Source organism: Bos taurus, chromosome 21 (assembly GCF_002263795.3).
Source record: "Bos taurus isolate L1 Dominette 01449 registration number 42190680 breed Hereford chromosome 21, ARS-UCD2.0, whole genome shotgun sequence".
Lineage (NCBI taxonomy): Eukaryota > Metazoa > Chordata > Mammalia > Artiodactyla > Bovidae > Bos > Bos taurus.
The window spans coordinates 27,648,896-27,764,289 of record NC_037348.1 but is presented as its reverse complement, the minus strand read 5'-3'; the positions used below and the strand labels follow the sequence as shown (position 1 = coordinate 27,764,289).

Genomic DNA, 115,394 nt, shown 5'->3' with positions numbered 1-115,394 from the left:
CGAATATATGTGCATGGTGATTGTTGTCGTTGTTTAGTCGTTAAGTTGTGTTCGACTCTTTGCGACCCCATGGACCATAGCCCACCAGGCTTCTGTGTCCATGGGATTTCCCAGGCAAGAATACTGGAGTGGGTTACCACTTCCTCCTCCAGGGGAACTTCCTGATCTGGGGATTGAACCCATATCTCCGTGTCTCTTGCATCTCCTGCACTCATAGGCAGCCACCTAGGAAGCCCTTCTTTACCTCTAGTCTCTTCTGTGCCATTTGCCTTTAGCCTTTAGTTCATTCCCGTGTGGCTCAGCTGGTAAAGAATCCGCCTGTAATGTGGAAGACTTGGGTTTGATCCCTGGGTTGGGAAGATCCCCTGGAGAAAGGAAAGGCTACCCTCTCCAGTATTCTGGCCTGGAGAACTCCATGGATCTTGTAGTCCATGAGGTCACAAAGAGTCGGACACAACTGAGCGCCTTTCACTTTTACTTTAGTTTATTACTCTTCTATTTTGTTCACTTTACTAATTTTCATTTTTTACAGTCCTTACTATGCTGGCTGTCCCTGTTCTCTCTCTGCTCTCTTGTAACTGGATTTCATCTCTGAAATTATTTTAACCTTTTTTTTGTTTGCTTTTCCCCTGAGTTTAGTCAACTCTTGTTTCACATCTCCCTGTGGGCTCATACATCTCTGCTTCTAGGTTTTCCTTCACGGATGGGATGCTTTAGTGCTAAATTAAAGCATAATATACCCCTTTGAGAGACAAAGCAAAATACCCTGTTTAATTTGAGGTTGAACCCCACTTGATGTTCCTTTAAAGACAATACGAAATAAAATAAAATGAATTAGAAGTTTAAAACACATTATTAGCAAACTGTGCTAGAGGGTGAAACCTGTACCTGGATCACCTGCCATGCATGACAGTCACAAACCCATGTGGAACCCACAGAAACTGCTCCTAACAGACGACTGTTCTAGAACAACGTTTCCCAGATTGGCTTGATTTGAAGGTCCATGGAGGATGCTTATTTAGAGTACTTGGCATGGAACTCTGCTCAATGTTATGTGGCAGGGATGGGAAGGGAGTTTGGAGGAGAATGGATACATGTATATGTAAGGCTGAGTCCCTTCGCTGTTCACCTGAAACTGTCACAACATTGTTAATCAGCTAGACCCCAATACAAAATAAGAAGTTCAAAAGAAAAAAATAGAGTCCTTGGGTCCGTTTCCTAGACACTCTGGTTGGGTTGTCTGCGGCGTGGGGGCCTGCAGTGGGCGCCTTTACCAAGCGCTACAGGGAGCCATGCGCCCCATCTACAGAGGGAGCCTCTACCCCCTGCCCCCACCCACGGGTGGGATGCTGCGCCAACCCTCCCTGTTGTCGTGGTGACTCTTGGAACTTTGGGAGTGGCTCCTGGGAGTGGTCTAAGGGCGGTTGTTTGGGAGCCAGCCCGCAGTCTCCCTGGGCGTTGACTCGCCGTAGTTCAGCCCTGGGAGGGGCGGCCTGTGTGTCACACCACACCAAGGCAGGACCTAGCCAGTCTGCGGCAGAGGCAGGGCAAGCCGCCCTTTATCTCCCAAACCTGAGCACAGTGCCGCCCAGCTCCATCCACCTGGAAAGGAAAATCCGGGGGCAAACCTGTTTTTCCTTTATGGGGGGAAGGGCGTGGGGTGGGGATGAGTTGAAGAGGATTATCTGTGTAACTTTGTCAACACTAGAGGGCAGCACTGAGCCACTGTTTCCGATTTACAGGAAAATCCGCTATTCATGGTATTCGATCTTGGATTTTTATGTATTTATTATTTATTGATTTGCCTTTCTTTTTATGCTATGACACCCTTGTCATGAATCTTCGGGAAATGACACCAGACTCAAGGCCAGCACCTGGGGGTGGGGAAGGGGAGGAGAAGTAAGGAAGAGGACGTCAGGTATACCTCAGCAGGAGACTGGTCCCGCTTCCTGGAGTGGTGCCGGGGGGGCTCAATGTCAGAGATGGGGTTCTTGGTGCCAAAGGAAGAAGCATGCAGGAGACCCCAGGTGCTCAGTCAGGATGGGAGAGAGGTGCTCCAGGGCAGGAACAGGTGAGGGTGAGCCCAAAACAGGGAGGCCCCCGCACCTCACCACCTGTCAGCTCCTCATCCACTTCCCCAATGATGAATGGGCCAGCCACACCTGCTGCCTGAGCCAGTGGGACAGCAGAGGTGAGACCTCCTCGTGGAGGTCCTGGCAGGGCCTGTGTGAGGCTGCAACAAGACCCTGCACCCACGTGTTACCATCCCCAGCAGAATTTCACACCCAGTTCTCCCTCCACTAGCAACTGGCACAGAGCCGGGAAGCCCACCTCCAGCAAACCAAGCAGTGGCCTGGCCAGGCCCTGGGCTGTGCTGCTCTGCTGGGCCTGCCGTGCAGGGGGTCTGCAGGCATCTTAGTGCAGCCTCCCCCACACCCCCCAGCAAGGCTGCCACTCTGTTCAAGGGCAGAAATGGGGTGACTCCCACTCTCTCTTCCCATTCTCTCTGCCCCTGACAACAGGGGTTAGCACATCACTAGGGTACTGATCTCACCAGGCCCAGAAGCGCCCCGCAGATCCCAGACAAACCTGCAAACACAAGCCTCCACCCCAGCCTTTCTGATGTGGGCCCAGGTTCCTCCCCCCAGCCTAAATCAATCCATCGGGGCAGAGTGGGGCCCATCTCTCGTCATCACTGCCTTGTCTACCTACACACTCTCTCATGGGAAGGCTTGCTGGCCGGCCTGCCCTAGAAAGGCTTGCCAAAGCTCCCTAGGTCTGCAGTTCACCACCTGACAGCTGAGCAGTGTGCCACCTGTCTATCCTGTCCTGGGTACAGGATGTGAGTTCCTCTGGCCAGGGTCCCTGGATCCCTGGGTCCTGCACTGACACACATTTGCTGAATGAATGAATGTAGGAGCAGGTGGGCCTCCAGCCCTCTCTCCCCAGGCCTGGCCACAAGCCCCCTCCTGGGTGACCGTGTGTGGTGCTCCATCTGACCCAGGTCCTTCCTCAGAAACTGCAGCAGCAGTAACAGCTTTTTTGGTCTGCTGCCCAAGGAAGGCACTTGCTTTTCAGCCCATGTCTCAGCCAGGTGATGTCTCCAACTGTTCTTTAGTGTCCACAGTAAAGAGGAAATACTTAAAACGGCTAGTGGTGGTTTTGAAAGCTCCAGCCACAATGCCCATTCGGGTGCAGACGTTCTGTGTACATCTCCATTTGGTTTCCTTCTTATTCTTTTTATTGGCTGTACTGGGTCTTGTTGTACAGGTGTTTTCTCTAGTTGTGGCGAGCGGGGGCTACTCTCTACTTGGGGTGGAAGGGCCTGTCATTGTGGTCGCTTTTCTTGTTGCGGAATACCGTCTAGAGCACACACTCAGTAGCTGTGGTTTGGGCTTAGTTGCTCCACTGCATGTGGGATTTTCCCAGATCAGGAATCGAACCTGTGTTTCCTGCATTGGCAGACAGATTCTTTACCACTGAGCCAACACGGAGGCCCTTTCTGGGCATTCTTATCTTCTGAAATTAAGCAATCATTCAATTGGAAACCTAGCATCACTTAATGAAATTTCCCTTTAAATCAGTGTGTGTGTGTCGCGCGCGCGCGCGTGCGCGTGCTCAGTCATGTCTGACTCTTTAGGAATCCCTGGACTGTGGCCCACCTTACTCCTCTGTCCATGGGATTTCCCAGGCAAGAATACTGGAGTGGGTTGCCATTTCCTCCTCCAGGGGATCTTCCCCACCCAGGGATTGAACCTGTGGCTCCTGCATTGGAGCTTCCTCCGGGAAGCCCTCCATACAGTTTCTTTAATCACGGAGACATCTGGTCTCTGTGGCCCTTTCCTGTCCTCAGTGAGGGTTGCAGGGGCTCTGAGCCTCCGTCTCCTCCTGGGCCACCTGGCACAGGTCTCTCTCTTTTGCGTTCCAGCCGGGATCCCTCTGAGGGACTCTGCACTTTGCAGTGGACACTGGGCTGGACTAGGGGTGGGATAACGCCCGCGGGGCGGGCCTAATAAGATCCTACCCTATGCCGCCTCCCCGAGCGCCATAACAGGGCGGCAGGCTGTCTCTGATTTCTGTGGAGAGGCTGGGGGCGGTGCCTGGGCCTGGCCGGCCTGTGGGCGGGCGGGGAACACGCTGGAGAGCTGGGCTCCGTCTCACTCGGTGTGCCTCTCTACAAACACCGATCCTGATCCTGTCGCTAGAAGCTAAGTTGGACCTTCTTCGCAGCTGCATGAATGTGACGCGGTTATGGATCCCTTCCGAGACCCTGGGAAGCCTGGCGTGCGCCGGGACAGACCGGCGGGCGGGGCGCATCCTTCACGCGGGGCCTCCCAGGCCTGCCCTCGGCCACCGCCGCCCGGGCCCCGTCTGGAACGCGTGCCTGTGCGCCTTTGTGCCTGCGGGTCTGGACGTAGGCGCGCGCTCCGGCTAGGGGAGTTTTTGTCCCCTTAGTTTCTCCAGAAGGAGAGGCATAAACACGCCTATGCAGAAAACAAACCGTAGGCAAGTCACAACCAAAACTCTCTCTGCCGAGATCGGAACACGATATGCTGCCACGGAGGGGAATTAATTATAACACTGTGTGGGTCCTTGGAAAAAGCTGGGAACCGAGGGAGTAATTTTTGGGCACACCTCCTTCTCTTCTCCTCCTCCTGGGCGGGGAGGGCAGTGAGAAAGGTGCCTCCCACCCCCTGCACCTCCACCCCACTACTCTCAGGAAGGACCCATGTTCGATCTGCCTCCGGTTGCTCTAAGTGTGTGTGTGTGTGTGTGTGTGCGCGCGCGCGCGCGCGCGGGCGCAATCTCAATAGTAAAGTCCCAGGAAAAGGGATTTGCTTAAAAAAAAAAAAAAAAAGAAAAAGAAATAGAAGAAGCAGCTTACAAATGGTCTCCTACCCAATGTTTTTAAAAAATATTTATTTATATTTGGCTGCACCGTGTCAAATATAAATGAGACGATGAGATGGTTGGATAGCATCACCGACTCTATGGACATGAGTGTGAGCAAGATCCGGGAGTCTGTGATGGACAGGGAAGCCTGGCGGTGCTTCCGTCCACGGGGTCGCAAAGACACGACTGAGCGACTGAACTGACTGACTGCACCGAATCTTAGTTGCAGCAGGCGAGATCTAGTTCCCTGTCCAGGGATTCAACCTGGGACCCCTGCACTGGAAGCTCGGAGTTTTAGCCACTGGACCACCAGGGAAGTCCCGTAACCAGTACTTTTTAAGTTTCAAGAGGAAAGCAAGTGAGGGGCATGGCTGGCACACATTCAGGACCCAGAACAGGTTGGCACTTCCCCGGGGCCCTTTCCTCCTTCAGCATTTTCGTGTATCTCGTCTTCACAGGCTCCCAAGGCAGGTCCCCGTGTTACTGATGGCACAAGTGTCAGTCGGTGGCAGTGTGGCTCTAGAGTCCAGATCCTGGGCTATATCGTGACGTGGTCGTGGGTGTCCTTAGAGAAGACCGCGTTGTCGCCCACGTACAAGGCGGCAGGCCCCCGGCGACAGCTGGAAGTACAGCATGGACGTGAAGCTGAGCTCAACATCCTGCGCGCCGCCGTGCAGGACGAGCAAAGATTCATCTTCGCGGGCCTGCTGCTCACCAGCCACCGCCACCAATTCCAGGAAGAGGTGATCGGCTACTACCTGATTCGCGCGCAGGAGTGCTTCAGGAGCAGCGGCGCCGCGAAGCCTCCCCCGCTGCCTCCAAGATCAAGCGGCCGCCGGGTAGGCCAGAGGCTGAGGGCTCGCGGGGCCCTTGGGGCCCGTGGGGCCGGCTGCCCACCGAGCCGGTGCTCAAGCTCAAGGAGCGCGCGAGCCTCGTACCGGCGGCGGGCATTCAGGCGGCAACGTCCAGGCCTCCATTGCAGCCTCCGGGCGCCGGGGAGACAGAGCGTCCCTCAGGTGCAGGAGGTGGGCGCGCTGTGGCCGTGCGCCATGTATCTGCAGCAGAACCGCTTGCCGCCAGGCACCCGGGCGGGGGCGGCGGAGACGGAAGAACCCAAGTCGCAGAGCTACACCAAGGACTTTGGCCCGGCGCAGGCCGGCCTGGAGTTCACCGATGCCAACGCGCGGGCCGCTCACTTGAACGGTTAGGGCAGCTGGGGTGCGGGGCCGGCGCAGCTGCGCTGCCAGGGCGAGAACTACTGGCGCCCGAGATCCAGCGCTGCTGCTCATACTGCTACCGTGGGGAGCGGCGGCGGCGGCGCGAGGAGCCTGCGGCCTGGATCCTGAGCGCGCGCCGCGGCCCCGCCTGCCCGGCTGTCCTTTCCACGCGGTCAGTGTCTCCTTTGCAATCTGGTCCACCCGGAGGCCGGCGATCCTCCGTCCGTGCTGTGTATGCGTTTGGTCACAGGTTTCTAGTGGTGCCGGAACCTGCATTGATGCCAGCCACCCAGGTAGTAATAAGTACACAGATAGGACACAAGTCATGCTGCGGAAAGTGGTGTGCTAGCTGGCGTCTGCCTCGTGCCTGTGGGAACTCAACAGCCATTGAATGGGGAGAGAAATAAAGACATTTATAGCCCTTTGCTTTTTGATGGTTATGTTTTACATGCTTTTGGGGAGGGGCTTTCCCCCCCCCCCCCCAACCTTGGCAACTGGCCTCTTCCATGGAGCGGTCATCTGCGTGCCATCGGGCCCACTCAGGGTTTTGAAGTGAACTTGCCTCCCTGGGATGCGGGTGGCGGCTCTGCCCTGGCCTCCCACCTGTGCCCCCATCCCTCTCCCCCCGCCCCTTGAGGAGAGGGCGCTTGGATGTCCACTAGCGCCCTGGTGGTCCCGGTGGCCCTTTTAGGAGCACTGGGTTCCATCTCATAAGCAAAACCTCCTCCCACACCCTTAACTCAACAGCGACATTCACACATCATCAGAACTGCCAGCGACTGCAGAATGGGCACCTCCCGACAGCCTACCTCTCAGGTTGAAGGCCTCTCGAACTGTAAGATGCACACAAGTCCCCTGGAATCTTTAAAGCAGATTCTGACTTAGGTGTGGGGCAGCCTGAGATCTCTGCATTTCTTTCTTTTAAAAAAAGAAAAGAAATTGGCCACCTGGGCTTGTGGAATCTTAGTTCCCTGACCAGGAATGGAGCCTGAGCTCCCTGAACTGTAAGTCTGGAGTCTTAACCACTGGACCACCAGGGAAGTCCCTGAATGAGGTATTTGTAATGAGCATAAACATGGGACATGATATCTCCATACATTAAGAGAGCTGTCTACAGACGTCTTCCTTTGTCACCACATCTCCTGGTCGCAGATCTTTGAATTCTGTTCTTTTCAAGTTCCTGACCATCCAGTAAACTGTTTGCCCCTGCCCATAAATCAGTGTGGATTGGGATTTCTTTTCTCTCTCTCTCTTTTTAAATCTTACTTTTTTTACACCAAAAACATTTTGTATTGGGGTATAGCCAATTAACAATGTTGAGTCAGTTTTAGGTGAACAGTGAAGGGACTCAGCCATACATATATGTGTTGGATCGGGATTTCTCTACAGTGGCGTTAATCACATTTGGGGTTAGACCATCATTTTCTTTAGGGGAAAGTCCTGTGTGCATTATAAGAAGTGCAGCAACATCCCTGGATGACCTCTACCACCTAGAGGCCAGTAGCTCCCTCCACCTAAATATGACCAACAAAAATGTTGCCAGACACTGTCAAAGGTCCCCAAAGTGGTAGGGGAAGGGGAAGAATCACTGTGTAGGTGAATTCTTCTGGCCATCTTTCAATCCAAAAAAGCAATAATCAGTCATTCTGCTCAAGTGCCATCCATGGGGATGGTTTCCCTTCCCCGCTGTCTTCCAGGGACACTTGACATTAGAGCTGTCATGCCTTCATAGCCCGCTCTCAGCAGAGCCAGTGCATCACGGAGAACAATCTGAAATCAGGCTGCCTTGACCATCCGGTCCCTGGGAACGTCCCAGGAGGTGTCAATGGAGGGAAAGAAGTTCACAAGCAAGAGGACGTGTTGCAGGGTTTGAGCTACCTGTTCACTCAACTGACATGCGCCTTCTGGGTTTTCTCAGGCTCCCACACAACACCTCCATGAGATGACAGAATGCCGCCACGTAGACCCGACTTCATGGAAGGGTGGGCCAGCTCACACTCAGTCCACCATGCACTGGGCTCAGGACTGCATTTCGCTGACATCCCAGCCACCCTTTCAGCCCCCACCAAGACCCAGTAGTAGCCAGGAGCTGTTTCTTGGAAAGAGGAATTGTCATGTGCAGAGAGGAGGGTTTGGCTTTGTCCAGAACCCTGGCTCTCTGCTTTGTCATCTGCCCCCTGGGCTCTCTGCAGCCTTACTATTGGCTTCAAACACTGACTGCCATTGGGTCAGTTAGGAGATGAAGTCAGGGGCCCCCACCCATACCTGGTGGCCTTACAGGTTCTTTGGTAAAGGCTTTGGGAGGGCACAGCCAAATGGCCCACATGCATGTGTATGTGCTAAATTGCTTCAGTTGTGTCCAATTCTTTACAACCTCATGGACTGTAGCTCGCCAGGCTCCTCTGTCCATGGGATTCTCCAAGCAAGAATACTGGAGTGAGTTGCCTTGCCCTCCTTCAGGGGAACTTCCCGACCCAAGGATCGAACCTGCTGCATTGGCAGGCAGATTCTTTACCACTAGCACCACCTGGGAAGCCCAAATGGCTCATAGGCTGCCTTCAAAATCCCCAAAATGGGGACTTCCCTGGTGGTCCAGGAGTTGAGACTTCACCTTCCAGTACAGGAGGTGCAGGTTAGATCCTTGGCCAGGGAGTTAAGATCCCACATGCCTGGGGCCAAAAAAAAAACCAAAAAACAGAAGCAATATTGTAACAAATTCAACTACAGTTGGGCACGTTTTGACAAATGTCTACTCCCTGGACACTACCTGGATAAGCTCTTATCCAGGCTGTTCTAGATTTGCTTTGTCCTTACAAACACACAAAGGGAATCCAAATATGTCCTGTTTGGGGCCAGTTCTCATTTGTTGCACAGGTTTTGGGGATTCACCCAGATTGATGTGGGCCTTGGTCATTTGTAGCTGTTTTATTGCTGGACAATGTGACTGTACCACAATTTGTGTATCCAGTTTTCTGTTAGTGAACAGGTTGCTTCCAGTTTGGGATATTATGAATAAAGCCACCATGAGCCTTTGTGAATGTTTTGTGGACACTAGGTTTCATTTCTTCTGGAAAATACAAAAGAAGCAAAATTCCTGGCCCACAGAATAAGTATATTTTTCACTTTACTAGAAATTTCCAGGGACTTACCTGGTAATCCAGTGATTAAGACACCACACCTCCAACACAGGATGTGTGGGTTCAATCCCTGGTTGGAAAACTAAGATCCCACATCTTGCAAGGCTAAAAAAAGAAAAAAATTCCAAACAGTGTTTCTAAATATGTTTATTGGATTTCCAGTCCCACCAGCAATGGTTTTGGTTACTTGAGACATGAGCATACCCGGTCCATCTTTCTGGATCCCTGTGCAATAGCCCTCTTGACCTTCCAACCAACCCTGTCCCTGGAGCAGCCTGGGTGGACGTGGACTGCTGGCATATACAGACTTTTACACACCTGAGTGGGCATGTGTGTAGAAGCACAGGGCTGGGCAGGCCCCGTGGTGTGTTTGCACAGAGCTGTGCCATCTGTCTTTCCTGCCTCTGCCCTCTCCCCATGGGTCCCTTTCTCCTGGAAGCTGAGCTCCGTCTGTTCTCTTCCCTGGCCACAGTCACACAAGCGCATCTCCTTGCTTGCATGTTTGGCTCTGGGACATCAGGTCGTCTGTCTGATTTCACCCAATGCCCAGGGGGCACAACCCATGGGTGTGATGGTACCTTTCCCCTCCATGTGGAAGAGGAGCTCTCCCCTGTGTGCCAGGTGAGCCCAGCAGGCAGCTGCCCAGGGAATGGGGCTGAGGACCCTCTCTGCATTTCCCAGAGCCCAGCTGGGCTCCAAGCAGGAATCTCTGGATAAGGAGTGGAGAGTTGCATCAGATGGAGAAGGGGTTAAGGGTATTCCGGCAGGTGGAGTGAGCATTCCTTACAGAAACACTGACCTGACCTGACCAGGAGACTGCTCTGTCTGGGCACGCCCACGCTGGGGACCCGCCTGGGAAGAAGACAGATCAGCTTCCTGCCCCTGGGGTCAGGAAAGAGGCAGTGACCGATTACTGTAGAAGCTCCTGGCAAGAGGATGGACAATGACAATTGCCTTATGGCTGTGGCCACTTCCACCCTGGGTCCCAGGACCAGGGGAGGCTTCAGGGAGCCCCTGCAGGAGGCTTGGGGATGTCCTGGCATGGCCTGGCCACTCTTACACCACCACAGAGGATCATCATGGCAGCTTGTGGACCAAGAAACCGTGGCCCAGTGAGAGTAACAACATCCACCTTGGGCTGCACACAGAGCCATCAACCAGCCCTGAGTTCTACATTTGTCCCAGACATGCCCGCCGGGAGAGGGGAAGCTGGGGGTCTCAGGAAGCCCATGTGTCCAGCAGCTAGCGGTGCTGGCCTGTACTGGAGGTGGGGGGCCAAGAGGAGCATCCTCTCTGGGTTGATGGATCTCCACCTGTTGATGACACACCTGCTTGGGGGCCCCAAAGGCAAGTCCTTGCCCCAGCCCAGGCTGCCCCCAGGAAGACAGCATGGCCCACCCTGCACTGCACTCCGCTGTCTCTGCCCCAAGCCTGTTTGAGCGGAACACACATGACTATGCATAGCGCTGTCTGCACTCTCTACCAAGGGCTGGCACATGATCCCATTCTGGCAGGAGAGGTGTCTTAGAACAAGCCCCAGGGAAGTGGTCAAGGCCCCCTGGCAAAGTAATGGGGATAGTCCTGCCTTCCTAGGGCCCCCTCCGCCCTGGCAGAGCCCTGATATCCAGTAGGTCCAAATGTGTGGTCCGAACGCTTGGACTTGCAGATCTCAGTAAAAGCAGCACAGCTGGTGGAATGACCGCTCAGTGTGGAAACAGGGTCAGGAGTGTGTGGGACTCAGGAATGTACGGGATTTGTGTGTGTCCTTTGCCTCTAGAAGCCTGGCCACCTGAGGAGGGGGGTTGGGAGGAGAGGACGGAGAGCCCAAAGGACAAGCAAGCGACTCAGAGAAGGTGATGGGTCCTATGTGTGCTGTGCTAAATCACTTCAGTTGTATCAGACTCTTCACGACCCCATGGACTGTAGCCCATGAGGCTCCTCTGTCCATGGGATTCTCCAGGCAAGAATAGTGGAGTAGGTTGCCATTTCCTCTCCTCCAGGGGATCTTCCTGACCCAGGGATTGAACCTTCATCTCTTATGTCTCCTGAATTGGCAAGCAGATTCTTTATCACCAGTGCCACCTGGAAAGAGTCCTGGGAAGTGTAAATGACACTGCCCCAACAGGAGGCTAAGGTGTCCTTTGGATTGGTGACTAATTCTAAATCTGTTGATTAATCATTTTAAACATCTACAGTAGTAAACGTATTCATTCTGCCCTTCACAGGTGACCCAGCTGGAGATTACATGTGAGTTTTGTATTTGCTTCTAGAAAAGAGAAAAGGTAACCTGCCAGCCTCCCTGGAGACAGACTAGGTGGCCACGTAGGCACCACAGCGTGCCCAGTTCTGCCCCCTGGTGGTCAGGACCTGAGGCTCCCAGGAGGCTGTGAAGGAGGGTCCCTCAGGCAAAGTCCCCTTTCCTGAGACATCAGGCCGGCCAGAAGATCCACAGCAGGGTTTTCATCCTTTTGTTTCCTATACACAGAGGGGGACAAAAACCTCTGCAAGGTGTCTTTAGCAAACCAACCATGCACACCTTTCAAACCTAATATTCTGGCTGGTTAATTCTGTAGGTCTAGATTCTGCTGCTGTTTGTGCTCTGTGATCTGAAATATGTAACGGATTGTGGTGCACCCAACAGTAATTAAATCAGAAGTTTGGACTCAACACACAATTTTTTTAAAGATTTTTTTTTTGATGTGGATTGTTTTTAAAGTCTTTATCAAATTTGTTACAATTGTTGTTCAGTCTGTAAGTCACGCCAGACTCTGCGACCCCAGGGACTATTGCGTGCCAGGGTTCCCTGTCCTCCACTATCTCCCCGAGTGAGCTATCTCCTGGAATGGTCAAATTCAGGTCCATTGAGTCAGTGATGCTATCTAGCTATCTCATCCTCTGCCATCCCCTTCTCCTCCTGCCTTCAGTCTTTCCCAGCATCAGGGTCTTTTCCAATGAGTTGTCTCTTTTTGCTTCTGTTTTATGTTTTGGTTTTTTAGTTGCAAAACATATGAGATCTTAGCTGCCTGACCAGGGATCAAACCCCTACTCTTTGCAATAGAAGGTGAAGTCTTAACCACTGGACCACCAGGGAAGTCCTCAACGCTTTGTTTATGATAAAAAAAGACCAATCTCTTTGCCACCAACAAGAGGGTTGGGGATATGTCAGATCCATTCATTTCCCTGCTGAGAAACAAAATGAATAATCAAGCAAGCAATCCACTTCAAAAACAAGTTTTTATTTAAAAATGATCAATGACATCAGTTAGATTTTTTGATACCATGTGTTAAAAAGTTCTTCTCTGGGTGCCTGAAAGAGATATGCAATAGATATAATCACAAATCACTGCCTCTAAAGGAAAAATGTTTTAAAAGTAGCTTTAACCTTTGAATATTTTTTGAAGGCTCCTCTCCACCACGTCCACCCTCCAAAAAAACCCCTAGGGCCCTTTCCTACTTGGTCAATGTTTGTGCTTATTTCCTGCTTCAGGTATTGTGATTCTGGCAGCCATATGGCAGGTGCTTTGTGACCATGGATGAAACCCATTGGGTTTCATCTCCTGTGGATGCTCTGGACTCCCAGATGCCCAAGGGTGGATGGTGAAAATCGTGCCTCAGGAGAGGGCAGCGAGTCCCTGGGGAGAATCTGGCTGTGAAGAACGCTTGCTGGGGATCCCTGTCTGCTGAAAGTGGTAGGGTAATAGTTGCGATGCTCCTTTGTCTTTGCTTTCTGTTACAGATGGTGATGAACAGAATATTTGGGTGCCCATCAAAATTCATATATGGAAATTCTATGCCCCAATATGATGGGATTTGGAGGTGGGACCTCTGGGGTGATTAGGTCATGGGGTTGGGGAGCTTGTGATGGGATTAATGTCCTTATAAGACGAGGCCAGAGCTGCTTCTCTCTCTCTCTCCTTCCACCTCCCTCCACCTCCCCACTCCCCCCATGTGAGAACACAGCAAGGAGAAGGCCCTCTGCAAACCCTGTAGATGGTCTGGGCCCTGGAGTCCTGCTTCCCCCCACTGCTCCCCGCTCCACCTGGCCTGGAGCTGAGAAAGTACTCGGTGAACCTCTGCTGGAGGAGAGGCCCAGAGAGGGTGGAGGAGCTGGAGGCAAGGCCAGGGGACAGCGGGGACAGAGGGACGGCTAGGGTGCACACCTTTCAGGAGCACTGGAGGCCAGTCCCCGGAGGCTCAGGGCCAGATGGGGTGGGAAGGGCCAACTGGGCAGAATGAAGAACAGCAGGGCTGGGAGGACTGACGAAGGGGAAGGACCCACCAGGAGCGACCCCTGGCAGGGTAGAGGGCCTGTGGGAAGAGGACCATACGCATCCCCCAGTCAGCTGCTTCTTGGAGGAGAAACGAGCCTCAGACAGAAGGTATGGGTAGGGTGGCCAGATTAGAAAGAAAAAATAAAATGTAGGATACCCAGTTGAATCTGAATTTCTGATCAATGATGAAGACAATATTTAGAACATACTTATACTAACAACAGCTTTCCGTTGACTTTCCACTCAAATTTAACTGGTGTAGTAATCTGTTGGGGCTGCTAGAACAGAATTCCAGAGCCTGAGCAGCTTATAAACAGCAGAGATTTGTTTCTCATGATTCTGGAGACTGGGAAGTCCCACAATCAAGGTGCTAGCAGGTTCATGTGTGGTGAGAGCCCACTTCCTAGTATTTTATTTATTTATTTATTTATTCTTGGCCACACCGCACGACATGTGTCATGTTGGATCAAACCCACAGTCTCTGCACTGGGAGCCAGACTCTTAGCCACTGGACCACCAAGGAAGTTCCTCTGGGCTGTCCTTAAAGGACACGAATCCCATTCTTGAAGACCCCACCCTCATGACCTCCCAAAGGCCCCCTCTTCATCCCATAACCTAGAAGATTAGGGCTTAAGGTAGGAATTGTGGATGCAGGGTTGTCACATAGAAACTGAGTCCACAGCACGTAGGCATCAGGATTTTCTCTGGCAAGCCCAGCTTAGTGACCTGAGGGACAGGTGTCCCCTTCAACTACCCACACACAGAGGTGGGAGAAGGACCATCTCCACTTATGTTGAAGTTAAACCATCATGAAAACTCCGTTCCTAGAATTCATCTCTCTTCCTGTCTGAATCCTCTGAATCTTGGGACTTCTCTTGAGATGGAAATCAACCTGGAAGAAAGGAAAGAATTGAAGAGAACCTGCCACTGCTGATCACCCGTCACTGGACTGCTCCGCCAGCCACAGGCCTGTGGGCGGGGTGAGCTTGGTGGGGCTGGGGGCATGGGGGACCCAGGACGCGCTGGCTGAGGGCCCTGTGGCTTCCTGCTCCGAGGGACCATCTACCTCCTGGCCTCCGCAGCCCTGGACCATGGAGGCTGCTCCCTCCTGACTGTGGAATTACCTACTGAAGTCTGAGAAATAGTAGAGCAGAGCAGCAGGGGCTCAAAATGGGCTCGGAGGCCATAGGCAACGGGAGGGGCAGCAGCGGGGAAGGGACCAACCCTCCCTGCAACCCTCTCCCTGCCCCCAGAGTGGATTCAGGGGTGAGGCTGGCCTGTCTGATGGTCTTGCCTGCAAGCCTCCGAGAGAAAAGACTCCCAGTGTCAGGCCTGGCAGGGCAGCCACAAGCCTGGCTGTGATGTGGCCTTCACGGAAGGAAGAGGAAGTGAGTATACAGGAGGCCTTGGCTGAGGGGAATGAGTGCCTCTGTGTGTGTGCGTGCGTGCGCATGTGCGTGCGCATGTCCATGCCTGGTAGCATGTCTGCCCAGGGAGGTGTCTCTGGTCTCTCTGGGGATCTCCTGTGTACACATTATGCCCATCTCAGGGGCACGTTTCTCTTTTTTTTCTTCTTTTTTAAATTATGAAAGTATGACAACATTTACAGGAAACTTGGAAAATACAGAACAAAGTCACTACATATTACAATTATTTTTTAAGTAAATAAATAAAGATTTTTAACTGGAGTTTCAATATCAGACTCACAAAAAATTAATAGAAAGACTAGACAGAGAAGTAGAAGTATATAGTTAGATCTGAAAAGCACCATGAACCAATTCAATATAATAAAGATCTATACAATTTTCACACAACAGCAGGATACAAATTCTATTCAAGTTCCCATAGACTATAAATCAGGAGACACTGGAACATATCCAGGGGCGTAAAACAAGGTGCAAAAATGTCCTGGTCTAAAGGTGATGAAATCATACAGAGTCTGTTCTCTTATCACAGTGGAATTATATTAGAAATTAATATCAAAAGATATTTGAAAATAACCCACATATTTTCAAGTGCAATGTGACTGTTACCAAGAGAGACCTCTGACTTAGCCATTGAAAGGGGGGCACAGTCCTTCCTCCACAGCCACCCCCAATTCTGCTGCAGGGAGAATAGAGGGGCGACAGGCCTGCTCTGTTCCAGGCTGAGATCTGGTTGTCTCCTCTCTCTTGCTGGAAGGTGTCCTGTGGGGGTTTCCCTCTGGTCCCAGGTGCCCGGAGCCTCCATCTGCTGCAGCCCACGGTGGGCAGGGGCCGCTGGGGTGGGAAGGTTTGAGGTGAGTCACTCTTAGCTCCCCAGCCGGGCCAGACGTCTCCTTGTGCCAAGTTGACTGCCGTGGGGGGAGGCGGGGCCGGAGTCCCGGTTTGTCTGGAAGCCCGGGTAAATAAACAGGAAATTCCCAAGCAGCTCGTGAAAATGACTCTGCTTCCAGTGGGGGTGCAGATGGAGAGTCTTTTGGAAAAACAGGACTCAACGTTCACACTTTCTTCCCAAGCTCACTTTTTCCCAAAGAGATGTTTTGATAAAGTTGTGAATAGATTTTACACATGCATGACAGAAGGACGTGGAAAGCAATCTGAAAAGGGCTGGAAATCAGATTTAGGTAAAGGGAACAGTGAGGCAGGGAACTGGGGTCTGGTCACCCACACTCCAAAGCAGCATCCGCCCGCCTGCAGAGTGTGTGTGTTGTTTGGGTGTCCTGGCTGGTGTGAGCCTGGATGAAGATGCCCAGTGAGAACTTCTGCATCCATGCGAGCGGACTGTGTGCATATCAAATACAACATCAAAAGAGGAATTCTGGGAACTCCCTGGGGGTTCATTGGTTAAGACTGCCTTCTGGGTGTCCCTGGTGGCTCAGTGGTAAAGAATTAGCCTGCCATTTGGGGAATATGGGTTGAATCCCTGGTACAGGAAGATCCCATATGCAGCAGAGCAACTAAACCTGTGTGCCACAACTACTGAGCCTGTGCTCTAGAGCCTGTGCTCTGCAACAAGAGAAGCCCAGGCACCACAACTAGAGAGTAGCCCCTCCTTGCTGCAACTAGAGAAAAGCCCGAATGGCAATGAAGACTGACCGCAGCCAAAAACAAATAATAAATAAATAAAATTTAAAGACTTCACCTTTCAATGCATGCAGTGCAGGTTTGATCCCTGATCAGGGAACTAAAGTCCCACGTGCAGAAGCAATATTGCAACAAGTTCAACAAAAACTTCTAAAATGGTCCACATCAAAAAAAATATCATTAAGAAAATGAAGCAGAATCCTGCTTTCCAGCAGCAGCACTGCCCACTGTGGGAGTGGACAGCCCTAGCCTGAAATTGTGCTTCTTGATGAGCAGTAGGTGTTTCTTTGGTCACAAGCCCTCCTTCTTCACTTGCCTTCACTGTTTTGAGTCCCTTTGCAGGATCACATGGAGAAGGCAATGGCAACCCACTCCAGTACTCTTGCCTGGAAAATCCTATGGATGGAGGAGCCTGGTGGGCTGCAGTCCACGGGGTTGCTAGGAGTCGGACACGACTGAGCGGCTTCACTTATACTTTTCACTTTCATGCATTGGAGAAGGAAATGGCAACCCACTCCAGTGTTCTTTCCTGGAGAATCCCAGGGATGGGGGAGCCTGGTGGGCTGTCGTCTCTGGGGTCGCACAGAATCGGACAAGACTGAATTGATTTAGCAGCAGCAGCAGCAGTAGCAGCAGGATCACATCCTCAGAAAAGAAGCATTGCATCAGGTGTGGGCAAACAGCTGTTGAGTGATGCTGCTGGTGCCACAGGACGTGGAGGTGGGCAGAGCCAAGAGTGGCTGGACACCAGGCACACAGCCGCTGACCTCAAACGCATGCCCCAGTGGGGACCAGAGGAGAAGGGCCAGTGTGCCCTGAGAAGTGACAAGTGTCCCCATACCTCCGGAGGCCAAGGGGTGGGGGCTGGAGAGGCACTCGGCATCTGGATGAGGTCATGTTGATGCCCACTGGGCTCTGCTCAGCTGGAACTAGGCTAAGAGGACTGGAAACGACCTGGGTCTCATCTCCCTGCTGACCTCCCGGCCCAAGGAGGATGCAGCTGCTTAGCTGCTAAGAGCAGCGTTTCCCTGCACTTAGAAGCTGATCAGAGTCAACGTGGGGCCCAGTTCAAGTGTGATTCTTCAGCCTCTATCTTTTCTCCCCTTGAGCTCTGCTTCATATCTCCCAAAGTGGGCCCCAAACCGATCCTGTCTCATGTTCCATACCTCTGCCTGGGCCAAGACACCCAGGACAGGGGTGGCCATGAGTGGGGGTCCTAGGCCATCAGGGTGTGGGACCCACCTGCAGACCTAGAAGGTTGTGGAGGCCTCCAGCCAGGACCAGAGTGCCTTCTGCTGCCTCGGGGCCTATGGGTGGGCTCCTCCCAACTACCGACCAGGGTTCTTGGCCTCCTTAATCAATAGAAATTGATCAGAGGCCAGACAAGAGATTTAGGCAAGGCTTTACTGGGGTGGGGGGGGTGGGGATCTCTGCTACAGCAGCGGGGAAGGTGGAGCAGTGAGAATAAACAATAGGTTCCCTTACTTGCTCCCTGAGGTGTGGGTGGTGGTGAGCTGGTTTCTTATATGGGGTGAGGGTCAGGGTGGGTCCAGGGGTGGGGCCGGAGTGGGGCTTAGGTGATTTGTGTTGAGTGGTGCTGTGTGTGCAGGGGGCATGTGCTTTGCTCCAGGCTCTTCAGAAGTGGCAGTTGGGCTTTTTTGTTTTTTATATCTTATCTGTTGTCCATAATTTGCCCCAACTACTCAGGCACACAGTATATGTATATATGTATGTGTGTGTATATATATATATATATATATACACACACATATATATATATTGGAGAAGGCAATGGCACCCCACTCCAGTAATCTTGCTTGGAAAATCCCATGGATGGAGGAGCCTAATAGGCTGCAGTCCACGGGGTCGCTAAGAGTTGGACACAACTGAGTGACTTCACTTTGTCTTTTCACTTTCATGTATTGGAGAAGGAAATGGCAACCCACTCCAGGATTCTTGCCTAGAGAATCCCAGGGATGGGGGACCCTGGTAGGCTGCTGTCTATGAGGTTGCACAGAGTCGGACACGACTGAAGCGACTTAGCAGCAGCAATGGGTAAAGAATCTACCTGCAATCCAACAGACACAGCAGACACGATTCGATCCCTGGGTTGTGAAGATCCCCTGGAGAAGGGCATGGCAACTCATTCCAGTATTCTTGCCTGGAGAATCCCATGGATAGAGGAGCCCAGCAGGCTACAGTCCAAAGGGTCACAAAGAGTTGGACATGACTGAGTGACTAAGCACACACATACACACATATGTATATATGGATATATATGTGAATATATTGTTTAGATGTGATTAACATATGAATTAGTACACTTTGAGTAAAGTAGATTATCCTCTGGAAAACAGGTGGGCCTCACCCAATCAGTTGAAGGCCCTTTGGTTGTGAAAGGTTGTTGTTGAACCACTCAAAGATGCCGGGATTCTTGGCCTCCAGAGGAGAAGAATTCAATCTGGGGCCAGAGACGAGGCTTGATCACTCAGAGTTTTTGTGTAATAAAGTTTTGTTAAAGTATAAAGGAGATAGAGAAAGCTTCTGACATAGACATCAGAAGAGGTAGGTTAGCAATGGAGTTATATACTATCCAATGAATCCAAAGAATGTCTGGAGGTTGTAAAGACCTCACCAGACCTACTCCCATAATTTACATTTTAACATAACAGAATTAGCCAGAAGGTTTAATCCAGAGACTGTCCTCAAGCAGGATACATTGTTATATAATCCTTGTAAAGACCAGACCTACTCCCATAATTTACATTTTAAGATAACAGAATTAGCCAGAAGGTTTAATCCAGAGACTGTCCTCAGGCAGGATACATTATTGTTATATAATCCTAAAGAATGTAGAGGAAAAAAAGTTTGTCCTTTCTTCCTCCTTGAGAATTCCAGACCCCTCTTTCCTTGGGGACCCCTAGACTTCTTATCAACCTGCCTAGGAAATGACTCTCTCAGTTGTTGAGGTGTCACATGGTATACAAAAATTAACTCCAAATGAAACATAAATCCAAATGAAATACCTAAGACTATAAAACTTTTAGAAGGAAACAGAAATAAATCTTCATTACCTTGGGTTAGACTAGATACAGCACCGAAAGCAAAGGCAACAAAAGTAAGACAACCCACAGAATGGGAGGGAAAAAACTGCAAATCGTGTATCTGATAAGGAACTTGCATTCAGAATATACAAAGAACCGTGACATCTCAACAACTAAAACTCAAATAACCCAATTAAAAATGGGCAAAGGATCTGAATAGATATTTCAACAAAGAGGTCATAAGATGTTCAACATCATTAACTGACAGGGAAGTAAAAATCAAATCCACAATTGATACTAGTTCACACTCACTAGACTAGATCCAACTAGAATAAAAATCAAATTACAAGTGTTGGCAAGGAGGTATGCCTGACTGCATGGAGTGCAGGTGCCAGGGCATGGGGTGCGGGACTATGAGGCCCACCAACACAACCACTTCCCTTTCAGTGCTTGCCAACCATTGACACATCAACTATGATCACTAATGTATGGACACAGTTCAGTAGGAGACAGCTGGCAGAAAATGGGGTGGATCACACATCAAGTGTATCACATACAGGGCGAGTTGATGTTTCCTAAATTTTGCATCAGTTACAGATTCACATGTTTGTGTGTGTGCAACTATACAGAAAATGTGCATGTATCACAGAGAGGCTGAGTGCGGGGCACATACAGCCAGTGTTTCTTGTGAAAATTATCTCCGTTATAGATAAACATTTGTCTACACATGTACACATGTTTATACACATATGCATATATACATGTGTACAATTGTGTGTGTGTGTGTGTGTATGGGGTTGCCACATGAATTGTGTCATCTCCTGTGAGTCACAGCCAAGGATGTTGGAGAAACCCCTTTGTATTCTGTTTACCTAAAGAGAAAGGAACACTGGCAAGCCAAAGTTCCCTTGATCTCAGGAAACCATTAGCAGACACATTTAGCAGAGCGGAGACAAGGGGTGGGGGAAGACTGGGTGCCCGCTGGCACAGACACTGGAGGGAATGTTGACATGGCCCATGGATGTCCAGGAACAACTTGGACTTAAGATGCAGCAAACAGTGGCTCCAAGATGCAACCACAGTTTCCCTGGTCCTCACATTCTTTATCTGTCTTACCTGCATCTTGAGGCTGATTTGAGACTAAGCATGATGTCACCTGTGAAGGTCCTTACCTGTGGCCCTAAGGAGACCCTTCTTCCTTTTCATTCTCACAAGTAGAGGTTTTTCACTTGCAGAGAAAACCCAAGTCATCTCCGACATCCGCTTCAGTGACAAAGGCCTCTTAGGACGAACCCCACCCCTCTCTCGTGCAACTTGAAAAGGAACAAGACAGTAGACATAAACTTAAAAACAAGCAACAACAACACACCCTGAACCCGCCTGGTCCCCCAGCCAGTGTGCGTAAGACACACACAGGAAGGAAGTGGCCAAGTGATTCAAAGAGGCTGAGCTTCTATGTCTCAGGAAAGGAATATTTTCCGACCAACCCGCCCCGTCTGTGGTTGGGAACAAGGTCTCAGATGTAGCCTTGGCCAGCGTCCCTTCCCCCACCCCCTGCAGCACTGTAGACAAAACAGTGAGGCCAGGTCCCGCAGGAAGGCACCCTGCGGCCCAGCAAACCTGCTCCCGCTGGTCCTTGGGTCACTGTGGTCCTGGCCGTCCAGCAAGCAGGCGTGGGCAGCCACCCGATCTGCAGGAGCTGAGGGAAGACCTCCAAGAGGCCTATTTTTTTGTGCACTCCCAGCTACTGACTCACCCACAAACCTGTTTTAGATTTCTCTTCATAACCAGCTTCAGGCCCCAGCAGGTCTAGCCCTATGGAAGGAGTCACTGCCTAGCAGAATACCTTCCACACCCCTGCGACCTGGGGTGGCGGGGGGTACCCAGACCTGAGCCCATCCTGCCCCTGCCACACACCCCAGGGCCAGGCTCAGTGGATAGCCAGCACCCTGATTCGTCTATGCCCTTTGTTCTCTGCCCTTCCTCTCTGTTCTCTGTCTGCAAGCCCATCCCCGGAGCCTAGGTCAAAGCCACCTCCTCTGTGTACTCTCCCTGCCTGTCTCTTGCTGGGACTGATCTGGCATTTTACCGTGTTGGCCAGCGCCTGTCTGGCTGTGTGAGTCTGAGCAAGCAGACAAACCCTCTGAGCCTCCTTCTCCATCTGCAGAATGGGGATGATCAAGATGCCACCTGGGACAAGATCATGGCTGCAAGGCACTGAGCCGATGCGTGTTACCCCAGGCTCCAGTACCAGCTGTCAGGAGGATACTGGCCTTCCATCCTCCGACAGGCATAATCTCCTGCAGTAGGACTCATTGGGCCTCATTCCATCTTCCCTTAGTGCCTATAGCATCTTCCCTGCAGGTGCTCAAAAGAGAAAGGTGAGGAGCTGTGTCTCCTAGCTGTCTGGGGCCTGGGAACCCTGCAGGGTGGAGAGCAGCTGAGAGACAGATTGTGGTGAACATCACCCCCCATGGAATGGGCAGGAGCAGCTGGGGTGGCTGCATCCCTGAGGGACTGGCTTGGGGCCAAAGATGATGATCAGCATCAGCCCTCCTCCAGCCAGGCCAGCCTGTGTCCAGACTGAGGGCTTGGGAAGACCTCTCAGGCTGAGCATCCAGTGTGGGCGTGTCTTAGTTGATGATCCCTGGGGCCCTCAAGGACTCTAGAATCCAAGCATACCCACTAGCAGGGAGAAACCAAGCACACTCACCCGCAGAGACAAGTGTTGACCAGGGCACTGGGCTGTCATAGCCCCAGTGAACACGGGGCAGCCACCATTGGCAGAGGAGCCTGGATGCTTGTCTTTGTCCTCTGGAGAGCAGCGAAGGAAGGAGGATGGAAGGCCGGCATTCCCGGGCCCTGCAGTATGCTCAGGCCAAGGGAGACCCCAAAAGGGAGGCAGTCTCGGCCTGGCGTGGGGTGACTGGGCCTGCCATGTGGTCTAAGGAAACCAACAGCCAGACACATCCGTCCAGGGAGAATAGGGGCTGGGCCCTGTCCCATGTTGTGGAAGCACTAGGACAAGAAGCCAGGCCACCATCAGCAAAGGCTGAACTTCCCTGTGGGCCAGTCTTCTGCCTCAGCACAGACAGCCCTGCACGTCCTGATGAAGTTCAGAGAAAGGTGGGGGCCAGTGGTCTGTGTGGTTCATTTGAATATCCTACTGGTACTAGGGGGCTTCCCTAGTGGCAAAGAACCTACCTGCAGGAGACATAAGAGACCCAAGTTTGATCCCTGGGTAGGGAAGATTCCCCCAGAGAAGGGAATGGTTGCCCACTCCAGTATCCTTGCCTGGAGAATCCCAGGGACAGAGGAGCCTGGCAGGCTACAGTCCATGGGATCACAAAGAGTTGGACATAACTGAAGTGACTTAGCACACATGCACGCACTGGTGTCCAGGGTTTTGTCGCTGAAGTCACTCAGATTTTCCAGGCAGAGGCTCAAGTTAAAAACAAACAAGTTCTTCTTGAGAATTTCAGGACAGAGAATTGTTGAGGGTTTCTGGCTTTACCCAAACAAACGGACTGTTCTCAGGCTTGTGAACTAGAGAGGCCAGCAGGACCAAGGCCGAGAGGCTGGCCTTGGATGGATTGACCCAGCACTGGGGCCTGAGAAGAGGGTGACTTTGAAAGAAGGGTTATGGAGGCGAATCTCAGTGGGGTGGACCCAGGGAATCATATTTCCCTGGTGATCAAAAGCGAGGACCTGGTCACCCCACCTAGGCATGGACCACAGCCTGAATGCCAGAGCTGTGCTGGGGCTCACCCGGCCCTCTGGTCAAGGGGCTTCTGGGCCTCTGTGCTGCTGACATCACGCAGGGTCCCCTGATCCTCTGGCTCTCCTCTCTCCCCTGTACTCTTTTGTCTCCTCAGGCCTCCTCCCTCCCCAGCTCCTGCCTGTGAAAAAAGGCAGTAGAGAGAAATTCTGAGACCCCTGCCTGCCCTGTGCTCAGAACCTTCTGTCCTGTTCCACCCGTGGTACAGCCCACCTACCAGGGGTGCACCTAGGATGGAGTTGCACAGGTCAGATTTACCCTCCCTCCTGAAACTACCAACACAACCAGACAAGCTCGTGAACAACAGGACATTGGTCAAGGAAGGACGGTGGTCCCTGGGAGATGGGAAATGGATGGGTGAGCCCCGTGGTGGCCCCACTCACTGCCCGAGAGGTTTATGGGCTGCAGAGCACACAAGGGGCCTACTGGATGAACAGAGAGGGCTCCCCAAATTCAGAAGATGGAGCTGGACATCCAAGGAGATAAAGGCAGCTAGAGTTCTTAGGACAGAGGACCCCAAGGGGACTGCTGCCAAGACAGAGCCGTGAGGGTGTGCAGAGTGCTCCCTGGGGGCACTCGCACATGCCTGTGAAGAGCACTGTAAGGAGAAAAGACCAGTGCTGGGTGTTCACATGGGGCTCCACCTTCACCAGCCAGACTGGAACCTCACATTCACTGAGTAACAGATTCACTGAGAAACAGGGGTGGGTGGGTGCTCAGGGTTAAACCAGACTCTCCGGTCTAGGCTGAGCTCAGCTCCAAATTCACCTGACAAATCACAAAAGCAAGACCAAAAACGATCAAAAAACTCTGAGTAACTTATTTGCATCTTAGAATAAAAACCTCAAAAATATTTCTCAACATACAAAAATATCGAGCCTCCAGTCTGGTAAAATGCACACTACCTAACATCCAATTAAGATGAACTTGCAAAAATTTTTTTTTCAATTTTAAAAACCAAGGGAAAAAAAATTAAAAACAAACAAACAAAAAATAGGATGACTTTGCCTGAGAAGAGGCAGGAAGACGTATGTCTAAGGAAGACAGCTGGGCATGGTTGGCTGGCCAGCACAGAACGTCTAGTTTGGGTCAGAGGCTGAGTCTGCCTGGGTGGCAGCGATGTAGGAGCAATATTCAAGAGGGTCCCCTCTCCTGGGGGAGGATGAGGGGGTCAGGGTGGGGAAGAGATCTTCAAATATGACCATGAACCAGGGGAAAAAGTCTCAAATCCACATCTGCCTCCAATAACATGACATGGAAGGGTTTCACACTTGCTCTCATCTCTCTCCTCCTATTTTCCCTCTTTATTGTGAATATAATATAACATCCAGAAAAACGCTTAAAACATAAGTGTTCAGGGACTTCCCTGGTGATCCAGTGATTAAAGGCTTCCACTGCAGGGGGCACAGACTCTATCTCTGATTGGCTAACTAAGATCCCACATGCTACAAGGCCAAAAAATAACCCCAAAACAAAACAAACAAAAAACTATAAGCATTCAACACCAGCCAGACACATCCCAGCAGTTCCTCCCTCCCTGGATTTCTGACCCCCTTCCCTGGATTTCTGCCCCTGGCATTCCCAGGAAGCACTTCCTGAAATGGTATTATGGTTGACCAGGCATTCTTATGTCCAGTGATGACAGTTACACAGCTTAGTCTCCAGCACACTTTGAATAAACGTGGTAAAGCAGTCTTGGTCCTGATCTGAGGAGAAGGGTCCAGTCTTTCACCAAATACGATGCTACCTGTGGGTGATTCACAGATGCCTTTGTTGGGTGGAGGATATTTCCTTCTGTTTCTTAGCTTTGTGAGTAATTTTTATTATGAAGGGGTGTTGGATTTTGGCAAATGATTTTTTAATAATTTTCTTTATTTATTTTTTGTCTGTGCTAGGTCTTCGTTGCTGCGAGGGCTTTTCTCTAGTTGCGGCAAGCCAGGACTACTCTTTGTTGCCGTGCTGGGGCTTCTCATTATGGTGGCTTCTCTTGTTTCAGAGCACGGGCCCTAGAGCACAGGCTCAGTAGTTGTGCGTACCTTAGTTGCCCTGAGGAATGTGGGATCTTCCCAGACCAGTAATTGAACCTGTGTACCCTGCATTAACAGTAGATTCTTAACCACTGAGCCCTAAGGGAAGCCCCATATATTTCTTTTTAAGTCAGTTTTGGTAACTGGTATCTTTCTAGGAGTTGGTTGATTTCATCTAAGTTTTCTAACTTGCTGACGTAGAGCTGTTCATAGTATTCCTTTATGATCCTTTTTATTTCCATAAAGTTGGTAGTAATGTCCTCTCTTTCCTTTTTGATTCTAGTAATTTGAATCTTCTTTTTTTTTAGTCAATCTAGTTAAAGGTTTGTCAATTTTGTTGAACTTTTCAAAGAACCAGCTTTTGGTTTCACTGAATTTTCTATTGTTTTTAGATTCTCTGTTTCACTAATTTCTGTTGTAATCTTTATTATTTTTTTCCTTCTGCCTTGTTAAGATTTATTTCGCTCCTTTCTTCCCCCAGTGTTTTTAGCTGGAAGATTAGATGTTAGATTATTGATTTGGAGGTTTTTCCTCTTTCTTTTTTTTTTTTTTTTTTTTGGCCTCATGGCTTGTGGGATCTATTCTCCAGCCAGGGATAGAACCTGTGCCTCCTGCATTGGAAGCACAGAATCTTAACTGCTGTACCACCAGGGAAATCCCTTTCTTAATGTAGACATTTAAAGCTATAAATTTATCCCTAAGCACTGCTTAAGCTGAATCTTATTAGTTTCTGAACTGATATTAGACATATTTTGGACATCCTGGACTGACACCACACAACTCTTAACTGTCTTTCATATTTTTCATCTTTTTGCCCTACTCTGGGAAGTTTCCTTGACTCTGTTTTCCAGTCCTTTTCCTGATTTTTTGTATAACAATCACATTTTTAATCTCTCTGAACTTTTTCTTGTTCCCTGACTTTTCCTTTTTCTGGCTACTTGTTCTTGTTTTGTGAATGCAGTACCTCCTCAAACATCTGAGATATTAACTATGATTTCTAAGTTCTGCTCATCGCCTTTATTATCTGTCTTCCCAGGACGGCTCTTACTTGGTTAATCCGGGTCCTTCTCTCTTGTGGTGACTATCTCTTTCAGTTGCCAGTTTGCACATCCGAGACTGAGGTGATTGGACAGCCAGCAAGGCTCCCCCTGTGGTCTAGGGCTGTTTCCTCAGCAGGCCTCTCCCCTTCCCGAGAAGACTGGCTCCAGCTCCGTCCAAAGAGTGACTCATCGGTAATACATTATCCGTAGCCTTCAGTGGAGGGGGCTGGGCCTCTTCACCCCAGAGACCTGGCCAGTGATACCCTCAGGGTCACTTCCAAGCCCAAACCGGACAATGCCAGCCTTCTGGTGGAGCTTCCAAGTAAGCGGAGTGCTCACCCTGAGGCTCTGTGGACAGTCCCTCCACCATCACTCCCCTTCCCTGCAGGAAAGCCCCCAGCCAGTCCTGTTCCTCAATTGCAGACTGAGCTCACAGCCTCCCCAGGTGCTGGGGAGCCTAGCACCTCTACCTGGGCTGCCTCCTGCACACGGGCTGAGCTGCAGTCTCCTCTACCTTGGCTTACAAATCTATACAGTCATGCCTGTTTTTATTTTCTGAAAGTATGTCAGGCAGGAGCCCACCGTTACTCACCTGTGCCCCTTGCCCATCCCTCAGGTCTGCTTGGGATGGTGCTCAGTTGCCATTTCCAGGGGGGTTGGAGAGGGGAGGAGAGTAAAAGGGTGCTCCGTCTGCCCCTGGACACCTGAGCTGGTTTCCTTCTTTTGCGTGCCTGTAAGTTCCAGAGTTGGACCATAAAGAAGGCTGAGCGCCAAAGAATTGATGCTTTTGAACTGTGGCACTGGAGAATACTCCTTAGAGTCCCTTGGACTGCAAGGAGATCAAACTAGTCAATCCTAAAGGAAATCAGTCTTGAATATTCATTAGAAGGACTGATGCTGAAACTGAAGCTCCAATACTTTGGCTACCTGATGCGAAGAGCCAACTCATTGGAAAAGACCCTGATGCTGACAAAGATTGAGGGCAGGAGGAGAAGCAGATGACAGAGGACAAGATAATTGTATGGCATCATCGACTCCACAGACAAGAGTTTGAGCAAACTCTGGGAGATAGTGAAGGACAGGGAAGCCTGGGTTGCTGCAGTCCATGGCGTCACAAAGAGTTGGACACGACTGAGTGACTGAACAAGTCACAGACACACACCATTGTCACCACAGTCATGGTAACATGGCCACATGTAGGAGGCCTTGTCCCTGACAAGACCAGGGTCATCCCTAAGTAAATTGCCTGAGCTTAGCTATGGTGCTCCTGTGCAGTGAGATCACTTGTAATCACTGGTTGACTTTTTTCATGAGAAATGTAATTCACTCTAAAACCTCTGAGAGTGGTATAGCAGCTACGACTATCTTCAGCTGTGAGTGAAAGATATCCTAAAACAACAGTGACTTAAACAAGACACCAGTTTCTCCATGTGTGAGGAGGAAGGTCTGTTAAGGAGGCTGCAGCATATTGAGGCTCTGGCTCCACCCCTCCCAGGATCACCTATGTGCAGCTTCCATTCCTAGGATTATCTCATCGCCCAAGATGACTGCTTCAGCTCCAGCCATCATGTTGACATTCTAGCAGCAGAAGGATAAAAAGGGAGGAAGGACTTGCCCTATCCTTTTAAAACTACTTCCTGGAAAAGAAAATTGAATTAAATTAAAAAGAAAAAAACACCTAATTCCTGGAATGGAAGTTATTCTTGGTGATGCCACTCATATTCCATTGGTCAGAATTGGTTCAGATAGCCATGTGCCACTCTCAAAATCAAGGGTTCCATTATTAAGGAAAGAATAGATATAGTGGGGCCCACTGAGGGAGCCCAGGCAGGCAACACATCACCACCCCGAGTTTACTCTCCCAGTGGCCTTCATGCCCCGGGCACTTGGGAAGACAGCCAGTCTACTGTCTGTAGCTCAGGTGGCCCAGTCTCTCTCTACCTCCTTTGCTATGGTCTGAGCATCGTGTCCCCCCCAAATTCACATGTTGGAATCTGTACACTCAGTGTGATGGTTTATTGGTGGGTGTTTAGGTCATGAAGACCTCATCAATGGGTTTAGAGATTATTCATTAGAGATTATAAGAGATGTGGAGCTCCTTAGACTGTCCCTTTCGCCTTTGTGAGGACACAGTGAGAAGTCTGCCACCCAGAAGAGGTCCCTCACCCAACCCTATAGGTACTTCAATCTCAGACTTCTAGCCTCCAGACAGTGAAGAGTGTATTTCTATTGTTCATAAACCACCCAGTCTGTACTGCTTTGTTACAGTAGCTGGAAAGCATGATGACACCCTTTCTGGGCCTGTCATTCTCTGTCTGGAGACAAGAATTCTGGGGCCAGGGTCTTCCCTGGTGGCTCAGTGGTAAAGAATCCAGCTGCCAATGCAGGAGACATGGGTGTGTTCAATCCTGGATCCAGGAAGATCACACACAATGCAGAGCAAGTAAGCCCAGGTACCACAACTACTGAGCCTGTGCTCTAGAGCCCAGGAACCACAACTACTAAGGCCCGTGTGACCTAGAACCCATGCTCTGCAACAAGAGAAGCCACCGCAATGAGAAGCCCCCCACCACAACCACAGAGTAGCCCTAGGTCTCAGCAATTAGAGAAAAGCCTGCACAGCAATGAAGACCCAACCCAACCAAAATAAATAAATTAATTAAAAAAATAATAATTATTATGGGGCCAGAGTTAATGAGCCATCACTTGCCAGGCACCAGGTTTCATTGCAGTCTTTGAAGCTTTGAAGACATTACCAAGCCCGGAGCGGAGGCTCTCCCCCAGGGTGGTTCCCAGCAGAAGAAGCCCTCAGAGAATCAGGGACTTCTGTGTCCCCAGACGTCACGGGGGCCAGGGGAGGCCGTCTGCTGGAGTTGACGACAGTGCTGTGCAGAGAAAGTAAACGGAAAACCACCCACAGCCACCCTTACTCCCTTCCTTGGGGCCTGGGCCCTGTGCCTCGGTTCTGGTGGAAGGAGCTGGGCTTGCAAGGGTCCCCAAGAAAGAAAGGATGGATCACGGGGATGCTGGCCCGACCCCTCAGTGCAAGCTTTTTCCATAGTAGCTTCCCCACATTTCCCGTCCCCTGTTTGGATGAGGCCCTGTCAATGCTGTGGGCTGGGCCAGAGCGTTTCTTCCTTCCCTGGGAGGCCTGCCCTGCAGAGAATTCCAGATAACAAGCTGTCTGGTGTCTGCTTCCCTAGCTCCACCCTGGGCTTCCTGCTGTGGGGGGTACAGCTCCCATCCCAGGCTGGTTGTCTGGAACATGTGCTTGCTGGCTGGGGGAGGGAAGCACTGGGTCCTGCTGGCTTTGTGCTCAGCCCCCTCCACCCCTCACTACCCCCCACCCCCACATTGAGCCTTTCCGCCTTCCCTGACTGAAGCTGCCTTTCCAGGGCCTTTGTTATCTGTGGCTACCTAGGGGAACCTGGGCCCACATTGTCTGCCCAGCATCTCTGTACCACTTTCCTGGCGGCTCAGACAGTAAAGAATCCACCTGCAATGCAGGAGACCCAGGTTTGATCCCTGGCTTGGGACGATCCCCTGGAGAAGGAAATGACAACCCACTCCAGTATTCTCGCCTAGAGAATCCCGTAAACAGGGGAGCCTGAAGGGCTACAGTTCATGGGGTCACACACAGTTGGACATGACTGAAACAACTTAGCACGCATGCACAGGACTGTCCCAGAGGCATGTGAGGCAGTCAACTCTTCAGAAGACTCAGTCCCAAGCCCAAGGTCCCTTCCCACGGGCCAAGCAAGATGATTGGTCAGAGACAACCCAGACCCTAATCCCAGACCCTATCACCATAAAACTTAAGACTGGGAGGCACATGGCAGAGCAGTCCTCCTGGGTTCTCTTAATCTCCTTCTTTCTGCCCAGGAGCCTCTTTCCAATAAAGTCTCTTGCTTTGTCAGCATGTGTATCTCCTTGGACAATTCATTTCCGAATGTTAGACAACAGCCTACTCTTGGGCCCTGGAAGGGATCCCCCTTCCTGCAACAAATTTAATTCCCTCCTGACATCATCTACCAGGAGAGAGCACCAGATGCCACAGGTTAGGGGTTCAGTCCTGCAAGACAGCCCCTACTTCAGACAGTCCCAAGCCCAGGTTGTCACCTGTGCTTCTGACCAACTAGCTATAAATTGGAGGGTCTCGAAACCTGCTTTTCAGTTTCAATTAATTTGCTACAGCTGCTCACAGAATTCAGAGGAACACTGACTTACAAGCACCAGTTTAATGTAAATGGCGTTTAAAGGAAACAGGTGAGGAGGTACATTGGGGGAGGTCTGGAGGGGTCCAAGAGCCAGTGTTTCTGTCCCTGTGGAGCTGGGCTGCATCACACCCCGACAGGTGGACATGCTCACTCACCCTGAAGCTCATCCCATCTCCTCATTAAAGAGTTTTTATAGAGCTTAATCTGTAGCCCCAACCCTCTTCCCAGGCTTTCCTGATAGCTCAGTTGGTAAAGAATCCACCTGCAATGCAGGAGACCCCGATTCGATTCCTGGGTTGGGAAGATCCCTTGGAGTAGGAACAGGCTACGCACTCCAGTATTCTTGGGCTTCCCTTGCAGCTCAGCTTGTAAAGAATCTGTATGCAATGAGGGAGACCTGAGTTCGATCTCTGGGTTGGGAAGATACCCTGGAGAAGGGAATGGCTACCCACTCCAATGTTCTGTCTGGCCTGGACAATTCCATGGACTGTATAGTCCATGGGGTCGCAAAGAGTCGGACATGACTAAATAACTTTTACTAAACCCTTTCCCAGGGGTCAGTGGGTGGGGCTGCAAGTTCCAAGTAACCAAGAGGTTATTCTTGGTTTTGATGCTGACCCCATCCTCAGTCACCCCATTGGCATAAATTCAGCTGGGCTCCAAGGGCTCCTGATGAAGAACAGAAGACACTCACCACTCAGGACATTCCAAAGGTTTTAGGAGCTCTGCTGGGCCCTGGGTGAAATTACATACATGTCTTCTCCTTTTTTCATTATTCTTATGATTATTATCATTGGAGTAAAATTGCTTTACCATGTGGTGTTAGTTTCTGCTGTACAACAACATGAGTCAGCTATATGTATACATACATGCCCTCCCTCTTGAGCCTCCCTCCCACTCCCCTGGTGGCCCAGTGGTAAAGAACCCGCCTGCCAATGCAGGAGACCCCCGACGTGGGTTCGATCCCTGAGTCGGGAAGATCCCCTGGAGAAGGAAATGGCAACCCACTCCAGTATTCTTACCTGGGAAATCCCATGGACAGAGGAGCCTGGCATGCCTTTGTCAATGGGGTCACAAAAGAGTCGGATAGGACTTAGTAACTAAATAACAACAACACACATAGATAATAATGCTGTTTCCAACCTTCTTCTTCCCACTCCCTACACCTCATCATCCCACCCCTCGAGGTCATTAGAGAGCACCGAGCTGAGCTCTCTGTGTTATACAGCAGCTTCCCACTGCTTATTTTACACATGGTGGTTTATATATGTCAATGCTATTCTCCCAGTTGATCCAACAGTCCCCTCCCTGCCCATGTTCACATGTCCATTTTCTATGTCTGCATCTCTATTTCTGTTTTACAAATAGGTTCATCAGTACCATTTTTCTAGATTCCACATATATGGGTTAATTTTACACTATTTCTTTTTCTCTTTCTGACTTAACTTCCCTCCGTATGATAGTCTCTAGGTCCATCCACAGAAACTAAGTCACAAATCTCTATAAATGACCCAGTTTTGATCCTTTTTTATGGTTAAGTAATAGTCCATTGTATGTATGCACCACATCTTAAACTGGAAAATTCTGAAAGAGATGGGAATACCAGACCATCTGACCTGTCTCTTGAGAAACCTGTATGCAGGTCAGGAAGCAACAGTTAGAACTGGACATGGAAAAACAGACTGGTTCCAAATAGGAAAAGGAGTACATCAAGGCTGTATATTGTCACCCTGATTGTTTAACTTATGTGCAGAGTACATCATGAGAAACTCTGGGCTGAAAGAACCACAAGCTGGAATCAAGCTTGCTGGGAGAAATATCAATAACCTCAGATATGCAGATGACACCACCCTTATGGCAGAAAGTGAAGAGGAACTAAAAAGCTTCTTGATGAAAGTGAAAGAGGAGAGTGAAAAAGTTGGCTTAAAGCTCAACATTCAGAAAACTAAGATCATGGCATCTGGTCCCATCACTTCATGGCAAATAGATGGGGAAACAGTGGAAACAGTGACAGACTTTATTTTGGGGGGCTCCAAAATCACTGCAGATGGTGACTGCAGCCATGAAATTAAAAGACGCTTACTCCTTGGAAGGAAAGTTATGACCAACCTAGATAGCATATTGAAAAGCAGAGACATTACTTTGCCAACGAAGGTCCGTCTAGTCAAGGCTATGGTTTTTCCAGTGGTCATGTATGGATGTGAGAGTTGGACTGTGAAGAAGGCTGAGCGCCAAAGAATTGATGCTTTTGAAGTGTGGTGTTGGAGAAGACTCTTGAGAGTCCCTTGGACTGCAAGGAGATCCAACCAGTCCATTCTAAAGGAGATCAGTCCTGGGTGTTCATTGGAAGGACTGATGCTGAAGCTGAAACTCCAGTCCTTTGGCCACCTCATGCAAAGAGTTGACTCATTGGAAAAGACTTTGATGCTGGGAGGGATTGGGGGCATGAGGAGAAGGGGCGACAGAGGATGAGATGGCTGGATGGCATCATCGACTCGATGGACATGAGTTTGAGTGAACTCCAGGAGTTGGTGATGGACAGGGAAGCCTGGCATGCTGCGATTCGTGGGGTTGCAAAGAGTCGGACACAACTGAACGACTGAACTGAACTGAACTGAATCCTAAGACCAGATACATTTCTTCTTAGCCCATGGGCCTCATCACCCTCTGCCCTCCTCTCACCAGCCTCATCAACCTCTGCAGCTTGCCTTGCCCTTCTCTATTTGGAAACTCTGCCCAGGTATCTGCTAGGCTCCTTAGCTCACCTGGTCCAGGTCCTTATTTAAACATCACCTGTTGAGGGAGGCCTTCCTGATCAACCCCTTTATGGCTGTTGAGCACCCCCCACTCAGGTCCCCTTCTCTTCATTATTGTTTTCTTTTCATCCTAATCACCACCTCACATGCGGGCTTAGAGGTTTACTGCCCCTTCCCCAATTAAAATACAAACATGAAAGTGGAGGTGGGGGACTTTCCCAGTGGTCTAATGGTTAAGACTTTTTACCTTCCAAGGCAGGGGGTGGGGTTTCAATCCCTGGAGGGAGCTAAGATCCTACATGCCTTGTGACCAAAAAATTAAAAAAAAACCATAAAACAGAAGCAATACTGTAATGAATTCAATAAAACCTTTTAAAATGGTTCATATTTTTTTTATATCTTAAAATTTAAAAAAAGTAATGGGAGCAATTAAAAAAAAAAAGTGAAGGTGGCCCTCACTCCAGCGATGCTGGGAGAGAATGACTGTGAAGACATCCCTTTCCCACTGAGAAACCCCAGGCAGAGGGAGGGGAGGGTGGCCTAGGAATAGGACCACCCCTGGTAAGTACTGAGAACCACTTGAGTGGCCTGTAGGTCCAGGCCACACTGATGATGCTCGGTGGTCTGAACCACCCTCTCCACGGTAGCACAGTAGAACAAAGGGATCATGAAAGCTGCGAAGGTCATTCAGGAAAAGGCCCCTTGAGAGAACCAGGCAAGGAGGTATGGGGCTCAGAGCCAGGCTCTCAGCTCCTCCCTGCCTGGTGTGCCAGGACAGGCCAGGCCTGAGGCCCAACGATTGCCTGGGCCACGGGACCCTCCCTTCCAGTGGCCAGCGCCCCTGGGGCATACAGCAGGCACACCCCGCACATGCACACAGGCGAGCCACTCTGACTCAGCCCACCCCTGTCTGGCACCCAGCCCATGGATGGCAGTTAGTCTTCAGCACCTTGGGCCAGGTCTGGGTATAAAGGCAGCAGGCCTGGGCCTGGACCGGGAGCAGCGAGTGTCCAGGACCTCCTGGGGCCAGCCCGGCACCTGCGTGGGCCCGTTTCTCTGATGGTTTGGCACATGGACTCTAGAAAATGCAGGGAGCAGATACCTAGCCTGGTGAGCTTTCCTTCTCAGAAGGGGCTGGGCTAAGGGACCCCTTCCATTTCCAAAGGGAGCCCTGCTCTGTCGGAGGGGGATTGGGTAAACCAGGCAGCGGGGGTGGGGGTGGGGGGTTTGGCGCCACCTCCTCCGGAAGGCTGGGAAGGGGAGCGAGCAGGGCTCTGCCCAGGACACACAAGATGCTCAGGGTAGGACTGGGGGTGGGGCTGTCTCCCTCAGCACCGTCTCCATGGAAACCTCTTTGCTGATGCAGGCCCGCCCAGTGGGGCGGATCAAAGAGCCCAGTGAGTGAGCATTTTGTAGGCATCTGGGCTGGCCCTGTGCTTCCCAGGCCTGGCTACAGGGCCCTTCTGCCCACAGGGGCATATGTGGCTGCCCTGGGCAGGCTTGGAGATGGGCGTCATGGTGAGGTCTCCACCTCCTGACTCGTGGCTTCTAAAACTTGGGCTTTCTGCTTGGTCTCTCCAGTGTCTGGAGACTTTGGGCCACTTACCTGACACTGTGACCCCAGGACAAAGGTGGCTCAGAGGGTCCTGGGTGGGCCCTGGGGATGTGAGCAGCCCCCAGAGGCACTGGCCACTTGCTGCACAGCCCAAGGGCACTGGCCACTTCCTCCAAGGCCATTCCTGCTGGCTGAAGGGCTGGCCCCCACACCGGGCAGCTCCCCACTATCCAGCCAACCTCCCCACCTGAGCAGACCAGAGCCAGAAGCTGGCTCCGCGTTAGGGGGGCGGTTTCTCCCCTCCGATTGTCATAGGTCCTCGCAGCCCGGTGCCCTGAAGCTTATTCCCTAGTGGAAATGGCCCTGCCCCTGGGGCTGGGTTCTCACACGAGTGGGGGCGGGAAGCCTGAAAAATAACATCATTACCGCCCCGCCCGAACCTGGCCTGGTTAGTGGTGGGACCTGTCCAGGCAAAGGCCTTAGTCGAGCGGTCTGGCAAATTACCGGGTAGCTGTCGGAGCGGAGCCCAAGCGCAGACGTGCGTGCAGCAGGCTCCTTATTAGGCTAATTACGGCTCTGCGGCCCCATACGGCATGAAACAAAGACAATCTCAGCGCTAGCCAGGATGGCAGATCTAAGGTGGTGTTAGCCTTGGGAGGAGTCTTGCCAAAGGCAGGAGGGAGACAGACGGAAGAGGGGGTGGGGACCCCAGGAAGGGTCTGCAGACCCCACACTGGTCCCCAAATTCTGCCCCCCCTTCCTCATCTGTCAAGTTCATCCCTCTGCGTGTATGAGGTGCCAAGAACCGGGTTTGGTCCCTAATAATGTTATTAAGAAAACTGGCTTCCAGCTGTACACAGATCAGTTCATTTAATCCTGGCAACGAACCCATAAAGATGAGGAGTCCGAGGCCTGGCGAGGTCGAGTGACTGCCTAGCTAGCTGTCAGAGCCGGGAACCCAGAAGCAGCGCCTGCCGGGAAGGGGAGCCAGGCCCAAGAATCTGCCAGAACCAGAACAGACAAGCCAGTGGGATGTGGGATGTGGCCTCAGAGCCTCCCCAGTGCCCCTCCCTGGAGGGCCGGGCCCCCAGGCTTCCGGCCTGCTGGACTTCTCAGCCCCGAAGCCAACGCGGCGTCCCGCGGGGAGCGGAGGCGCCGCGCCCCAGGCCTTGCTCATCGGATCCCCGTGGGCGCGGTCCAGCAGCAAGCTTGGCTCCTGTCTGGTAATTACGGTAATTAGGTAATTACGCCGGGCGTGGCCTGGGCCCAGAGCCAGGTGACCTACCTGTCAGCCAAGCACACCACTGCCCTAACCTGACCTCCAGGCCCTGGCCTCCCTCAACACCCTCCCCCACCCCCAGGCAACTTCTCAATTTCGACTCCGTGGGAAATGACCCCGGGCTGTCTGGGCGGCAGAGTCAAAGGCAAGACATGGACTGGAGGAAGGAGGAGGCCCAGTGGATTCACAAGGTAGGGGTGGGGGTTGGGGAGAGGATGACACTGGCCAAGTGAGCTCAGGAGCTTGTTTTCTTACCTGCCAAGCGATGCTTCCAACACGGTCCTTTATTCATACGTGCACTCGGTGAACTTGGGTGAATTAGTATTAGACACTTACTCCCACAGTATCAGCAAACTCTGGGAGATAGTGGAGGACAGGGAAGCCTGGCGTTCTGCAATCCATGGAGTTGCAAAGAGTCAGACTCGACTTGGCGATTGAGCAACAATAACAACAACTTATTCCTGTATCAGACGCTGCCCCAGGCACCCAGAAGCCATCTGCAGACAATCGGCAGGAGGCTGGGCTGCGCTTAGTCACTCCATCTTGTCTTTGAGGCCCCATGGACTGTAGCACACCAGGCTCCTCTGTCCATGGGGGGTTTCCAGGCAAGAATACTGGAGTGGGTTGCCATGCCCTCCTCCAGGGGATATTCCCAACCCAGAGATCACACCCAAGTCTCCTAGATTGTGGGAGGATTCTTTACTGTCTGAGCCTGAGGGAAGCCCAAGAATACTGGAGTGGGTAGCCTATCCCTTCTCCAGGGGATCTTCCCGACCCATGAACCGAACCAGGGTCTCCTGAATTGCAGGCGGATATTTTACCATCTGAGCTACCAGGGAAGCCCAGTGGGGGGAGGCAGGGAACATCAAAGAGAGAAAAGAGAAGGGCGATGGCAGTGAGGAGAGAAGGAAAAGTAGATGCAGGGGGCACCTTCAGACTGGATGAAAATGATCTAACCTTGTAGTGATGGTTGCATGTGTCTGGCAATATACTAAAATCCAGTGAACTGTGTACATCAAGTAGGTGAATTGTATGATATATAGATTATATCTCAATAAAGTTGTTATAGGAAAAAAAGTACGCCTAGAGAAATCTTGCTACCACTCGAATCCCCTCTGCCCACAGCCACATGACTTCTTTTTGCAAAAACTGATATACAAAAAAATTTTTAATATCCTCTACTTTCTTACACAAGTGGTAGTATCTTATAGGTACTATTTGACATTTTACCTTAAAAAACACACACACACACAAAACTTAGACCCTCTAATGCTGGCTGTTCCCATCTGTGCCCTGCTTTTTTTTTTTTTAATTGTTTATTTTTTTGGCCACACCGCAAGGCATATGGGATCTTAGTTCCCTGACCAGGGATTGAACCTTCACCCCTCTGCATTGGAAGGCAGCGTCTTAACCACTGGACCACTGGGCGAGTCCCTGTGCCCTGCTTTTTGATGAGTGCACATACTCCCTGGTGGGGGTGAACACCCAGGCTTGCCTGTGGTTTGATTCCCCAGGGAAGGTGCCCTGATCTGAGAGTGCACTCTCCCCACTGTGGCCATGGAACAGGCTTGCTCTCCTTTCAGCCACGCAGATGGTGTTTGACTGTCCAAAGACAACTCTATCTTCTCATCTGTAAACCGGCTATTGTGGGAATCAAGCTTGTTGGCACAGGTCAGGGGTGTAGAACAGTGTCTGGGACATAATGAACATGATTTGAGTGGGATTCCAGAGGGTAAAAGTAAAATGTTGGCTGCAAAGGAGCAAGAATCACAGTGGGACCAGACTTCCCATCAAAAGCACTGGGTGTAAGAAGATAGTAAGTATTTTGAACCCAGTTTTCCATAAAGGCAGACCTCGGAAAGACTGTTCAGACCCAACCACCACAGTAAGTACTGCAATAAAGCGAGTCACATGAATTTGGGGATTTCCCAGTGTATATAAAATTTATGTTATACTTTAGGAAGTGTGCAGTAGCATTGTCTAACATTGTATACACATGATTAAAAATTGTTTGTTGTTTAGTTGCTCAATTGTGTCCAACTCTGTGCAACCCTATGGACAGACTCTAGCCTGCCAGGATCCTCTGTCCATGGGATTTTCCTAGTAAGAATACTGCAGTGGGTTGACATTTCTTCTTCCATAATTAAAAATACGTTATTGCTAAAAAAAAAATGCTGTCATCTGACAATGCAGCATTGCCACAGACCTTCAATTTGTGAAAATCAAAATATGTTTGAGACGCAATAAAACGAGGTCTGCTTGCTTACCAGACATGCATGCGGCAGAACGTCAGTATTGTCACACCTTCGAGGATTCAAAAACATACAAGCCTCCCACACATCCTTTATTGGACAGTTACTACAGGATGTTTTTCAGCAAAGTGATAAATAAAGCAGAAAAACATGGTATTTGGACTCCAAAATTACTGTTCTAGGGCAGGAAAGAAAGTCCCGGAGTTGACAGCTCAGCAAAGCCAGGTAGGGGCGAGAGTAGGGAAAGGGCTGGGGAGGAGGTCTTAAAACAGAGAAACTGAGAGGCTCAGGCCGAGGCACCTTATTAGTTTGCTAACAAGAAGGAAGAAAGGCATTAAACACTACAGACAGGGACTACCCTGGTGGTCCAGTGGTTAAGAATCTGCCTGCCAATGCAGGGGATACGGGTTTGATCCCTGGTTCAGGAAGATTCCACAAGCCACAGAGCAACTAAGCCTGTGCACCATAACTACTGAGCCCACGCTCTAGAGTCTGAGCTCTGCCACAAACAGTAGCTCTCACTCTCAGAGAGTGAGACTGCATGAACAACAAAGACCCAGCACAGCCAAAAATTAAGTAAATAAGTTAATTAAAAAAAAAAAAAAACTACAGAGAAAAACAGGTATACTACAAAATTAAGTTCCAGATACAAGGCAAACTAAAATGAGATATGATTTTTAACTACTGTTGGTGCCTAAAATGTGCTCACCCAATTTGCCCTGGATGCTAAAAATATCTTCCTGGAATGGTCCAAGATGAGGATGACTGGAGGTTCACAGAGAAGACTCTGCCTTCATATCAGGAGGCCCATTAATCACAAAACCCGAGGACAGATAAGTGTTCCCCTGAGGCTTTAGGGAATAACCAAAAAGATATTTAAAAATAGAAATGATATAAAAGGCTTATCCCTGGAGTGGTGGAACTTTCCAGGGGAGGGTCAGGGGTGAGTGGGGAAGAGAGAAACATTTTATCACTACGTTTTGGGAGGGTATTCTTTGGTTGTTTAGGTGGCTTAGTGGTAAAGAATCTGCCTGCCAATGCAGGAGACACAGGAGATGTTAGATCTGATTGGTTGAGAAGATCCCTTGGAAAAGGGAATGGCAACCCACTCCAGCATTCTTGCCTGGGGGATCACATGGACAGAGGAACCTGAAGGGGTAGAGTCCATGGGCTCACAAAGTGTCAGACATGACAGCGTGCATGCACACGCGCGCGCGCACACACACGCACATTTGGTTGTTTAATCTTGTTCATATGTATTACTTTGATTAAAATTCATAACTGTTAAACAGGAAAGATATGATCACATGACTCCCAAAGTTCACCATGCCATGATCCACAGAGTAAATACAGTTTGCTGTTTTACTTTGTAAAGCATTTTCACTGACACTTTCACAATTAGTTTTACAGCCCATGTGTGAGGAATATGCATCCTGTATACCCTATTGTATACGAGAAGGGGAAAAAAGACCAGTTTCAAATATTTACCTAACGGCACAGTGCCAGAGGGGCTGGGGGTGGGGTGGGTGAAGAAGAATTATGATAAGTATAACAGCTCCCCTCATCCCCCAGGTGGATACTTCAAGGTACCAGAGCAGGTAACGGGACCCCTTCCTGACCTCAGGGCCGCATCCTCCATAGTTTCATATCAATGAATCTTTCTCTTGTTTCTGAGGATCCCAGTGCCTGCCTCCTCTTCTCACAGTTCTATTTTTATTTTTGGTCACTGCATATGGCTTGTGTCCCAGCCAGTGGCTGTGCTCTGAGTGCCAGACCCCCTGGTAGCACCCGTATTTCAGGAGCAGAGCTCATCCTGGAACAGGCACAGCCTGCTGACCTGCTGGAGTAGCCCAAATGACACACATGGGCCCCATCCGTGGGCAATGTAAAATTGTCCAACATTTCACACCTGAAGCAAATATGGAGAAGGAGACAGCCCCAGAGATCCCACCTCCTAAATAAATACTGTGTTGAAGGTACCTGTGAAAGCCCTTGGGCCCTTCTAAGCCACCTGAGCCTGCCCTCCCCATGTCCTCTGGACTCCAGGATATGGGTACCAATGTTGATGCTCAAGGAACATGGTCATGGCTTCAGGTGCTTTCCAGACTTAACAAGCTGGCCGCTACAGCAGTCTTACTGTTTGCAGCTCACCTTCTTTGTGCAGCAGTGTTTTTGGATATCGTAAGGTTAATGTCCTCGATTCTGCATTGGTCACTGCACAGTTGCGCAGACAGCCAGTGGACGTGTCCCTCCTTATGTGGATGCGTGAGGAGGCCTTTGGGTACGTCCAGGTTTTGCTCTCCTGGAAGGCACTGCTATGAAAGCTGGTGGACATCTCCTGGAGGTGGGGTAGGTGTCCCCAAGTTCGCTTGGGCAAGTTTTTAGCCTCACAAAACTGCTATTGAAATATTTTTAATTATGGTTTTAATTGGAGGATAATTGTGTTATAAGGCAATGGCACCCCACTCCAGTACTCTTGCCTGGAAAATCCCATGGATGGAGGAGCCTGGTAGGCTGTAGTCCATGGGGTCGCTAAGAGTTGGACATGACTGAGCGACTTCACTTTCACTTTTCACTTTCATGCATTGGAGAAGGAAATGGCAACCCACTCCAGTGTTCTTGCCTGGAGAATCCCAGGGACGGTGGAGCCTGATGGGCTGCCGTCTATGGGGTCCCACAGAGTCGGACACGACTGAAGCAACTTAGCAGCAGCAGCATCCTGTTAGTTTCTGCCATACATCAACACGAATCAGCCATCAGTATTTATATGTCTTACACTCCAAACATTATAAGTTCAGTTCAGTTCAGTCGCTCAGTCATGTCCGACTCTTTGAGACCCCATGAATCGCAGCATGCCAGGCCTCCCTGTCCATCACTAACTCCTGGAGTCTACCCAAACCATGTCCATCGAGTCAGTAATGCCATCCAGCCATCTCATCCTCTGTCGTCCCCTTCTCCTCCTGCCCCCAATCCCTCCAAGCATCAAAGTCTTTTCCAATGAGTCAACTTTTCACATAGGGGGCCAAAGTACTGGAGTTTCAGCTTCATCATCAGTCCTTCCAATGAACACCCAGGACTGATCTCCTTTAGAATGGACTGGTTGGATCTCCTTGCAGTCCAAGGGACTCTCAAGAGTCTTCTCCAACACCACAGTTCAAAAGCATCAATTCTTCAGCGCACAGCTTTCTTCACAGTCCAACTCTCACATCCATACATGACCACTGGAAAAACCATAGCCTTGACTAGACGGACCTTTGTTGGCAAAGTAATGTCTCTGCTTTTGAATATGCTATCTAGGTTGGTCATAACTTTCCTTCCAAGGAGTAAGCGTCTTTTAATTTCATGGCTGCAGTCACCATCTGCAGTGATTTTGGAGCCCCCCAAAATAAAGTCTGTCACTGTTTCCACTGTTTCCCCATCTATTTGCCATGAAGTGATGGGACCAGATGCCATGATCTTAGTTTTCTGAATGTTGAGCTTTAAGCCAACTTTTTCACTCTCCTCTTTCACTTTCATCAAGAAGCTTTTTAGTTCCTCTTCACTTTCTGCCATAAGGGTGGTGTCATCTGCATATCTGAGGTTATTGATATTTCTCCCGGCAAGCTTGATTCCAGCTTGTGGTTCTTTCAGCCCAGAGTTTCTCATGATGTACTCTGCACATAAGTTAAATAAGCAGGGTGACAATATACAGCCTTGATGTACTCTTTTTCCTATTTGGAACCAGTCTGTTTTTCCATGTCCAGTTCTAACTGTTGCTTCCTCACCTGCATACAGGTTTCTCAAGAGACAGGTCAGATGGTCTGGTATTCCCATCTCTTTCAGAATTTTCCACAGTTTCTTGTGATCCACACAGTCAAAGGCTTTGGCATAGTCAATAAAGCAGAAATAGATGTTTTTCTGGAACTCTCCTGCTTTTCGATGATCCAGCGGATGTTGGCAATTTGATCTCTGGTTCCTCTGCCTTTTCTAAAACCAGCTTGAACATCAGGAAGTTCACGGTTCATGTACTGCTGAAACCTGGCTTGGAGAATTTTGAGCATTACTTTACTAGCGTGTGAGATGAGTGCAGTTGTGCGGTAGTTTGAGCATTCTTTGGCATTGCCTTTCTTTGGGATTGGAATGAAAACTGACCTTTTCCAGTCCTGTGGCCACTGGTGAGTTTTCCAAATGTGCTGGCATATTGAGTGCAGCACTTTCACAGCATCATCTTTCAGGATTTGAAATAGCTCAACTGGAATTCCATCACCTCCACTAGCTTTGTTCGTAGTAACGCTTTCTAAGGCCCACTTGACTTCACATTCCAGGATGTCTGGCTCCAGGTGAGTGATCACACCATCGTGATTATCTGGGTCGTGAAGATCTTTTTTGTACAAGTTCTTCTGTGTATTCTTGCCAACTCTTCTTAATATCTTCTGCTTCTGTTAGGTCCATACCATTTCTATCCTTTATTGAGCCAATCTTTGCATGAAATGTTCCCTTGGTATCTCTAATTTTCTGACAGAATGTGGTCCACTGGAGAAGGGGATGGCAAACCACTTCAGTATTCTTGCCTTGAGAACCCCATGAACAGTATGAAAAGGCAAAAAGATAGGACATGGAAAGATGAACTCCCCAGGTCAGTAGCCCAATATACTACTGGAGATCAGTGGAGAAATAACTCCAGAAAGAATGAAGGGATGGAGCCAAAGCAAAAACAATACCCAGTTGTGGATGTGACTGGTGATAGAAGCAAGGTCCAATGCTGTAAAGAGCAATATTGCATAGGAACCTAGAATGTTAAGAACCTGGAATGTTAGGTCCATGAATCAAGGCAAATTGGAAGTGGTCAAACGAGATGGCAAGAGTGAACGTCAACATTCTAGGAATCAGCGAACTAAGATGGACTGGAATGGGTGAATTTAACTCAATGACCATTATATCTACTCCTGTGGGCAGGAATCCCTTAGAAGAAATGGAGTAGCCATCATGGTCAACAAAAGAGTCCGAAATGCAGTACTTGGATGCAATCTCAAAAACAACAGAATGATCTCTGTTCGTTTCCAAGGCAAACCATTCAATATTAGGGTAATCCAAGCCTATGCCCCAACCAGTAATGCTGAAGAAGCTGAAGTTGAACGGTTCTATGAAGACCTACAAGACCTTTTAGAACTAACACCTAAAAAAGATGTCCTTTTCATTATAGGGGACTGGAATGCAAAAGTAGGTAGTCAGGAAACACCTGGAGTAACAGGCAAATTTGGCCTTGGAACACAGAATGAAGCAGGGCAAAGGCTAATAGAGTTTTACCAAGAGAACGCATTGGTCATAGCAAACACCCTCTTCCAACAACACAAGAGAAGACTCTATACATGGACATCACCAGATGGTCAACACTGAAATCAGATTGATTATATTCTTTGCAGCCAAAGATGGAGAAGCTCTATACAGTCAGCAAAAATAAGACCAGGAGCTGACTGTGGCTCAGATCATGAACTCCTTATTGCCAAATTCAGACTTGAATTGAAGAAAGTAGGGAAAACCACTAGACCATTCAGGTATGACCTAAATCAAATCCCTTATGATTATACAGTGGAAGTGAGAAATAGATTCAAGGGACTAGATCTGATAGACAGAGTGCCTGATGAACTATGGACTGAGGTTCGTGACATTGTATAGGAGACAGGGATTAAGACCATCCCCATGGAAAAGAAATGCAAAAAAGCAAAATGGCTGTCTGAGGAGGCCTTACAAATAGCTGTGAAAAGAAGAGAAAGGAAAAGCAAAGGAGAAAAGGAAAGATATTTCCATCTGAATGCAGAATTCCAAAGAATAGCAAGGAGCGATTAAAAAGCCTTCCTCAGCGATCAATGCAAAGAAATAGAGGAAAACAACAGAGTCAGACAGACTAGAGATCCCTCCAAACATTATACCTGAGTAGTTTTGAAATTTAGAGAATTAGCCAAAATAAGTAAGCAAAAGTAACCTATGCTTTCCACTACTTAAAGATAGCAAATGCTTGAGCTTTTTCTTTTACCAGTATTTTTTTCTGTGATTATAAATATGTAATCACAATTACATAGCTATGGAGAACATTTTTAAAAAGTAAAATGTGGGGACCTCCCTGGTGGTCCAGTAGCTAAGACTCTACTTTCCCTGCTGGGGTCGAGGTTCAGTCCCTCGTTGGGGAACTAAGATCCCACAAGCTACATGGCGTGGCCAAAAAGAAAAATGTGATTATAGTTTGCATGTTGCTTTATAACCTGCCTTTTCACTTAATAATATAGTGGATATGGAACATACTGGATGTTACATGGTTTGTTTAACTACTCCCTATTCCTATTTATGCTATTTAAAACATTTTGGTAATGTTAACACATAACTTTAACTTTTTTATTATTTAACATTTGCTGCATTCACAGGAGTATGTGTAGTAGAGGGGACTTTCCTGGCAGTCCAGTAGTTAAGAATCTGCCCACCAATGCAGGGGATATCGGTTTGATCCCTAGTCTGGGAAGATCCCACAAGTCTTGGAGCAACTAAACTTGTGCACCACGACTACTGAGCCTGTGCTCTAGAGCCCGTCCTCCACAACAAGAGAAGAGAAGCCACGGCAATGAGAAGCCTGAGCGCCACAGCTAGAGAGTAGCTCCTGCTCACCACAACTAGAGAAAGCCCATGTAGCAATGAAGATTTATCACAGCCAAAAAAAAAAAAAAGGAATATATATATATAGTGGAAGTTTCGACCCCCTACCCCAGCGAGATCTCATCTCTGACACTTGCTGTGTGCGCCTCCCTACCCCGTGTCCCCCGCCACAGAGGATTTGGGGTATGCGCTTCCACTGCAGTCAAAGTGGAACACTAGCAGCTGTGTTCCCGAATGGAAAGTTCACAGAAGAAATCCCCCAGACCGTGGCTGGGAGACAGCGGCGGAGTCCTGGATGAGCTACCCTCCCAGCTCTGGGTCCAGGTAGTTAACCCTCTGGAATGTGCTTACGGTTGCAAAGAGCAGGAGATGAATGGCCAGCATAAAAAATCTACAAATAATAAATGCTGGAGGCTGTGTGGAGGAAAGGGAACCCTCCTACACTGTTGGTGGGAATGTAAATTGGTATAGCCACTATGTAGAGAAGTATGGAGGCTCCTCAAAAAACTAGAAATAGAGCCCATATGTCCCAGGAATCCCACTCGTGGGTATATAACTGGAGAAAACCATAATTCAAAAAGATACACATACCCCAGAGTTTATTGCAGCACTGTCTACAATAGCCCAGGACATGGAAGCAACCTAAATGTCCATCAACAGAGGAATGGATAAAGAAGATGTGGTACATATGCAATGGACTATTACTCAGCCATAAAAAATAATTAAATAATGCCATTGCAGCATCATGGATGGACCTAGAGATTCTCATCAAATGTTAAGTAAGTCAGACAGAGAAAGACAAATATATGCTATCATTTGTATGTAGAATCTTAAAACGTAGATCAAATGAACTTATTTATAAAATAGAAATAGAGTCACAGATGTAAAAAACAAACATGGTTATCAAAGCGGGGAGGGATAAATTAGGAGCTGGGATTGACATATATACAGTACTATACATAAGATGCGGCTTCCCAGGTGGTTCAGCAGGTAAAGAATATGCCTACCAATGCAGAAGATGCAGGACACTCGGGTTTGATCCCTGGGTCGGGAAGATCCCCTGGAATAGGAAATGACAACCCACTCCACTATTCTTGTCTGGAGAATTCCATGGACAGAAGAGCCTGGAGGGCTACAGTCCATGGGGTTGCAGAGTCGGACATGACTGAGGACCCACACATTATATATAAAACAGATAACCAACAAGGACACACTGCATAGCACAGGGAACTATACTCAATACTCTGTAATGACCTATATGGAAAAGAATCTAAAAAACAGTGGATATATTTATAACTGAATCACTTTGCTGTATAGCAGAAACTAACAACGTTGTAAAATAACTATACACCAATAAAAAATTAATAAAAAGGAAAAAAAGGAAGAGCAGGAGACAGAGAGGGGAGTAGCTTATATTCATCAGGGCCAGAGTTTGATACTCATTTTCCCAGAGCAATAATGAATCACCAAGCAGAAGCCCTTGTGTGTCTGGTGTGTGTGCTGATGACTCTTCCTGGGAGGTCCAAGGAGAAGCCTATTGACTGTGTAAACTATATTGATAATTATTGCTGGTACTCACGCAGGACTCCTGTGGAATTCAAGATAGCTCGTTGCCCTGTTGTATTAATAGGTGCTGGGAATGGAAGACACCCTGACGGGGGCAGGGGTAGAGGACTCACCCAAGGGGCCACTCACTCCTGTGGAGCTGGGTTCCTAAATGAGGGTTACCACGATGTGAAACTACAATGGTCCCCATGCTTCTCGGTCAACACCTGCTGTTCCGGGGGCCGCTACTGCAGGATCTCCAATCCTGGCTGTCACCAGGTCAATATGCTTTCCTCCTGGAAGGCCCGAGGAGTGGTGCTAATGGCAGAAAGTTCCCCAGAGGACAGAAGAGGCTTGACTGGAGGGCTGCTTGAGCCACCCATGTGCCTGGAATAAATTGCACAGTCTAGCCTGCACCTCAAGGCCTGCTGCCTTGAGCCCAACTCAGCAAAGGCCAGTCCACATCCCATCAGGATTGCCAAGGGCACGAGGAGATAGTTTTGGATTTTCTCTGAAACACACTGTGTCCTAATTTTGCCTCCCGACCAGCCTCCCCTGCAGAATGCAGATCCCTACCAGGCAGTCCTGGCATGCTCTGCCTGTGCTGGGAACCCCTCCCCCTGACAGTGGGCCACTGGCAGGCCAGTGCCAGAAGATGGGAAATGCTTGGCCAGCCTCTGTCCTCCCAGTCAACACTCCCTCCACCAGACACACCCCCGCCTCCACCCACTCAAAGACAGCTCTCTGGTCAACCCCTGCACCAGAGATCTGCTGCAGGCCAGGCTGGCCAGGCCGTGTCCTCCCAGTATTTGGTTGGGTAAGATGGGTCTGTCCCAGTCCGGAGTGCACATGCTGGTGGCTCAGCTGTGGTCACATTCTCGCTGACATTCTGTTGGCCTGCTGGTGCTAGAACTCTCACTCTGGTAACCAAGCCATTGCCCAGTGCACACCTATGTGCACACTTACCCCACACCCTCAGCACTGCACCTGACTGCCTTCAGTTTGATCTTTTCACCTGATAAAAATGCAGAGGAAGCGGGACCCAGTGCTGAGGTCCCATTTGTACAGCCCCTCCCTCCATGGTTGATGTGCTGTGTTTGTGGACACAGGCTAGTACGTTTGCTTTTCAAGCAATTGGGAAAACCTATTGGTTTTATTTCCGCCCCCTTCTTCACCACTGGAGACCTCTTGGGGGTCTCCGGGGATCCCAGGTTCCTGAGATGGGGGCTATCTGAATGCCAGGCCCTGCTTGGAAAGGACCGATGTCACAATCTATGGCTGCTTTTTTCCCATTGATATTTTTGAAGCTTTCAGGCTTTTAGCACACAATTATTTATGGAAGTGGCTCCATCTTGCTTGCTGCTGTCTGGGGAGTTGTGAGCAACCAGGAACTATCTCTGTAAGGCACAACAACCACAGTCGTCTAGGGAACATGTTCCCTCCCACCGAGACTGGGCTCCAGAAAGAAAGACTTTTGTTTGAAAACGGTGTGCATGTTTTCCTGACAGTTCAGTGTATGCAGGGGGCTTCCCTCCCCACCCCTCCTCCTCCTCTATGACACAGAAAACAAGCTCTCATCAGGAAATGCCTGGCGAGTGTGGATGGAGCTTTAGGAAAAGGCATCTTTGGTCACCTGCAAGGCCTTCCTTTGTTATTGCTAGTTTACGTTTGTTCACGGTTTGCATGTAGCCTATGGAGAACAAGAGGTGATCACGGAAAAACCCCAGTTCTGGGTCTGCACCTGGTGGGCTGTGACCGTGGGTTGGAAGCACAACTGCAGTCCAGGACCCTCCCCCACCCCTGCCTGGCGTGGACCAGCCTTGCTGCAGGGAGCAGCTGGGCAGTTCATGACTGCAGATTCAAGTGGGCTCTGGCATCAACTGGACATCAGGGCTTCCCTGATAGCTCAGTTAGTAAAGAACTCACCTACAATGCAGGAGACCCTGGTTCAATTCCTGGGTCAGGAAGATCCCCTGGAGAAGGGATAGGCTACCCTCTCCAGTATACTGGCATGGAGAATTCCATGGGGTTGCCAAGTCGGACACGACTAAGCGACTTTCACTGGCATCAACAGACATCACCCTGCACCCCATATTCCGGAATCCCTGTCCCTGTCCCCATGGTCCTAGGCTGGCCCCCTCGGTGTACTTCAGGGTCGGCTTCCAGGCTGACCTACGGGCCGAGCTGGCTGCATACAGAGCATTTTCTGGAACAAGCACTGCACCCTGCATGGGAACCTGCCTTCTCAGAGCTCCTGGGGACTGGATTGGTGAGGCTGAGCTTTCTGGGGTGTGGGGAAGCTGATGAGCCAAAGGCACCAGGGTAGTGGGCCACCATGTTGTTCAGTCACTGTCATGTCTGACCGTGACGCCATGGATTGCAGCACACCAGGCTTCCCTGTCTTTGACCACCTCCCAGAGTTTGCTCAAATTAATGTCCATTGAGTTGGTGATGCCATCCAACCATCTCATCCTCTGTTGCCCCCTTCTCCTCTTGGCTTCAATCCTTCCCAGCGTTAGAGTCTTTCCCAATGAGTCAGCTCTTCGCATCAGGTAGCCAAACTACTTGTCCCCTGCAAAGCCTTCTCCCCCTCCCCCATGTAAGGCCTGCCAGTTCTGAGCTGTCTACCCCTTGGGCCAGTTATATCCAACTTCTTAAACTGGGCCATTTTGGTTCCCTCCCCTTCCAGGGCCTTGCCCATCAGAGAAACAGTTCTGGCAAATAATGAATCATAAATTTTATTTCAAAATGTAAACGTCACTAAACATGCATACACGTGAAAACAATAAAATTTACAGTTTCGTTAATTTTTTTTTCTTTTTGCATAGGACATCATTACAATATAGAATCTATGCCTTACAAAATACATACAAAGTTTTATCCGAGCAAGCCAAGGCCAGATTGGGAACTGTACAACTGTAATACTTCACTGTAGTGATCTGGGAAAGACGAGACGTGGCCTTCGGAAGCATGGTGTGGTGCTGGTTAAAAAAAACAAAACAAAACCAAAAGTTCCTACAGAAAAGTGTGCTCGATGGAAATGGTCTTGGACCCTTGGAGTCTACCATGGGGTTTGGCAAACAATCCCAGAGAAGCTCCATCAATGGCTTTGGGACGAGGAGGGGTCATCTGTTAAGTCTAGGGTTGCTGAGACCCCTAGTGCACCCAGCACACAGAGATTCCCGGGTGGATTCCTGGCCTGTGGGAGCCATAAAGGCTCTACCCCCAACAATGCACAGCTGCTCAGCTACCCTCTAGCCCTCAGGGTCCTCGGTGCTTGGCACAGGGACTCTCCAAGGTAAGCCTCCTGCCCACACGCCCAGAGACAGGCACCCTGACCCAGGAATGGATCCTGGGAGGTGGCCCCCTGCTCCAGGGATGGCAAGCTGGCCTGGGACAGGTGCTCCTGGGCTGAGTAGGGGAGACAGCCTTCACCCAGACCTCTGGTTGCCTGGCAGGTATTTGGCTTGGTTTCCAAACAAATATGTGCAGCAGCCTGTCATCATATCACCAGGAAGACATCCTGGAGCCCTGGGAGAAGGCTGCTCATGCACCCCTCCCCAACCCCCCATGTCTCCTGTGTCCCCCACAGGGAATGCAAGGTGTTCAGGGTAGGGGAAGCAACTTGCTCTCATCCGTCCTTCTTTAAATAAAAGTAGTAAGGTTTTAAAGCTGCATGAGAAGGGGAGAGGCTGGGCGGGGCCAGGGGGCACTGCAAGTCCCATATGGCAAGAAGAGTTCAGTAGAAACCAAGTACAGCCCTGGGCTCCTGCCTCCCACCACATCCAACTCTTCTAACTGATGAGACAGAGTAGTGGGCAGGAGGAAGGGCTTCTCCCTGAACGGTGTTCAGGCATTTATCAGTAGTAAGCTGGACGGTGCGTCTGAGTTCTGCTACAAAATTCTCTGGAATGTGTCTGGGACAAACCTTTGAAGCTCAAGTCTTGGAGTCAGGAAAATCAGTTACAGGACCTGGCTTTCCCCAGGGCAATCCTGAATTCAAGAAAAGTCTCGGCCCACACCCTTGGTTTTAGCTTTGGAAGATATACGGTCACCAGAATTGAATGTGGGATCTTTGGACAGCAAAGGTGTGGGTGACCTGCAGAGCATTTCTTACTGGTTGCAGTGTGACCAACCCATCAATCTTCAAACCCTTCATCACTGAGTCTTTGAATGACTTTGTAAAAGGGTTAAGAAAATTTAAAAAAAAAAAAAAAAAAGTGACAGCTGTTAGAAGTAAAAAAAAATCAGGTAGCCTTGTAAACACAGCCGAAACCAGGAGCTGAGCATCAAGGGGACGCTATTGCTCAGGTCATGCTTCCCTGCTGGGTGGTCCTTCGCTCGCTGAACTCAAGGAGCAAGTCCCTTGGGGCGCTCTGACCTGGCAGCCACCTTAGCCCTGCTTCTGGCAAGAAAAGCGGCCGGATCTTCTGGGGACAGTGGGCTGGGGGGCAGGAGACTTGCATGGAGACCCCACTTCTGCCGCACTTCACTTGGACCCAGAAAGCCACCAGCCCTGTCCGTATGTCCCAACAAACAGGCTAGGGGCCACTGATGGCCCGCTGTCTGTCCCTGCCTCTAAGTTGCCTCCCACCCCGCCCTAAGCTGTGACCAAGAGCATGGGGAGGTCTGGGGACTCCAGTGCTGCTGCTGAAGTGTGCACCTGGAGGCCGCACCCTGGCGAATCCTGCACCTGCCCGGATGCCTAGCCTCAGAGTAAAGGGGTCGCCCTGCACCTCAAGTGCGGTGCATGGGCTGCAGCAGGGTGCAAGGCAGGCACCTGCAGGATCACATTCCCATTAAGGGCACCACTGCCCATCCCCACACAGCACCCCATGGCCCACTGTGGAAGGGGCTCATCTTTCCTCATGGCTACAGAACAGGGTAGGCGTTTGGGGTGCTGACAACCCTAATATGGCTGACGCTGAGGGCTTCCTTGTTTGGGACAAGGGCCAAACACCAGCCCCTAGGTTGAGCCCAGGGTCGCTTGTAGGCCTTCTTGGAGGGGAACCTCGGCAACCTTCATTTTGAGATCTCTGCCCCCTTGGCCTACAAGAACTAGAGTCAGCACGCAAAGGTTGGAGTTTTCACTACTGTTTCTAGTTGTCACACTGAAGCCAGCAAGCATGGCCATAAACCAGAAAAATGAAAGACCCTGAAACAGACCTGGGCCGGGAAGACATTCTACTTCTTAGAAAAAAAATGCAGGCTGTTCAGCAGTGTCCTCCACCCACCCCCACCACCGTGCAACCACTTCCCACGGGGGTCTGAGGGAGGGAGGCCCTGCACTCCCTCCTTCCACATGTGATGATGAGATGCTAGCAAAAGCCCATTCGAACCTAGCCTGAGATGCATGGATTTTCCCCACCCTTCAAGTGAGATGAATTTTAGCCTCAGATGAGCCAGGATGGCCTGCTGGCTGGAGCTCTAGGCCAAGAGCTCCAGGTGCCAGCCAGTTCTCTCCAGATGCCCAAAGGCAGAGAAGCAGCAGCCCGTGTCCTGAGCCAGGCCCACTTCGGAAGGTCCGCACCCTGCCATTAGACCAAAACTGCTTTGGGAACGAGGACACACTCATCTGCCAAAAATAGCCCGCGCCTGCATATTTCTGTTTTAAGGCAATGTTACCCTTCCATCTAGCAGACGGAACAGCCCTGGGTCACTTAGAGGAAAAATTAAATTAAGTGCTCTCTTTGGGAACAGCAAACGCCCGCTTTCCCTCCCTCCCCCACCCCCCTCCCCCCTCCAAAACAAACCAGCTCTTCTTTTATTCCAAGATGACTGGGTTTAGAGTCCTTTCCCCTCTTCCTATGTGCAGAGAGACATGGGCTCTGAAACCCTCTTTCCTCGGCAATGCCACAGCCAGGTCGCGAGGAGACACCAGGCTCCCGCAGGGCATGTGGCCCCCCTCCCTGACTTTGGGGACCGCGTGTGGGCAGTGAGCGCACCAAAGGACTTTGGAATAAAATTCCTGAACCTGGAATGTGAGTTCCTGAGACATGAAATGTATTCGGAGTGTGGCTTTCTCAGCCCCACACAGAAACGGCTTTGGGAGGGAACTCCAAGGGCCCTGCCGGCCTCACTTGGGGACTGGGCGTGAAAAGCTCTCACCCCCGGTGCTCAGGGCACTGCTCTGTCCAGGTGTCCAGCACATTCTGTTCTCTGTCCTGGACCAAATGCGAGCAGGGCTATCACCCAGCCCCAACAGAGGCCAGGGTGAGGCCTCACCCCCATGCCACTTCTGCCTGGTTCCCATGCACAGCAAGAACGATACACCTGCCCACCTCGTACCTGCCATGCTCTTAGAAGCCCCCATCACACCACTGGCTGACCCCACCTGACACAGCAGAGTTAGAAATGGGCACCTGGAGCGCAGAGGAGGGCAGTTGCTAACGACATGGGGGCACCCATGTGCTCTGGAGCCGCCCAGGGCCCATGAGCACCAGCTGGGGCTGGGTCTCCGGGGCTCCTCCGTGCTGTACCCCTCATTGTGATCGGGTGGGGGCAGAAGCAAGATGGCCACAACCAAGGCACTCTGGGCTCAGGGAAGCCCTGCTACGGCCCTCTGAGGTCCCAAGGGTCATTCCTCCTCATCGAAATGAGCAGAGGTCTCTGCAAGATACCCCAAGTCCTTCCCAAACCCACACCCCTGCCCCAACACACACACATACACACACACACACATACACACACTGTCCTGGGGACTTGTATTTACAGGCCCTGACTCCCTGGAGGAAGGCCAGGGAGGTGCCTGGGCGGGGGCTGCCCCAGCCCTCCACAGGGGAGCATGCTGGAGCCTGCCTGACCCACCTGCCTGGGTCGGGGCTCCCGGAGAGATGTCCCCAGCTCTCTGCTCGGGAAGGCTGGCAATGGGGACCCTACACCCCAGTGCCCCAAGGCTGGGGGTGGGCTGGGGCCTCCCAAGTGGGAGGGGGAGACCAGGGAGGGAGGAGTCCAGGGGACACAGCTCATGGAGAAGGTGAGTGTTCGCTGAGTCTCAGCTGGGGACATGGTGGGTCTGAAAAAAAAGCACTTCCCACAACTTCTGTCCGGTGCTCCCCGGGGAGGAAAGAGAATGTATGTTCTCTGACTGCATTTCCCATAGCATCCGCCTTGCTACCCCCCAAAGTTCCAAGTCACAATGTTCCGGTCTCTTGCTACCGAACAGTCTCCGTGGAGTGCTACGCAAGGCCACCACAGGCCACACGCACAGAGCCCTGCTTTACCCACCGTGTCAAACAAAGGCGTCTCACGAGCAGGGTCAGTCGGGGAAAATGTAGGAACTGGATGCACCGGTGACACCTTTGGACATCCTTGTAGGAGGCCAGTCAGAGGACGTGGTATAATAGTGGAAGGTCCTGGCGCCTTCTGCGGGGATACAGCATTGCACAGCCGTGTAGACATCAGACGGTGCATCGGTCTGCCCAACCCAGGATTGCATCTCTGCTTCCAGCGCTTGAGAGGGACCTGGGCAGGGTCCCCGAGGAGGACTGCTCCCCTTGCCCATCACGGCTTGAGGTGTCCCTCGGAGCCCTCTGCATTCTTAGCCCACTGCCGCTGGGGCAAGCCTGAGGCTGGGCAGGCGGCAGGAAAAGGGAGCCGTGGGCCCTGCTCAAGGGTCTGCCCTGAAAGCACAAGGCTGGTGACCACCGCTCCATCTGCCGCCCTCGGGGAGCTCCACCTGCACTGCTCCGCCCCCAGTGTGTGCCCAAACCTTAAAGGAAACTCCAGAGTGGAAATCTATGTACAGAATAAGGCGGCAGGAAGGGGGTGTCCTCACTGACCTCTTGGAACATGTCCATCCCTGAGAAAGGGGGGGGGGCGGGGGGTGGCGGGCTCAACACCGCTGAATCTCACCTGCGTGGGTATGTCTCTTGTGCAATTGTGGATGGTGTTTTTTGGAATTTTTTTGGAATTTTTTTCATTGTTGTTTTTTTTGTTTTTTTTTTTTTTTACAAATTTGACACCTGAGGTGAAGAAAATTGGTTTTTTTGTTGTTGTTGTTGTCGTCGTCGACTTCATAAAGTTCTCTCTTTTTTTTTCCCTCTCTTATTACAAAATGAAAAGACACGGAATCACGAGAAGTGAGAGCATCTGCTCATGGCTGTGGTAAGGAGGCGGGGCCTCAGGGCGTGGCATGGCCTGGGTGGGGGCGTGGCTTGCCACGGGCCCCGCCCCGCGCGCAGGCGCGCTCAGGGCGAGCTGGCCGGGCTGATGGTGGGGCTGCTGGCGTCCGAGCGGCTGTAGTCGCTAAGCGAGCCGGTTCGCGAACCCCCACCGCGCCGCTGCAGCATCCCCGGGTGGAAGTTGGCGTGGCGGCGCGCGTGCTTGGTCAGGTGGTCGCTGCGCATGAAGCGCTTGTCGCAGATAGGGCAGCTGAACTTCTTTTCCCCCGTGTGTGTGCGGTAGTGCCGTGCCAGCTCGTCGGAGCGCGCGAACTTCTTGTTGCAGTCCTGCCAGCTGCATGCGAAGGGGCGCTCTCCTGCGGGTGAGAGGGCTTAGGGTCAGTCTCAGCGCACACCCTAGGCTGCCCCGCCCTCCCTGCGCCTCTTCCTTGGCGCCCCATCTCCGCCAACCTCCGTGTGGGCGCCAGCACCCTCCTGTCCCGTCCCATCTGCTTCCATCCGACCCCTCCCGGGAGTAAATGACAGGATCCCAGGTGCTGCGGCCCCCTCAAGTGCGTGCCATCCAGCAGCCTGTGTTGGGTCAGCTGTGCCTGAGCAGCGGGAAGCATAGGCTGGTCCCTGGGCTCTAAGAATGGGAGCTGGGATCGGGGAAGGCGAGCTCGCAAGCCTGCAAGTCTGGCCATATCACCCTGACCCCACAGATCACCCTCACCCCACAGAAGTCCTAACCCCAGAGCCTCAAATCCTGCAGGATCTGCAGACAGTTTGCCGACCCCAACACCCAGCCATTCAGACCCTCTGCAATCTCCTCATCTGTATTATGAACAGGTCAGGACAGACAATTTTCTGGGACTAAGAGTCTGTTTATGGGCTTCCCAGGAAGCGACTTAGCAGCAGCAGCAGCAGCAGGCGGTACAGTGGTAAAAAGAGTCTGCCTGCCAATCCAAGAGATGCAGGTTAGATCCCTGGGTCAGGAAGATCCCTTGAAGGAGGAAATGACAACCCACTCCAGTATTCTTGCCTGGAACATTCCATGGACAGAGGAGCCTGGTGGGCACAGTCCATGAAGTTGCAGAGTCGGACATGGCTGAGCACGCAGACACTGGCCAAGAGACTGACTGCAGCTCCAACTAGAGTCTGCTGCTGTTCCTCTCTGAGAAGTTCCAACCTGGCTAACAGTCAGCAGAGGAGACTGGGGGTGACACCCAAGAGAGGAAGGTGAGGACAGCTTAGAGCAAGAGGCAGGTCAGCCTTCACCGAGGCAAACTCTGAACCACACACAAAAAAGGCATTAGTTGCACGGGGAGAACCAGCAGGGAGTTCCTGCACCCTAGAGGGCAGCCTCTGGCACTGGGGGTGGCCACAGAGTACCCCTTCCTGCTGCATTTCTCCCCCTCCCTCCCAGACTCTGGCCCTCAAGCTGAGAGCTGGTCTTTGAAGCCTGTCCATCAGGGCCCAACAGAGGAAATTGACACTGCCCACCCCCAATGAGGCCATCAACCTTAAATACAAACAGACACCCAAAGGTGGCCAGGCAGCCAAGGAAAACCAGTGGCATTAAAGGGCAAGGCCAAGAGCAACAAAACCACTCACTCCAGAGGAAAAAGAGTGAAGCCAGGAAACAGAAGAGAATATTAACCTAAAAATTCTGACTAGCATTCTCAAGATATTTCAGACAAAATTTTATGCGTAAACAGGATACCATAAAAAGGAAGTTCAGAGTACAGAGAATAAGTGTTTAAAAATTGAGAGTATTGTTGCCCAAACAAAAATTCCATAGAAAAACTAGAAACATACTCAAGGAACTATCCCAGGAAAATAGAAAAAACAAACAGAAACAGCTCTAGAAAATATGGGAATGTTGCGGTGTTCTCTGTCTCCTAGCAGTGCTGAAGCTAAGAGCTCTGTATGGCTCTGTATGCTCTCCTTACTGACTTTGTTTTGGATAGAAGGGTGTGTGGGCAGGGGGGTTCATAATCAAGCAGGCAAGCAAACCACTTCCCATCTGATAGTTACAAACAGCAGGAGGTCACAGTTCAGAGTCACAGGGAATTGATCCTGTGGGTGCAACATCTAACAGAAGACACTGCTGAGTAAAAGAACAGAAAAGAATGGAGGAGAGGAAATTACCAAAGAAACAATGGAATAGAATCTGTCGGCTGATGCGAAGAGCCAGCTCACTGGAAAAGACCCTGATGCTGGGAAAGACTGAGGGCAGGAGGAAAACGGGGCAACAGAGGATGAGATGGTTGGATGGCATCATCAACTCAACGGACATGAGTTTGAGCAAATTCCGGGAGATGGTGAAGGACAGGGAAGCCTACTGTGCTCCAGTTCATGGGGTTGTAGAGTTGGACACTAATGAGCAACTGAACAACCACAGCAATGTTACGGTAAAAAAAGGAGACAGGAAACTAACATGGAAAGGGTTAGCATAGAGGTGGGCGGAGTAGTGAATAAAGGCTCCTGCCAAGAGTATCTGCAATGTTAGAACACTAGAAGAGACCACAGAACTCACTTGAGAGAAAGGGGAGAAGCAGGTCATCTGAGAGGGAAAGAGGCTGGGACAGACAGCAGCCGTCTTATAAGCCACACTAGATGACAGAGCAACAGATGCTCCCAAGAGTACCTCTCACACACTAGCAAAAATAAGAAGAAAAGGAGAAGCCAGGGAAGTGAGTGAACAATGAAGGGTCATCTTGGGACAGGAGTGAGGGAAGAGACCTGATGGGGCACTGGAGCTGTGGGCCAGGAATCACACAGGGAGGTTTACAAGAAAGGGAGTTCCACACACCAGCGAGTATAGTCAAGAGGCTGAATGCATATAGTCAGGATGCAGTGAAAGCACATAGTATTCTTTGCTTAAAAGAAAAAAGAGGCAATTAGAAACCGCAGGAAAAACAGAAGGCATACAAGAAAATTGTCTAAATTAGAAGTAAACTAAAATGCCAAATGAGGGGACTTCCCTGGTAGTCTAGTGGTTAAAACTCAGTGCTTCCACTACAGGGGACGCAGGTTCGATCCCTGGTCAGGGAACTAAAATCCCACATGACACATGGCAAAAACATTTTTAACTTAAAAAAAAAAAAAAAAAAAAAGTTCAAACTCCATTCTAGCAGAATGACACCACACAGTTGTTATAAAGTACTTGGAAAGGCCCAGCACAGGATATGGTGGTGTCCTTCACATGACCAGTGCTGAACCTCAAGGTGAGACTCGGCCCCTCTCTCCACTATGTACTGACTTAAGGCCTCAGACAAGTGCCTCACTGCCTGCCATGGGGGTAAAGAGTGGCCCCACCAAAGATATATCCAAGTCGTTACCCCTGGAAGATGGCAATGTGACCTTATTTGGGAAAAATGTCTTTCCAGATACGATAAGGTACAGATTATGGGATGAGATCACAAAGACTAGAAAAAAAGGAAAAGGACTCCAGAGAATGATGGGCCCATAAGCCAAGGGACTCGGTATCTGGGGTGGCCACCAGACACGGGGAGAGAACTGACACTGCCTACACCTTGATTTCAGACTGCTGCCCTCCACAGTGAAGAGAGCACACTTCTGTTGTGAGTGTTCAAGCCACCCAGCTTGTGGTAACTGGTTACAACAGCCACAGGAAATGAACACAGTGCCCCATCTTCATAGTGAGGTGGTGATTCTACAGGACTGCACTCAAGCAGCCCTTGGCACTGGGCCTGGTACATGCCCAGTGATGACTCCTGAGATGCTATTGTCACTTTTATCTTTTATTCTTATCAACTAGTCTTCTCAGATTTGGGCCTGCTTGGAGGAGCCAGGGGTGGGGGGCACAAAACCAACCCAAAGTCACACTCAACCTTGCTTTCTAATAAGCCCCTGTGTCCTCGTTGAGAGCTTGTCCTTTTCAGGGTCCTTCTGCTTGCAACTCTGGGAGGCTCCTTAGGTGGATATAATTAGAGAGGGTTGCATGATCCCAGGACAGCAGGGAGGGGCGACATTCAACAGGACAGAGTGCTGGTGCCTGGCAGCCTGGTGGCAGCAGGTGGGAGGGTCCAGCATCACCACTCAGCCAGCCAGCAGCCCTCAGCCTGCCCAGGCATCAGCAGCACGATGGAGTACAAACATAATGCCTGGCCCTGGGGATGTGGGTGTGATGCCCGCAGACAGAGCTTTCCCTGCTCCCTTCTCTATTCCTCTAGCAGCCTGTTCCCAGCGGACAATAAGCCGGTCCATAGACAGACGGATAAACCATTCAGAAGTTATGATTCATGCTGGCATCAAGCGGCACTGGGTCTGGCTCAGCTGGCCTCTGAGTGGTGACATTCAAGCAGCACCCAGGAGGTGGACCAGAAGCATGGGGCAAAGGCAGCATGGACGGGAGTCCTCCCCAACAGCGCTGCTCACCCTTTTAGGAAGGGTGAGAGGGAGCTTCCCTCCCAGGGAGGGAGCTTTTGTTCACCTGGGTTATGTCCATCGAGATTTATCACAGAAATTAAAACAAAATATTTAAACTCAAGCACACATTCCAGTAGCCGTCAGAGGGGTGATGTCACCATACATCACACAGCCTCTGGGATATTCCACTATATTCTTTTGAGAGAATAAAGAACAAATAATGTTACTGTTATGAAAATAGTTCTGACCTTACAGCTCCCCGGAAGGGTCTGCAGTACCTGCAGGTGTCTCTGGGCCTCACTTTGAAAACCTCTGGAGGGTGGGGCTCTGGAGACTGGCCCCAGGTGGCATGGTGGCTGAGCTGAGTGTGTGTGTGTGTGTGTGTGCGGGGTGTACCCAGAGTCGGGCGGGAGGCCAGCAGGCCCAGGTCGGGCAGGGGGTCCACCCATGCTCTAAGTAAAGCCGAGAAGAAACCAAGCTCAAGTTCTGCACCTGCCTCTTCCTAGGATGTAATCAGGACACAGGAGCGGTACCACAAGCTACCACCGGAGGGCGCTCGGCCCAGCGCAGAAAGGACTCAGACCCCAGACCCCTGAAGGGAGTCCAGGTCTCCTGCAGCCTCCCTGCCCACCACCCCCAACTTCAGAAGCCAGGAGGGAGGCAGGTGTGTGGGCCGAGGGGGCCATAGGACAGGATGAAGAGAGACTTTGTGAAGAGAGGCAGGGTGACAGCAAAGGGACTGGATGCTCGGGGAGGAGAGAGGTAAACTGGAGGAGGGTCAGGGTCACAGTGACGGGCCTTGGAGATCCACGGACTGGGGTAGGGGCCTGCCACGCTGGAGGGGTGGGTACCCGCCAGTGAATGCTAGGCCCCAAGGAGCCAGGACTGAGGGACAAGGGTAACCGTGGAGGTAGGTTGAGGATCTGCGGGTGCTGATCCTTGGGGATGTAGTGTGGGGACGAGGTGGGGGGCCGGGCCTGGCGGTGTGCAGTTGCGGGGAACGCAGTCCCGCAGGGAGTGGGTCGTGGGGGTGGGGTAGGGGCACGCAGGGCGGGGGTTACATAAATGTTCCCTGGCGCCCTGAGAGGCAGCCGAAAGCGGTTGCCTCATCTTATCAGGGAACAGGGCGTCCCACACTCTTGCCCAAGCCGCAGGCCTGGGCGGGGACAGCGTGTTCTTTCTGAGAAGCCACAAGAGGCCGGGCGGGAGCCCAGGGCTCTCCTCGCCCAACCCCCGCAACGGCGCCCCGCCCCGGGGCCCGTCTTGCGCAGGTGCAGCCGCGCTCACTAGTGCGCAGGCTCCGCTCGCTCCGACCGGTCCAGAGACCGTCTCCCGTTTGCCCTCCGTCAAGGGCGTGTGCGCCCCGTGACCTCACTCGGCTCATCCAGCCTCGGCCAAACTTGCCAGCCTCCACACGGTGAGGGAGGTGCTGGTTCCAAGAGCAACTGCGTCGTGGTTCTTTTCTGTGTGTGAGCCCCTGGTGGGCAGTCGAGGCAGTGGTGGTGCCAGGACCAGCGCCGCGCCTGCAGACCAGGGCCCCTTCTGGGCAGTGAGTGCTGGGCTCTACCGGCCTCAGCTTCGGGAAACCTGAGGAAGGGAGATGGGAGGAGAAGTCTGACCCGGGGCCCCGGGACAGAGAAGCAGGTGGTCCAGGGGTGCCCAGATCCACAAGAGCACACCTCGGTGAGCACACCACGGCATCTGTGCGGGTATGTGGAGGATGATGGGGGAGGGGCAAGGCTGGTCCAGTCAGAGGGGAGGCACGGACAGAGGCCTCCATAGAGAAACAGCTGCTCCCAGGCTCCAGTTACTGGCTGCCAGCAAGCGGCCTGCCATTCATCAATAGATCGCTCCAATCTGTGGTCTCCGGCATGTGTCCGCTTCCAGTTCCTAACCTCAAAACGGCCACGTTCTTCACTCCTGGGAGGCCTGCTTTCCCTCCCACTCCGGGCATCTCGGCAGATGGCTGACCACCGGGGCCGATCAATTGCCAGCCTCCGAAGAAAGCCAGACCGGCAGCCTCAGGGTCAATAGAAAGGCCTGTTCTCTGAGGGGGAAGCTGACTTCTATTTTCTTTAGGAGACCATTCGGCTCCTCTGCTGGTGACTTACAAACCCTGTGTCCTGGGGAGTCCAGGCTGGAAGCTCTTACCCACCACTGTACAGGTGAGGGAGGTGAGGCCCAGGAGAGAGAACTGCCACCAGGTGGGATCCCCCTTGCCCTGGGACTCAGCGGGCAGAAGCAGTGATTTCTGCCTGGAAGCCAACCCTGCAGAGGTCAGCGCCTGCCCCTCTCCCGCACCTGCATTCCTGCTCATTTGTCTTGGCTGCATCTCACAGTAACTGTGAAGGTTTAGTGTGAGAACACATGTGTGTTCTGAGGAGATAGGCGGTTATCACAGGCAGAGCTCCTGGGAGCGTCCCTGGCTAGACAACCAGCCAGTGCTCATTTCTGCCAAAACTGCCTGGCCCTGCCTGGGGTGCTGCTCTCCTTCAGCAATGCTCTGGTGCATGCATGTGTCTCATCACACGCTCCTGTGCACTCTTGCACATGCCAGGGCTGGCAGGACATGAAGGGAGGTGGTACCTGGCTGGAGACTGCTACATACAGCCTGGGGGCTCGAGTTAAACAAGCAAATCTGCCTTCTGCAGACCCGTGTGTCTCCACGTTTGTACAGTGGGTGCAGGTGTATTTTAAAAAAATATGTATTTGGCTGTGTTGGGTCTTAGCTGCAGCTTGAAGGCTTGGCATGTGGGATCTTAGTTCCCTGACCAGGAATCGAACCTGTGTCCCCTGCATTGGACAGTGGATTCTTAACCACTAGACTCCCAAGGAACTTCCAATGCAGGTGTATTTTTAAAGTAGGCATTCTGGGTTGTTGCTTTGCCTTGCTTTGTTTTGGAATAGGATAACATGGTCCTAAAATTCATGTAGAAAAATAAATAGAAATAGCAAAAAAAAAAAAACTCTGAAAAATAATATTGAAGTGGGGGCAATGACCACCAGATCTACCATGCCGTTCGTTGCACAGGCTGCTGACTGGCAGTACAGCACAGCAGAAATGCCTGGACCAGATTCTAGGACCATGGAAATTATGGAGCAGAAAATGACATCTAAGGCAGGGTTCAAGGGATAGGGTCCAAAAACATCTTACTCAGGACAACTAAGTAACAATTGCCTCTTAAGGGTCAAAGATTTAAATGGGAAAAGTAAAACCACAGATGTTTTAGGGGAAAACATGAGAGAACATTCCTTTTATATGCTAGAAATTCTTTTCTATGAATCAAAATTTAGATGCCATAAATGAAAAGACTGATAAATTTGACTACAAAAGTATAAAATACATCTCCATAAACAAAGTCACAAGGAAAGGCAAAAAATAAGTAACAAACTGAGAAAAATGTATCTGCAGCTCTTGTTACAAAGGACTAATTTCCAATACTGGAAGAGATGACAGAAATTAAAAGGGAAAAAAAAATAACACGCAATAGAAAAATGGGCGAGGGCACTAACTGACAGTTCATAAACAGGAGGTACAATGACTCTTGAACATCCAAAAAGATGCTCAATACTGCCCATCAGGAGACAGATACAAGCAAAACCCCACAGACACTCCCCTTCTTACCTATCAAGGTGCTGAGATGGTGTGAGCTGGCACACCCACTCTTTATTGATAGAAGTACATACTGCCACCAGCTCTGCAGAGGACAGCCTGGCAATGACTACTCAAATGACAGACCTGTGTATCCTTTGAACTCACAATGCAACTTGGGGGAGCTATCCTGCAGACTACACCCGCACACCTACAAAATGGGATGTGAGCTTGCTCTCGCAGTGTGGCGAACGCCTCAAAACAACTCCTGCTCTTCTAGGCTTTGTTGCATACACTTAACAGACCCTCACGCCACAGACGCCTATGAAGAAGGAGCTGAACGGGTTCTTTCTGAACTGAGATGGAAAGATCTCTGGGGGATGGCACTGAGTGAGAAAAGCGAGCTCCCAAGCAGGACACTCAGTCTGGAGGCCAAGTTTCACGTGCGTGCAGGTCTGCCTGGATCTCAGATGATCTGGGTGGGCACCTGAGGACGCAGGACTAGCAGTCTGTGGGTGCAGAGAGCTGGGCGCCTGGAGGGCAAGGACTCAGAAAACTTTCCTTGGAAAGGGACTTAAATGCCCTGGATTTTGAAACATATAGTGTCTTTACCTAAAATTAAAAACAGAAATCCGTAGCAAACTCGGAAATGGCAGCCACAAATTCTGCCTTTCTACAAGTTCCTAGGGCAGGACTGGGACTCCACCCAGACTCCACAGCCCTGCTCACACTGCAGACAACTGGAGGGAGGACTCTCTCTGATAAACAGTGTGACAGACCTGGTATGGCTTAAAAGACAGCAGAGATGCATTCCAACAGCAGCAGACCCGGGGTTGTAATCATGCCTGGAGGCCCCCCAGGTTCCCGCCATAAAAGTCGCTCTGTCCACTCTCCCACAACTGACCATTTAGCACCAGCCTGGGTGGATGGGGCAGACACTGGTTGCCACCCATCCTCCTCTTGCAACCCAGGAGAGTTCATCCTACTGCCAGGATGAAAACGCCAAGTTCAAGGCAGGAGAATGGGAGTCCTTTGCCAGGGCCAGGAAAGAGGGAGGGACTGGGTGTCCTGTGCAGGCTCCTGGGAAAGGTTTTCCTCCTGGACCAAAAAAGAAAGGATGAGGGCAGGGTGTGTGCAGCATGGGGGAGCAGGAATGACATGGAAAAGCCTCTGAGGTGGGGGAGACCTTGGGGTGACAATAGTCACCAGTAGCTGCACAGAAGTCCTCGGAGACTACCACGGGGACCAGACTGCTTCTTGATACAGATAAGCCCTCGGCCAACCTGGGGCCCCACACTACCCCCGCCCCAAAAAAGCCAGCTCTGCATGGTTAGCAGGGCCACCAGGGCCCCAGGGAGAGGGCCTGGCCCAGGGGGTGGGGCACACCACCCCCTGCTCTCAGGCAGAAGCTATGCAAGCACTCTGGCCCTACTTCCTCTTCCTGTGTCCCCTCCCCCAGCCCTCAGGTTCCTCCCCCTGTGCCTCCTGGGTGGGCCTCGCAGGCAGGGAACCAGTCCCTAAGGTGCATGGGCGTGGGTGCGCCATTCAGGACTGCACCCACCCCAAGAGGCAGGTGGGGGGTCAGGATGAACCATCTGTAAGATGGGGCCTGAGGTCAAATGTCAGAATGGCCTCACCCGGCTCACAGGAGGGGATAGCATGTCAGGACTGCCTCCCTCCCCACCATGGACCACGCTCGGCTATGGCCAGCCGCCCATGCTGACCTTGGCCACTAACATCCGGGGTGACAGCAGGAGAGGAACCCTGGAAGCCACCGCCCATCATCCAGACAGCCTGGGGAGCCACACCTGCCCCAGTGTGACCACCTTTCCCACAGAGCCACAAGGCCCCCCTTCGATTCCTCAGGGTAGGGCCAGCAGACCCCCAACCCCGGGCAAGGGCATCCCTGTAGGCAGCCACCATGTGGAAGGAGCCAGGCAGCTCTCTTCCCTGAGGGGCTGGCCTGTCTGTCTGCAAGGCCTGAGCACCCAGAGGCTGCACCCTCAAAACCTGAGCCTGGGCTATGCCTCCAGGCCTGGTGCCTACAGCCAGGCTATTCCAGGGACAAGAAGTAGGCCGTTTCCCTTAGAGAAAAAAAGTCACGAGGCTCGAACAAAACAGAGCCAAACGGTAGACTTTGCAGAGCTGACATCATAAAACAAGTAAATCAGAATAAAAACAAGTAAGGCATTTTACTATCATCTGAAAATGCTTTTGGTTTTTGAGCGAGCAGATGCAAAAAAAAAAAAAAAAAAAAAAATCCTGTCACTGACCTACTTCTGCTACAACAGTTGGGAGACTCAGGGGACCTACTCGAGATGCTCAGGAAGGAGCCCAGGTCACCAGACTCGCCAGTGTCTGGCCAGCCTCGGTCACATGGGGTAGTTACACCCGATTCTGTTTGCTGGAGCAGACGCCATAGCAGGAATTCAGGGGCATTGCCCTGCTGCAAGCCTGGGTGCTAGTCAGCACATCAGGCTGCACACACGGAGGGGGAGGCCACCCATCGCCCGCTCCCCCGACTCTCCTGGCCTTCTCCCTCCCTGAAGATATACATGCTGTCTGGGGAGAAGTGCCCTCCTGGGAGCCTTCCAGGTCCGGGGACAAAGGCTGGCCCTTCTCCGCACACCCTGCCTGGCCCTCTGCCTTTCTCTGGCCCAGCCTGGAGCAGGTTTCCAAGGGACCTGGGCCAGGAAGGAGAGCAGAAGCCACTCTGCAGCCCCCACTCATGGCAGTGTCCCCAGAAGCTTGGGCTGGGGTGCCCCCATCCTCTATGGCTTGGTAAGGGACTGATGCTGAGGATGGCCAGTGAAAGCTGCCCCAAGGTGGCACTCCTTGGAGTCACCTCCCAAGGTCACCACAGCCAGGATTCATGTGTTAGGTGGGGCAGGTGGGTGTGAAGCCAGCCCAGCTCTCTCTCTGATGCTCTCACAAACCAGACAGGGGTCCACTTCACAATTCTGTCCCCACCAGCTAACCAGGAACACAGACCTCTGAGTAGTCAGCCCCACTGTCCCGTGCGTGGGGGAGATGTACGTGCCCCAGAGCTGTCACTGCGTGGAGGACCCACAGCTATCTGGGATGACCTCATCCTGCCATCACTATGGTTTTCAGCTGCACTGCTTTCTACAGTCAGAACGCAACACAATGGTGATGAACACACACATTTACACTTATCTACACGTGTGTGTGCGCTCAGCCGCCCAGTCATGTCTGACTCTTTGCCACTCTATGGACTGTAGCCAGCCAGGCTCCTCTGTCCATGAAATTCTCCAGGCTAGAATACTGGAGTGAGTTGCCATTTCCTCCTCCAGGGGATCTTCTGACCCAGGGATCCAACCCAGGTCTTCTGCATTTCCTGTACTGCAGGCAGATTCTTAACCCACTGAACCATGGGAGATCAACAAACTTAACAGGTATTTCAGACTTGGGCCTATATCCGTGGAAGCCAGCACCCAGGCCTCTGCTGAGGGAGCTCACCGACACGCATGGGTGCACATGCCTGTGAAGGTCAGAAGGACTACACACCAGGCATTTCAGAAAGGTCTTTTTCCTGCTTTTGCTAAGGGTTACAAAACACATTTGAAAATTTCTGTACCCAAGGTCCCCTTTCTAACAGCGAGAATAAAATACCAATGGTTTCTGCCAGCAGGCGGCCAGCAGCCACCCAGACAAGGGCTTGAGTCCATCTCTGTGTGTCACACACACACACTCGACTCACATCCCCGTACGTTTCCTGAAGGGGCAGGTGGGGTGAGGTGTGTCACCTCCCCCGCTCCCTCAATGCTTCCAGACCCCAGACTGCTCTACACAGGGGATCTCCTCCAGGGGACTTAATGCCATGAGCAGCTCATGTGAGCTGAACCCCAAGAATAGATGATTCCATCTCTTTCCTCTCTGTTCTGGTGGTCATGTCACTAACTGCCTCCAAAGGGAACCCACTAGTGTCTTCCCTGAGCTGAGGGGAGCAGCTCCGTCAAGGCCCAGCCCTCTCCCTGCCGTCTCAGAAGGAGAATCCTCCTGCCTTAGGAGCAGTGTGCCGTCAACAGCCTGTCTGGGAGTCTGTGATTGGTGGCACCCCGACCCGGACAGCCCAGGATTCACATTTCAGTCAGTTTCATTGGAGATCTTCTCAAACACCCCAGAAAAGTGAGGACACGCGTTTAGGATCCACAAGTAAAGACCCAGCTTTACTCACTTGATAAAAATATTCTTCATGTAAGGCTAATCAAAAGTAAAGTGGGACTGGGGCCTCCCTGGTAGTCCAGTGGTTAAGAGTCTGCCTGCCAATACAGGGGACACGTGTTCAATCCCGGGTCCAGGAAGATCCCACATGCTGTGGCGCAACTAAGCCCGTGAGTCACTACTACTGAGCCCGTGTGCCTAGAGCCTGTGCTCCACAACAAAAGAAGCCTCCGCTTGCCGCAACTAGAGAAAACCCACTTGCAGCAATGAAGACCCAGTGCACACCCTGAAAGTAAATAAAAAGTAAGTACAGGGAACTCATATCCAAAATATACAAAGAATTTTAAAATCTCAACAATAAGCGAACACTTGATTGCATAATAATACCGATGAGAGACCCAAACTCAACTATCAAAGACGCACAAATGGCAAATGCTATGTGAAAAGTGCTCAGTATCATTTGTCATCAAGGAAACCAAAGTAAAACAAGAGGGTGGCACCCTACACAAGTGTGTGTGTGTGTTCAGTTGTGTCCTACTCTTTGTAACTCCCATGGACTGTAGCCCTCCAGGCTCCTCTGTCCATGGCAATTCTCCAGGCAAGAATACTGGAGTAGGTTGCCATGCCCTTCTCCAGGGGATCTTCCCACATCTCTTATGTCTCCTGCATTGGCAGGTAGGTTCTTTACCACTAGCCTCACCTGGGAAGCCCATACACAAATGAGAGCAGCTAAAATCCAAAAAAACTGACCCTGGTGGTGGAGCAGCTGAAACTTGTTTGCTGCTAGTGACAATGCAACATGGGATGGTCATTTTACAAGATGGCTGGGAAGTTTCTTAAGAAGTTAAACACAGACTCACTAGACAAAGCAGCAGTCCCACTCCTAGGCATTCATCAAGGGACTTCACCATCAGCCAACACTGGCAGTCAGCACTTTCTGTGGGTGAGGGGTTTAACATGAGCTGCGTCCTCACAGTGGAGCACAATTCAGTCACAAAACAGAAGGAACTACTGGTTAGGTGGATGCATCTGAAATGCATCTTGCTACGAAGAAGAAGCTAGACCCCTAAGTCTATACATTGTATGATTACTCATATGACATTCCGCCAAAGGCAAAACTGTAAGGACAGAAAATGCACCAGAGGTTGGAGGGCTGTGGTCGACCACAGAGCGGAATTTTTAGGGTGATGGAACTCTTCTGCCTGGTACTGGGAGGGTGGCTACAGACTCTCTGCTTTGCCAAAACCTATAGACTGGACTTCAACAAGAATGTACTGTAATGTTTGTAAATGTTTAGCCTGGAGAGAAGGCTGGAGATCCCAGGATGGGGGCTGGCTGGGACAATAGACACCAGCCATATTACAAACACATGACATGGTGTCTGGGTGGGTGGGGAGACAGGGACAAGGAAGGAGCCCGCACTTCAACAGAGCTCCAGCCTCTTAGAGGAGAATCCAGGGCAGACCATCCCAAAATGCTTCACATGTGCTCCAGGGCTGAACAAACAGGTAGATGCAAGGCAAGGGGAGGGAGCCTGGGTCTTGCTTTCAGAGAGGCAACAGCCTCTGGACCAGGGGAGGCAGTGAGTCCTTCCTTGGGGGTAGGGGAGGGACGCCGCCAAATCTGAGATGGTGTGAACTCATGCTCAGTCCTGTGTTCACACAGAGAGCTAAGTGAGTGAAGACTGTGGGCAAGGACACATCCTGGCTCTGTCCACCAGGACAAAAGCAAAAAGCAGTGACACCCCCAGGAATGAGGAACACCCGTGGCACCTAGATCTTGGTCTCTAAATACCACTTTACAACAAACATAAATGGGGATCCTTGGAGACACGGCTCACTCTGGGACTGGAGTGGTAAACATACAAGATGAGCCAGAAGCAGCTTGTAATGCCAGACAGTGAAGAAGTGGACAGAAGTCAGCATGACAGGGGCAAGGGACCCAGAAGCCAACCTGACCTGGCCCTGGCCAAGGCTGGAATGTTTGAGTAACAAAGTACATACCAGCTGTTGCTCTCCTACCAATATAAAGTGATTAGAAGAACCCTAGGAAACAGCAGCCCACTCTGGTATTCTTGCCTGGGAAATCCCATGGACAGATTCTGAGCCTGATGGGCTACAGTCCATGGGGTTGCAAAGAGTCAGACACGAGTGACTGAGCACAGAAGAGCACTTCTCCTCTATGGTGTTTTTCCCCCAAAGCCATAAACCCAGTCTCACTCCAAGAAAAACATCAGACAAATGCAAACTGAGGGACATTCTATACAATCCCTGGCCACCACCCCTCACAATGGTCAAGGTCAAGGGGAACAAGGAAAGTCTAGGAACCTGTCCCAGTAGAGAGAAGCCCAAGAGAGCTGACTACTATAGTAGTCAGTGAATTTCGGAAAACTCTGCAGTCACATTGTGGGATCATGAGAGCAGTGAGCACGTGGCTTCTTTCTAACTTTTTATTCTGTGTTAGACTATGGCTGATTAACAACGTTATGATAGTTTCAGGTGGACAGCAAAGGGACTCAGCCATACATATACAAGTATCCATTCTCACCCAAACTCCCCTCTCATCCAGGCTACCTGGCTTATTTCTGAGAAGTCAGTCAGTACTTCTTAGATAGTGCAAAGGGCTAATACAGCCCCACTTGTTGGGGAAAAAAGTAAATGCTGGTGAAAGTGAGAGATTTCCAAGGTTCCTCAGATGTGTTAGGAGGACTGGCTCACACAGTGGCTACCTTTGCCAGCCAGACACTTCCCTGCTGAATGCTTGCCCATTCCAAGGATGAATGTGCAGGAACTGCCCAGTGGTGACTGTGGCAGAAACAGCCAAGTGTCCATTATCCCAGCACCTGCTATCTGGATCTTCTTTTCTCTAGATGACATGACTTTAGCTTCTGCAGCCACAATGCACCAGGGGAAAATGCTTCCTGCCCAACTCCCTTGCAGCTACAGTGGGCTTTGGGAATTGATTCTGCCCAATTTATTATAGTTGTTCAGTCACTAAGTCATGTCCAACTCTTTGCGACCCCATCCACTACAGCAGGCCAGGCTTCCCTGTCCTTCACTATCTCCCTGAGTTTGCTCAAACTCATGTCCATTGAGTTAGTCATGCCATCCAACCATCTCATTGTCTGTCACCCCCTTCTCCTCCTGCCTTCAATCTTTCCCAGCATCAGGGTCTTTTCCAGTGATTTGGCTCTTCGCATCAGGAGGCCAAAGTATTGGAGCTTCAGCTTCAGCATCAGTCCTTTCAATGAATATTCAGGGCTGATTTCTGGTGACTGAGTTCTAGATAAACCACTGGGTGCATTTTCATGATAGAGGGGGCAATATGCACTCTGCCTTTCATACTTGCCTGGACCACGTCCTCCCTACATGGACCGAGTCCTCCCCACCCACAATGTGGGTTCCAACACTGCAGGACCACCAGGGTCACACCATCACCGGCCTCAGGGGCAGCACTCTCCTGAATGGCTGCCTCCTTGTGTACCCTGAGAAGACTTCTGGCTGGGGCTCTAGCTGTCCTTCCTGGATAACATCTCTGGACAAGAGTAAAAGAAGGGCCCTAGCTGACCGGTTGGACATTGTGGCCCAAGGCAGCAGTGGCGTCTGTGAGGGGAAGGGGTTGTCCTACCCAGTGGTGTGGCAGGTACACCCCCAGGCAGCTCCCAGCCTCTGGGCAGAATCACCACTGGCCACCAGACACATAAGAAGAGCCTCTGACATGGGTGGGCAGGCAGGCCAGAGGAAAAAGGCAGCCTGGGGGATGCAGAGGTGAGGAGAAGCAACTCCCAGAGCTGTCACTGGTGCTCAGAGGTAAGATACGACATGTGTGAAGCAAAAACAGGATGCTCCTTAAAGAGAAGAGACCCAGAAACTGAGTCTGAAAGCAAAGACACACAATACGGGGATATGGCAGAGATTAAAATCCAATCTCAGAGTTGTCAGAGAACATGGAGACAGCACCACAGACAAAGAGCAAAAGATGAGAAAATGGATGATAAGAGGGCAAAGGTAAGAAAATTAAAGGATCCAGGTACGGAGCCCAGAGAGCCGGAGGACACAGGGGGTTGTCACCCAGGGTGGGCAAGAGCGAGGCCAAGTTCAGGAACACAGCCTATTGAGGAGGGTGAACCAGGTGAGAACCAGAAAACCACCCTCCCCACCCCCATAGAGACCCCTGACAGAAACCACACCCACAGTTCCAAGGACAGGGGAGCGTGTCAGGTGCCAAGAGTTGAGTGGCCGCGGATTTGCCAGCAACCACAGCAAAGGCCCAAGACTGCAAAGCAAGGCCCCTTGAACCCCAAGCTGACTAGGAGACGCAGGACCAGACATCCAGCCCAGAGGACTCAGGCACGAGGCCAGGAGCAAAACACTGCAGATACACGAGTCTCCAGAAAGAGCCTCTTGCGCCTTTTTAGGCTCCACTGAGGAGCAGAGGCTCCAAGAAACAGGGCCTAGATGGCGGCAGGTCCCAGGACAGCAGCACCACCAGTCCAGGGCCTCAAGGAGCTGGAGAGGAGTGCCCTAGAGGACAGGCTGCATGTCCCACCCTGTGGGGAGAGCCACGTGGCCGGGGGCGAGGGGATGAGGCAGTAATAGCAGTGCTGAGAAAACCAGGCAGAAGGGCAACTTTAGTTCTCAGGAAAAGAAACGTGAGCAACACCTAGGATGCCTGCAGCATCTCTTAGTCCTGAGCACCTCTGAAGGTGAGTGGGATAACACCCCAAACTGAGACTGGGAAGGGGGGCAAGGGGGTCACCACCAAAGAGGCCACACGGCTGCCTCTGGACGGGTCACAGCCAGAACGTGGATGCGGGCCTCGGGTCCTGCCCGCCCCCCACCCTGAGTGACTCTGATAATACTGGAGGGACAGGTCCAGCATTCTTGGCAGCCCAGCCTTTCCTCGGAGAGTTGGTGTGCTAGCCTCATCACCCGTCTGCAAAAGCCATGGAGGGCACCAGGTGGGTGGATGTGGTGCCTGCCCCACCCCACCATAGAATATCCCCATCAGCCTGCATCACCCCACGAGCTCTCTGCTGTTTCAGTCATTGCTCCTGATTTCTGTAAAACTCTGTGTCCAGAGCAGCTCTGACAGTGTGCTTGTCTTGGAGCTGCTTGCTCCCCTCATGCAGCTCTGTCAGTGGGTGCGGGGTTAGCGTCTCTCCACTCCCCAGCTCCGTGGTCACCAGAGGATGGGGGGCTTTGGGCTTCTGTGTCTTTATTCCACCTTACTGAGCGCTACTCTAGGCCAAGACACGCCAGACTCTGGTCTCCAAATCGGGGCCCTGACATGTTAGGGGCGCCTGGAGACCCTGCAGATAATCAAGGGCTGAAGGCTCTGCTCTCTCCTCCAGCAGGCCTGGCTCAGAGGCCAACCTGCTCACTGAACCTTGTCCCTCCTCCAGTGCCTGAGGCCCACTTGCCGCACCCTAGGCTTGGGCTTTGGTTAGCGGCTCCAGGTCCGCCCTACGGAGGCCAGGGTGGCGCCCTGTAAGCTGGGCGGAAGCCCTGGCGCTGGGGCGGGGGTTGAGCCTTCCCTGCCAAGTGCCACATGGGCCCCTGGATTGTGTGAGTCCCCTCAGCCCGGAAGTGGGCAGTGCTATGGAGTTGCTGTCTCCAGGGGTCCAAGAGCCAGGTCGGGCCATGGGGGAGGGGGACTTCCCAGAAAGAGCCTGGTTTCTGTTTAAAAGGAGAAACAGACTCAGAAGAGTCCTCCTCCTCTTCCTCACATCCAAGCCCTGTGGGTACAGGATCCCCACCAAGAGGATCTGGGGGTTCTGCTGCAGGCCCCGGCCACCCCTGCTTGCGGCCAGATGGCTGTGGGAACTCTGGCCGCAGACACCGCCCCCCTTCCAGGCACTATTCTTGGTGTGTGTCTCCCTTTGGGGGTAGGATGAGGGTGGAAATGATCAGAAGCTAAAATTAGCAAATGGCAAACAATTGAGGCCAGGGAACTGAGGTCGGCTGAGGATAACAGTTTGTTTTCTGTGGCCCTGAGGTGGTTTGAGCAATAAAGGGAATTGAAAATGAAAATAAATCTGGACGCCACCCAAGCCCTGCTGGGACCAGCCAGACAGGGGGCACCCGGGGGTGGGCGGCTAGATGGCAGGTCCCATCCTGGCCCCTCCTGGGGCTCCCCTCCTCCCGCCCACGGGGACTTCCTGCTGCTTCTGCCCTGCAAGCTGGCCTTCTCTCCCACAGCCGCAGGGATGGCCTCCCTGGCACTAGCCTGGCTGACTTCTGCTCCAGGGAGGGCTGGTATAAACTCCCGTGACTGTGCCCTGAAACCAGGCCTACGAGCCCCTGCCCTGGTTCCATAGGGAGTGCCGGTGACACACCAGGAAACCAGGCCCAAGGGTCTGTGACATGCTGGGTCACACGGTTGGGTGGGCAGAGGCCCTGAGCACACAGGCATGGCTGGGAGGTGGGTGCTGTGACTCCTGACTGCCCTGAGAGGGGCTGGCTGCACAGTGACTGCAGACAGACAAGGGAGGGGGCCCGGTCTTGTTGCCGCTTGGCGGTCAGGGAGCTCTGCTCCCCTAGAGGTCACACCCAGTGCTCCCGGGAAGGTGGAAGCAAAGCCCCTTTTTGCTCCTAAGGGTGCTCGGCTTGGCCTGGAACACACAGGCCATGGGGTGGCTGTGGCCCCAAGGATGGGGCGCCCATTCCCAAGTCAGAGCGGCTGCCGGAGGCCCTTCCCCGGGGCCAGCCCAGGGCCATGAGCTTGAGGCACCACAAGTGACTCCACCACCACACGTGTGCACATTTCAGTCCTCGAAGCCACCACAGGGCGAGCGCTGGCCCACACCTAGCCAAGCTGGCCTAGACCCAGCACTGACCTCAGTGCCATTTACATCTCCAGAAACTCTGACCAGGGGTCGGCTGGTCGCCACCTGGGCCACCAGGTCCATGTGTACAGAGCATGGAGCCCGGGTAATTTGAAGAGTGGAACTGGAGTCCAGGTGGAGGGTCTGCTGTGGAGACCAGTGTTGAGAAGAGATGGAGAGCTGTGGGTGAGGCCTGAGCCAATGATGAACACAGCTTCCATGGCCGCTTCCCAGAGCCAGGAGATCTCAGCATCCAAGGTCTCACGCCCTCTAGCCCTGAGGGCCCAGAGGTATAGCAGAGCAGTCTGAGAGGCCCGGGGTAAGGGGTAAAGAGCAAGTCTGGGGCCTTCCCTACCAGCCAGCTCAGCTCACCGCAAAGCCCTTGGACGTCTAACAGCACCCTTCTTCCTGCCAGGGTGCTGGGCTGGGTGCTCTCATGCATCACTGAGTGTCACTCATTCTTCCTTTCTAGAAGGCAATCTGCCCCTAAGTGCGCATTCCTGTGCTTGCTCCCAGGATGATAACAAGGATGAGCCCACCATGAGTGACAGTCAGTCACAGGCTTTCCAGGAAAGCAAGTCACTGGAGGTATCACAGCCCCTGACCCAGGGCCTAGTAAGAACACCAGGGATGAACAGACGAGGATGTGCAGGGCAACCATGAGAAGCCAGGTCCAGGGGCCTGCTGGCACTTTGGAGACGTGACCACCACAGAATGTCACAGTGGGAAAGGGCCAAACGTAAAATGACTGTGTGGGATGATCCCACATTTCATGTTAAAATAGATACAGGCAGACGTGTTAACACAGTGTCTCGTGGGAGGTGGGATTAAAGTTACTGCTTTTCCTCTTTTTCTTTTAATGCTTTTCCATTTCCCAAATCCTCTTTCATGAACATACTTGGCTTTTATAATCAGAAATAAAAACAAGTGCAATGTGCTAAAATCATAGTTTCCAGTAAAGCTACTTCTTACAAGAAACAGGAACACATCTGAGCCGGTCCCAGAGCACTACCAGCAAGTCATAAATGGGTGGAGCACACATTCTCCAACTGTCGATGGGACCCGACTCAGAAGCTGCCCTTGGGTCCACGGATGGTGGATCTGGGTCATCTGAAAAGACACAGCTTTCCGGGAGATGCTATGGAGTTCTCCACTTGGCTGTCTACCATCCCCAGTTTTAGGTCTCAGAAGAGACCTAAAGGTGAGGACAGAGCCAGACAACTGCTCTGAAGAGGTAAAATTGGGTATCACATAATCTCTTTTGAGTTTTTCCAAATTTTCCAAAATTGTTCGCAGTTAATATATCATTTTTAATAAAAACGTGTGTCTGCACATGCATGCCACATATGGCCCTCCTCTTCTCAGAGAGCACCAGGCTGGGCTGACACAGGCAGACCTTGGGCTCTGCTGTCACTTGAGCACAAAGCCAAGTCAGAGGTGATAGAAGGAGCTGCCGGCTGCTCCCGTGTATGTCCACCGTGTCCTTGTCTCTTTTCTAGACTGGACCCTTCCATGGGTAGCCTGACATCCCACCACGTCCTGTGCATTTTCCACTTTCCTCCATCAGCAGAAAACCTAGGGTTTGGGTCCTGTCTTCAGAAATAGACAAGGGGCACCCAGAAAGAGCAGAAAGAAGCTGCCAGAGCCTTCCCTCCTCCTGTGCATTCTTTCAAAGATACCCTTGGAGGGGAGGGGTATACATGCAGCCCTGGGGCCCTGCCCTGGGGTACATGAAGGACATCGGTGACACCCACTTTTCCTTTCTTCTTCCCTGGCCTCCAGAGTCACCCAGCCCTTCCCTCAGGGCCTCCATCCACTCTGCTGAAGACCCCCACAAGACTCCACCTTCCCACCACCCCTTCTTGGCTCCTGGATGCCCACACCCTAAGCCTGGCTCTCATCCCCAAGGCAACGCCCCTCCGGCCCAGACTTGCCTCTGGACTACCCCCCAGAGACGGGGCAGTGCCTCTCTGCTCCCACAACCCCACAGTCCAAACTCAATCCCCCTGCCCCCGCCTTACTGGAGACTGGTTCACGGCTTTGGAAAGACCCGCCTTTCCCCTCTTCCCACCCACAAGCGCCAGGAAGTGCACTTCCCAAACCGCAGTCAGCCCATCAAGGTCTAGAAACAGGGGCCAGTGCCTGTAACCTTGGCCTCCCAGGTGGTTCAGGGTGGGCCACAGGAGCCTTCTCCTCAGGAGCCTTGGAGCCACCAGTGGAGCTCCAGGGGGTGCCTGGGATGCTGGGGAAGGGGGACACCAAACCCCAGCTCCATGCCTCCCTGGCCGGTTTCTCAGCCTCCAAGTTATCATACCTACTGAGCACGGTGCCTGTCACAATGCCCCAGGTCAGTGGTGTCCATGACGGGAGGCACCAACCCATCCCTGCCCGGGGTCTCAGTGTGGCCTCGTGGCGGTGACACCCCCAGCCAGGCAGGTGCTGCCCAGCAGGGACATCAACCCAGCTCAGCTTCCCCACTTTCCAGACTCCATCCGCTCCTCCCCATCCCCAGTGCCTCCTTTCACCCCCAAGGGTCCCGTCACCACACACCTCCCACCACATACCTGCACAGGGCCCCACAGTTGGGGAGGGAGGAAGTTGGGGGGGTGCAGGCTTCCCTCACCAGTGGGAGCCAGGGCCTTCGTAGCACTCAGGACAGCAAAAAACCCCTGCCCTGGCACCGTCTTGTCGGGCACACCCCACACATGTGGCTTTATACTCGGGTCCGTGTGTGCCACTGGCCAGGCCAGCCCCTAGCTTCAGCCCTGTTGCCTTGACCTTGGCTACAGTGTGGCTGGGACCCCACTGCCCGAGGACGTGGGACCTCACATGACTCCTGGCCGGCCCACCCTGCCCCTCGGTGTGGTTGGGTTCTCAGCGCTGCCTCCTCCAGACCCATCACCCTAGCCAAGTCTGTGAAGGCCTGGGAGGACGCAGATCCCCAGCCCAGAAGCATCTTCCCAAGACCACAGGCCCCAGTCCCCAGGATGGCCCTAAGGATCGGTGCACCCCACTCATGGCCTCGGGCATTGGAGCCTGTCATCTGGTGCCCACCGTGTGGGGGCAGGAGCCTGCCCAGCCTTGGGGAGGCTGGCACTGTCCTCCAGGGGCACAGAGTGCTCCTGGCCGCAGCGCCCTCACCACCCCGACCCCTGCCCTGCCAGCCGTCCTTCAGGCTCTTTTCTGTCCTGGAATCCACTGAGATATTGTTGACAGAAAGGTTCTACTGCTTTTAGGGAAGAAAAATCCATAAACCTCTGAACCAGAATTCATTCTCCACATTCTTAGGACAGATCCTGTGATGACCAGGTTTGGCCCCAGGGAGGGGTGGAAGGACAGCCCAGGCCTCCCTGAGTTCTCCCTGCCGACCTCTGGAAACAGGCCCCCCAGCCTAGGCCCCCGAGTGCGGGGTGACTCCCCACAAGCTAGGCCTACGTCGGTGGGGCAGGGGTAGGCCACCCCAACAGCCAAGCACCTGGCTGTTGCCAGTTCCCAGCACCCCGGCACCCTTGGCTGGACTCAGGGACACGTTTTGACCCTGGCCTGATAACAGGGGTGAGGGCGGTGATGAAGACACTCAGGAGACCATTCTGCTGACCCCCCAGCCCTGCCGCAGGTGTGAGAGGGGGAACCAGAGGTCAGCACAGACTGGTCCTATATGCAGAGGAGGGAGGGAGTGAGGCCAGCCTCCGGACAGAAGTGATAGGCTCCAAGCATAGTGGGTGGGGGCCACTATGTCATCCAAGGGATGGATGACTCCAGACTCCAGGGAGATGGAGAAGCAGACACCTCCCCCCTCCCCAAGTGATTCAGGAACTGGGACCAGGAGACAGCAGGCCCGGCCTGGGAGCCAAGGTACCCTCTGGCCACCTAACCCAGGGTTTGCAAGACTCCATCCTCCATGGGGTTCACAGGGCCACCATCTGAGCCTGCAAACCAGAGTGTGTCCCAGGACCCGGCTGGCCAGCTCCAGAAGTTCTGGACTGTGTGAGCAGTAAACAGTTCCCAGTCATTTCCTGTGCTGAGAAATCGTACCCTAACACAAGAAACCTGGTTGGCATCACTGTGGCCCAGGGTGCTGGTGACACAAGGAGCTTCCCGCTGTGGGCCCCGCAGAAGGCTGGACCCCACTTGGCCTCCTCACCATCTCCAAGCAGGTGAGCATCCCGAGGGCGGAGGCAGGGGCGGAGCCGCGCAGGTACAGGGCTGCTGGAGGCATTTGGCTCGGGGACCTCACACATTGACAGCCTGGTCACTCAGCGTCGTCCTCTGTCCAGCAACCCCGTGGAACTGCCCCTGCCCCACCTGGAATCCCACAAATGTCCTCTGAAACAACCAGATGCCAGAGAGAGGAAGGATGGCCACACAGGTGCCCAGGTGTCACTCAGCACAGAGGTGCTCCTTCCACGTGGCCCCTCAGACTGCACAGGAAGCACCTTGATGCCAAATGCACTGATGCGAGGGTGAGAGCCTCGAGGAGAAGGACAGAACTGTTGTTCCGCAGCTGACGAGCTGGCCTCAACAAGGCTCCCACACTTCCCTCTAGGACACAACTCTCGAATCTGCAAACAGAGAACTGCAGCCCCAAAAGAGAGAGAAGAAAGTGGAGAAAATCCCCGGATGGCCTGGAGTCCATGAGAACAGTCACCCTGGAAAACACCCTGGGTGCTGCTCAGACCCAGGGCTCAGGAAGCCCATGGTCCTGAGGGGGCTCCCCTGGCCATGGGGACAGAGCCCTTCACCTGAAGGGGCCACGGCCACTGCCAAAGAGACCTCTGTCCTTCCAACTGAAGAGGCTGCGGTTTACAAAGGGGCCCCCCCAGAGGTGAGCCTCTCTCCCAACATGGCTGGCTTCTGGAAGCCCCACCCAGAGGGCCCATCCATCCAGGTGGAGTGCCCTGGCAGGACTGGCACTGCTGCTCATCACCATGAGATGGTCAAGACCAGGGATACCCAGCGGAGGGGAGGTGGAGGATGCCACCCTTGCTCCTACCCCTGGCCCAGGCACGTTCAGAGCTGCTCTGGGGACAGGGACCTGGGCTTCTACCTCAAGGCTCCAGTTCGGCAGCTCCTGTTTTACAGTTTGTGGTCAGGATTGAGTGCCTGGTAACCAGTAACCAGTGAGGCTCACCTGCGAGGGTGCCACTCCCCAGCCTGAGCACAGACTCTGGGCAGCACATCTCCATAGCAACAGGATCTCCACTGCCTTTCTGTGGCCCAGAATGGATGGAGGGGCCCTTGACAGACCAGAGCTGAGGTTGGGACACAGCTCATCCACACGATGAGCTCCGGGGTGGTTCTGTGAGGTCCTGATGCACGAGCTGGAACCTACTTCAAAAAGTCATTCTAAGTCATCTGTTTCTCCCCAAAAGAGAAGTCAGCAAAAATGTCTGTTAATTCAGGTGCCCAAGAGCAATGCAGCAGCGGGGGGAATCTTGCTCTCATGGGGTAGACACACACACACACACTTATAGACACATGCACTCATGGACACATACACACTTGTAGACACACACACACACTAGTAGACACTCGTAGACACACGCACTCGTACACATACTTGCAGACACACACACTCACAGACACACACCCCCCCCACACACACACCATGTGCCTTGTGCACGCTCTCAGGGGTCAGTGGTCAGCACGGCCCAACCTGCTGCCCAGTTGAGAATGTGAAGCAGGCTCCATCTGTTGTCTCTCCCGGGCCAACACCGTACCGCACTTTGCGTCTGTTAAAATGACAGCACACAGGGGTACTCTTTCTACCCCATTCTGATGTCTATGTCAAAAGCTTTCTCTATCTCCTTTATACTTTAATAAAACTTTATTACACACAAAAAAAAAAAAAAAACAAAAAAAAAAAAATAAAATGACAGCACACAATCAGACAAAAAGCCCTTCCTCTGATGAAAACAAAGCATTGAGAGGCTCTTGACCGAGGTTACTAAGACACAGCGCATGTGCAAGCTTCTGTGGGGCCGGGACCAGAGATACAGCAACAACATGGCTCCAAGTCCACAGCCCAGATGGTCAGGACTTACAGATGGCAGGACCCCCAACACACTGTCCCTGCAACCCCAACAGCCGCCTCCTCAGGGAGCTGCTTCTCATGCAGGAAAGCCAGGGGTGGGGGGCCCATGAGGCAGCCCTGTCTTGTGCTGAGGGAAGGGAGCCAAGAGGCCTGCATACCCACTATAAAGACTGGCCCTGGACACAGGCCTGGCCCGACTCTGTAGACGGCCACGTGGGTCTGCTCTATGCGTGATAAAACCAACAAGGTCAGCTTCCTTGCAGACTCACCTGGCACCTTCTCAGTGGGGGCGGATGGAGCAGGGCAGTGCCAGGTAAAGGGAGAGGCCTGTAGGAAAGCCTGTCACTGAGTGTCACCCAGCGAGGTGCCCCCTCCTGGCTAGAGCCTCTCGAGCCCAGGGATACCCAGCCCAGCCACCTCTGAGAGCAGCAAGGTTTAAGAGCAAACACCAAAGTACACCTTGTATCAAGGTGTACACGAGCTCCTATCTTGGCCTCCCAGGAAGAGTCTGGGGGGTGGGGGGAAAGGTACTGTTTGGGCTTAGACAGACTTCTGGATGCATGTTATGGGGCTCTGAACACCCTAAGATGAGAGAGGTATCTCCCCAAATCTCTCCAGGGAGCTTCATCAACCTCAAAGTCAACACAGTCCTTGGGTGGTGCTGAAGTAAGCACTCGCGGGCCAGGACCCTGCCATCACAACCCCTGCCCCTTCCCCGGCCATGCCAGGGCCTCTCCACAGTTTAAAACAAAAAGCTTATGAATCATGGGAGGAAACATGCCTCCTATAAAAGGAATATAAATGTTTATTAAGAAATTCTAGGAACCAGGTCAGGCATCTTGGTATCTTAGTCACTCCAGCTAATTAAAGGGAAAAAAAAATCAAAATAGAAGCTCATCCCAGAAACTTGAGACAATGAGAGCTTCTCTCACCACAAGCACTCTGAGCCCTGGCTCAGCCGGTTGCCAAGGCAACCCAGTGTTTACCTCTCCCTGCGCTGTGTAGGAGGATGCTGACCATTGACTGGGAACAGCTAGACTGCCACCTTCAACACCTCACAGGAAAGGCCGCCTGGGTGTCCCCAGGGGCCCAGAAGACTGAGGAGGAAGCTACAGCCCCACCCCAGCCCTCTACCACTCTCCCAGGCTGAGCCAGGCCACAGCACAAAGAAAGGGCTTCTCCAGCATCCTGGGCCTGCTCCTCCTGCACCCACCTGCCTCTGCCCAGGACTGGAACCCTTGAGGACAGCTTGGCAGTGTGCATAGATCCCAGGTTGGGGGAGAGGAAGGGAAGGAGGAGGTGAAGGAAAGGGAGGAGAGAAAGGAGGAGGAAACATGAGGACCAGGCTGGACTTGCTGCTTAGCTCAGGTCAGCCACAACCAGACCCCCATACCAGGCTGTCAGCCTAGATCAGGGCAGAACAGCCCAGAACACGTGACCTACTGGCACCCAGGGAGTCACACCCTCCAGCATGGCTCCAGGATCCCTGCTGGCCCTGCAGCCACTCTGGACACACTGTGCCCTCCCCAGGCTCCTTCAGGGTGACGCTGGGTGTGACGACACACCTGTTGCAGCCAGAGCCACCTGGCCAGAGGCCTCCTGACAGGCCTCCTTCCAAAGAAACAACTGCCCTGAGCTTTGGCGGGAGGCTGACCACATTCACACACATAAGCATGCACAGCACATGCACACGTGCATGTCAGTGTCTATCTCCCAAGGCCCCGTGCAGAACTGAACACATGATGAGAGGAGCTGAACATGGAAGAAGTTAAAACAACTGGGTCACAAGTTAGGGAGACAATTAAGGGAAGGGAGATCAATACTGACGTTTCTCAAAGGCTCAAGTGAGTGAACTGAAGGCTGATGCCACCTGTCCAAAGCAGGATGTGAGCAGGTAACACCCAGTCCAGTGTTCAGGAAGGAGAGCCTATCAAAGAAATCAACCCTGAATATTCATTGGAAGGACTGATGCTGAAAAGCTGAAGTTCCAATACTTCGGCCACCTGATGTGAAGAGTCAACCCTGATGCTGGGAAAGACTGAAGGCAGAAGGAGAAGGGAACGAGAGGATGAGATGGCTGGATGGAATCATCGATTCAATGAACATGAGTTTAAGCAAACTCTGGGAGATGGTGAAGGACAGGGAAGCCTGGCATGCTGCAGTCCATGAGGGGTCGCAGAGAGTAAAACACAGCTTAGCAACTGAACAACAACAAAGAAGACGAGGCTGAATTTCCAGCAAACCCCAGAGGCCTGATGGTAACTCAGGGCAACCACCTCGATCACCAACACAACAGCTATCACCAACACAACAGCACCACGCCTGTGCAGTGAATGCTCAGGCCCCACCCGGAAGAGGGCTCAGAGAAAACACTGAATGATATTTCATGATCATAAAAGATGGCATCCTGCAAAGTCCTTCAGACTATCCCAGGGAATACCCTGGTGCCTTAGGCCAAACAACAAGGCAATGTTATTATTTTTTATATTTTAGCTGCTCCGTGAGGCTTGTGGGATCTTAGTTCCCTGATCTGGGATTGAACCTGCAACCCCTGCAGTGGAAGTGCACAGCCATAACCACTGGGATGTCAGGGAATTCCAAAGGCCACAGGATTTGCAGGCAAGCGGCCCAAAGGGGTTCTCTAGAAAAGACAAGGAAACCTGAGTAACGGCCCTGAGCACCCAGGGCTGCAGGAGCGGGAGTCTCGAGAGGTCCTCCTGACCCTGCACTCCCTGTCCTCGGGGACAAAAATGACAACTGATGAACAAACATGGGGAAGTCCTTCCAGAATGGGAACTGGGCGAGACCTCAGTGATGGATGGAGATCTGCCTGAGCCCCGCTTGCCTGCCCCACAGTGCTCACTCCCAGTGGGAGAGGATCACCCACGACCAGTGGGCAAACCAGAGTGGCCCGAAGGGGGAAGGAGGACAAAGGGCAGAAGTTAGGGAAGCAGGCAGGGCCCCTAAGTGGCCAGACTGCCTATCACTCACCATACAGCTTAGATTAGTATCAGTGGCAACTGTGTAATGAATCCACACTTACTATCTCTCCCCCTAGTGAAAACCTGTAAGGTTCGTTACTCTAAGATGCTAACCCCCCAGCTCCCAGACCCTCCCCCCATCTCAGACGAACAGCTCAGCTGGCCAAAGGCCCAGGCAAAACACCACTGTCCGCCAAGGACATGCCTGGGCCTCCCAGGCCCTGGTAGGCCCCTTCTGGCGGCTGAGTGCTGAGGTTTGTGTGTACCTTTTATGGTTCCTCTCTGTTTCCCAACACTTTCTTGCAAAAACCTCCACTCTTGATCTGCCATTAACTTTAGCTTCTTCCTCTAGCCCCCAGACACTTTATCTTTTTTATTTAGTGAAAGTGTGTTAGTTGCTCAGTTGTGTCCGACTCTGAGATCCCATGAACTGTAGCCCACCAGGCTCATCTGTCTATGGTATTTCCCAGGCAAGAATACTAGAGTGGGCTGCCATTTCCTTCTCCATTTTTAAAGTGAGTGTTAATATACTAAAAGAGTTAAAAACAAATGAGCTCAGAAAAGGAATGTACAGGGGAAGGAAGTTCCTGTCCTGCTCCCATCGGAGGAGGATGACCTCCAACTTAACCCAAGGGTATAAGGAGCCCCGTCCTGGGCCCCAGACCCCCTGCCAGGCTGCCTAGCTGTCACCCTGCTGGGGCCCCAGGTGGGAGCCAGGAAGCCCCCCAGCTCCTAAGCCCCCTCCCTCTCCCACACCTGTGCTTCTTTCCAGCTGGCCGCGTCTGCAGGACATGGGCCTTGCCAGAAGCTCCTTCCGAGACAGGACCCAGCACAGGCCAAGCCTCATACCCCCCAGTGAGTGACCGCCAATTTGGGCCCCAAACTATTTCTTGCAAAGCGCTTTCTCTGGCTCCAGGAGGCAGGCCTGTGCTCAGGGACCATAGGCCACCCACCTGTGCGGGACAGGCTACGGCACAGGGACACTTAATCCAAGCCTCAAGTCTCAGCACTTTTCCAAACAGGTCACCTTGGGACAGACTGGCCGATGGCCACGGAGGGCGGCCAAGTTCCTGGTTAGCAAGTGTTTTTGCGTGATGAACTTGAGAAAAGGAGAACAATCAACAGATCACTCCCACCCCCACTCCCTCTGCATACAGTAAAAACCTGGAGTGTGGCTCCCCAATCCATGCTGCAGGTTCAGAATGATGTCATGCAGATGCCACACTGGGCCAGGCTGCCCTCACTGTACACACAAGGCCCATGGTGAACAGGGAGGACACCCACCCCATCCACCGCACTGGGCCAGGCCGCCCCCTCCACTGCACACACAAGGCCCACGGTGAATGGGGAGGATGCCCTGCCCCACCTGACTCAGTGGGGACAGGGAGCAGGTGGAGGACACGGGACAGCCAGGCCACCAGAGGACCAAGGAGTGCTGTCTCCCCTCCAGGGCCCACTCACCCCCTGCAGAGCCTCCTTGCTGGAAAAAGGCTGGGGGCGGGTGTGGGCCCCGACGTGTAAAACAGACAACCGGGACCAGAAGTCATGGGTTCCATAGAAACAGGTTCCATGGAAACACGCTGCAGGCTGGGATACTCAGGCCAGCTACAAGGGACAGAATACCTTGTAAATGGCAGAACTTGGGGTTGGGTGAGGGGTTCTCCTGTCCTACACTAAGTGCCTCATGTTAGATCACTGCCCTCAGAGTAAAAACTCAAGAGGTACAGCCTCCATTGTCTTGGCCCAGGGCAGGGACCGAGTCCTCTGAGCCCAGTGCTCAGCTCCAGGCGACTCTGTCCTCTCCACCCGCTTCCAGTCACACAGGAGCAGGTGCTCCTGACTTAACTAACAAGTTTATTCCCATCTTGACAGGACACTGACTTCCAACTTGGGGCTGTAAAAGGAACGGAAAGCAGGCTCAGGAGTGTGGACTTAGATCCAGATTTGGGTTTTTTCTGGAAAGTATGTCAAGACCTACTAGGACATTAAGGGTGCCATGGGCTGCAGGACCCGCCCACCCAGGTCTGGGAGACGGGTCACTTTGGGCACAGAGCTGGGTGTGGGTGTGCTGACCGTGAAGAACACACCCATGACCACCTCCTAAACTGTGACAAAGACCATCCAGAAACATCTGATTCAACCTAACATTAGGGGACTCTCGAGCTGTCCTCTGACTTTAAAAAAGACTTCCAACAACACACCTGAAAAACCAGCACTGGTCCAGGCAAGGAGGCTGGGGGATGCACAGAAGCCAGGCAGGTGGACCGGGCAGCAGGGGCTGAGTGCAGGTGAGCAGACGGCACCCCAGCATGGCACCTGGCTCCACGCACGACCAGCGGGACCCTCTGACAAGCCACGGTCTCAGAGTGGTACTTATTGTTGAGAGCAGGACATTCCTGTAGAGTGGGGCAGCTTGGCAAACACCCCTTCATTTGCAATACAGCACCGCATGTCCCCCTCTGGGGCACCAGCACTACCTGTGCTATAGTTTTTACCAAAGATGGTTTACATGGTATCTGATCATGAGAAAAACGATGAAACAAGTGCAGATGGAGGGATTTTTCTGCAAGGCAACTGGCCTGGGTCCTAAAATGCCAATGAACCAAAGACCCAATGATGCGGAGAGGTGGTGTGCTTTCAGACTGAGGGATGCTGAAGAATGAGGACAACCAAATGTAATGTGTGATTAACCACATCCTGGCTCTTGTGTGGGCCACCTGGGGAGGGGTTGGTTATCAGGGAAACTGAATATGGACTGTATGTTACATAGTAAATAGTATTTTGAGAGGCAAAGAAGGTAGAAAATATAATATTTAGAGAGAGGAGGCGGGAAGGAGGGAAGAAAGACTTTTTTTAAACTGGGAGAGAATATTAACTACCGACTAGGAGAATATATGGAGAAGGCAATGGCACCACACTCCAGTACTCTTGCCTGGAAAATCCCATGGACGGAGGAGCCTGGTAGGCTGCAGTCCATGGGGTCGCCAAGAGTCGGGCAGGACTAAGCGACTTCATTTTCACTTTTCGCTTTCATGCATTGGAGAAGTAAATGGCAACCCACTCAAGTGTTCTTGCCTGGAGAATCCCAGGGACGGGGGAGCCTAGTGGGCTTCTATCTGTGGGGTCGCACAGAGTCGGACACGACTGAAGCGACTTAGCAGTAGCAGCAGCAGGAGAATATATGAAAGTACACTGTACCATCACTTAATGTTTCAGAAGTAATAAGGACTTGTGGGAGAAGCAGTGTGCAAGGGGCACATGGGCTTCTGACACCCTGAGGCCCTGCTCACCCGCCATCCCCAGGTTCACATGGGCGCAGCCGTCACACACGCAGACATACTCTGGAGCGGGGCTGCCTGGCATAGGTCCCAGCTCCACCCTCACCTGCTCTGCAACCTCCGGCATATTTCTTAACCAGTCTGAGCCTGGCTGTCCTTTAAAAAGCAATAGTGATGGCAATGCCTGTTCCATAGGGTCCTATTGCAAATGGAAGGCCTGGCCCCTGGTGAGCAGTGTAGATATGCTGGACACAACCTGAGAGCTGAGTGTGTCATTCTACAGGTTTTTTATTTTGAAAACTCTTTTCACTGCCTTCTTTCAGCCCAAACCAGACACACCTTAACTATGCCCTGAAAGCTCCAGACCTCTGTTGGGAAGATCAGGTGTCACGGGGCACAGACCCTTGGGATGGCATGGCTTCTGCAGACACCCCGGGTCTGTCTGCTCTAGTGCTGTGGGGTTTGTGGGGTTTCTCAAGTTATGCATTTAAACACATTACTACTACATGTGAATAAGCCTTTGGTTTCCTTTCTCCCAGGCTTTTAGCCACCAGCAGTGCATCTCAGCCTTGCCCTTCTGATGCACTACATCCAGGAGTTAGACAACCACCGGCATTCGAAGTCATGTTGGGGCAGACAGGCCCTGAGAGCCAGGGGTCCCCACGAGCCCCCTTCAATGAGTGGACTTGGCAGCAGCAACTGCTCTGAAGGGGGGGACTCCCCTAACCCTGTTGGTTCCAGAGGCCACACACAGACAGGGCCTCTGATTAAGTAAAACCTGGTTCTACCAGCCAATCACATGGAAGCGGATATGTGTGTGGGGGAGGGGGTGGGGAGGGTTCCAGTCTGCTTTTAGGCAGGGAAGTGGGGAGCAAATAGCTCACATGACACTCCCCCACCAGTGCAGGCTGTGCTGGGCGGCCCACGGGGCATACCTCACTGCAGCGGGGGCTGAGCACCAGCGGGTAAGCCATGTCAGGATAGCAGGACGGCTGGTCGTGAGGCATGGCTAATACAGCTTTGTTGAGGTTGCTTCAAAAAATGTTCTCGATGTGATGCTTTCACATGTACAAAAGGAGAACTGGAAGAAGTTTTGTTTTTTAGAAAAAAAGAAAGGGCAGCCAGCAATATAGCAGGACCCTTAGCCCTGGGGTCTTTTGGTCTGTTTCCTTTCAAAACATAACCTGTCCTTTAAGTCAACAGAGTAGTTCCACCACACATGCGCCACCTATGCTGTCACTAATACCGCTAAGTCTTGATCCCCCACAAATGCCAGGTGGACACAAAGACACACACTAGAGTCCCCTGCTACATGGTTTCCAACAGCAAACAGATGAGAAAAGCAGCACAGCTGTGCCTGCAGCAAGAGGCTGGGTGACTGACAGTACCGCCACATAGCTGCACACTGGAGTATGAGGCAGCCAGGAAAAAGAATGAAGCTGCCTCCCTAAGCAAACACACAGGACAAAAGCCTTGACTGGATGTGTTCTGTGGATCCTACATGTGTGTTTTCAAATCACCTACTCCGTGGATAAACATGCATGTGTATATACACAAAAATGCATTAAAAGAGTCTGTAAAGAAATGTATCTATAACAAGAGTAACAGTGGCTAGCTGGGGGAGGGGAGGGCTCATGAATTCTGCCTGTACACTTCTGCATTGTTTGAAGAGTTTCACAACCAGGCCGACTGGCAGGCTAGGACTGTGGGGGAGCAGGGGCGGGAGATACTGGCCTGGCTGTGGCCCAGACAAAGTGCTGGCCCTCTGCCAGCGTGGCTTGCTCTGGGTGAAGGAGATCCTGGCAGCCACCCTCCACGCTGACAGGCTGCCTTCCCAACACAGCTGCCTGGGGAGCACCTGCCAGGGGTCTAGGCAGGCAGTGTGCTTGGAATACCACGTTCTAACGCCAGAGCTCAAGTCAGGGGAGAGTTAGGAATAAATCCTGGCCCCTGTTACAGCCCTGGGGATCAAATCCCTTGTTCAGGGGGTCAAGATAAATTTTAAACAAACCCTGCCCCAAGTGATCACAGGAAATGGCTGAGACAATGCAACCTTCTCTACTTTCCATCCCACACAGGCCAGGTGAGCAGGAGCAACTAACTCTGGGACTGCAGGAGGCGGGGCTGGATCCACCTTTCTAGCCAGGCCCCCCAGACCTGCTGAGATGGCCCAGCCCAGGGTGCAAGGAGAGGTTCTGGCTGCTGGCGCTGGAGGGCGAAATAGGGTACAAAGGTTATCTGAAAACAATTGTTTGTGAGAACCCACAGGGAAGAATGGATCCAGGATGTGTCTGCCAAGAAAGCCTGGGCCCACTCTGCCTGAGCTCCACCAAGCCCAGCAGGCAGGAACCCTTCCATGTGGGACTTTGCCAGGTAGAGGGGCTTAGGGGTGTCCTCAGAGGGATCCAGTGCTTCCCTTCTCCAAGTCCTTGAATTTTCAAATCAAAGCCCTTCAGACTCCAAGAAAATCTGCTCCTGGTTTAGGGAGTCCCCAGAGTGAGGTTAAGCAAACTTCCCAGGTCTGGGCTGGGAAGTTATGATCAACAGTAAGGGGATTCAGTTGCAAAGATGATCGTGTGTTTTGTTCTAGCATGCGCATGCTCTAACACCAGTTACCTAAAGGTGACAGCAGGTCATCAGTCCTGAGGATGACCAGTGGGGAATGTAACAGGGGACCACACTGCCACACAGCTAACTGCGGCTCTTTCCATGCAGCTGGTCAGGGTGGTGGTGGGAAATCGAAGTCAAAGCTGACCTTAGGACCTCCCAAAGGATTTTCACATATGCACACCCGTTTCCTGCAGACCTTCCAGGTGGTCAAGGAGGCATGGGAATCAGTCCCTAGGCAAAGCAAGCTTCCAACTGCCTCCTTGGCTAAAGTCATATTGGTATTCACGCCCCCCACCATACAATCACTATTGTTAGGGCGTCCCTAACAGTTTGAAAGGCCTAGCATAACCTGAGTCACTGCCTGCAGAGACCCTCCCCACCAGAACACTCTGGGAGCCCACAAACCAGGGTCTGCCTCCTGGGTCTTCGCAAATCGCCTCTGAGTCAGCCCCTGCAGCCAGCTTGCCTAGCCTCTCCCTTCTGTGGGCTGCCCCTATGCCCTCTATGATCACCAGTTACTTATGCTCTGCACACCTGGGCTCAGGCTTCCTGAAGGTGCCCTGGGCCACAGGTAGGTCCTTAGTTCATAAGCAGATGCATCTGGAGGGATTCCTTAAATTGCAGTCAGCATCTGGGACCTAGGAACCTACATTTCTAAAGGCCCCAGGGGACCCTGTGCACTCCTGACTTGGAGATCTGCTCTGGAGGCAGATTCGAGTTTCTGCACACCTGGAAGGCGGGGCCGGCTCCCTGCTCTAAGAATGAACAGACTAGCACACTGCAGGCCAAAGAATGGATTCATCCTGTTCTGGCTTCCAGGCACCCCGGAGAGGCTGGCTTCCGCCCCACTGCGAAGGCGCGGGTTCCCAGCGCCCCTGCCCTAAACATCTAGCCATCTTGCCCCGTGCCGCGTAGGGCACAGGCAGCCTGGCTCAGGGGCCTGAGGTAATCCGGAAGGCAGCCCCAGCCGGAGGCCCGGGCGAGCCCCGCCCCGGGGCCGATCCCTCCGAAATTCGCGAATCTGGCTACCGGGTGCTGCCGGGTTGGGAAAGAAAGAGAAGTCGCTCAGTCGTATCCGACTGTTTGCGACCCCATAGACTGTAGCTGACCAGGCTCCTCCGTCCATGGGATTTTCCAGACAAGAATACTGGAGTGGGTTGCCATTTCCTTCTCCAGGGGATCTTCCCGATCCAGGGATCGAACCCGAGTCTCCCGCACTGCAGGCAGACTCTTTACCGGGTTGGGAGGCCACAGTAACACAGGATTCAGAAAGCTTTTCCCAATACAGTCCCCTGCTCGGTACTGGCCTGGCTCTCAACCGAGTGCTCAATTCCAGCCACAAACCAAACGCGGCCCCGCTACTAGGGGACGGGGTCCACCTGGCTCAGAATCCAGCGTGGCCCCTCCCCCACGACCACACCCACTCTTGCAACAACGTCCCCACCCCGGAGTCCACACAGCCCGAATTCTGACTCAGCCTAGAAATGGCCCCACCTTCACCCGCGACCCCACCACCTGCCAAGCGGTTTGAGCGGTCATAGCGCGGGACCAGAAATGCGGGGCCGGCGTGGGGGGTGCAGTTCGTGAGATACGCGGTTCTTAACACCTGCAGACCGTGGGGCGGTTCATTTGCAAATTTATCGGGAGAAAAAGCTTTTCAGCTCTAGATCCTTGAAAACTGCGGCTTTTAAATTAGTCATTTAATCAGCTTGTGAACTGTTTGACAAATGAGACGCCTCAACTTTTGAAACAAGGTTAATCGTATGATAGTTTTGAACCGGTTCCCAAAGTGGAAGACTTGTGTCCAGAAGAGTTCGCGTGGGCTCAGAGGAAATACACAATTCTTTAAACCAAACTGGGAGAGAAAGCATGCCATCCATTGAAAGGTTGTTTCCACTTTTGTGTTTAAAGACAGAAAACCACTACAGAGGAATCTAAGACAAAGTCCTGGGCCCGCGAGAGGAAAATGCTGCCCTAGGGTGGGGGCGGGCGGCGGTCCGGGGCTCCTAGAATGTCGGCTCCCGCCACCCGCCCCCGTGCAGGTGCTGCCCGCCCGCATCCGGCCCCCGCAGGTGAGAGCGAGGCCGCGAGGAAGGCGGCACAGATCCGCGGCCAGAAGGCAGTGCGCTCCTTTCGGGAGACAGCGCCGCGGCCCCAAGGAGCCCCTCGGGTCTGGCGCGCCCCCGCCGGCCGGATGGGCGGGGCTCCCACAAAGAGCCCCGGACGAGGACCCGGGACCGCCCCCCGCGTCGGCAGCCTCTGGCTCCGGTTTCGACAAATTAAACCTTAGAGCGCTGGAAAAATTACAGGAAGAGGAGAGCGAAGAATGTGCCGAGTGGCTGGAGAAAGCCCTGTCCCCGCGTGAACTTCGCCCGCCGCGCGCCCGAGCCGGGCCCGCCCCTGCTGAGCGCGCGCCCGACCGACGGGGGAGGGGCCAGGAGAGGACACCCGCTCCCCGCGGCTCCCGGGCGTCCGGGCCGCCAATCTCCCCGGGTGCCACCAGTGACCCCCATCCAGCTCGCCCGCACCTGCCCGCGCGCCCCCGGGCCTGGGCGGGGTACCCGCCCCCGGGCCAGATGACGACACTCGCCCCCGCGGCCCCGCCCGAGCGCGCCGGAGGAGGGGGCGTGCCCGGCGGGGGCGCGGTCGCCGGGCGGGTGCCGGCTCCCAGCGCACGGACCCGCCTCGCGCGGCGCGCAGGGTTGCCCGCAGCCCGGAGCCACGGGGAAAGAGGCGAGGCCCCGACTGTTCCCGGCCTGATCGCCCTCGCACCCAGCTGGTGGCTCCGGGGGCGTGGCCGGGCCACTAGTACTGCCCCCGGGTCGCTTGCTCGGGGCTCCCGGGCCGCCCCACTGACCTGTGTGAGTTCTCAGGTGCGCCTTGAGGTGCGAGGATTTCCCGTAAACTTTCTCGCAGCCCGCGTAGTGGCACTTGTGCTTTCTCTGCGGGGACTCGAGGTCGGTGCGACTTCGGCCCCGCCGGCCCCTTTGTCTGAAGCCGGGCTCGCCGCTCCCCGCGGGCCCCGGCTCTCGCTCGGGCTCCAGCCCCGCCTCGGGTTCGGGCTCGGGCTCGGGCTCGGGCTCGCTCCACGCCGGGCTGAGGGGCGCGGCCGCCGCGCCACTGGCGCCGGGGGAGGCGGGCTCGGGGGCGGGTGGCGGCGCGGGCGGCAGGCGGCAGGGGGTCCTCGCCTTCCGGGCCGCGGCGCCTTCTCTGCGCTCCGCCGGGGCGGGCGCCGGCGCTTGCTGGTTAAGGTCCGCTAGGATCCGCGCCACCACGAAGAGCGAGGCACTGTCCTTGCCGTCGCGGCGTTCTTCGACGCGGGGCAGCGTGGCGGCGACAGTGGCCGCGCCCTCGGGTCCGGGCTCCGGCCCCTCCCGCGGCCCGTGCACGACCGCGCGGTTCGACATGGACACGAGGCACTCGGCGGCGAAGTGGTCCACATAGGCGGCGGCTGCCATGCTGCGGGATCCAGCCGGCGGACGGGCGGCACTGCTGGTTGCTGCGAGTCGTCAGCGGCGCATCCGCACCCACGGCCTCCGGAGAGCGGGCGGGGGGCGGGGGCGAGGCGCGCCCTCTCCGCGGGCTGGGCTAGGCGCGCAGCCGCCTCTGCCGTCACCCGCGCGGCTCCGCGTCTGCTAGGCGCCCGCCCGGCTGGGCTCCGAAGAGTGAACGCATGGGGGGCGCGGGCGAGTGGGATCCCCGCGCAACGTCAGGGGCGGCCTATCCTAAGGATGCCGAGCGGCGACGTTAGGGACAACCGCGCCAAGTCGCGGCCGCAGCCTCGCCGCGCATTGTGGCAGGCGGGACAGCAGCCGTGCGCGCCGCGGCTCGGTGTGGGCGGCCCGGCCCCGGGGGTGGGCGGGGCCGGGGCCACATCTGGACCCGACGTCAGCCCCCAGCCACATCCTGGCGGCGCAGGTTACAGGCGGCGGTGGCGGCGGCGGGGAGCCGCGCACGCGGAGGGGCGGGGATCCCGGAGCGCGCACCGGCGGGATGGAGCGGTGGCGCGCCCGCCTCTGGAGAAGGGGCGTGGCTGAGGACAAGGACTGGCGCCATTGGTTCGCGGGTACACGGCCCGGCCAATCCTCACAGTGAGAGACTCCCACTCGGCCTAGGGGCCTGCGCGTGCCAATGGGCGTGCCCCCTTGGCGGCGGGAGGAGGGGCGGAAATTAGAGCTGTGAGCCGGGCACGCTGACGCACCACGTCCGAGGGCGGCAGGCCGGGGCGTGGCCGCGCGGTCGCTCCCCCACCCCTCAGCGGCTGGGACCTCGCGGGGTATTTTCCTGCTGGAGCTTTTGTACGGTGACAGCTTTGAACCCCGGCGCGGAGGCGAGCGCTCAGGAGGGCGCCCCTTTGTCCCTCCCGCCCCGCCTCTGCCGTGCGCCGGGTGGGCGCACCCTGCGGGGCTCGCCTCCGCTTCTCCCTTTCCCCTCCCGAGTGAGGTGCCCAGCGAGGAGGCGTGTCCGCTCCGGCCAGCTCGGAACAACCCCACCGCACCCCGCCGAAGCTGGGTTCCTGGGCGGCCGCGCCCCGAGACTCGGGCCGCTCGCCCGCTGCAAGCTCCTCCCCTGCCGAGCCCGGTGCTTGGCGCGGCCCAGCAGGGAGCGGGGTCTCGGGTGGGGCAGGGGATGCACTGACGGGAGGCACCCGGAGCTCTCGATCGTCCCGGGCAGCCGGGAACTGGGCCCGGCCCCACTGCCCTTGAGCCTGGGTCAACCGGAGGCGGACTGGCACCAGGCTGGTGGTTAGCCTGGCAGCGTGGGTGACGTGCCCACCGCGTCCCATGCTCGCAGGAGTGAACTACGTGCCGGGGCGCTGGCGCCGCTGCTAATGGAACGCGGGGCCCCTTCCTCTGGCTCCCCTCCCCAGGCCCGCTGCCAACTTCTCCCGGCTGCCCCTCTCCCTCCCGGCGGGGGAGGCTTCCGACGCCACCGACTGCGCGGGCCCCGCCCACCCGCTGCCGGGCCTCGCCGAGGAAACGCTCCCTGCCCTGCCCCGCCCACTTGCCCTTGGCTCTCCCCGGCGCCCTCACTCTCGCTGTCTCCGAGACCACCCCACCGCCCTTCTCCAGGCCTAGGCCATCAGCCTAGAGGTTAGAGGCTGAAGCCGAGCGCAGCAAGCCCCTGGCCGGAGAGACCGGCCGGGGTCTGCAGCCCTTAATGGACATTCAAACGTGTTAGCTGCCCGCGCGGGGAGAGTGGAAGGAGGGCAGCCCAGGCACTGGATCCCTCGAACCAGAGAAGAGGGGTGGTTGGGACAGTGTCGTCCTGCGCACAAAATTAAGAGCAGCCATTTCACACCAAATTATCTTGAGGCCTGGGTAGAAAAAACTTTCCAGGTCACCAAGGACAAACGCATTTTGGGTTGCATGTTGTGGTGACCTGTAAACTGGTGTGGACGTCTGGGTGCCCTGGGAACCCTGGGAACCGTGACTAAAACCCTAAAGTTCCAGCAGCTCACTGGTGGGCGACCCCTGGGAAGACCACACAGTGTGCTCTGCAGGGGTGGGGCTCTGTACTGGCCTATTGGGTCAGACTCCTCCTCTAAGAGGGTCTCCTACTGGCAGGAAATAATCTCTCTTCTCCCAGCCAACTTGTGTTGATGACATTTAAGAGATTTGTGTTCTGACCAAATAATGATTCAGAATGTTCCTGCAGTCTCACCACATGTCACAATCAGTCACTTCATTTAGGATGGGGCTGGCCGGGTGCTGACTTACCAGCCATCCACCCCACTCCCCACTCCCTCCAGCAAGCAGGATTCTGCTCAATCTCCAAGGTACCACTAGCTCCATGACCCCCCCTTGACACACTCCAGCCTGGGCACACCCTGGCAGGCCTCTTAGGAGTAGGCACCCTTCTAGGCGTTGGGCTACAAGTGACCATCCTCTGTTCTGGGTGACGGACATAGGCCTGGGTCAAGGGTCCTCCTCAGGTACACACACCCCACCCCCATCCACAGCCCAGAACAGTCCCAGGTCTCTGCATGGATGCAGTCTCCCTGAGTGTTTGGGCTGCACTCTCAGAGCATCCTGGGGGGCAAAACTCACACCCTAGGCCTGCTTCTCAGGCCTTTAACGGTTGTTCATAGAAGGGGGTTCTGGGGCCCAGCAACCCTCATCCCAGCCCCACATGGGAGTGTCTTCCAGATACATATATTCTCTTCCTCAGGGGAAAATCTCACCATAACCGCTGGCCTGTGTTATTTTTGCTTCATAAGATTTTGACAGATATGGCTTCTGTATGTCTGAGGGTGGGTGGGGATCAAGTGTCAGATGGAAGGAATGGAATAAACAAAAACAGGAGCTGCCGGAGACCGAGGTTCAATCTCTGGGTGGGAAGATCCCCTGGAGGAGGAAATGGCAACCCACTCCAGTATTCTTGCCTGGAAAATCTCATGGCCAGAGGAGCCTGGTGGGGTATATGGTCCATGGGGTCGCAAAGAGTCATACACGACTGAGCACACAATTCAGGAAAGATCAGCCCAGAGCAAGTGAATGGGGATGTGTCTGGAGAGTGGAGAGGCTGGGCTGGAAAGGGGGCTGAGGTTTCCACTGGAGATGGCAGATGGATGGTGTGTGTTGACTCTGACTTGTGGAACCTCCTTTCACAGCAGTGTTTACCTGTTGTTAGAAAGAAACTGGCAAGAATAGGGCAAGCAAGGGAACAAGTAACTGCAACACAGTTGTTGAAGCTAGAATACTATACAGACCTGAGACAATGAAGTCTTGAAATGGTAGCAGGGTGGGATAGGGTGTGGGGAGCCAAGAAAAAAAACTCTGGAGTCCCCAAAAGGTCCACCAATGGATGGCACTAGGCACCTCTGGATGGGGGTTTGAATGGGGGCTAAGATAGTAATTGGCTGAAAGTCTGCGGGAGTTGGTTATGGACAGGGAGGCCTGCTGTGATGCAGTTCATGGGGTCGCAATGAGTCGGACACGACTGAGTGACTGAACTGAACTGAATTGCTTAAGAAGCACCCAGACTGTCTCAGCAGATCTATGCTGCCTTCCCCATCCTGACCAAAGATGGGATGTCTGTCATCTAAAGAAGGTTAAAGGGTACTTCCCTGGTGGTACAGCAGTTAAAACTCTGTGCTTCCAATACTGGGGTCATGGGTTCAATCCCTGTTAAGGGAACTAAGATTCCACATGCAGCTCAGCATGGTCAAATTAAAATAATAATAATAATATAAATAAGGTAAATGGAAGCATCTTGGGATGAGAGATACCATGCACAGGGCAGAGGTGCCATAATAGGAACAGAGGAGTTAAATGAACCTGTAGATATTAGATGCTGAGACCATGTTCCAGCTTCCCTTCTGGGTTTTCAGAACGCGGGCAGCCAAGAGGCTAGAAGGGTCTTTCCTGGGGCATTAAAGCAGGCCAAGGGGAACACCTTAGTTTCCTTACATATGCAGCTGCCCAGTGGAACCACCCACCAGACCACACTCCAGGGAAGGCTGCACTTCCCAAACCCCCACAGATACAGAACCTCTAGTCCAGCCTTCACAGGTGGCCAGAGCTGATCAAACATCTCAGGAAATCCTGTGTCATGAAATCTAAAGCCCCAATAGATTTTTTAACAGCAACTTGGAGGAAACAGAGACTGTGCAGAGAGAAGTACACAGCAATGTAACCATCAATCAAAGTCATGTCGTCAGAGTAACTAAAGAAACTACAGCAACCCATGAAGGGAGGCCATGTATAAAGAAATTTTTGGTGAGCAAACAAAAAGTGTTCATGGAAATTTGAAGTAGTGGAAATAAAGGGCTTCCCAGGTGGCTCAGTGATAAAGAATCTGCCTGCCAGTGCAGGAGACACAGGTTTGATCCCTGGATCAGGAAGATTCCCTGGAGGAAGAAATGGCAACCCACTCCAATATTCTTGGCTGGAGAATCCTATGGACAGAGGAGTCTGGTGGGCTACAGTCTGTGAAGTCTCAAAAGAGTCAGACATGACTTAGCAACTGCATATGTAAAATTTAAAAAACAATACTGCCAGGAGGGATTGGAAGATAAAGTTGAAGAAATCTCTGTGAAAGCAAAACAAAAAGAAACCTCCAAAATGGGAAACAGGAAAGAAGAAACAAAGGCGGGCCATCCAGAAAGTCCATTAATGAAATAATAGGAACCCTAAAAGAGCGATCAGAGAAACACAGGGGTGGAGGTGGAAGGGAAGAAATCATCAATGAATTCATCCTTTAAAAAATCTCCCCAGCTCAAGAGCATGTGTTGAAAAACCCACAAGAAGCTCAACAGGGAAAAAACAGTTCTTCCCAAAGGCATATCACTGTTGAAGTGCAGAATAATAGGGACAGAAGTGTCCTGACATTAGAAGCAGGTCACAGATAGATGGTCAGGAGTCAGAAGGTGAGGGGCAAAGCCTTGGGGATCTAAAGGAAAATTATTCTCCAGTCATCACCCAGCAAAAGTGTAAATCAAGTACTTTGAGATGAATGAGGTCTCAAAATTTTATTTCACCAAAATAAAGAAGCCAACTGAGAAAGAGGGAGGCGTGTGATACAGCAAAGAGGCATTCAACACAGAAGGAAAGGGAGGAGCATAGAAGCACCAGGCCAGGCTGGAGCAGGGCAGAAGCTCCACGGATACTTCTTCAGGAGATGAAGTAGACAAGATCCATGTACCTGTCAGGAGAAGCTGGGCCATGCTGCAGGAAAGACTGCCTGTAAATCTCAAGTGTTAATTTCTGGCAATGCTACACTTCCTTTGTGAGTTGCCTGGGGACACCCAAGTTGATGGAGCAGCCTCTGTCTAGAACATGCTGGTTGCCATGGCAGAGGGACCCAGAGTGTCCCTCATGCCTTCTTTTCCATACACAAAATACACTGTCCCCCTCCCCTGGTGGGAAACCTTATCAATCCTGACCTAGAGATCAGAGACAGGCAGGAAGACAAAGATTCAAGCATCGACTGGAGATCCATTACCTCTGTAGGCTGCTGCACCCCACCCCCAGCCCCAATACACAACCCCAATGTGCAGTGATGGGAAGGGACAGAATACACAACAAACAGACCAATTCAGAAAGGGGAGGAGGGGGCAACCCCAGCAGATGGTGTTCACAGTGATTCTGAACACTGCTGGGCAAATTTTGCCCTTCATCCTGGGGTGAGTGTGTGAACAATCCAGCCCCGCTCCCTGGGAGGCCAGGTCACCGTGGGGTGCTCCTCCACTTTGAGGGGATCCCCCTCCACCATCATTCTCTTTGGCTGCCCTGGGAGTGGGGGGCGGTGATGGTGGGCAATGGGAATCTGCCTCCCTTAGAGGGCTGAGCACTTTCCCCATAGTGCTTCCAGCCTGAAGGAGGTTAGAAATGAAGGGTTATCTTAAGTTCCAGACACAAACTCTATTAATGCTTGGATATGGTTTCTTTGGTCCTACTAGTTCCTCAAAAATCTAGTTAATAGACATTGAATATGCTGATAACCTTGATCTTGGACTTGCAGCCTCCAGAACTATGAGAAATAAATATTTGTTGTTTATAAGACACCAGATATTGTGTTTCAGCACCCCAACTGGCCTAAGATATCCACAAAATCCATCCCCTCTATCTACAGCAGTGAGCAACCATACTTTCCACAGACCTGTGCAGTGAGGTGTGACCAGGTGACTAAGTCCCCAGGGTGGGACTGTGAGCAGAGGAACTGCAGGCTTTTAGAGAGTGGATCTTTCCTCCTGTATCTTCTTCTTTTCCCTCTGCCCAGTGGATGCTTATGTCAACAAAGCCCTAGGGGATGGGGGATGATGGAGTCACAAAATAGAGCAGCCTGGAACCCAGAAATCTAGCCAAGGGTGCTCACAGATGGTCACTGTGTTTGAGCCATAATCATCCAGGGCCTACCTATTACTGCAACTTAGCCCACCTTCATGAATACAAAAGTGGGAGGAGGTGACCGAAGGGGAACAATAGAACATGGTTTATAGAGAGAAGCTTGGTGGCAGATGGAGTGAGGTCTGTGCTTTGTTCTATAGCATTCTCCTCTGGGGCTGGCTTCCTGGTGGCAGCCAGGCTGTGGGGTGACAACTCTGGGCATCATCCTTCCTCTTTCCCAGGGAGTCACTGATGGCTTGCCGTGCCAGTAGGGGAACAAACCATTCTCTGCTGTATGACATGGGGGTGGAGCAGAAAACTGTCTTCATGTCCAGTCTCCCAGTGGTGCTGAAGGGCAGAATAACCCACTGGGGCCTGAACAATGAGAGCTATCCTCACATCTGGTACAGGTTTACACAGGGGAGAGATGAAATGGGAAATGCTTCTGAGACTCCGCTATCCAAAGACTTAAGAGATATCTACAGGGTCAGCAACAATGTGTGAGGAAGGCATGTTAAAATGATGGATGGTCTCTTCCAGGCTTCCTGGAGCAGATGGCTTCAACGCCTGAGCACAAGCGACATGGGACCTGCCCTCCTCCACGATGATCTGGGAGGGTCTCTGGTCTCAGTGGGTATTGTCTGTTCTTTCTGGGACTGTCCACCCCCACCCTCAACACACACACACCCGAATAACCATTCATAACTTGTAATCCCCTCCCCCAGGAGAAGGAAATGGCAACCCACTCCAGTATTCTTGCCTAGAGAATCCCGTGGACAGAGGAGCCTGGTGGGCTTCTGTCCATAGTGTCGCACAGAGTCGGACACAACTGAAGCGACTTAACATGCATGCATGCATTGGAGAAGGAAATGGCAACCCACTCCAATATTCTTGCCTGCAGAATCCCAGGGACAGGGGAGCCTGGTGGGCTGCCGTCTATGGGGTCGCACAGAGTCAGACACGACTGAAGCGACTTAGCAGCAGCAGCAGCAATCCCCTCCCGGTGGGTATACTGAGCCAAATGCTGTATTTAATCCTTTTGAGTTGATTCTGAGGTTCTTGCTCAGCACCCATCAAGGTCAGTAAGTCCCAGCCTCCGGGAAATGCTTCAGAGCTCCCCTGACATGTTGACTTATTGACTCGCTTGGAGAAGACACAAAAAAGGGGCCAGGCCTTCCCACCCTACAGGTAAGAAAATCAAGCCTCAGTCAGGTCCAGAGACTTCCCCGAGGCCACATCTAGCGAAAGGCAGAGCCCAGGTTCTCTGGCCTTGTCCTGGTGCCTGCATCCCCAGCCTCTGGGAAGCTAGCTAATTAATGTGAGAATTTATCAGATCAATTAAATTAGAGCCAGGTTAGTCCATTCTGGGTTCTCAGGGGAATCCTGTCTAATGAGTATTCCTGTTAACAGGGTTGGGCAGATTTGCAGTGAACAATGTAAGATAAAGACTTAATTCTTGGCTGTTTGCTTGTAGGTCTTAGGGAAGGACTGAAGGATAGTTGACAGGATACAGGGAAGCAGTATTTTTTTTGTTAGTGCAGAAGGGAGTTAGAAAGTGGGATGGGGTCATGCCCAGTCTCTTGAGTATGGGCACCAGGGTTGTGTGGTCACCTTTAATATACATCCATCATTCACATCCTCACATGCATATCTAGTTTCCTGGATTGTGGGCTTCCTATGTAGGACAGTACATCGAGAGTAGTTGTTCAGTCTCTCAGTCATGTCTGACTCTTTTGCGACCCCATGGAATGTAGTCCCCCAGGCCCCTCTGCCTATGGGGTTCTTCAGGCAAGAATATCCGAGTGGGTTGCTATTTCCTTCTCTGAGGGATCTTCCCATACCAGGGATCGAACCCACATCTCCTGCATTGCCAGGCGGATTCTTTATCACTGAGCCATCAGGGAAGCCATACATTGAGAAAGTCCGTAGCTATTAGACCTGATTTTATAGTTAAACTGGTTGATTTAAAATATTGCAAATGTAGTATGGGCTGATTGTTTTTATTCAAGGGTCTTTGAACCAGAATTTTCTGGTTTGGGATTTGGATTTGGTCTTTAGTATGAAACTTCTTTCGTGTGTAAAGCAGAGAACTGCACAACCAGGGATATTGTTTCAGGTGACAAAAAAGAAATATTTTCCCCCAAGGAAAAGGAAAGGAGAAGTTGAAAATGAATTAGTTTTTTTTTTTTTTTTAATGTATTGATTTTTATCTATTTGGCTGCACTGGATCTTAGTTGCAGCATGCAGGATCTAGTTCCCCTACCAGAGATTGAACCTGGGCCCTCTGCATCGGGAATGTAGAGTCTTAACCACTGGACCACCAGGGAAGTCCCATGAATTTGTTTTAATCACATTTCAGGTAGCTCGAGAGCAGCCAAGAGTTTGCCATCTCCAACCAGAAGTCCGTTTCTCTAAGAGCAGAAATAATTCCCACTGGGAACGGCTGACGGAGGCCCTTTGAGGGATCTGCGTCGGCTCTGGCAGGTCACTGGGAGACAGGCCCTCCAAAGATTCCTTTCCAAGGGGACACGGATGCCCAATGCTCTGGGCCAGCCACTGGACAATGCTATGGCATATGCAGTGCCTCAGGGCATGCAGCCCCTCCCAGACGAGTCCTCAGTGAATGGGGATGGGTTCTGCTGTGTCCTTGAAGTCTCACCTTAGAGACCTTTATCAGCCCACGCTTCATTATGAAGCAGTAACTCCTGGGGTGGGAGGACCCAACTCAGAGACTGCAGCCCAGACTGGTGGGTGGGTTGAGGGGGAGGGAGCCAGGCTCATCATCTGAACCATCCCAGTGATGCACATAGTTCTACCTACAGCAGCTTTACCCACGTCGCCTGTGGGAGCTCTCTTCAAGGGAGAAATTGTTGCAAGATCGTAAGGTGCTTTAGAATATTGTTGCAGTGTTGTCGCAGTTTTAAAAAATGGCCATGAACATTTTGACACTGGTGACTGCTTCAATCCATGGAGCCCAATGAAAGGGAGGTGGTGTGACTTCCCTGAGCTTCCATGTAAGATGTCCTACCACCTTGACCTGGAAGCCAGCATGTGAGTGTAGAAGGGGTTGAGCAGCCATAAGGCCCAAGCATCAGTGGTGCAGAAACAAACCATCTCTTCCAAGCCCTTTTGAAATTCCTGATCCATGGAATCAAGGGTTGTTGCTGTAGGCTGTTACATTCAGGGTTATTGTGGAGCAAAGTGTGTTAGTCGCTCAGTTGTGTTGGACTCTTTTCGACCCCACGGTCTGTCCATGAATTCTCCAGGCAAAAATTGTAGACTGGGTTGCCATTCCCTTCTCCAGAGGATCTTCCCAACCCAGGGATCAAACCCCATTCTCCTGCATTGCAGGCAGATTCTTTACCATCTGAGCCACCAGGGAAACTAAAATAAGTTAGGTGAAATAAACACGGTCCCTGTAAACCAAGAAATGTCTGACCTAGTGCTCATTCAAGGCAAAGGTTTTTGTTGTTCTTGTTGTTGTAAATTTTATAAAAATTTGATCCTGTAAGCAACATAATATTCCATAATGAGAAAAATCAAATTCATTGAAGTATTTCTCTATGTGTGGTGATCTGGTTACTTTTTTATTCTCAAGGTGAATTGCATTCTTTTTTTTTAATCGAGGTAGAGTTGATGTGCAATATTATATAAGTTACAAGTGGACAACATAGAGATTGACAATTTTTGAAGATACTCCATTTATAGTATTATAAAATGTTGGTTGTATTCTCTGTGTTGTACAGTAAAGAGAAAGGAAGGGAGGGAGGGAGGAAAGAAGGAAGGAAAAGGTTTTCTTTCCATCTTGGTGAGGGAAAAGCCAAGATAGTGGGCTTGGGTCTGAGGTCTGGACTCTATTTGTGAGCTGTGGGATTTTCAAGGGACTTGACCTCTTCTGTGTTTGACTTAGGGACTGACTTGAGACTCCCCTCATAGGTCAGGGAGAGACCCCAGTGGCGAGTTCCCTGCCTCAGACTCTCCTCTGACAAGCCAGGGAGAGGTGATTGTGTGGACCCCCATCCATGCCACACCTCTGGCACCTGACCCATTTGGGGGTCTTTGCAGCCCGACCTCCTCCTCCAGAAGGTGACCAGAACTATGACTGTCCCAAGCCTGGCCCCTCTGACACACACTAAAATTCCAGGCTTCAGGAGCATCCTTATTATAACACTATTAAATTTGAAAAATATTCAAAAGCTTAAAAAGCTTAAACGTTGCTAATAATCTCCATTCTCTCCATGAAAAGAATCACTTCTTCGCTCCTTTCTGCCATCTTTTCCAATGACAGACCAGTTTTCTCTACATACTCATTGTAACGGTCATTGATAATTGTTTACTGTCTTAGCTACTGCTGCATAACAAAATGCCTCGCAACTCAGTTGTTCGAGATAGCAATAAACATTTATTGTTGGGACTTCCTTGGTGGTTCAGTAGTTAAGACACCACGCTCCCAAAGCAGGGGTGTGTGCATGCATGCATGGTAAGTCGCTTTAGTCGTGTCCAACTCTTTGGGATCCTGTGGACTGTAGCCTGCCAGGCTCCTCTGTCCATGGGATTCTTCAAGCAAGAACACTGGAGTGTGTTGCCATGCCCTCCTCCAAGGGATCTTCTGGACCTAGGGATCAAACCTGCATCTCCTGTGGCTCCTGCATTTCAGGCAGATTCTTTACTGCTGAGCCACCAGGGAAGCCCCAGTGCAGGGGACCTGAGTTCAATCCCTGGTCAGGGAACTAGTTCCCATATGCCACAACTAATAACTGGCAGAGCAACCCCCACTCAAAAAAAAAAAACAAAAAACCTGGCACCCAGAAGTCACACAGCAGTGTTTCCACAGGACTCTCTGCACCAGGGCAGTCACAAGGCCTCCCTCCTTCAAGAGGAGGACACCTCTTGGTGGGTGAGTGGCAAGATTCTCCAAGAGCATACAGGGTGAGAGGTATTGCTGTGGCATTCTTCAGGAAATGAAACTTGCCACTGGGAGCAAGAGTGAAGGCGTTTCCATGCTGAAGCGGGATGGTGTCGCAATCTTCTGCAGCTCATAAGGACATGGCTGCTGCTAAGGTGCTTCAGTCTTATCCGACTCTGTGCGACCCCACAGATGGCAGCCCACCAGGCTCCACCGTCCCTGGGATTCTCCAGGCAAGAATACTGGAGTGGGTTGCCATTTCTTTCTCCAATGTATAAAAGTGAAAAGTGAAAGTGAAGTCACTCAGTCGTGTCCGACTCTTCGTGACCCCATGGACTGCAGCCTATCAGGCTCCTCGTCAATGGGATTCTCCAGGCAAGAGTACCGGAGTGGGTCTCCATTGCCTTCTCTGGGAAGGACATGGCAGAGGCCTGAAAAGCTACAGCCCAATTTCCCTTCCTTTCTTCCAGGAAACCAAAGATTTTTTTGGAGAAAAAGAGGTGTTATTTCCTTTTAAAGATAAACTCTAATTTCATCAGTGTCAAGGAGAGGTAGATCTCCACAACAACCTGTGGTCCCTGTGAAATCTGAGTCTATTGGGAGAGGGAGAGAGATTCCAGCAGTTTGAAAGATGGTTCCAAGGCCACTTCCCAGAGGGTTGTGCTGAGAGTGACTCTGGCAGAGATCCACTGCACCCCAGATGGGTCTCCCCAGGGCCTCTGCATTAGAGGAGAAAATGAAGTCTCTGGTCTTCCCAGCCTCCCTCGGACCTGGGCATGCCTCTGACTCCATGTGGACCAATGGAATCTAAGGGGACCACGGAGATATGGTGTCCCGGAAACCCCAGGATGGAGCGATGTGGACACTTATTGCCTTCCACTCCCAGTGTACCACTGCCTGGAATCTAGGGCTCTGGGAGCAGCCATACCTGTCCTGCCCCAACCTCTGGGCTGCTTCCCTGGGGGAGGAATCAGGCCAGGCTGGGCTTTCTCCTGTGTAGTCAGCCTGCCCCTCGGCTCATGGCCTCTCTCCCACAATACTTGGAGCAGGCGTGGTCCCTCAGCCAGGAGAGGATGCCTAAGCAGAGCCTGCTGGGCCCTGGATGCTTTCTGTAGGATTGGCCTGGAGGGACCAGGCCTGGAGAAGCATGGCAGCGGGACCTTTGGACAAAAGAGCTGCCATCTGTCCATCCTTTGGGTTCTTCCTTCTGAGGCCACTGTGGCCGCCTCTTTCCACTTGCTGTGCACATCAGCTCCTGCACCCTGGCTTCCTCTCTCAGCTGTCTCCAGGCGGCTTGGCTTCAGCACCCTCTGCTGCCCCACTGAGGCTCCAGGGACAGATCCACCAGGAGGAGGCCCGATGGACAGAGGGACAGCCCTGCTGGTGGGTGGCTCACACAGCAGGTGTCCCCAGGGCCCTGGCCAGTAGAGCAGCTGCCCTAGGTGAGTATCTGAGACCTGCCTGCTGCAGGGGGAGGATGGGGAGAAGCGTGCAGCTGGAGCCAGAGAGTCTTAGCCCCACCATGTCTTAACGGGGACATGCAGCCAGCAGAGGGGAGGGGGGGTCTGTCTGGGTTGGAGTCCCAGCTGGACCACCTCTACCACCCGGCATCCTCATCCTAAAATCCTAAGCATCCTTCTCCATCACACTATAAACACCTCAATATTAGGAAGGGCTCTGGGTGATGCTTGGCCTGTGAGAGACGTCCCTGGTAGTAGCAGGAAGGGCAAGAGGGCAAGGTGTCCCAGGCTTTCTCTAACTCAGTGGGCACTGCAGAAGGTCAAATGCCATTTGCTTTCTTCTCTAACACTTAACTTTGAAAGTTTTCTCCCTGAAAGAGAAGTGAAATGACCATCTTTTATGCAGACTCACCAGTGGTTGAGTTTTTGCCATCCTTTCCTCTCTTTCTCTCTCTGTATATCTTTCTGTATCTATTTTTTCCTGAATCATTTGAAAGTACAGTGTTCACACCTTACTCCTAAATATTTCTTGGCTTTGAGAAGCCAAGAAGCCATAGTTGCACTCAAAATGTTCATCATCCTTTAATGATGATTACATAATATACAAACCATATTTAAAATTTTTATAATGGATTTTAATCTCTTTTCTGGCCACATATCTCTTCTTTATCAACCAAACTAAAAAAGCTGCACTCCCTCCCAAACACCTACTGCAGGTGTTTCTGTGGAGCCTGCCCATTGGGTAGGGGGCACTGTGAGGGAGTCACCAGGGACCAGGATATCTCATTGCCCCCTGCCATCTTCATCCAACCCAAAGGGATGGAGTTGAGTCTGGATAAAGGTGTGGGGTTTTCTGCCTTTAACTGGCTTGGTCTCAAGCCCTGGGACTTCACCCTCATCTATCTCAAGCTACAGGGCTGCCCTCAGCCCCCAGTCATCTGTACCCCTGCCCCACCTGGGCACCATCTCATTTCTTCTCATAAAGACATGAGCTCCCCAGATGGCACAGTGGTAAAGAATTAGCCTGCCAATGCCGGAGACACGAGAGATATGGGTTTGATTGCTCAGTCAGGAAGATCACTTGGAGAAGGAAATGGCAACCCACTCTAGTATTCTTGTCTGGGAAATCCCATGGATTGAGGAGCCTGGCAGGCTACAGTCCATGGGGTCACACAGAGTCAGACATGACGAAGAGACTGAGAACATACCCATGCATAAAGACAGAAAAGAACACGCATCCCCTTCAGAAGAAAGGGGATCATGCATGGAAGAGAGCAGTGATCACTAGCAAAAGGTCCGTGTTTATCCACCCATGGCTAACACCATGCACTTGTATCTGGTCCCTGAAATGGCTCCATTGTATGGGCTGAATATTTGTCTCCTCCGCATCCATCTGTTGGAGCTTTAAGCTCAATGTATTAAAAGGTAGGAGGTAATTGGGTTTAGAGGAGGTCATGGGTGGAGCTCCCAAGATGGGATTGAAGTGAGTGAAGTAAAGTTGCTCAGTCGTGTCTGACTCTTTGCAACACCATGGACTGTAGCCTATCCCATGGAAAATCCATGGGATTTTCCAGGCAAGAGTACTGGAGTGGGTTGCCATTTCCTTCTCCAAGGGATCTTCCCGACCCAGGGATTGAAGCCGGGTCTCCCACATTATAGGCAGACTCTTTACCAACTGAGCCACCAGGGAAGTCCTCTGCCCTTAAAAGAAGAGGAGGAGACATAAGAGGTCTCTTTCTCTCCACCACATAAGGACACAGCAAACCAGAAAGAGAATTCCCACCAGATCTTGAATCTGCACCACCTGGGAAATCCAACCTCCCGAACTTTGAGAAATTCATATTTGTTGTCTGAATCACCTAACCTACAGTATTTTGTTATAGCAGCTGGAGTTGACTGAAACAGCCTGTTGTTGTTCAGTTGCTGAGTGGTGTCCAACTCTTTGCAACCCCATGGACTGCAGTATCCCAGGCTTTCCTGTCCATCACCATCTCCCAGAGCTTGCTCAAACTCATGTCCATTGAGTTGATGATGCCATCCAACCATTTTATCCTCTATTGTCCCCTTCTCCTCTTGTTTTCAATCTTTCCCAGCATCAGGGTCTTTTCCAATGAGTAGGCTCTTCACATAAGGTGGCCAAAGTATTGGAGCTTCAGCTTCAGCATCAGTCCTTCCAGTGTATATTCAGGGCTGATTTCCTTTAAGATTGACTGGTTGGATCTCATTACTGTCCAAAGGACTCTCAAGAGTCTTTTCTAGCATTACAATTTGAAAGCATCATTTCCATTTCTTCCAAGGAGCAAGAGTCTTTTAATTTCATGGCTGCAGTCACCTGGAGGTAGGGTAACTTTCTGCTGCACAGGGAAGCCCACCCAGAGAGGCACAGAGGCTCAGGACCAGCCAGGGCCCTGTCTGGATTCCAAGCCTAACTGATCAGTTAGAGATGCTTTGAGTTATAAGTAACAGAACCCAGGCAATTGTCACTTAAATAAACAGGGATATCCCATGCAAAGATGACAGGGCTGGAGAAGTGGCTCAGGGTGCCCATGGGTACCCAGTGCCTTTTCCCCACCCCTTCACCATCCTTAAATATTGGCCTTCTGTTGTAGAGGCACTGGCCAAAGCTCTAGGTCTGCAGTTGGAGCTAGAAGTTGGTTAAGGGGCTGAAGAAGAAGGCAGAACCTCAGGACCTGTAGGATTTCTGCTTCACCTTAGCCAGCCATGCCAGTTCTAGGTAAACTGAGGAAGCAATTCTCTGGGGCACCTGTGTCACTACCCCCGCCATCCCAGCACCTGTTTAGACCTTGCTTTCTGACTTAGGGTGTTTACCAGGTGGGACAGTCCAGGAAGTCACTGAAATTCACAGTGCCTGTAAGGTTTAATTGGATCTCTAACAAATGAGCCTGCTTTGATGTATGATGCTTGTTTTCCTAGGGGGGAGGGAACAGAGGATGAGGGTTTTTCATTCCATACCTCTGACCTACCTCTAGATGTTTCAGGGTTTTTTTGTTTGTTGGAGGGTTTTTCAAGCTCTCCATGGACTTGGCAAAGGTGGCTGGAACCCCTCAGAGCCTCCTCGCGGGTGGAACCACGAGGGGACCAGGGGACTCTCTGGTCTTTCTTCCTTTAATTATGCATCACGGCCTGCCTTCTCCTGCTAAGATGAATGATGTTACACGGGATCACCCTGGCGAGAGTTCAGTTCTTGGCCCAGGGACTAGGCTTCTCAAAACGCTACCTTTCCACTGTGACACTGAGGTTTGGGGTGACCCACTGCTCCCCAGCCCGCTAGCCCTCTCCTATGCCCAACCCACCTGCAGCCTCTACTTGCAGCCTCCCCGCCCCCACCTCCTTTCTTGCCTCTGCTCCTCTCTGGCCCCCATTTCTCCTCCTGAGACCCAGGCTCAGCCCTGATTTCCCCGACCAATGGGCATTATCTCCTTTGTGGCTGTATCTTTTTGTCATCCAGTCGGCTGTGCTGGGCTCAGACCTTCACAGGGGGCCCTGTTCTGGGACTCCTCCAGTGGGTCCCCCACCTTCCCCCGGCCCCGGGATCCCAGGCCCTCTCCATCTTCCTTGGGCTTCTGGTCAGTTTGGGACTATGGGGATCCCCAGAAGGAAATGACGGGAAGAGAAGAGGAGGGGCCCTCCCCAGGAGTCTATGCAGACTGGCTGGACCCCAACAGAGCTTTGAGAGAGCCCCTTTCCACTCAGCTGTTTCCTAGTTCCAGGCACTGCCCATGCCCCAGGAGGACCTTGCCTGCTCTTACTTCCCCAAGGGGATGCCCTGCCCCATGTCCTTGTCAAGGCCACATGCGCTCTCCCAGGCATGTGGGTGCGTTTCCCTCAGTGGCCAGCCCGCCCCTCACCCCTCCAGATTAGCCGGAGCTGCCCACAGTGTAGCTGCAATGTTCTCCTTTGGATACAGTTGCGAAGCGGATGTAGTTCCATGAATGTTGGCTGAGGGTAGGCACTGAGGTGTGGCTTCCGGGCTCAGCACCAAGGGCGCCAAAGCACAGAGGCTCACAGCCAGGCCAGGAGGCCCTGAGTAGGAGAAGGCAGTTGAGCTCCGGGGAGCCAGAGGAGCCCCCAGGGAAGATGAGATGTGTGCAGCGGCCGGGTGGGTCCACCAAGGACGGAAGGTTGGCGGGTGATGGCAGAGGCAGCCCAGGACCAGAGAGGAACTTGAGGGGCAGGAAAGTTCAGCCTGGCTGGAGAACAGCGCTCCAGGAGGCAGGGGATGCCTGCTGATGGCAGGGCACTAAAGAGCTTGGCAAGGGCAGAGAGGCGTGTGCTAGGGGATCCACACAGGCAGGGGTTGGGGCGGGAGGGGGCTCCGAGAGGAGTCCACAGGCTGGCCCAGGCAGCTGCCTCCCTAGGGAGGGAGGGGTGAGCGAGGGAGAGAAAAGGTTGAGAGGTCAGGACAGGAAAGGAGGAGGAGGGGCCCGGAGCCTTGGGGGCAGCTGAGAGGACCATCCACTGAGGGACTGGGTCCCTGGCTCTGCTGTGTGACACTAGGCTGGCCAGTGAACCTCTTTGAACCTGCTTCCCCATCTGAAAAGGCTGCTTTGAGTGGGCTCCAGATACTGCCGTGCTCCAGCCTGGGTGTGGCAGGTGAGTGTCTCAGAGCAGTGTTCCTCCCTCCTTTGAGTCTAAGGTTACTGTGAGTCACCAGACGACCCCGACCTCACTTCATCAGGCAAGGTCAGCCCCTCTCCTGGCCCTGGGCCTGAGGTCTGACCCTGGCTGTGTCCCTCGCACGGGCCATGTTCGCCCCGCAGAGAAGCTGGGAGGCCCCTGTGTGGTGGCGCGGGGAGCAGATGCTGGCAGCTGCCGCTTGCCCCACAATGTGGCTTTTGTCAGCCAGGGTGGCTGTGTGGCTCGGGACAACCTGGGCTAGGGAACAATCACCCAGGCTTGGCTGTGGGCTCTCAACAAAGCCGCTGGGCACTTCGGGCCCCACTTTTGTGATGCAGATGTGGTGGTGGCGGTGGGTGGAGGGAAGCACACACTCCCTCTCCTCCCCGCCCCTGCCCCTTTGTGATGCAGATAGAGCAAGACCTCCCGTGCTAGGCAGGTTGTTCCTGCCCTTCCCCCCCGACCCTCCCGGCCAGGCTTAGTGACCACTGTCCAGCGTGTCCCTGAGCCACCGGGCCCTGGCTCTCAGGGACTCTGGCTTTAGCCGGGAGGTGCCAGGACCAGAGAAAAGAAGTGGAGGCAAGGGAACCACACAACTGGCCAGAAATACTAGACCAGGCTCCTCTGTGCAGGCAGGGCTCAGGCCACACTGGCCAGCCTTTGGACAGCATCTGGAGTGGACAGCCTTGTGGGCAGAGGTACAGCATGTGACAAGATCTTGATGTGGGATGGCCAGTCCTAGGAGGAGACAGCTGGTGGGAGGAGGGCCATTTCCCTACCCCGGGGTTGCATGCCCGAAGGGAAGGGCCTGAACACCAGATCGACACAGTCAGGGGACCCTCTGGCCCCACCACACACTAGCCTGGAGGGTGAGTTCACAAATTTCCAAATTTCTCTGAGCCTGCTGTATGAGGATAGGAATAGCTTCTATCACAGGATCCTGGTGAAATGAAATTGGACAATCCAGATAAAATATTGAGTTCATTGCCCAGCACGCAACAGGCACGCAGTGGCTGATAATGATGGACAGACATGTGGCAATATTTATCAAACTTAGAGGTGCAAACACCCATTTTCCTATAATACTACTTCTAGGAATTTATCCTGCGATTGTCCTCATGTGTACAAAATGACCCACATTCAAGAGTATTCTTTGCAGATTTGTTTGCAGCAGTCAGAGAATGGAAATTACCCAAGTGTCCACCTCCAGGGATCAGTCACATGGATTATGATCTGTCCACTCATGTAACAGTCCTCTTTTGGCGGGGATGGGCCAGGGCATGGCTATCTGACCTTAGTTTCCCACCACAGATTGAACTTGGGCTTGGGCAGTGAAAGTGGCGAGAGTCCTAACCAGGGAACTCCTGAAAGAGTCCCCTTCAGTTCCAGTATTCTTGGGCTTCCCTTGTAGCTCAGTGGGTAAATAATCCGCCTGCAATGTGGGAGATCTGGGTTCGATCCCTGGGTTGGGAAGATCCCCTGGAGAAGGAAAAGTCTACCCACTCCAGTATTCTGGCCTGGAGAATTCCTTGGACTGTATAGTCCATGGGGTCACAAACTGTGGGGTCACAAAGAGTTGGAAGCGACCAAGCGACTTTCACTTTCATTTTCTTTCAGTTGAAATAAGAACCGGGGTGTGTTTGTGTGCTGGTAGGAGCACTCGCCCTGCACAGCAAAGTCAGTGCCCTAGGAAAGGAGGAGGCCCAGCATCACAGGGGTCCAGGGTCCACCGGCCCAGGGAACTGGGCAGCTGAGCCGGGAAAGGGTAGCGTGTAGGGCCAGGACAGTGGACACACAGGCGCACACGCACATACACACACACACACACACACACACACACACCTGGAGGTTGAGAGTCTCTCCTGCAGAAACAGACCGTTTTGGGGGCAAAGTGGCGCACCCAGCTCTGCAGTGCTAGGCTGATGCAACCAGTCACCATAGCAACAGCGGGCAGTTGTAATTTTCAGAAGGCGGGCAGGCCCTGAGCCCAGGAAGAGGCTGCAGGCCCCAGCAGGGCTGCCTCTGGTTCACCCTGGATGTGTATGGGGCCACAGCGGTGTGACTCCCCATCTGTAAAATGAGGATCTGACCCATGAGGCCTCTGCACCTCAGGAAACAGTGGGAGTGGGCCTGAGAGCAGATGCAGGGCTCCATGGATGCAAGGGCTGTCAGCCTCCCACTGCAGTCCCAGAGGGAGGGCTCAGCCACACTCTGTCCCCCGTCGCCCTCGTGAAAGAGGACTGTGTGCAGCCCTGAGTTCCTGTCCCTAGAGCCTCTTCCAGATAAATAAGGACTAGAGAGGAAGAAGGCAGACGGCTTTGGACAGGAGCTTCCTGGCCCTGCCGCCCACAGGGCCTGCTACCTGAATCCAAACCCCTTGCCTCTACCCCAACCCTAGTCCTTTCAGTTTTGAATCTGTTTGCAAAGTCATCCTACCACCTCACCCACCTCCCTGCCCCTGGCTCCCCAGGAGGTGACCCTTCCCCCACCCCCACTCCTGTCTAGCTTCATGGCCTGAAGTCAACCTCCCCTGGTACATCACGAGCCATATGGGGGGTGGGGGTGGGGACAGGGGTCTGATTCTAGTTTTCAACATCTCCCAGGTCTGATCCTGCTGGGAAGGGCTGCAGGGGATCTTTGACCCCTGGGCATGGTGACCCCAGTCCAGTGGGCAGCCTCTCCTTTGTCTCCAGGACACACAGGGCTCTTTCCCCATGGAGAAGCCCTGTAGATCAACACAGCGGGCAGGAGCAGGCAAGGATTTGGGGGATATCCTGTCTACTTCCCTCCTAATGCAGCTTTTCCATCTCTGGGGTGGGGGTGGGTGCCTTGTCCCCTCCACCCCTGCCTGGTTGGAGCAGGCTGGCTGCAGACATAGCCTCCCAGTCCTTTTTCTTCACGGCTGTCTCACCCTACAGCCTGCCCATCAGCCTATCAAGACTGTCTGCCTTCATCCCCCCCACCACACCCTGTGCCCACCCTCTTCCCCACTCACTTCACTCACACAGGCACCAGGGCTGGAATTAGGTGGGGTCTTAGATCTCCAGCTCTGTTTCAGGATAGTGGGACAGTGGGCCACACCCGGTGTGCAACAGCTCCTACAATGATTATGAGAAATGGGGAAAATCCACACTGCGTCCTAGGTCAAGTGTCACCTTGTGCGGGTGGCTTCGCAGGATGCCCTTGGCGGGGGATGGGTTTGAATAACAGTCTCCCTGCTGCCCCTCCCCACCCCCGCCTCCAAGGTGGGACATGGACAGACACCTGTACTAGTGCATGATCTCCAGTCAGTGCAGGAAAAGTTTTATCTTCTCAAAGGGGTTTCTGGCCTGGAGAGTGGTTTGAATGGCCAGGCTTTGGCCACTGGGGCAGCCTGAGGTCCCCCAATCTGCACCTTCCCCCAGGTGGAGTCAGACCCTCACTCCCCTTTCCCAGCCAGGTGGGCTCTGGTGAGGCACAGGGCTCTGGGCTGTTGGCATAACACACTCCTGGAGTGGGGGTGATTCCCATGGGCTTGGCTTTGGGCCAGGGCTGCCCACAGTCATATTTCAGGGTTGGTCCCTTTATACTGTTGTTGTTCAGTCGCTCAATCGAGTTTGACTCTTTGTGACCCCCAAGAACTGCAGCATGCCAGGCTTCCTTGTCTCCTTCACCATCTCCTGGAGTTTGCTCAAACTTATGTCCATTGAATCAGTGATGCCATCCAACCATCTCATCCTCTGTCACCTCCTTCTCCTCCTGCCTTCAATCTTTCCCAGCATCAGAGTCTTTTCCAATGGGTTGTCTCTTTGCATGAGATGGCCAAAGCATTGGAGTTTCAGCATCAGCATCAGTCTCTCCAGTGAATATTCAGGATTGATTTCCTTTACACTGTGCAATCACAAAACATCCCCATGGTCTTGAACAAACGGAGACTATCTGCCGTGAGCGAATGACAGAGACACTGTGTATTGAAGCATCTGTCATTTAGAGATAAGACTCTATTTTAAATTGAACCTATTTAAAGATTATATTCCTTTCATTCTAAATGCCACCGGGCAGTGTGACCCTGCACAGCTTTGGGAAGAGTGTTCTGTCTCTCTGGGCCATACCAGTCCCTATCTGAGATTCCAGAGAGTGGGCTCAGACCCCAGCTCAGCTAGGCACTGGAGGTCCACCTCCTCCACCCAGGCTAGGGGAATGTCTTTCATTTTTTCCTTCTCTTCTCCCCTGCCCCCCACCTCCCACCCAGGTCCTGAGGGCATGACACCTCTCCCCTCCCTCCCAGTAGAGACCCCAGTGACTGCTTCCAGGGGTCTCCATGGCACAGAGGAGAACACTGGCTCAGAGAGAGGACCCGTGGCTGCTTCTGACCTGCTGGCTACACCCCCTTCCTCTGGCCCCCAGGTTCTCCACCCTCGGGGAGGAGCCAGCGAACCTGGCTCTGCAGAGACTAGTCTCTGGGGGTTGGAGCCTGGCTGTGTCAGTGAGAGATGAGGGACTCTCCTCCTGGCCTGGAAGGATGGCACACCTGGGCATATTTTTCTGCTCTGGGGCCTTCAATGCCCACTCCTCTCGCTGTGACTTTCAAGCTGGAGTGTCTTCTGTTCATTTGCTCCCCGGGTTTCCTCCCAGGCTGTGACTTCCTGGGATCTGGGCTGGGCATGTGGTCTCAGCTCAGGGCTCATGGCAGCTCCCTCAGCCCCACAGTTCCCCTACCCCCTCGCCAGGCACACAGAATGGCCTGGACTGGGTGGGGGTGCCTCAAACCCAGAGGCAGTTCTCCACTTACCTCACCCTGACTAGGGGGGTTGCTACTCTGTGCTGTGTGTGTATGTTAGGGAGAGGGGCCCTCAGGGCTGGGGAAGTCTGTTTCAGCAGCCAGTCCCCTCCTAAGCATCCACAGAACTGAAATGAGTTCAGATCTCTGGGAGACTCAGGCCCAGGTGGAAAGGCCTTTTTTGCATTTTTTTTAAAAAGCTTGCTGCAAATCCAATCCAAAAACATCTGAGGGTATTCCTTCTTAGATGAAGTTTGACGTATGAGTATGTCATTTGAGAGGTGGAACCAGAACAGACGTGCCCCTGCATTTCTTTCCTGAACATTTCAGTGAATGAAAAGCCGGTTTTCTGCCAGGCTTTCTATGGAGAACCCTGCACTCGACCATCCCTGCTGAGGGCCTGCTCCGGTGGGACCCTCTCCAGCTCTGATAAGGTCTTGGGTGGTGGGTTTGGTCCTATTAAGTCCCTGCAGATTCAGACCCAGCAGGCAGGGGGACAGTCAGGGCCCACTGGGCAAGGCAGTTTCTCAGATCCAGGCTGTTTCTCAGCCTCAAGGCATCTCTCTATTGCCCACCCCCAACCCTGCTCCACTTAAAGAGGAAGCCAGGCAAGTCAGGGGAGGGGGAACAACGTGAGCAGCCCACCAGTACTGCCTTTGTCCTCTAAGGGGTCCCCCTGGCCAGGGTGTTCCTGAGAGCTGGGCTGGCTGGACATCTGAGCCCTGGCTCTGACCGGCTCCCAGACTTGCCCCACACAGGATGGAGGCTGGTGAGGGCAGGGAAGGAAGCAGAGCGGGTACTGTCTCCCCTAGGCACATATTTTGTCTACACCCAGCCCTGCTCAGAGATTCAGTCGTCACTGAGGAACCCCAACAGTAAACCCTCTCCCTGGTCAAGAGGGAAGAAAAGTGGGGGCCCCAAGAGACCCCCACCCCTCCCCCAGTACCAGTTCTGAAGACCTAGGTCTGGCCAGTGCTGTGGGGTCAGTATTTGGGGCCTCCATGAACCAAATTATTTTTTTTTAAGGCATGAAAATAGTCACCAGTTTCTTTTTCTTTCTCTTCTTTTAGGCTGCATTGGACAGCATGTAGGATCTTA

General features: G+C 52.5%; 1 protein-coding gene, 1 long non-coding RNA gene and 1 other non-coding gene across 3 annotated transcripts; all 3 read right to left on the bottom strand.

Annotated features, from left to right (window-relative positions):
• Positions 1-12,462: 12,462 nt before the first annotated feature.
• Positions 12,463-29,855, bottom strand: LOC104975366 (uncharacterized). Its single transcript, XR_814060.4, has 2 exons — positions 20,800-29,855; positions 12,463-14,410 (listed from the first exon to the last, which is right to left on the bottom strand). It is a non-coding gene; the product is annotated as an uncharacterized lncRNA (long non-coding RNA).
• A 20,854-nt stretch (positions 29,856-50,709) lies between these two features.
• Positions 50,710-50,798, bottom strand: MIR11997 (microRNA mir-11997). Its single transcript, NR_162322.1, has one exon. It is a non-coding gene; the product is annotated as a microRNA mir-11997 (primary transcript).
• A 3,838-nt stretch (positions 50,799-54,636) lies between these two features.
• On the bottom strand, positions 54,637-92,204 carry KLF13 (KLF transcription factor 13). Its single transcript, NM_001083533.2, has 2 exons — positions 91,561-92,204; positions 54,637-55,179 (listed from the first exon to the last, which is right to left on the bottom strand). The coding sequence occupies exons 1-2, from the start codon at positions 92,159-92,161 to the stop codon at positions 54,890-54,892; spliced, it is 891 nt and encodes a 296-aa protein (NP_001077002.1). The 5' UTR covers positions 92,162-92,204; the 3' UTR covers positions 54,637-54,889.
• Positions 92,205-115,394: the final 23,190 nt, after the last annotated feature.

Excerpts from the sequence above, each read along its gene's own strand:
- KLF13 (NM_001083533.2), bottom strand. The coding sequence starts at position 92,161 with ATGGCAGCCGCCGCCTATGTGGACCACTTCGCCGCCGAGTGCCTCGTG. Across the intron at positions 55,180-91,560 it reads GCACCTGAGAACTCACACAG|GAGAGCGCCCCTTCGCATGC; the intron begins GTCAGTGGGGCG and ends TCTCACCCGCAG.